The following is a 107,047-nucleotide window of genomic DNA, read 5'->3' on the forward strand; positions in this document are numbered from 1 at the left end:
CGCACACACACACACACACGCACACACACACACACACGCACACATGCTAATACTTACATATATATGCACACACTTTTAGACTTATAAGCTCACACTGTGTTGTACTTATAGCAGAAAAGCAACAAAAAAAAAAGAAAAAAAGGTGAGGTTCGAGCTCTTTTACTTAACGCATTTTGGGCAGCAAACACATGAAAGTGTGTGTGTGTGTGAGTGTTGGAAAAAGGCTGCTGCCATCAAAATAATTACGATACAAGTCGACATGCATGTACATGTATTTGTAATGCTGTTGCCACTCTGAGTGCGTTTGTGTGTAGCAATGCGTGTGCACAACAACAAAAAGTCATTTAGTTAAAAACCTGACTTTTTATTTGCGCTGCGGGTAGCCCCCAAAGTTCAGGCAACTCCTCCTCCCTCGCCTCTCGCTCCCCCTCTCCTGTGGACGGGTTGTGAGTTGGTAAAGAGGGGTTGAAGCAAGGGGGGTTGGTGGCGGCGGGTTGTCGGGGCCAACCAGGCGTTGAACACTTCATCAACTCATCAGAGCGCGCCCTTTTTTGCATGTCCTTAACCGTTTAACCGTCGCCCGCCACGCTCATGAGCTGCCATTTGTTGTTGCCACTCTGTGGCTATGGCTTTTTTTTTATATATTCCTTTTTTATAAGTATGTATGTATGTATGTATATATGTATGTGGTGTATTTGTGCTCCTAGCGACTCAGACAGCGGCGCAAGCCAAACATAAAATACACAAAATTACTCTTATGAAAATTAATAAGTTAACTTTTTTCTCTCGCTTGCTGCGCTCAGGTTTTTCTCTAGAGCGTCGCGGTTAATATATAAGTCTCTAAGTAAGTCTCTATATCTCTGTGTATGTGTGTGTGTGTGACCTTTTTTTTTTGCTTCATTTGAACGCTTTTGCTTGGTGTAATAAAAGTAATTGAAATTAAAAGTAAAGAAACGTGTTGCGTTTGTGTGTATGTAAATGGCCCCAGCGTATATGTGTGTGTGTGTGTGTGTGCGAGTGTGTGTGCACTTCGTTTGCTTCTTCAAATTAATCCCTAAAGTAATTAGAAAAAAAGAGAGCGAGAGCGAAAAAAACGCAGACAGAAGCAAAGAAATTCCAAATGAGTTCGACTAGCAACCGAAGGGGGACGAAGGGCATCAAGAGGTCAGGGCAACGCGAAAAATGGGCTGGAAGGGGGTAATAAACGGAGTTTGGGGAGGGGGGCGTGGCAAAAGGTTCGTGCTAAATGCATATTTTGTACGCGGTTTCAAAAACTTAAGCACCCTGGCAACGATGGCAAAAAAGCAATGGAAGAACCTTCTTCTTCTTCTTCTTCTGTGGCGCCTTGAGTTGCGCCATATTAAATGTGATTTTAAGCAAAATGTGTCAAGACACAAAAAGAGGACGGACTAAGATATCGCAATAAGAAACCTGACACGCTTTCAAAGCTGACAGAAATAATTAAAATAGAAATACAAGCATAGATTAAATACGCTTCGCCTTTTGACTTACTTTCGTCGCACTTTTCGCAATTAGTAAATGCAAAAAAAATACACTTTTGAGGATGGTTAACGTTACGTGTTGGGTCAATACTAAAGCATGTGTGCGTGTGTGTGTGGCAAACAGCGATTCTTGTTTCCGGCTTATTTACCTTGGCCACAAAAGTCCGCTGTGTGAAAGTTGCAGCCTCACAATTTTCCCTTTCTGCTCATAACTTTGCTGCAGCCACAAAAAAAAACACAACGAAAATTACAAAGCGAGAAAATAAAACAAGAACACAAAAAAAATTATACATACTCTGTGTGTGTGTGTGTGTGTGTGTATGCACGACGGCAGAAAGTTATGACTGCCAGCGGAAGCGGAAACGTTTTGGCAGCGTGTGAAATGCGAAATGTGAAATGCCGAGCAGCCGAAAACTGCAAAACTGAAAATGTCGCGTTTGAAAAGTTATGACTGCCGTTAATTTTGCGCCCCCCTCTCTCTCTCTCTCTCTTCCTCTCTCTCTCTATCTACTCTTTGAAAGTTGAGATTGCAAGTTCTTGTTTTATTTGGTTCGTTTGCAATTTGCATGTCGCGTTTCAACGTTTTAATTCAATTTCCTTTTGGCCAGCATTACGTATACGCAATACTCAAGTCCTTAAGCCTGTCTACACATACACACGCACACACTCTGTTTTCAGTCCAGTTCGGTTCAGTTCAGTCCAGCTGCTGTCTAGTGTGACAAATAACCAAAGGTTTTCATGGCATTTGGCCGTGTTTATCTGCTGCATTAGAGACAACCAACCGACACAAGGGTCGCGCCACATAATGAAGGCATAGTTGCGCCCCCTTCCTTCTGCCTCTGCCACCTCCCGCATAGTCTGGCAGACAATGCAACTGGTCGAGATACGGAATGCCTCTACGGCTACTCTAATGCCAATGCTTATGTCTATGGGAATTTCGATGGGGCGCATATTCGCAAATTGACGGCCTCTTGTGCACCTTTGTTTTCTGCTGCGGGGAGCTTCGAGGTGGACTTTGGGAAGGGGAGTGGACGGGCGGTCTGTGTCAGTAGCCAACTTCCGCACAACATTTATCATATTTTGGTTCGGGGACCGTCGAGTCGCGCGTTCAGTTCAAAGTCCAACATTAAGTTCCAGGTATTTGCAACTTTTCGACAAAGGATTTTTGGCTGCAATCGCGACCATAAATTATCCGCTCACCACTGTGTCCCGTTGCGTTCGCAGTTAAGTTGCTGCTGTTGTTGTTATTGTTGCTCTTTCTGTGTTTACCGTGTCTACTTAGCGCATAATTAGCTGCATGAAGTTTGATAACGAATCCAGCGCAGAGGCGTCGCCCAAAAACCAAGGTAAAGTGTCCAAAGTGGCGCTTAAGCGAAAAATCCTCAAATGATGAATGTGGATATAATGAACCAGCCCCCCCAAAAATGCAAAACGAATTATCTATTAGATGGCGAGGCCAGCGCACAGTGCAAATAAATCTATTTCAAATCAATATTGAGTTTATCTTGTCTTGACTTTTGTGAACTTATGTTAAGCAATTGAATTAGGATCGAACACATTTATCTATCAAGTTCTGTTTCCTGTATTCATTCTTAAATAACGACACACTCGTAATAAATAAACACATTCGCATTTCGGGTCATTAGTTTGAAGTACGCAAAATTCATATCAGTTCCCGAAATTCAAACGATTTCCGAGTATCAGCGATGTCGCCGCCATTAAATGAAGGCAAACTTTTTAACAGTCTCTCTCTCTAATATCCATAACAAGCAAAATAAATCGAAAAGCATTGAGCAAATAAATAAAAGATCATTTAAGCAAATATAAGTCTAGATACAACGAAATCGAAAGCGATGTGGGGAAGGGAGAAGGGAAGAGAAGAAAGAAAGACATCGAAATGTGAAAAGGCAACCGACATCGTCAGCAATGAATGGCAAGGAATTTTTCTCTACGAGACTGAATGTAACTGCCCTCAAATACGTGTCTGCGGAGTGTGTAAAAGTATGAGTGTGAGTATGTGCGTGTGTGCTTTGTTTGCACTTGAAGGCATTAAAAAAGTTTTTCTTCTTGCTTTGAATAAACGTGAATGAAGTCGTGTGAAATCATTTGTAAACAAAGTATCAATACAATTGCAAATACACACATAGATGGAAAAAGACACGTAAGTAGATGTCGCATTAAATGGAGATAATCATAATCTGCCAGCCGAATAAACGCGCAATGAAATAGCAGCAGCAGCAGCAGCACCTGCGATGAGGCATAAGGCACAACACAAAATGGAATGCAATTGCAAAATGGTGAGGCAAATAAATAAAATGCATGTGACATTAATTTAAAACCCAAAGACCACACAGAATGCCAGCATATATGAAAGAGGCAGAGAGAGATATGGGGGGGAAAGAGTGAAAGATGTGCAGTGCGACACAAATATTGTAATCATAAATTTTCATAAACAATTTTGCTTGCTTTTGCAAGCAGAAAACATTTTGCTCGCCTTTTGTCTCCACCAGCGGACTAGATCCATGTCCGTTGTCGTTGCCGTTACCGTATCCGTATCCGGGTCCGGGTCCATGTCCGGGTGGTGACCACGACATTTATAATAATTAATTGTGCGCAAATATATGCCGCAAGTGGCCAAAAGGGAAAAAGAGAGAGAGAGAGAGAGAGAAAGAGAGAGAGCTCGCATGTTCCTCCTAATAAAAGCCTGCAGACTCTGAGTTATTTGTGTCGCCTCGCTCGCAACATGCTCTGCAATAGAATTTACAACACACAACCTAACTCACACACACACACACACACACACATATCTAGTAACGAGAAGGTGCGCGCCGGCGCTATAAAGTGAAACGGTCAGAAATTGTAGCATACTTTTGTGCGCAACGGAAGCTGCACAGCACTATCTTGGACGCCATCTTTCGTTGAGGCCTCGCGGGCGCGAGAGGAACGCAGAAGCCAACAAATTGCAACATTTATTCTGCAAGACGAATGGCCGCTTGACAATTTATATGTGTGGCCATAATTTTGGTCAGCCTGCCAACGGCGTACAGAGTTTCGCTTCTCTTTTTTTTTTTGGGAAGAGTAGAGAGTGGGGAGAGGAAGTGATGGCGTTGGTCGCACAGCGCATCTCATAATAGCCTAAAATTAAAAACAGTCATCGCCGCAAAAGATACAGAGACGAGAAGTTGGTGCAAAAAAAACAAAACCCAAAAGCAAGCCAAGCACGTAGTAGGCATTGCCTTCACGGTGAAACGTGTGAAATAAATTGCTAAATAAAACAAACGACCAGACAGACGATACACAGACACAGACACACACACACGGCGACAAATGAGTCAGCCACCGACAAAACGACAACAAAACGCATGTAGCAGACAGACAGAGAGAGAAAGAGAGCGAAAAAAAACGCAATTAAAAACGATAAAAATAAACGGAAGTGACTTTAATGGCAGGCAGCATTTAATGGTCGTTAAGCAAAGAGTGCGCCTTGCCTCAAAAGAAAATACAACTATAAATAGACAAAATGCTAAAGCTCAATCTGATCTGACCCTTAGAGCGCATTTAGACAATGCTAATATAAATATAAGTATCTATGGAGAGTTCTTGTAACTGTTGTTGTCTGTTTCAGCTGCGTGACAATATCTCACTTCCCATGCTTGTTTTCCGTTTAACTTTCCGTTCCATCAACGCTCTCTTTCTCTCTCTCTCTGTCTCTAATCGAATATTTGCATGCCAGTTGATTGATGCAATTTACAGGGTATGCGCACAGTTGATCACCGCTGTAATTGGGCAGCACGCTTACTTTGCTGGCAATTGTTTATGTGCCGCAACTCTCTATTTTATTATGCGTTTCTCTCTCTCTCTCTCTCTTTTCTCTCTATGGCCAATTTGGCAGTTCATTTTGAATTGTCAGCGAGCACGTTAGGCATCGTGGCTAAAAGGCTAAGTCGAAGTCCAAGTCGAAGTCGAAGTCGCAGTCGAAGGCTAAGCAGTTAAGCGGCTAAGCAGCCCAGCTGGATCCATTGGCTGTCCAATATTATCGCCACGGCGAGCACATTCCTCGACAATTAACACGCGAGCCACTTAAACAAACTGCGACAACAACGACGACGACGATGGCGATGGCGACGCTGTGTAAATGGTGACCACTTCGATATAACTGTTCGATAAGTGTGTCACTGTGTGTATGAGTGTGTGAGTGTGTGTGGGTGCGCGTGTATTTTGTTATTCTTGTTGCGCCGTTTGTCTGCCAACAATTTGATTTATTTAGTTTTTTTTGTGTTGTTGGGTTTTTTTTTGTTACCTTTCTTTTGCCTGTTAAGTCAACCCTGTAAACCTGAACACCTGTTGTCGTCCTTGCAGAGTCCTGCTTCCTGCAAACGACTTGCGTGTGCCGTTGACTTTACTTTCATATTTTTATACCCGCTACCCATAGGGTAGAAGGGTATTATAACTTTGTGCCGGCAGGAAATGTATGTAACAGGTAGAAGGAGGCATCTCCGACCCTATAAAGTATATATATTCTTGATCAGCGTCAACAGCCGAGTCGATATAGCCATGTCCGTCTGTCCGTCTGTCCGTCTGTCCGTCTGTCCGTCTGTGTGTCTGTCCGTCTGTCCGTCTGTCCGTCCGTCCGTATGAAACACTGGATCTCAGAGACTATAAGAGATAGAGCTATAATTTTTTTTCGACAGCATTTGTTATGTTTGCACGCAGATCAAGTTTGTTTCAAATTTTGCCACGCCCACTTCCGCCCCGCAAATCAAAAAAATCGAATAACAAGCGTAATTTTAAAGCTAGAGTCACGAATTTTGGTATATGCAATAATTACTGTAATAATTATGATTCCTGAAAATTTGGTTGCGATCAGATAAAAATTGTGGAAGTTATTAAAGAAATACTTTCGTATGGGCAAAAACTCCTACTTACTAGGGGTCTGAGTTGCTTTGGCCGACAATCTGGTACATTGTGCCGTCTATGGTATATTTTGAATGCGGTACTATATCGATATACCACATATACCATTTGGTATATTTTTTAGTATTTTTTTTAGTATTTTCGGTATATTTTGAAAATGATACCGCAATATTTTGCCTTTATTTAAAATGGGTAGCGGGTATCTCACAGTCGAGCACACTCGACTGTAACTTTCTTACTTGTTTTTTTTGGTGTTGTATTGTTTTGTGTTTTTGGCCAGCCAATTTAATTGCCCTTTGTTTTCGTCAGCTCCTTCGCGTCGTTTGTACGCAACATTTATTTACATTTTGTTAACATAAACAATGCGTTAAAGTTCGATGGTTTTGACCGAAACTGAAGGCAAGGCGTGGCATTAATGTGCGGAGGCGTATGGCGGGGTGGATAATTTTGATTGCCAGCACTTGTTTCGGTTCTTAGTTTGCGTGCGCGACTGTTAATAAGCTGTGCTCAGGCGCCGACTATTTCAACATTTCGCCCATGGAACTGGACAGGAAATTGGCCATTGTTGTACCTAATGCGTGTGCTTAAATGTGTATGTGCATATCTCTGTGTGTATGTGTATGGATGTGTGTGTATAATTAATGTGTAGCATGTAAATATTGACAAGTGGCAGGGCAGCCACGTCGATTCGCCGTAAGCAACACGGCGGCTCGTTTACTTCAGCTTCGGCGAAAAGTCAATTAAAATGAAAATTAATTTCCATTGGCCCAGAGGATATAACTTTAAAGGTGCGAATTCCAAGCAAAAAGGACTTTTGGTCCACTCGACCGTGCATCCGGCGCTCCGAAACAAAAGCAAAACCAAAAATAAAGACTGAGAGATACAAAAAAAAAAACAACAAAAGGCACAAAGCACAAATCGAGAACACGAAATATACAAAAGAAAATTTGAAATTCGAGTCAACTTTTTGCGGTGTGAAAGCATCTAGAAAATTGAGCAATTTCCTGCGCCTGCCAGATAGTCGCAACAACTGAATAATGCACATTGCTCGCCGCATTATCATTAAATATAATCTCCGACTGCTGTCCGAAAATATGCATTTTCTTTTGTGCACACCTTTTACCTTTCACCAACTAGAAATTTAAGCCTTAAATGGAAGTTCAAGAGTCAACTCGATTTCAATTGCTTTCTGATCTCTCTCTAACATTTTGGAAATACTAATCTAAATATTTGTGCATGTCAAAGCATTTGCGGTTTTGTTTGAGTTTGATTAGATATATTTTTGGTTTCTGTTTTCTAGTTGCATTTTTAATGAAGCAAATATCCATTTGATTGAGAGCGAGAAAGTATCTTAAGAAATCGAACAGAAGCTACTGTAAATTGAAAATATAACATTTTTATCATAGCTTAGAATACTCTTAATAGAACTACACTTTTGTGAATGTCAAGCTCTAATCTAACATTGAGAATATCTGAATTTTGTGAGTTGAAAATATTCGTATATGAAAAGTGCAAGCATAAAATCAATTTGAAAATTTTTTCAATACAACCAAATTGTTGTGTATTTTCAGCTTAATATATAACTTTGAATTGAAAATATTCGTAAATTTAAAGCCCAAGCAAGAGCAAGTATCCTAAGAAATCCAACGATAGCCAAAGAAAAATTTAATATACACAATTTTTATCATACTTTTGAAATCAAATTTCAATAAAACTTCAATTTTGTGTATGTCCAGCTAAAATCTGTAATTGATTATTCCTTTTTTTTTTGTAAGTTGTAGGTATTCGTATATGAAAAAAGCAAGCAAGAGTCAAAAATATCCTAAGAAATCAAAACAAAGCAAAAGAAAATTTAATACATAGAATTTGTATCATAGTTCAAAATATTCTTAATACAACTTAAATTTTTGTGTATTTTCAGCTCTAATTGCAATTGGGAAATGTGCGTATATGAAAAGCGCAAACGTCACTCTGTCGCCAGGCAGAAAGAACCGCAATAGCAACAGCAGCAAAAGGACAACGTCAAGCGACTCGAACTGTACTTGACAGAGTCCTTCTCGTTGTCCTGGTTGTCGTCAATAAGTCAAAAGTTGGAATTTCATTATGCCTAAAAGTAGGCAACGCATTTGGCACACAAACAGCCACGAAGACTGAGGCGAAGCGCGTCACGCAGCAGGACGAGAACTGAAACTACAAACCAAACGCTCTGTCATTGGCTGTTGTTATTCGAGCATCCAACCTCCCGCGTCCAGCCCCGCCCATTGCCCACTTTTTGAGCGACAGCAGCTCGACGAAAATTTGTCATTTTGCCAAATGTAACGCGGTGTGAGACAGACTTTGCGCCTTCCTTAACGGGGCAACGGGGCGACAATAACAACAGAAGCAAATAAAAAATTTAAATACTCGCTGTGAAGTAAATGAACTTGAATATGCAATGGAAATATTCGCGAGGAATGTCACAGATATTAGAAATATTTCATTAATAAATTGGAAAGCAAAAAAAAAGGCATAAAAAGTGGCTTATATGAACAGCGTGTATTTTTTCAAAACAGCGTTTAAATTCTGTAAGATTTTCTTTTGCACTGTAGCGTCTGCTAACAGAAAGTTTATTTCATGCTGTGAACACGAGTAGAAAATTAAATTCTTGTTTCGCACGTCATTTAAATTCGACATTGTCAGTCTTGTGGGTATGTGAGTGTGTGCAATGATATCAGCAACTGAGGCAAAGACAAAACAATTAATTAGATTTGCAGTCAGCAAACCAGCTATTGACTTGACTCGATACAATTCGCGGTTATTGCATTGCGCTTTCCATTTCCTATTGAGACAGCGACAAGGCCACGCTGAGAGCTAGAGATAAACAACATTTAAACTCCATAGAGAATTGCTAATAGCCTACTTGAAACTATTCTCTTTCTCTCATTCCCTTTCTGGTGACACGAACGAGGGCAATCGCTTGCCAGCGGAACTGTCAAGTATGCAACGCGTTTTACGCTAAATCGAAGTATTATTGTCGCAGTTGGCGACAGTCAAAGCAACAACAACAACAACAAATGGAATGAAAATGAAAATTATATGCGCTGCTTGTTGTTGTTGGTTGTTGGTTGTGTCTCTCTTGGAATTGGGTTTGGTCACTGGCAATGGAGTCGTAAAGTCGTAAAAATTATTTTGTGACAAATCGTCCGCGTACGTGAGCCTCATTTAAATGCGTATATCCCCGAAATGATATTAACAATTCAACGAGCAAATGCGTGGGCCAAAACGGGAGGGGGAGGGTGGAGAAGGAGGGGAAGGTTAACCCCCGGTATGCAGTGCGGGTTCAAAGGCCAAGCCCCAAGTCGTTGTAGTCGCTGAAAAGTGCGCATCAAACTATTTCAACTATTTGCCCACGCACATGTCCTGCTTTCCCCTCTCTCCCCTATGTTCTACTCCTGCCACTGCTGCTGTTGCTCTTCTCTTCCCTTCTCCTCCACTGTAGTTAAAGAATGCTAACAACAACGTGACATGGCTGGAAAGAAAGCAAGCGAACTCCACCACGACTCGGTGATGTAATATGCGACCAAGTATGACGAGCAGCAGCAACAGCAGCACGGACACCCGTTCACGCTCCCTCCTTCCTCAGACTTTGGACTTGCTTAGCATTAGCTAAGCTGTCGCCTGCATGCCGTTCTGCATGTGATATGAGCTCCAGCTCGAGTTGGAGCTCCTCGATATGGGGTGGCTTTAAACTGGAAATGCTGATACACTAAGCGCTAGATTGCGTGCCAGGGAAAATTGTGCGTGAAATGTAAAATTCACGAGTGTGTTCTGTGTGTTACTGCAAATGGGTGTGAGTCGATTCACTTTGCATTTGCATTGCGTGTCTGTGCATGTCTGTGGGCTCAGTTCAATTGCCATTCTAGCGCCTACTCATAACAGTTTCGCTGGCGCTCCTCTCTCTCCGTACTGTGTGCAATGCAGTCCAGGACAATGCACCCTTTTAAGCAAATTAAGCATAAGGACACAAAGTGGACGCCATTATGTCGCAGTGCGTCGCTCGTCGTTCGTCGCTGTCGCCGAGCCTCAATGAGAGACTGAGAATTCAAACATTTGCGACAGCGTTTTTCGCGTTTGCGACTTTCTAATTTATTTATCGTCCACTCAAAAATGCGCACACACACGCGCTAATAAACACGCATACACACACTCGCACTCACATGCAGCTCTAGTGAGTGGTTTATTTGTATTTGAAGTGCGTGTAAAAGTACTTTTGGTTTTTTATTGTTATTGCCACTTTTGTTGTGGACCCTGCTGGGCGTTATTGTTGCTGTTGTTGTTGTTGTTGCTGCTTTGGTTCTAGCACTCTCTTAGCCGCGTTGTAGTTTTAAGCGCAATGGTATATGGCTTCCGTTTATTTATGCTAAGTACATGCCCTAAATGCGAGTCGAGTTTCGCTTTAATTCATAATACTGAGAGAGAGTGAAAGAAAAGACAAATATGATTGAGGCTTCAATATTAATAATACAACTGGAGACGCCCTTAAATCTATTGATTATTTGTGTATTATAATTGATTAAACATTATCGCTACTTAGCAATCAATCGTCGTTATCGCAAATTATTACCTTTTTCACCCACTAAAGCGTTGCGCTGTCTTCTATCATATAAAAATAAAAATATACAACATTCTTTCGCTTTTCCACTTTGCTGCGAGCAATTGTCTCAATGCTCATTTAATTTCAGCAACACGAATCGTGTTTCTATGTCGTGGCAAGTGACTATTAGGTTTATGTTACTGCCAAACGATGCGTAACGGAAGTTTGTCATTTACTACAGTGTCTACCAACTGTCGACACACACACACATACACAAGGGAAGAAATATGAGCAGAACGCATTGATTAGCACATGCCATTTGCCTATGAAATGTGGAAAAATGGGAAAAGAAAAGCTGTCATAAATTGAATGTCATCAAAACGAAAAGTTGGGCGAATCAACAAAAGCATTTTACAGTCACTAAAAATGTATGTGCATGGTATTGAAAACGATGTCGCGACGTCATAAGCGAATTGCTCAATAAAAAGGGTTAAATAAATCGATGAGAAGTAGGCGTGGCCAGCATGTCGTATACGCAATTTAATAGCCACAAATAATCGTTGGGGGATGGAAGAAGAAGTCGCAAGGAAGGAGATGGGCATAAAAATGTAATAAAAGTACAATAATAATCGACACCTTCGCATAGGTGACAACATTTCAAATTGTCACCGAAACTGTCACGCTAATTGTTTTCCATGTAGGCATTTTGTTGATTGATTTTGAGGGGGGAATGCAAAATGTGTTCGTGTTTACATCGTAACTGGCAAAAAGGTGTCATGCAAAAGTTTGCTGACGAGCTCTGACTTTCTACGTAATTGATTAACTTTGATTTTGTTGCACTTTTAACATCTGATACTCGTAATCGCCTTTAGTCCGAGACATGTGTAAGCATCTGGTAAGCGCTTCAGTTCAACATTTTTGCAATTAATTTCTCAGCCACTAAGATGGAGGCCAATTGCAATGGGTATTTTGTCGAGTGGGCAACCCGAAAAGCATTTAACAATAAATAATTTATGGTTTTTTATGCTACTACATGCATGTAAAAAAATTATAAGGCTGCCTTTTAAGTTTGAGATATGAAAAGTGGAATGGAAATGCGAATGGGCAAAAGGCAAAACTTCTTAGCCAAAAGCATTTTATTAATGAATGTATTACTGAGTGCTTGTGTGATTCTGCATATGTATGTGTGCGTGTGTGTGTGTTTCTGTATTCAAGTTTGCCACTTGACTGCTCACACAGCCAAGAGCTTGGTCTTGAATGTGCTTACATATTCATAAATGCATAAATTGAAGGTAAATTCGCAAAGAAAACATTTCACATCACTTTACATTAAAACTTTGCGCTCCGCTCTCTCCTCTTCAGTTCTCTCTCTGTCTAAGCATGCTCGTTCTCTTTCACCTTTTGCAGGCTTGCCTGAGTATTTTCTTATGGCCACCTGCCGCACTCGTCTCCTCAAACCCATATCGCTTTCTCTCTCTCTCTCTCTCAATGTGCTCTATGTTGTTTGCTTTTAATTTTCGAATTTTTGAAATAATGCCTGCAGTTATTTGCTTAAGTGTGCGTATAAAAATCAAGTATACGTACTGATAACGTACCATTTTAGTCCATTGTATACCTTCTGCTTACACTTCCAATGTGTGTGTGTGTGTTGGCAAAAAGCTATCTCTATATATGAATTTCTAGCTATGCCAGCTTGCCAGTGGCGTAGTCAAAGTTCAATGTGTGGGCTGTTAATCACAAGTTTTGTTTTGCGTTAACCAAGCTGACGTTTAGTCTAAGCCCTTTTTTGTGCACTGATTTAAATGCTTAACTGACTGTGCATAGTCAGTGCATAGCTCTTGGGTAATTGATCCCAGTATTTGCACACAACAGCTGCCGTTGTTCCCAATTAAATCAAGCAATAAATGCACTGAAATAACTCAAATTGCATCAGCCCAAAAAAACGCAGTTAAAACAATTGAGCTGAAATTGAGCTGTTGCTGTTGTTGTTGCATGCCTGATAAAGTTTATTAAGTAAATTGCGGGATTTGCAACAAACTCTTAAATAGAGGAGAAACTTGACAATAAATAGTATTTTAAATAAAAGAAAAGCTAAATTCAAATTTCGTAATAATTAAAAAGTCATTCAATTGATTTCAATTTATATAGAGCGCAGTGAAAGCAACTTCTTGCTCCCTTTTCAACATGACAAACAAAATATCCATACATGCTCAGTAAGAATGGGAGAGAGCATGGGAGCTTGGCTAACTAATCTAATTAGGCAAACAGTAAGATATACTATGATAAAGAGCGTGGAAGAAAGCGAGAAAGCAATGTGCGTGTGTGCTTGTGGCTGCCATCGTAAAATTAGTTTTATGACAATGCATAAAAATGTTGCATGAAATTAATGAGCAAAAATTAGATACGAGCGTCTCCGAGAGCGTCGTCCACAGCGACAACCCCAACAATAACAACAATCACATTGGGGATAATGACAACAGCAACTCAAGCTCAAATATTCAATGACCACAATTGACATTTATGGCAAGGCGGAGAGTCGATGGCGTGCTTCTCTCCTATGGATAATCGAAATAAAATGCAATTAATTGAATTTATTGTTGCATTTGTTGCTGTTGTCACATTAAACGCGGCCGCGTCATTAATGTCACAAGGCAAATGGCACAACGAGCGACGCAACAGAGCCACTCAAATGTGATGCAGAGCAGTCTTGCTTTCTCTCTTTTTTTTTTGGGAGATATGCTCAATATGGGAACGTCTTTTAAACAGAAGAGTTGCTGAGAATTGGCAGAGTGTCAGACAGCAACTCTTTGCAATAGTGCCTGCCGGACAACGTTGCAATGACAAATTTATGAGCTTTAAAATACACATGTCCTATCATCATAAATCATCTGACAGCCAGAGAGCAACGTCGAGGCAAAAGGCAGCCGAGAGCGATCGGGAATGAGAATGAGATGAATGGTATTTTTGCCACGCAATTGCAGTTTTCAAATGTATATCAAATATTGCAACTGGCAACTGTTTGGCATTGCTTACAGCTGCCTTTTGGCTAATACATACACACACACATATCCATGAAGACAGACTGTCTGTATGTCTTAACAGCAGTGGCCGATTGGGATGCTCGGCGTGGACACAGCTGGAATATTTTGCATCGGCTTTTGCATTTTTATATTCGAGCTTTGCACTCATCCGGCTTGTCCACTTCCAAGTCTTCATTTCTCTCTGCCAGCATGACACATTGTCACCGGAAGTATCACACAAACACACATACACACACACATGTAGAGACAAACACACGCTCACGCAACTCTTTGTATGTTGTCTTGGCAACCGAACTGCAGCAGCGGCTTTTGGTTTTGACCAACTGCTGCTGTTTTCTAACTGCGGTGTACTGTGGATAAAATTTCACCCTTTTTTTTTTGGGTATAAAGTCACTTTTTAAACTGCAGAAACTTTGTGCATTTTTTTTGCCTAGTAAAATGTGTATTAAATACTCTTTAAATTTAAGTATAGTTTTAGAAAATTTCTTTATTATATATATTGAGAATGTGTCATTAATAGACAACTGTGTAAAAAATACTCTTTAAATTTGAAGATGTACTTGCTATATTTTTTTTTCTATTTGGTACTAACAAATAAGTACATATCACAATTAAAAAATTGAATAAATATAAAAATTCAATTTCAATAATTTTTGTTCTTTTTTTGCATTATACAAAGACTAATTTAAGCAGAATATAATGAAAACAAATATAGAAAATATAGTAAGAACTATTAAGCTGTATCACATTGATTCTCGACAAGAGCTTTTACCAACTTAGGCAATGCCATCAACTTATTTCATGGTATGTACTAAGCATTTTATATTATTTGTTAATATAGGAAGACTCGCTTCTATTGAAATTCCAGCAGACTTAACTCAGATTGCCTTAGCTGCTGTTTGTTGCTTCTTCCTTGTTGATGTTGTTTGTCTGAATGCTGAGAGAGCGTGGTGGAACATCCCAAAAAGATATACAACAATTGAAGCACAGATGATAACTTGAAGTCTATGCTGATTTCTACAATTTGACATCGTCAGCTGACAGCTGTCTTGCTCTCTTTTATTCCCACTCTCTGTTTATATTTCTCTGTAGCTCTATGTAACTTTTTGTCTCTCTGTCTTGCTGCTGGCTGTCTCGCAAAGTGTTAAACTTGAATTTGCGCTTATTTAGTGCTTCTTTGCGCTCAAAGTCATAAATTGTGTGGTCTTTGCTCGTTGACTTGTCTCGTTATTTTATTTTCTATCTTGTGCTGCCATTTGACGCTCATCCCTCGCTCGCTAGAAGTCCAAGTGCAATGCCCAAGGCTCCAGCCATGTGTGCCATCGGTTAAATCCAACAAATGACACAAAACTGCCAAACGAAATCACAATGAATGTCACTTGGGTTTCATCATTCGACCAAAAGTTGCCGCCTGTCTTTCAACCCGCCTCCACCACCATACTTGCCCCCGGTTCCCGTTCTCCTTCAAGCTTCGCCCTCTCGACCCGCTTCCCGCACACCTGCGGGCTAACGAATTTTGACATGTGCCATTATTAGTTCAGCACTCTGACATTTTTTTTTGTCTATCTATATGTGTGTAAGTGTGTGTGTGTGTGCTGTATCCAGAAACCTATTGGGGTTTTTTGGCATTGTTTTTGCAGCTGGCAATGCGTTCTAGAGTTTTATGACCATAAGAGTTTTACTTCTCAGATGGATGACAGCAATAAAAGCAGACACACACACACTCTCGCACACAACCTTGACGTTGCGTGGCCATTTTATCACACGAACACACATTGCTCATACGCAACGTTGGCCACAGGCTTGCTTTGCTTCCTTGCTTTGGCCTCGTTGGCTGCACTAATTAAACTTGTGCTCTGCCTGTTATTATGGCTGCATTGCATGGCATCGGTTAATGTGTGTTACACGGCATTGCCAGAGACAGGTCGCCCTGTCCATTGCCTCGCCCGCTTCTCATGTCCACCTGTTTTTATGTGCGCCTGTCGCATTGTCTTCCTTCGAGTCTGGCCCATATATACTATACGCTATACTATATAAAAAGAGCAACAACACAAAAAAGGTCTGCGGCGAACGCGTTAAGCATTTATGTGTGCGCATCTAATTAAAATAAGTTCGCATGGCAATGGCACTTCAAAGTCTAAATTGTCCTTATGGCTTATTTCGTTTCAACTGCGCTCAAGCACACGGTAAATGCCCCAAGGCGCTGCGCAACGGCCACCAGGTGGACTCTCTGTCACACTCCCCTCCCCTTTTACTTTTCTCCTCATACTGCAAAGCAAACAACATCAAGGGACAACATTAAAAGCGCGTGTAACGCAACGCAACGCAAAAGCAAACGGAACGCAGCGCAGCGCAGCGCAGTCGACGTCAGCTTCAACTATCTGCGCACAATGGCCGTGTCCTGCGAGCATGTCCTGTGCCTGCAACGCCCTTGCGTCTCGACCGACAGATATGTAATTATAATATTTTTTATTAGCTTATCTGATACGCCAACAACAAGGAAATAACATAAATTCACTTGCCGCTGCCGTTGTCGCTGTTGTTGTCGTTGCTGTTGTTGGTGCCTTTTGCCAGGTCCAGGCTCGGGTCCCTTTGATTCGCCTGGGTTCGGTCTATAAAAAAAGTGAGAGAGGCACCGAGCAGTGGTTGAATTTTTCTCAAATAATCACAGCGATAGATATAATGCTCTAAAATGAAATGATAAACAACAAAAAGTACAAATATATACAAATAATTAATAATAAATGATTAAAGTGATTATTTCTTGTGAAAATAACATTCATTCATATTTTACTTAATTAATTAAAATAACTTTTATAATGAATACAATAGGAATTTAGATTCTTTAATTTAATATATGTGACTCTAAGATTATATCAAGTAATTATTATATTTCCTTTTTTTATAATGTAATTCTTTTGACTCTAAATAAAATACAAATAAAAATTATATCACTCAAATTTATTCAAAATGCACAACTCATTTTATTGTGCTTATGCTCTATTACAAATTTTCTTAATGCAGAATACATAAATTGATTTATTGCCAGTAAATAATATTCTTAATAATGTCTGCAAAATTATTGAGCATATTATTTTACCTTAATTCAATTGCTCATAAATTGTGCAGCCCATATTAATTTCAAAGGTCAAAGTCGAGTCAGTTGCCAAAGTCAATGTACTTTTCTATATCTAGAGCCCAAAACATTGTTCACTTTAATGCACACACACCCCACACACACCGAGTGATGTTGTTGATTGTGTTGTTGCTGTTGCTGCTGCGGCGCATTGTTTATTATAAATTTTAATATATGTAGGTGCGTTGCAGGCGGCCAGGTAAAAGATACCATAACAACCACTATGCTCCGAACAACAACAACAGAAACTGAAACTGAAACAGCAACAGCAACTTTTTTGCTCAAAAAGCTGGCCCAAGGTAAAGAGACTTCCCCTCTTCCACTCCCTTTTGGCCTGGCTAACAGCTCCAGCCACAGTTTGATAATATAAATGGAAAAACGAAAGGTCGACATTTATTATGAGGCTTTATCAGCAGAGGACATTTGTTCTGTTTCGTGTTATGAACTGGGGATATTTGGCAAACGAGGAGAGGACCAACGACAGCCTGGACAGCTCCTGAGCGCTGAGAGCAAGTCATCCTCTGTGTTCTGTATTCTGTGTTTTGTGAAAATGGCTTGTTTCATTATGTCCCGTTGCGGTTGTGCTTGGACTTGAAGCACGGGCCGAAAGAGCGCGTGTTGTCCTTGGGGTGGCATCTGTATCAGTTAGTGGACATAAGCGTCCGGTAATATGCCATTTGGTAATACGACTCCACGTGGCCGCGATTTGCCAACAACAAGAACAACAACAACGAGAACATCAATAAAGAATGCTTATAAAAAAAAGAAGGAAAACCAATATTATTGGCCTTAGGCCGACCACGCACTTCTTTTATGATTGATGGCAACTATTTTCGGTCAATTGACTTAAATGCGACTAACTAATTAGTTGCTTTAGGTATTTGCACAGCTGAAATATTCAAATGCTTGACAAAGTCCACAATGTTCAATGGCATTTCCATTGTTGCCGCTGTCATGAGCAATTTCCTTTTAGCCAATTCCCTATACCGAACCGAAACGCAACCTAATGCCAGCGTCTGGTCTTATCTGCAGCACAGCGTGTGGTCCTTAGACAGGACTCCACTCGACTCGACTCGACGAGGCATGCTGCTGTGTGCGAAGAAAAAAGAATCTTCAGTGCTTTGCTATTTGCGCATTTCCGGTTTCCGTTGCAGTTGCACGTACTGCATGCAACTCCCAAACGTTCTTTATATGCAGCAAATATCCTGTTATGCGCCCCATGCTCCTCGCTGCTCCTTTCCTCCATCGTTCGTTCGAACGCTGCTGTTGTTGTTGTTGGTTCTAGGCGATGGCTCTATGCATGGGAATTATTAACTAAACAGGCAGCGGCACCAAGCAGCAAGCAGCAAGGACACTGCACCGTTAAGGTAATGCACGTTATGGCGTCTGCATGTCACTATGCAGGATCCAAAACTGAGAACGACACCGACATCGAAATGGATATAGCAGACAGAGACAGAGAGAGAGAGAGAGGCAGACACGCTGTCTGTTGATGGCGTCCATAAACTCTGACAATATATTATGATGTGTGCATTGCTTAAAGCCGAGCTGAGTAGCTGAAGAGCTGAAGCTTGCGCCCTAAGGATTCCATACAATGACGAGGAAAAAGACGTTGGCGACCTTTGCCAGCGGCAGCAGCATAAGCCCATCATAATATTTTATGTGCTTGCATACATTTGTGTTCCGCCTGAGTAGAAAGAAGTTTTTTTTCTTTATTTAGAATCGATGCGCATAATTATAGAAAAAGAACAAACGTATAACTGCAAAATGTAAAGAAAATGTTTGCAAGGATTTTCCCTTAAAGTTTGCATCACGCAAATAAAACAAAGCCAATGGAAATGCTGTAGACGCTCACGATTACAAGACAACGAGAATAAGAGAGTTTGGTGAAATCAAAGTCAAATGTAAGTAAATAAAACATATTGTTTCTTATATAGGAAGACATTTTGCAAAATTGCCACGATTTGCAATGCAAATCAAACATATCGCCATTATTTCACCCACACACACACACACGCACATGAAAATGTGGAAATGAAAGTGAAACCTCGACGCATATGTTGTTTCAAAAAGCTCACGACCATCTGTCTGCTTGTTGTACGCGCTCTGTGCTCTGCTTGAAATCATTGCGATAATAACACACACACACACACATATACAAGAAACACAGGAGTGTATGTGTGTGTGTGTGTTCTTAACCTGCGGGAAAAATGAAAAACAACTACAGTAAAACGACAGCAGTCGCGGCGCAAAAACAAGACTAAAATAAAATCACAAAAAAAAAAACGAGAAACGCGAAAAAAAAAATTGGCAAAAAATATGTTTAAAACATTTTCCTCCACTTTGCATTTTTGCGTTCTCCCGTGTTTTGCCGGCAGTCATCCGTCGTCTCTCTCTCCCTCTCTCTCGCTCTCTTCTTGCCTCCGGCGAACCATTTTTGCCTTAACTGTGCGTGTTTTCATTTTGTCGTCGTCTTCCTTTTCGGTTTTTTTTTCTTTTTTTGTAAATTTTTGATTTGTTATTGTTGCACGTGTTGTCTTTTGCCTTTGTTATGACAATTTATGCTTGGCGGGCAACTGAGCCGCCGAACGGGCTCAACGGTCAGGAGGGTGGTGCGATATAGCATATGATACAGTTACATATCTGTGTGTGTGTGTATTGGTGTATATGATGTGGAAGTATGCGTGTGTTATGTTCAATTGTTGTTGCTTATTCAGCTGCTGCGGCGAAATGGTTGCAAGGAGTTCAGCTAAAGTACAGCCAAGTGTTTGTAGGGAAACATCAGTATAATAAAGAGCCAATATATCTGAAATGGCTAGCGAACTGCGATGAAATAAAGAGCAGCGGATAAAAGTACAAAAACCAGCTGGTTAGATTTGAAAAGTATTCAAATCTAAGCTATGCTTGCTGGTGTTGATTACAATATCAAAACTTACCTTTGTTGCAGTCTTATAATTTCACAACTCTCTGAAAAGATTCTTTTTTATATTCATTGTCAGTTTATAACTCTCTAAAAACATTTCAAAGCAATTCTATTCTAATACAATGAAAATACATTTAATAATTCTGAATTCTCTGAAAATATTTCAATCATTTAGAAATCCCTGAAAATATTTCCAAGCAATTCTATCTTATTCCAACTAAAATGCAATTAGTATAGTTATTCTGAATATGTTTCAAATATTTGCCATCCTCTCTCTCATGCAATGTCAGCCTATTCTAAATAATATGCATTTAGAAATTTATTTAATAATTCTCTGAAAATATTTCTAAGCAATCCCATCTTATTTAAGCCAAAATGCGTTCTTACAAAATTCTCTAAAAATATTTTAAAACCTATTCAATACAAAATGCATTTGAAATTAGTCAGTTTGTAACTCTCAGAAAACATATTCAAGCAATCCCCAAATCAAATGCATTCAGTATAGTCCTTTCATATTTCTTTATAAATAATTCACAGCTATCAAATTCCTTTCCCAAATAAAATACATTCCAAGTTATTTATTTTTACAAAATTTTTTTGCTTGTTTTATTTGTTTTCCTTCAATATATTTATGTATACATAATATAAGTTTTTGTTTTTTGTTTTTTTTTTTTGGTTTTCGTTTTTTTATCCGTTAATTTTTACCTTTATGTTTCCTTTTCTGTTTATTTGTATTTATATATTTATTATATTTACGTTTTACTTATGTTCATCATTTATATGTTGCAATTGTTGTTCATTTGTTCTCGTTTCATTTTGCTTTGTTCTATTTAGCTTTGTATAAGTATTTTCATAATTCATCGCGCTGGAAACTCTTCTCCTGCTCGCTTACTCATCTCATCTATTTTTTTTATTTTTGTATTTTTTTGTTCGATTATCTCTAGGTTCTGTGCTGGCCTTGTTCATAACTATATATTCGAACCTCTCATATTTAGTAGCCTGCACAAATATTTTATAATTTTTGTATTTTTTATACGTTTTTTTGTCATCTTTTTGTTTTTTTGTATATAATTTTGTATAATATTTTTGCTTGCTTTTTGCTTTGTTTTGGGTTTCTGTTTTTTGTTGTTGTTTTTTTTTTGGCGCGTTTGGTATACAAAACACGCGACCAAATTCTGTGTGTTTTTTTTTTGTCATTTTTTTGTATTTCGTTTTTTAACTATAAATATTTTCTTTTTGTTTCCTTTTGCTGGGTTTTTGCCATGCTTAATTTGATTAACCTTTTAATATTCGTTATGTTGTTTCACATGTGATTTCATTTGTGATCGTGTATATGTGTGTGTGTAGTTGTGTGAGTATGCCATATCGTATATATATAATGTATATATATATTTTTTTTCTTTTTTAAAACATCGCTTATGCCTGTGATTTCTGTTTTCATGTTTCTATATTTGCCTGATATTTCGACTCTGTTTTTTTCGTGTATCTTTGTGTGACTTTGTTGTCATTTATGTGTGTGTATGGGTGTGCATGTGTGTGTGTGCGTTCTCTAGTCCTTCTTTTTGCTAAACACACACTTAAACATTCTTAAATTTCTACAAAATATTTGCAATACTGCAGTCGATATCTATACTTTGTTTATTTTATTTGCTATTCACTTAACATATTTTATGTGTTTATACAGATACGCATATAGTATATATATATATATTTATATATTCTACACATATTCATACGCTTTTTAGTCGATATCTATATACTAACTCATGTATGTGTATCTGTCTGTGTATATGTGTTTGTGTGTGTGTGAGTTTGCACAGTTCATAGCTGCGTCTTCAGTTTGATGCCATTCAAACCTTTGTTTGTTTGTTTTCATTTGCTGTGTAACTGTCTTTTGTTTGTTTTGTTGTGTGTTTAGTTTTATTAGCAGCTTTTGGTTGTTTGCTCATCGTTTTGATTTCTTCTACAATCTTATTATGATTTTTAAATGCATAAAATGCTTATGCCCATCCGGATTATTGCACAAAAAAATATTCTGGATCGCACGAATACGAGTACTTCGAGTGCCATTTTGGATTTTTGATTTACTTCTTTACGTTTTTACTTTTTACCATATTTTATATATAGGGGGACCTCTAGCTTTACTTACTTACGTTGCTATTACATTTAGTTTGCTAGTTTTAACTTTAAATATTTTGCTTGCTTGTTTTATATAAATAATGTATCCCATATGTTTTTTTTTGTTTTGTTTTCCTTTGTTTTGTTTGTATATCTAAGCACACAAGACACGACAACTAATGATGAATTCTCTTCTGACTGTCAAGTGGCTCCATTTCTGTTGTTGTTGTTGTTTGGTTGTTAAACAATGAAATCAGAATTATAGAATTTTTTTTGTATGTCGATTGTTAATTACGTAACATTCATTCACTTGTATTGTTAGATAACAAATAAACGGCCTGACTTTTCATTTTTGTTATTTTCCTTTTGGTATTGTTTTGTTGGTTTATGTAAATATATGTTGTGTGTATATTTATGTACGTTGTTATTTATATATATTTATTATTTATACTCGTATTGTATTGTTGCTTAAATAATACTTTTATTTGATTGATTTGAAGTTTTGTTTCGCTTTTGTTGTTTGTATGTTAATTTCATTTGATTTTCAATTTCATTTAATTTATGCTACATGCCCTAATTACGTTTTACAATCTTTCTCCTTCATCTCGTGCTGTTTGTTTGTGTGTGTGTGAGTGTGTATGTATGTGTGATGAGTGTAGTTTTTTCTCATAAAATTTTGCTAACTGCTCCAGTTTCAGCGAATCTCAATAATTACACCCCAAATTGACTAATTTGTAATTGCAGCTTCTAATTATCAACTACAATTGTGTTTTTCTTCTTCTTTGTTTTATAATTCATTTCAAATTCCTCGTCAACACACGATCCAATTCAAATGAGTTCAAATTATATATCGAATATAGGATAGTTTAGTTAGTTTTAGTTTATTTTAGTTATAGATAGTATCAACAAATGATGAGCTTATAAAACATTTCAATTGAGCTATGATTCTATTTTCTTTTCTGCACTGTTCTGTACTTTTCTTAACTTGTTTTTTACTGTTTTGTTCTGCGAGAATGTAACATAATAATGATGAGCCTACGAAATCATAATGATGGATTACTGGAGTACTTCGTAATACAATAAACCCCATTTACCTGTTCTGACTTCAGTTATCTTCTGTATAGACGCCTATAAATATGTTCTATGCTCTTCAGTTACTCGTACTGTATATATATAAATATCTTGTATATATGTATGTAGACGTATATAAATGTCTTAGCACATTCATTAGTTGCACAACATTAATACTTTTTTTTTCGTTTTTTTCTCTTTTTTCTTCATATATATATATGTGTATATATATATTTATTACTTTTACTATATCTTAATATTTTAGAGTATTTTTTTATTTTGGTTTTTGTTTACTCGATTAAGTTTCCAACTTGTTTGGTTAGCTTCATCTATATGGAAACTATTTCGTTTAACTCTTTACTGATATGTTGCGCAAACATTAACAAACAAACCAATAATATTTTGTGTATAATTTATAATTTTTCTGAGTATTATTCATGTTGTTGTTTTTTCCACTTGTTCCTTATCTTTTGTTTTATTTAATATATAAAGTTTGCTTTTGTTTTATAAATGTGCTGTATTTTTCTTATAGCCAAATTTCATTAACTCTTTTTCTCATGGATTGGTCAACAAAGTTTTAAATTTTTATCTGCCTAAGTATTTTTTTTGTTTTTTGTTTATGTAACAAAAAATTGTTTAGTTTTTTTTTTTGGTTTTGCTTGTGCATTTTCATTTTTGACTAGTTTTCCTTAATTTTCGTTTTTTTATAAACAAAATAACAAACAGAAAAACTGCAATAATCGCATCAGCTTCAATCTCTCTAAATCGATCCAAGGTTTTGCTCTGTTTTTTTTTTCTTTTCTTTAAAATCACATCTACATCTAAGTCGTTTGCTGTCTCTTCTCTTATCTTTTTTTTTTTTTTTTTGGTTTTTGGTTTAAACATGCAATGCCTCTCATATAGTCCAACTACGTGTTAGTTTCTAGTGCTAAAAACATCTTAAGTTTACATTACAACTCGCTAGTTACTTACAGCTACACATCTATGTCATATGTATGCCTGTCTGTCTGTCTGTTCTGTCTTTGTGTCTTCCATGGGGACAACTTGGTGCACAACTTTAGTTAGTTATGCATTCCCCCAATGGAAATTGCATTGCACATCCCGCCCATTCATATATAAAAATTCAACTATTCTCTGTGTCCATAAAAATGTTGTTAACAATATAAAAATCACAAAATAAAATGGTCAAAAGTAAAATCATAAAAATACAGATAAAACGCGCCATATGCAAATCATGAAACTTTCCTCTCTTCTCCTCTTCCCTTGCTGTTGTCCCATCAAACACAAATGTCCAAAGTGAAATGATATCAAGTTTAATTGCTCGATACGTACATCATCTACATAAACCATACAACATGCGAGCTATTACATGTTATTTGCCTGTTTTTTTATCATTTTAATTGGTTTTCATTTTGAACATTTTTTGTTGCTGTTGTTGTTGTTGTTCTTGTTGTAATTTGTCAACCAAGACATACTCCTACATATTCATGAATATATATATGTATGTATGCCACATATATTGCATGTATAAACACATATCTATATAAATATTATATACTATGTGCCGCAGCTATATTTGATTGCTCGTTTTTGTGTGTGTATGTGTGTCTGTATATATATTTATATGTTTTGCTGATATATACACACACACACACATATGTATGCTATGTTTATGTATGTATATGTATGTCTGTCTAGTTCTAAAATATGTATAGCTATATGTATTGATGTATGTATGTTATATAAGCATGTTCTTTCTGTTTTGAATACCAACTACATAAACCATTAAACATATATATATGTTAGGTATATCTAATTCACTTTCTAGTTCTGTTTTGTATGCCTGTGTGTTTGTGTGTGTGTCTCTCTATTCCTTTCAGCTGGTGAAGCCTATTTAAGCCATGCTAGATCGCACTCTATAACCTTTTTATTCTCTATATTCACATTTATATATACTCTATATGCATATGATTGAGTGTGTTGGGTATTTGTCTGGCATGTTTATGGTATTTTGTGGTATTTTTCTGGTATATTTCTTTGTATTTTCCGAATCAGTGTTTATGGAGTGCTCTCTGTTCTTGTTAAAATTATATATCTTTGGATTTCCATTTCGATTACACGATTAAACTGGTATTTATGTGTGTGTGTGTTTATGATTATGGCTAATATCATATAATATCATTCGATGGCATATTTTGATTGTTATATTTATTAGTATATATATAATATCTATACACACGAGTATATATCTGTATGTACGTACGTTATGTGTGTGTGTAATTGGGCATTTATTCTCACTAGTGTTAGCTAAACTCTGTTCCACAAACCTTTTACAATTTAGCAATTTGTGTAGAGTCTACAATTGACAACGAGGTAGACTGAAACTGAAAGACTCTGCAAGGACAATAGGTGCTATTTTTTGTATTTTGAAGTTTTAGCAAATCGTCAGATCGAAAAGACTTGTGGAACACACATATTTCCTTGCATTAAATCGGCATTGTTTTTGTCTGTTTTATATTTGTTTTCTAACACAATAAATTTGCAGCTAACCATTCATCTTCTGGCAACTGAAATAAAAACATATACAAAATACGTTTTATACGTTTTAGACAGGTAGAAAAATATTCAAAAATGAGAATTTTTTTTTTTAATATTTATGTGGAAATTTTTTTGTAATGTTGCTTTGTACAGAGGATTTAATTGAATTTCATTGGAAATTGAATTTGTAAAAGAATGAAATCATAAGCATAATCGAAAATAATTGCAAAACTAAGAAGAATAACAAATATTATATTATATATCAAGTGTGTCAAGTTTGGATCTTGCTGCTATTATTATTACAAAGCCTGTGAGACAGATTAAAAACTAAAGCTTGATGCCATTCGAGTATCGAGTATCGGTTTCGATTAACGGTTATCGGTTATCGATTATATAGGAGTTTGAGTTAAGCTTTTTTTTGTGGCTGGATTGCATTGGACTTTGAATTTTTGCTTGTTTCTTATTTCAGTTGTAAACATTTTCTTATACTTTGTTTTTGTTTTTTTTTTCTTCTCAGATACTATTAGCTGCGAGTGCTATTGTTGCTATTTGTGTGTGTGTGTCTATGTGTGGTGTGTGTGAGTGTGTGTGTAGACGTTTGTAGGAACATGTCTTTCAATTACTGAGCAATCACAAAATAAAGTACTTTGAGTATTTGTAACATTTAGTTGCGTTTTAGTTATAGGAAAATGATAGCAGGAAATGTCGAGTACACCATATGGCTTGGCAGTTGTATGTGTGAGTGTGTCGTTGTGTGTGTGTATGTGTGAGGGTCTTCAGACGTGGCGGCGTCGTCGTCAACTAGATCTACGATAGTAATAGGCACTAGTGCTAGGTGTATATTATCATTGTGATGTACTTGCTCTAAGCGTTTATCAAAAGCTGCGCATAAAAGTAGGCAATGCTAAATTATATGCTACAAAAGTGTGTGTGTGTGTGTGTGGGTGTGTGTCTGACTTTATGTGTATTTGCGTTTTTGTCAAGGGGACTCCTGGGAACGTCTGCGTTTTGCGTCAATGTCTGCGTCAGTCATACACACACATACACACACAAACAAATTTATAGCATATGTGTGTCCGTGTGTGTATAAATAAGTGCGAATGTGTGCGTGTCTTTAACTGTGAGTGTGCACGCGCGTAATTAATTTTAACGCATTTTTAATTATGTTTATTTTAATTTAATTCCACGTTAAAACATACACATGTACACCGAGGTTACTGTCTGCATCTGTCTCTGTGTGTGTTGATATATAAATGAATGTGTGTGTGTGTGAGTGTTCTATAGCCTCTGTTCTGCACAATAAACGCACAGAATACAGCATACTTAATTTATGGCTTTCACTTTTTTTTCTTTTTTTTTTTTGTATACCAAATTACTTTTTATTTAAGTACGCAATTCTTGTTTGTCATTTTTTGTGTTTTTCTTTGTTTTCATTGAAATTTTTTTTTCTCATTCAATTCTTCAATTAATTATAATTCTATTTATACGCAGCATGCTTAACACATTTATATAAAGCATAAATTTACACGAATTTATGCATATGTTTGCGAGTCTGATTGTGAATGTGGGGACGTGTTTTTGTGTGTGTGTGTGTGTGTGTGTGTGTGACTTTTGTGTGTGATATAAGCAACTAGGATACCAAATGTATTTAATATTTTATTTATATTCTTTGTTCTTTAGTTTTTTTTTTTTTGTATTTAACTTTTTGTTTTGTCATATTTTTTTCACATTTGCGGCTTATTCAAAAGGGGCCGCTTACAACTGTTTATGCACTAATTAATCATAAACAATTGCAACAATATGTGTTTTGTGTGTGGTGTGTGCTGTGGTTATTCTATGTTTTTTTGGCATTTGTTTTTTTGTTGTTTTTTTGCTTTTTTTTTGCATTTGGGTGCAGCACTCAACATTCTCGTCGAAACTTCGCATCGAACTTCTCGTCAATTTGCAAATGTTTTTGTTTTTTTATCGGCGCTTCGCATTTATTTACAGCTGACTTTTGGGTTTTGTTTCTGTTTCAGAACTTCTGCTGTACTTAAAAATTTCGATTGATTTCTTTGTATATTTATAGGTATTTGTTTTTGCTTGTTTACTGTGCCTGCAAAAGTAAAGGATAAACCTTAAAAAATAATATGGGTGTTAGTAAAAATTGGAAAAAAAATAGTAGTCAGAATAAAATGATTTCAAATGCAGAGAAAATTCTTAAGCAGCAGCATTTAATTGTGAACGATACCAAGAACGGAAAATAAAATATTCAGCTAAATCTACACTTATATTGTAGTAAAAAAAAGAAAGGAATTGTAATCGAAAGCGAGTAATAAATAAAATAGCATAGTTATAGTGCGTATCAAGGACACATGCCTAAAGTAAAGTAATCAAAAATAGTTGAATACGAAATGAGAAGAAACTGTACTAAGTTGGTGTCCTGTAAGCTCAAGATGATGAGTATTTGCTATTAATATCCCTGTTCAGTCTCAGCCTGCACCTACTTGCAACGGTTTGTGTTACTTTTTAATAATATTTTTGCAGTAGCATTTCAAAATAAACTCCAACACATGCGCTTGAAAGCAACTCACAGGCAAAAGTAAATAAACAAAATTTGCATAAAACAAAGAGAGAGACACACAAACATACGACATAGCGCATGAAAAGTGCAATAAAAGACTCTTGAAAATATTCTGGAAAAATAAGACAAACAAATGGAAATATAAATTGAACGCAACTAATCGATAGATAAATAAATAAGCGAAACGTATCGAATTGAGAATGCATTCAAAACATTCAAGGCACATTCTAACAATGTGCGACATTTTTATTATTATTATATATACAACAACTGTGTGTGTGTGTAGGGAGTGTGTGAGTGTGTGTGGGTTTGTTTTGTTCTGTACATACCTGTGGGCTCACTTGGAACTGCTGTATCGGATAGGCAACAACGCCGGCAGCCTGTGGTATGGCTGTGCCTGCCACGCCCGTTGCCAATTGCTGGGCTGGCGAGATCTGAGCTTGGGTAACGCCTTGCCAGGTGGCTGGTATCTGAACGCCCATTCTGGAATAAGCCAGAACATGCGCAGAAGCATTAGGAAAGCGATTCTTTTTTATCTATGCTGCAACTGCAAATCTCCCCCAGAGACTACGACAAATTACCAACGAATGTGCACGTATAACGTATAACGTATACGCCGGGTATACGCCACAGCTCGGGAATGAAAACTTTAGCAATTAGCAAATGAATTCACTCATCCGTCATGCTGTCGCTGCCCATCCCCCTGGTGGCGGTTCAATCATTCCATACACATACACAAAACGGGGCGAGCTAAGTACACCTAAGCTGTGAACAGGTGTGAGTGTGAATGTGTGTGAATAGCGAGAGCAACGCACTCAACTCAACTTAACTTCCCCTCCCCTACGTTCTCTTCACATACATCAGACTAATGAAATAATTACGCATAAATCGATGAACAAGATTACTACGTACCCCATATATCCTTGCTGGTAGCCGCCATACTGTCCAAAGTGATAGCCCTGGATGCCCTGCAGGAATTGATTTTGCACGGCCGCAGCGCTGGCCGCCGCCGCTGCTGGTGTGACAGCGGCCGCGGTGGCCGACGAAGCCGGATAAGTTGGCGTCGGTGAGTACCAGCAACCGGTGGCAGCCAACTGCTGGCCATAGGCAGCGGCAGCAGCTGCCGCAGCACTCACGCCATATGGAAAACCGGCAGCGGCAGCGGCGGCGCTGTTCAATGCCTGGCTGGCCATGGTCTGCGAATTGTTTGGATCGCCGCTCTCCTTGCCCCACGAGCACTTTACGGGCTGTGCATTGATTTCGGTGTTGTGCACACCAACAATGGCATGAGTAGCCGCCTCTTTAGTAGAGAAGCTGTGGCAAGTAAAGAGAGGAAGTTGGAAGTTTAAGTAAGTGAATTGTCATGTATTTACTTAGAAATATATGTATTTTTAATTTGATAAACAAAATAGTACGAAAAACTTTAAATATCTTTTTAGTTTAGTCTTTTAAGATTGTAATAAACTAAGATGATTTAGAAAATATTGTATCAAATATAATATGGAATTAAATATAACCCTAATAGCTCAATTTTATTTTAATGTCAATGCTAAAATGCAGACAAAAGATCAAACTCAACGAAGGAAAAAATTAACATTCGATATATAATATAAAAAGAAAATCAATAAATAGTAAACAATGAAGAGTGACTTTTCTTCTATTGCCTTTTGGTTAAAGAAAATAAAGTAAAAAGTTCTTTTGAAATTAAAATTTGATTATAAAACATAAAAAATGCGTGTAGTTAAGAATATTAAATAAAAGTTTGTAAATCTTTAATGAAATATAAATAATCACAGCTTTTTTTGGGGTTTAAACTTACCGCACAAATGCATATCCTTTGTCCTTGAAGACGCGTATTTCCTGTATCGCGCCATAGGGAGCAAATGTCTTCTGCAGCACCTCCTCGCTGAGTGCGGTGAGGGCGCTGTTGACGCCGCCCACATAAACGGTGCAATTGGAGGGACTGCTCTGGTTGTAGACCTCATCGAAAGTCAACGGCTTGATGTTCTCTGTGAAGTGAAAGGAAAAAAAAGTTTGAAATGAAATGATATCGCCAACGATTGTCAACAATTTGCAGAAAGGGGTAAAAATTCATTTCACATTTTGATATCAAGCCACAATTAATGACTGCAGTTTTTCTACCTCTGCTGTGGCGAGCATATACACTCGCGATTTCGCGTCGTCTTGTTGTTTCTGTTATTTCAACCAACTGCATGATTAATATGCAAATTAATTAAGGGTTTTGCCCGCAGCAGGAATAAAACGGCAACAGCAACGACAACGACAACGGCATTGCCTACGTTTTGGTAATTAAAATAACCGCATACACTTAGTCAATGTGTTCGAGGTTGTGCCCATGTATACGTGTATGTGTTTGTGTGTGTGTGTGTGCGATTGCTGTGCGACACCATTTACCGCTTGGCTCAATTGTTGTTGCTGCATTTTTAAAATTGTTGCTCTTGTTATTGCATTTTTTATTATATTTTTCGTATATGTTTCAGTGTTTTTTTTTGTGTTTTTTGTGTTTTTTTTCTGATATAGTTTGCAGGCAACCCACATTGTTGGTCATATTGTGGTTGTTTCTGCTGGTTGTTATTATTGTTGTTATTGCCATTGTACATCGTTGTTGGTTGCTGTTGCTGTTGGGTGCACACGTATTTGTATGCAAAAGTTACACTAATTACTTCCTTTGAGGTTAAAGCAAAATTTGCACTTTTAAAAATAATGTCAGCCTTGCGTGTTTATGTCTTTGTTTAGTTTTCAACAATTTACGAAGCATTCAAGCTGCCCTTCAGCAACGACAAACGGCAACGACAACAATAACAATCGATAGCCAAAGCGTTAAACTGTAGCATGATTAGTTGCAGTTTGTTTGCCAAACATTTTCAATTGGAATTTTTCGGTCAGAATTGCCCTCAGAAATTATTGCACAAAGATGCCAGGCGCAATACTAACGAAGAAAGAAAGAATGTGTAGCGTATTGGATTCTATCGCATAAGCCTAACCAATCCAAATGCTATGTAATGCCACAATTCCAACCCTCCCATTAAAATGCCTTTGCATACTTTCAGGCGTTCTCTTTCTTACCTCTTGCTTTAGAAGTGTAACGAGCGAGCGAGGCAAAGAAAACACGAAAATATGGCTCAATAGCATGCAACAGGACAATACTTGCACAGAAGCAAAGGCCCAGTCGAGGGTGCACCGTAGAAACTAACAAGCTTGCAAATATTTTTGAAAGCTTTTTGCTACAAATGTATGCGACTAACACACACACACACACACGCACACACAAACTGTTGTGGGGCGTTGCATACTTTTGAGCGCAATGTTTCACTAATTTGCACTTTGCTTTCCTTTGCTTTCGTTTGTCGTTTCTCGTTTCTCGCTTCGCGTTTCATTTCGTTTCGTTTCTTTACGCTTTTAAATAGGTGTAATTAAATTCGGAAATATACATACATAACATATATACAAACGTATTTCTTTCTCTATGCAGAGCTTTATCCTTGAGCACACGTTTCATTTCATGTCTGCATCAAATTAATGCTGCTCAGCTATATGGTTTCCCCTGGCTCCGGTGTGTATAAGTGTGGATAGCATTATCACGAAGCAACTAAATAATTAATAACCAAGGTGATTGTCTGTCCATTTGCCACTCTTTTTGCTTCTTCCAAAAAAGCAAGCTGCAATTTTAATGACCTATTACCCGGACATCGTGAAAATAGTTAGCCAATCATCTGCATACATTATTCAAAGACCACAAACTTAATTGAAGCGACGACGAATTGAGCCAAGTAATTGTTAAACTAATCAATAAACATGAGCGGGGCGTTAACGGGGGCGTGGCAAATGTAAGTTTTAAAGCACACTTTGTGTCACCAGCCCCAAAAGGCATTCAACAATCTGCAGCTTGCTTTTGGCCTGACAAATTATTTACTGCCGGGCTAAAATATTGTAGTTGTGTCAGACTGTGTATGTACTTATGTCTGAGCATATATATACTATAATTTACCTTTAGCTGGGAACTTTCTTTGGCATTGAGCGCATTGAGGCATTTCAACTTTTACTTAATTGTGCGCAACTCGGCATAAAATGTTGATTTATTGCGACAACTACGACTGGCAGCCTGGCTGCCTTGGTTGCCTAGCCTAGACTCTCTAGCTTGCCCACGCATACTGTTAAATAATTTGCTCAAAGTTTTGCACCCAAGCATTACAGGTACGCCCCACTTGAAGGCAGTCTGTTTTGGAGTGCGGGGTTTCTCCAGTCAAAAGTCAAATAGTTTTGGGCACAGAAATTTGTCATACAACGTCGTCGTCGTCGTCGTCATTGTCGACGTCGGCGTCTGGCATATTGTTTCAGGTTAATTAAGTTATTACCATAATGAGCTTGTAAGTATTTTGGCCTTTATTTATGGCATGCATTGAAACCGACTCAAGCCTGCGAATCGGTTAACAAAAGGAAAAACTTTCTTTGCCCAAAAAACTTTTGTCACGAGCTTCACTTTCGGTCATAAAAAATGCCAAACGCGTTTGTTATAAACCCGAAAGCTCTAAATAGCTAAGGACGCAAAAAAAAATACGGAAAAACACATAAAACAAGTATGTGCAATTGGAAGAGAGTGAGTTGAACTAGCAGATACTCTGCAGTCAATCTTCAATTTATGTCAGAAATGTTTGCAAATTTCTAGATACATCTTAATGCATTTTTAATGAGTAATTTAAACTTGTGTCGCAAAACTTTGCTGTGTTTATTTTCGCTATTTTGAGCTGATTAATAATGTATTAGCGCTCCGGCTAAAAACTTAGAATACCCCTTTGAAAGAGAACATCAAAAAAAAAGGGGAGAAAATTGCAAAGCGACGCCAAAATTGTCACAACTGTAAAATGCGCAATTGCGTCGGCTCGTAAATCTTGGCTACAAAAGGAGGCAGCACACACACACATGCAGCGAGTGAGTGGCTCACTAAACGCTACTACTACTGTCGACTGATTGCCAGAGCCGTAAAATGTGCAGCCTGCTTAAAACATAAAAATGCCAGAACAAGCCTGTCCAAAGCAGCCACTGAAGTGGGAGGCTGAAGCGGTAGTTGACGCTGAAGCTGACGCTGAAGCTAGCAAAGTGGCAGCGTAAAACATCAAGTAATGCCCAAATTCCAAATGGCGAAATGTGAAATGCGAAATGAGTTGAGTGCTACAAATCGTAAAGGCTGCCAGCAGGCGCCCCCAAACAACTAGACAGGCCATAAAATCGGCAATATATACGTACTATATATACTATATGTTGTACTACACACGCATCACATGGAATATAACCCTTTCTCGTGAGAGTGAGTGAGAGAGAGTCAACTAAATGGCAGCCTCGTAATTGTGTAAAATCTTTTGCGAGTTGAGTTTTTTTGTCGCGTTTAAGTCGTCGTCGTCGTCGATTTTAGTGCCAAGTCAGCTACTAGTTTGGGGCGCTGTCAACCATCAAAATATCCAAATTATTTTGCTGCCAAATTGCTAATAATAACTTGTATTACAACCGAAAGGCAAAAGATCCCCACGCACACACACAACACACAGAAACACATACACAAAGCCAACCAACTACCACTCACAATAGACACAAACGAGAGACGAAGCCGTGACAAAGGCAAATAAACAATGAGACCAATAAAAATCCGCTTAAGCTTTCATAGGCGTTTTTTATGACAACAATATAAATGCAAAAAAAAAAACCAAAAACAAAAAGAATTCATGCTCATAGTTTATTCCTCTTTTTTTTTTTTGGTCGGTAGAACCCTTCAACATGTCAGACCTTCCTTCGTACGATAAATTCCACCTTGACTCTTTGTGTGTGTGTCTATTTGAGTGGCTGTCTATGTGTGTGTGTGTGTGTCTATCCCGAGGAATGTTTGTTCTATAACCATGAAATTTTCTATCCTTTGTGTGTGTGTGTCTTTTATGATAATAGTTTCGTGTTGGCAAAATTTATTTATCTGATTTGCACCCTCTCATTTTACTTTCCCCCATTTTTCTCAGGGCACAAATAAAAATTATGTTAAAACATGCAAATATGCGTTAACTTTTGATTTATGAATGACAAACGATACGCCCCCATCGCGCATGTTTGGCAACTGTTAATAATGATTACGCTAGTTACAGTTAGTTTTGTGGTTAACAATGCTTCGAAGCCTCGACATCCCTTAAACTTCTGTCTGTCTGTCTGTCGCTTTCGGCCTAAATGAAAATTGATTTGCTCGTCGAGCTCCCCACCAAAATAGAATATGTCGCATTTCGTCCTTATTTTTGGGGTCTTTGTCCTACGTCGACTAATTGAAAAAAGTTTAAACCGAATTTGGTCCAGGCCATTAAGGAAATTAAGCGCGTGCGGTTTTTCATTTCATGCGTACAACAACAACAACAGCAAATATTAAGAAAACATAATCTGGCAGAAAATTTGCTGCGACACGTTTATAAATAGCAGGTGGGTTTTCCTCTCTGTCTTTCTTTCATTCTGCCGCCCCACTTGCCCCCTCGTTTACCTTTGACCCGTGTCATGCTACTGCTACCTTTGGCATTCATTGTCATAATTTCCTGTAATAAGAACGACGCGTCGACTATAACAACGAACGTTGGCTGACCTGCTGCTTGGCCTCGCTTCGGTCGTGGTCGTACGCACCAGCGGCCGGAAGTGCCGGGCCAGGCCGAGGTGACAGTCATGATTTCCTTACCTTTACTCGCCGGCGGTTTCCGTGTAGCCCAATTCGTGCGAATTGAGCGCGAGCCAAGCCATTGCCCGTTCATGGCCGTAATGGCGCTCTCAGCTTCCTGCGTTGGTCGGTATCAGAAGCACAAGAGAGAAGGAGAAGAAGAATTGTAAAATAGCTTAAAAAAACGAATTTTTTATATAAAAATGCATTTCAATGCTTACCGATTTCTTGATGAAGGACACAAATCCATAACCCTTCGACTTCAAGGTTTGTGGATCGCGCACAACGCGACAATCGCTGCAAAGAATGAAATGAGAAAATCAAAAGTCGTTTCAAACCAAAGTCAACTTTAAGCTACGTGCAACTTTAAAATATTATGCAAATTTATGAGGCAAAACAGAAACAGCTGTCGAGAGTTTTGTTGAAAGGTTTCCGCCGTTTCGCTCTCGCTCTTGGTATTATTTATTTTTGGTTGTCGTCGCTGTACGGCGGAAATTAGAAATCTGACCTCATGTTCAGAACTTTTCTATTTATCTTTGCAGTTAAATTTTAGCAAGCGGCAGGCACAAACTTAAAGTCGAATTCGACTTGCTAGAATATTTGATATGGAAGACTTATGTGCGCACACACACACAATTTCTAATCGCAGTCCAAGGGCTTCGTTTATGCTTTTGGTTTTTTATTAATAAAAATTCTTTAATCTCGTCACTTTTAGAGCAATTTAGTTGATTGCCAAGCTTCCGGCTTTCAAATTGATTTCCCACAGCAATTGCAAGAGTCGAACAACATTTTTTTTTCTCTTGTTCTTTTTTGGTTTTCTTGGCTGATACCAAGGCAACAACTAAGCTAAGCTGCCAGCAAAACTTTGGCAATTACCCCCGCCGTTCCTGGCAGTTTACTTAACGCTGGCCGCGGCAACTTTTTTATGATTATGATAAGTAAAACGCCGTCAGAGTTGAGAGAGAGACGCAGTGAGCCCGTCAGGCTGGCAGACGACTTATTAAATATTCACACGCGCCGCGCATTTAACAAAACGGAACTGAAATGCGCCAAGTTCGTCCCAACGACAGCAACAACAACAGGCAGTTAAACCTCAGACAGGACAAGAAACATACACACACACACATACACATACATACACGCACCCAACGCAAGAAAAAAAAGGGCAAACAACGACGCACGCATAAAACTTTTGACAAAGAAATCGTTTGTCCCCCCGCCCGCATACCGCAGTCATACCCCAGTCCAGCAGACGCGTCGCTGATCCCAGCAAGAGCCGCACGACCGAATCCGTATCGGATGCCAAGAATCTGTAACCAAGTTCGCCTCGGCTCGGTGTTTGCATTAAGCGTTTTGACATCTTGGCTAACAGAACTCACGGACTAATACCAGCAGCCAAAAAGAAAGTTATTTCAAGTCCGGAACGCGTTGCCAGCAGCTGCCGTCAAACAATTCAAGCCGTAGACAGAGAAAGAGACAGAAAGACAGACGAAGACAGACTCGAGAGTGAGATAATCAGGACGGAACGTGGGCTTTGCCATTTCCGGTTGCCTGCACCGCTGCGGCATGTTGTCGTTGTCGTCGTCGGCGTCGTGCGAGCATTCCGTATCAATGATAATGATGTCAGCGATATGTATCACAAAGGTGCCAATCGATTGCTCAATAAGGCGTCAAGGCAGGCGATGGCATCGATACACCAGCTACCAACTGATTGAGGGCACTTTAACTGGCTGACTGCGTGGCCAACGTTTCCCTTTTAGTAATTCTTTAAGGGCTAGCAACGAGTGGATGGAGGAGTCGTAGGGAGGCCAATCAAAGGACATGCGCCACTCATTAGCACATCGCTGAATGCGAAATCGCTAAAAGGCTCTCGGCCAAATCAAAGCCATAATCATTTTAATGAGTTTTGAATTATTAACATTCGAAATTGCCCCCGATAATGAGAGGCAATCCGAAACAGAAAAATGGGAGGGAGCAGCAAGGAGCATCAAGCAGCGCGTAATCCAAAAATCAAATAATTTTTGGGCAACATTTTTGACAAGCCGCCGTCGGGCAGAACATGCCACAGAAAGCGGCAGAGGGGAGTGGAGAGTGAAGAAGCCTTCTGTCAGACATTTTCAGTTTAAAAGTTTTCGCTTCAACAGCAGTTAATTAAGTCAAGTTTGGTTGTTGCTTTCGTTACTGTTGCTGATTCTGCTGCTGCTGCTGTTGACCATCAGCTCAAGCTGAAAAAGAGCAACTTAAATATTTAAATGCCTCGCTTTTTGGCTGCGCTCTGTTTACAGTTGTTGTGCACAGAAATAACTGATGCGACACTTTTGTGTTTACTTTAAGAAGCAGCGACGACGACAATCATGCCGAAGTACACACTGCCAAAAGAGTTTCGCTTAAGTGAAATTTACATAAATGTACTTTTCGCGCCGTTATGAATTTTTTATGTGAGCCACCAAGCGGCTTACTGCGTAACCTCCTTCACTCCTCTCCTCTCTTTCTACTTCTTTTCAACCACAGGTGGAGCACAAGCACTACACATGCACCTGCCAATAATCAACGTCGAACGTCGACTGCGTCGTGCCTCCTCCCTTTATCTGAAGAACGAAAGAAAAGCGGCGGAAACGTAGACCAAAAAATGGGGAAAAAGGTGCGTGGAGCTCGAGGAACTTTGGTGTATGAAAAGTTAACTGGCAAATGAGAAATTTGCATTTAAAATACTTACGAGATTTCGCCGAATGGTGTGAATGCCTCGCGCAATTGCTGAGTTTCAATTTCTGAACTTAAGTCGCCGACAAAGATGTGGAATTGTTCTGCAATCAGAAAGAATGGAAAGACGCAATGAGTATATTGGGATTAAGTTCGTGCATTATGCTTAATAGTAAAAGTAATGGTAAAGTGCTTAACTCTATTATAAAGATTAAATAACTTTTATCTTATTCTTACTTTTGCACTAATTGCATTTGTCTGCAAGTTATTTTCATTTATAGTTGACGTTAGCTTAATCTTTTAAATAACAATTGTAGTTTTAAATTATTAGCCACCAAACTTTATTATGTCTTCATCTTTGATTGATTACAGGAAAATATAAAAATGTATTTCATCATAATAAGGAATATCTGTCATATTGCATAGTGATGGACTTTAGAGTAATATATAATACATATATGTATTAATATAAACCGATAATCGATAAATGGAGTACCTTTAGAAAGGTCCATACTAGTACTAACATATCAATTAATGTTCCAGAAGTATCGAAAGCTATTTCATACTTCTCTCAATCAATTCTTTAACATGAAAGATTTTGAATTTTTCGCAAATTTATAGAATTCCTTAAGTTATAAGGTGATAGATGATGATGTGGAAGTTTTGTTTTGTCAATGTATTAAAGTTGAAATTATATAACAAAATATAATATTTTGCAAATTGTTATTATATGTTTAGCTCCCTAATTAATAGATGTGTCTCAATTTAAAAATTACTCTATATAAAAAAAGTACTTAAGCTGTGTCATTTGAGTGCTGTCATATGATTGCGCTGCTGCTTTGATACTTAATTAATTCGCTTAATTAATTAACTGTGCTGTGCTGCGTCTAATTGCAGCGAAATGTGTATAATTACTAATTAACTTAATCTAATTGCAAGTAAGCTTGCAGCAGTCGCCCGAGTTTCAAATCGTGTTGTATTAGGCCAAATGTCAGCCTCGCATTATGTACACAGTTGTCAGGGGTGAGTAGAGCAGAAGGGGGCGGGCGTAGGGGGCATAAGAGAGGGGAATATGTGTACAGTATGTACTCTCGGTATGCTTGTATACCAAATTCAGCGAGTGCACAAATTCAAAGGCTTTCGCTGTCATGCAGGCTGCACAAACACAAACGCATAGTGCAAGATGCACACACACACACACATGCACAAACACACACTCACACACAAACATGGTGAGCATACAAGACACACACAAACACACACATAGTCAAACACATACACTCAAAACGCAATCATTTATTATTATTTTTGTGTGCTTTGTCTCTTTGGCACAGAAAAAGTCGCAACGTTTCTGCCGCCGTCGTGAGTGCTGCTGCCTGACAAGAAAGCGGGGTGAAAGAGGGGTGCAAGCGAGGGGAGGGGGTTGCCGTTGTCCTTCGTATGCTTTTGTGTCAGCTCAGCTCGAAGCTCTAAAGCTGAGTAAAACCAAAGCAGCAGCGAGCAGCGAGGAGCAACAACAACGCAACGCTTGGGGTGGCAATGGGTTAAGGGCCAACGCAGTGGGTTTTTGGGGGTCGTCAGACACACAAATACAAACACACCACACACACAAACACACACATATGCACACACAGTGAGAGGCAGAAGTCTTACCCTAAATAATTAGCACTATTCAACTGGGGCATGACGACGACGATGACGACGACGATGGCAACGACAACGACAACGACGACGAGGACGATGTTGGCGACGTTGATGGGCGCGGCTTTGACTGCCAGCCTGACTGCTGCATGTCCTGCGTCCTGTGTCCTTGTCATCGTCGTCGTCGCTGTCGCTGTCGTCGTCTGCTGCACGTGCAGAAATTAACATTTCCGGTAATTTTGCGAAAATGAAAAGCAAAGCGAAAAATTAACGGCAGCAGAAACGTAATGCGGAAAGCTTTTGTGTTAAATAAATATTAAAAGCAATTCGCCCAGTCGAGCCACAACCACATGACGATGATGAGCGCAAGAGAGAGAGAGAGAAAGAGAGAGAGAGAGAGAAAGAGAGGACGGCAGATTGAGTGAGTTATAAAGGCTATGTGATGTTGGCTTTTTAAAACAAACCAAAAAAAAAACAGAGGGGAAAATCACTGCGTATACTTTTTATTTAATTGAAAATTGCGTATACGCCACCATTAACGAGCCCATTGTAAAGGTATTCTGCGGCCGGGTTTAGTACTCAGCTGAAGTTGGCCAGAACTCTCGTCGAGTAGTTGTCATTATTGTGAGTCAATTGTTGGCAGTCAAAGGCGGCAGACAGAAGACACAAAGACAATTGAGGCATGCACGCAACTTGCGAATGAATTCACATTCAATGGCTGCCAGACCGACAGCAACTTGGCTTATTGGAGCCACCGAATGTAATATTCATGAAGCGAAACGAAACGCAAAAGTTCTTATTGCTCCCACAGAGAGAGAGAGAGAGGCCAGATAGCGAGCAACTGAGACAGACAAAACGTGTACGCTAATTGCAGTCAAAAGGGAGCTTTAAATTGACGACTACGACTCGAGTCGAGTCGAGTCCTGTATCGGTAGCTCGTTTGTGGCATCAACCACATTGTTGCCTCGGGTGTCAGCGTGTCAAGGGAGCTTGGCAGTCATTTCTTTCTTCTCTCGCCTCGCTGCCTCGTCAACTCGTTTGCCTGATTAAAACTGTGCGTATGTAATGAGTTAATTAAGTTTTTGGCAGAACTCTCTCTCACACTCTCAACGCTGCGATAGCGATAGCAAATGTAAGGACATACAGCACAGCACAGCACACAGCACACGTGCACATAAATTAATCATAAATCCTTGCCAGTCGCTTGGCAAAGACACGGAACGTGGTTGGTCGTGGGCTTTGGGCTTTGGGCTGTAACAAGTGTTTTGTATATTTGCAGAGGACGCGTCTGGGTTGCGACTCGACTTGACTTGACTTGAAAGAGAGCCCGGCTAAACAACAAAGCTGAGGCACAGGATATGTGGACTAAGTGTGTTAGTAGTGCGCTACACACACACACACACACACACACACATATGTGCCACGCCCACTTGTACCTTTTGATTAAGGGCGCTGTGTGTTTTACAGCTTTTAGTTGGCGTTACTAGAGTTGTTGTAAATTTTATGTGTTATCCGTTTCCATTGTTTGTATGCCTTTATTTATGTGTCGAGTCGTTACCTCGCCTCATATGTAAGTGTGTGTGTGTGTGTGTGTTATTGTTATTTATGCATTTGTGCTAAACCTTATTTCCTGTTTGTCTTACATAAAGCTGCAACGCTTAATTACACGCAATCACAGGAGGGGCAACTGAGACGAAGGGGCAACAGCCTTTGCAATGATGGCAATTGTTACAGTTAGATAACATTTATCGATTGCCACTTAAGCACTTTAGCAAAAATAAAAGAAATGCCATCAACGAGCAGTAATTTAAGTTTGTTTCATATATATTACAAAATCCTAAATAAATTACATTGGCATATCAATTTGTTCAGATATTTAAAAAGTACTATCAACGTGCAGCATTTTCAAGTTTATTTTTATATTAGATATATTATAGATTCCAAAAAAAATATATGTGATAGATATAGGATTACTAACTTATATACTCTTAAATAGAATATTTAACATTATATCAATTATTATTAATGGTCGACTTAAAACTTAAACTTTCCAAGTTAGCTATATTCAGAAATAAATAATTTATTTAGCAAATCTATTTTTTCAGACATTCAAAACTTAATTTATTTTCTTGTCTAGCAGCACGCTTAAGTATTTTTAATTGTATCTTTTTATTTATTGAGATAAATATTCCGAAATTCAAGTTCTCTTATATAATTATTGTTACTAAATTTCCTATGCTCTCCATTTATATTTTTGCGCATTGTTCAACAACTTTTCATTTGGCTTATCGATTACTTGGCATCGATTAGCACAAAAATTGTGCATACTTTCATATTCATTATTGATTGCTTTGCTCCAGTTTTGCGCATATATTTTTCGGTATAGTATATAGTATATAGTAAAAATTAATTTTTCGCGAATGCCATCCGGCCATTGACCACAGAGCGTATGCGTAATCGTAATGGCAATTATGTACTCTTTTAGGGGTTTAAATGAGAGTGCATTAAAGCTAAAAGCGTTTAGCGGCTAGTCGAAAAAAACCACCAGCTGACCGAACTGCTGGGACTGCCTGCTGTCATATAAAAGCCCAAAATAAGCAAACAATTTGACGCCAGCAACCACAAAACGTGCAGGCAAAAGCCAGAGAAGGACCAACTGAAATTGGTTGGGGGAGGGATGAGGAACTCCCACAGTTTAACCCAAAAAATTGATGAATATGTAAGCAAATACACAGGACTAACACGCTGTGGGGTGCCATACATACTAATGTGTGCGTATGTGTGTGTGTGTGTAGGAAAAAGGATCAAAGTCCTGAGGAGCGTTAATTTTGCCAAGCGTCAGCAGAAAAAGCAAATCGCAAGCCCAGTTTTTGGGGACTAAACAAAATATGAATGCGGCAAAACAGAGTCGTGAGCAAAGAGAGGAGAAGAGAGAAAGTCAGAGATGTAGCTGAATTGAGCTGGGCCACAAATTATATTGAAATGTTAATAATCCAGTTGCTTAGACGTGCTGTGCACGAGCAACAAAAAAAAGGACAACTTGACTTGCAAAAGGGATATTTATATGGAGATTTGTTGTATGCCACGGCCAACAGCTCGCTGACTTATGACTTTGATCAATGCCGGGGCATCCAATCAATTTGGTCCATTCCCACATTCTGTGTCATTTATGTGTGTGCATGTGTGTGTGTGCCTTCGAGAGTCACTTATGCCCGCAATTTGGCATTGCGGTTATCTCTGGCAATAGCAGAGATAGAAATGGAGTCCCTTCATCTCCCATTCTCTCTTTTCAGGCAGTTTACTTTGATATATGACACACAATTTGACTTCATTTTTGTGTGGAGGGCAGTGGGACACAGAGCACTGGCTGATAAGCGTCTTGGCTCAGCGAAATCTTTAAATTAAATTTGCCTGGCTCAAATCAGCGAGCATTATAAAGTATAATGTGCTTTTAATTTCATTCATTTGCATGCAGCATGCGATGGCCAGCGCAAAGAGGCAGCAAAAATAGAAGCTCCCTCGCTTCATTCTAAAATGAAACTAAAAGATCTAATTAGCGTTTAGCGAACGGAGCGAAACGATGGCGCCGTCGCGCGTTAACTTAAAGCAAACTTTGCACTTTAATTTCAACTTAATTACGAGCGCCTCGCAACTAAGTAAATGCCTTCTGCTGCTGCTGTTGCTGTTGCTGCTGTCTCCAGCACCAGCTGCATGCAAAACTGAAAGCCAATCAACTTATTTAGCTGCAACTTCAACTGCAACTGCAACAACTACAACTACAACTCCTCCTGACTGCCTAACTGACTGACTAACTGGCTTGGCTTGGTGTCTGCTTGCTCTTGTCTATTTAATTGAACTGCAGTCACTTTAAGCACTCTCAACTCAACTCAACTCGACTCGACTCAACTCTTTGGCCCCCATCCACTCAGCTGTCGTTATTGTCTTCATTGTCACCATTAGACGTTGCCTTCGTGCTGTTAATGTTTGTTGTCTAATGCTGATTACCGCCACCTGACAACTGCCAACTGCCAATTGTGTCTGCTGCAATATGGCTTAGCTTAAGTGCATTTGATAGAGCTCTCTCTGTTTGAGCTTTTAATAGTTAGATTTCTGTATTTATATATACTTAATTTATGTTCAATTTACATAAATTAACTAATGCAATTAGAGTAGTACGATTTAGGTAGGTTGAATTTAGTTATAACTATATTAGTTAAAGAAAATCAGCAACGTTAAAATGTCATTCAATAAATTAAAGTAATCCACAGTAATATAATGAGAATTATTACTCAAGTATTCTATGTATTTTTATTTTATAAATATATATTACCCATTTTCCAACATTTTACAATGTAATTAGACTATTATTTCACCTATTCAAATACGATAATGCAAATCTGCTTTGATTTTAATGCAAAATCACTTTGATGAATATTAGTGAATATATAGATTGTATATATTGTATCTTCATTTGAAGAATATTTTCAGTACATGTTTGAATAGATAATATTTCCGCATCTATTTATAATTTTGCATTAAATAAATATTATTTGTATTATATATTATCTGAATATTTCAAAATAGAGAAAATTATCTTGGATATTTTTACGTATTTCCAATTGTATCTCCATCTTTCAATCTATCTTAATACCAAGTAGGAAATCTGCCAGCTTTAAGGGCAATTAAATAAATTAAAGTAATCAACGGTAGTCTAGCAACAATTTCCTGTACGTTTTATTCGCCGTCTCTGTTATTAAAGTTCTTTTGTGGGCACATGGGAGACTTTTCTGAGGAAGAAGCATCCTCATCAAGTTGTCGCGTTGTTCTCAGATCAAATGAAAGTTTCATTGTGTTCTGTGCGTCGTTTCGCTATGCTTTGAATGACTTTCATATACATATATATATATACAGAGAGTCGTGGCTTGTTTATATCTCTAACTATAAGAGTACGTGTGTAGTTGAGTGTGTGTGTGTTTGTGTTGCTGCTGCTGCGAGGGTTGCTGACATCGAGGCATGCTACCTTTTCGTGCCGTTGCCGCAGAAACTTTTTGGGTTGCACTATTCTTAGCGTCTTCATCGTAGTCATAGTTGTTGTTGAAGTTGTTGTTGTTGCTGTTGTTTCTGTTATTATTATTGTTGTTGTTGCTGTTGCTGTTGCTGCCAACGGCGTCGTCGTCCTCATCGCGACCGTCTAACGTGTAAAACAATGACTCATTAAGACTCATCTAAATTCTAATGAGATTCAGTAACTATTAAAAACAAAACATGGCAGAGGCAAAAGTAAAAGCAACAGCAACAACAACAACGGCAATAAGGGCAACTGTGGCAAAGGGTTGCTGCCCCCAAAATGCTGAACGTCTCCGCTGCTGCCTCCTTATCAGTTAACTGTGTGTGTGTGCCCTTTTTGCCTTTTGCCTACGGCTCTTGTGTCCATTTTTGTGCTGATTTTGCAGCTACACACCCACACACACACACACACAGTTTAAAAGCGAAACGTGGCGCAAAAATTTAAGTCATTTGTATGCAAGTCGTCTGCGTTGACTTTAAACAAATGTCAATAATTTGATTTAAATTTGCCACACACAGAGAAAGAGAAAGAAAACGAAGCGAAGAGAGAAACAGAGCGTAGTAATGATGGAAGCAAGAAAAAAAACATCAATGTATTGTTGGTTCTGCTTATAAAGCAATCAGGACAGGCAGCAGCAGAAAGAGAAGGAGAGAAAACGTAGGGGAAAGAATGAGAGAGAGAGTGGAGGAGTGTGAGCTAGTCTTGGGGCAAGTTCTATTCCGGTTGCCACTCGCGTGCAAATTTCGCATTTAAATGCTAGTCATAGGCGTCATTGTTTGTCTATTCAAGGCAGCGGAGGAGGTGGCGAGAGGCTAGAGAGGATCAAAGGGTCGCCAGAGTGCTGCCATTTGCATTTGCTTCTGCGAGTGTGTGCGAGTGTGTGTGTGTGTGTGTTGACAATTGTGTAAAAAGCGTCGCAGGACAAGACAATGCAGCCTATGGCAACAGCAGTCGGCAGTCAGAGTCAGAGACGGTGACAAAGACACACAGAGAGAAATGGCAAATTTGCGTATCAGAAATCGAAAAGAGGCAGGCCAGGAGGCCAACAACGTTGCTTGGTGGCCTCAACCGAATGCATTAAAGTGCTCCCAAGGCGAGCAAACGAACATGTTGCCTTATAAATTAGAAAGTACACACTCACACACACACACACACACTTGCTGACGCACTTGAGTGTCGAGTACATAGAGAACGAAATAGAAATTGCGTGTGTTTGCTTTTTAAGGGCAGAGCAACAACACCTAAACAGCAGCCGCAACAACAACAACGAACAAGCGAAAGCGCTCAACTAAACAACAAACAGATACACAGAGAGAGAGTGAAAGAGAGGGACAGAGAGTGGGTGACAGAGAGAGAGCCAAAAAAAAGGGGGGCACAAAGATTGTATATGGCCTGGCCGTGTTTTCTGACTGTCTATGTGCTCATGTGTTTGCATTGGATTTTGGGTAGTTATACCCAACAGACAACCCCCTCTCCTGTACCCCACCCCTTCCCCATCTCACTCACCACCACTACGTACATTAAACGGCGTTTGTTCTGGCATTTACCGAAGCGGGGGAAAAGCGTTGGCAGACAAACACCCCTGCGGAGTATGTTGCCGCCGACGCTGCTGCTGGTAGCACATGTTAAAAGTAAACGCGACGCAGGTGACCCAACTCCCACTGCTCTCTCCCTCTCCCACTCACACACACTCCTGCTCCACTCCCCGCACTCGATTCATGCAATCTGCATATTTGTCGGGCGCAAAAGCAAGTAAAAACCTGGGTCAAATTGCGGTTACCGCTTTCAGACTTTTTCTTACTTATTTTCAAATTTTTTTTTGCTTTTTCGTTCTCTTCTAACTATTTTTCCCTTTCCCTTTTTGTTTGCTGTCGTGTCACTAGTTTTTAGTGTGTGTAAGCGTAGGTGTTGATATAACCAAATACACACACTCGCACACACACACAAACACATTGAGTAACTAGTCCGAGTGGCATTTCTGGCTCGGTCACACGTTAGATGTGTTAGCCTAAAAGGCGGCTACTAACTATGCTTCTCCTATTTTTTCTCTGTTTTTTTTTTGTGTTTGTTTCAGTCTGTTCCAGGTCGTGACATGACTGTTACATATGCGTCTCTCTATATACGTTTGTACATATGTATGCATATCTGGTTTGAGTATATCCGGCATTGGGCAACAACAACAAATTGGGTCGCTTCGCGTTGGATTGTTAATTGTAGAGAGTTTTGCTCCTCGCATGTGTGTGTCTGTGTTGGTGTGTGTGTGTGTCTGCGTGCGGTTTTGGCCCCCGAGAAAGTGGCTTTATTTAGTTTCGCACATTTACAGTTAATTAATTTTGTTGCCTAGGCCAAAAGCATACACTGTAAAAAGGTTAACATACGCGCCAACACCTCGCATGCTAAAAATCAACACAAAAAATGTGCTCACTCAATTTGGCCAATGAAAATAGTTAAAGTTGCTGACGTGAATGGAATAAATTATGGTTTCGAAAGCTTTATATATTATTTAATAACATACTCTAGTATTTAGAATATAATACAAATATGAAATGATAAATATTATCCAATTATTACTAAAAATTTATCAAATTTTGTCAAATAAAGAAATTTGTAAAACATTCATTCAGTATGTAAAACATTCATTCATATAATTTTTGTGCGAAATGTATATAAAAATTCTATTTCCTATCTATGATTATATTCTATTATGATTCCATTATGTAATTTCACCAAACACTTAAGCAAAAATTAAATCTTTTATGGCCATTTTCATCATCAGGAAACATGTTTTATAAAATTCCATTAAACATTATAATAATTATATTATTATAATTAAGTGTTTTAAATTATAGTGTTAGTAATAACTCTTTTTTCATAGTCTAACTTTATTTAAAGTAATTTTAAAGTGTTTACGATTAAATGAAATAAAAGTCAGCTAAATGTCGCGCTCCAAAAAATATGTTGCATACCCAAAAGGCGCACCTGACTAAATGGCCACTTCATGTAAGCGTTTGAATGTGTACAAGTGTGTGTGTGTGTGTGTGTATTTGAGGACACTACGCAGAACAAATGCCAACAATAACCCAAAGAGAAGTCTAACTAGAAACAAAAACCAAGCGAACCAAACCAAAAAAAAAAGGGGAAAATATCAAATTGGAAACTCGCATCGCAGCCGCTGAATGAAATGTTGAAATCGCTGGACAAGCATCGCGACGCGAAGCCATCCGCATTTGTCAGACTCTGCAGGCCTTCCCCCCCCCGCTCCCCTTCTCCCTACTCCCCTCTCATGCACAGCAGAAGCCAACAACAGCTGCCCTTTATCCGGATCCCGTCCGTTGCTCCCTTTGGGGGCTGCGCAGCTGCTGCATTTTATTTCAGTCAGACGCTTCGTTCTCTGCACTGTTTTTCCCTCTACGTTTTTTTTTTGTGAGTGGCTTGTTTTTGCCATGTTCCACTGTATGCTTGTGTGTGTGTGTGTTTGAATCGCGCTTTTGTGTGCAAGTGCGGTCATTTAATTTCGATTTGTGTTTTAGATTGTTTTGCGTTGCATTTGTTGATTTTTGCCATTTAAATAGAAATTTTTATTTTCTACACGTTTTCTGGACACGGTCAGGCTGCTGTCGAGGTCTGCTTCAGTTTGGTTTTCTCTTTTTTTTTGGGAGGGGGTTTTATGTGTAGTCGCACAGCCGTCGCCAGTTTTTAGTTTTAGCATTTGTGTATGCCGTGCAGTTGTACTTTTTGTTCATTTTCTCGCCACTTTTTTATGCACGCATGTCCTCGAGGGAAAAAACGCGCGCGTTCGCTCGCGTCTGGCAAATTGGATTTCTTTTTTTCGGACATTTGCAACTGACGAACGCTGGCCAGGGAACTGGCTGCTCGATGCTCGATGTTGGTCTCAGCATTTGGGGACCTCGAACATTCTATGTAGAGTAGACAGCAGAGCAATTCACAACGCATTCGCTGCCATCGCTTTGTGATAGACAGAGCAGCGTTTCTATTAGCTACACGCATTCATGAGAGCGCACATTTAATCTATGCCACAATTTCGTTCCCTTTCCAATTTTTGTTTTTGGTTTTTTTGTGTAAGTCAATTTAAAGCTGCCCCTGTCAAATGTTATCAACTCCAACAGCGAAAAAGAAATGAAAAAAAGTAGAGAAATACTCGTTAAATATTTAAATTGATGCAAAGCTTATGAAATGAAAACCAATGTGGGGAATGGCACGCAAAACTCTCGGCAACCCTCGCGAGATTTGATTCGCGTTCATTTGTGCCGTTCGCTTGGCTGGTTCGTTGGCTTGGAAATTCAAGTAAGCTAAAGCACGGAAGGCATCTCGAGCTGCTCTTGTTGTTGTTGTTGTTGCCACATCACTCAAGCGTCGAGACAGTGGAAAATGCGGCGAATTCTTTAATTCGTTTATTACATTCAAGTTGAGGCAAAGTACGCGCACACAGTTGATGTAATGGCATGCTGATCAAATTGTATTTAAATATATAATTTCCTTTTTCTCTTCTGTTTTTGCGGTGGCCCAAAAGATTGATATGCGTCACACGTAGCGTCTTGCTTTAAATGTTTAAATAGCAGCGAATACGCCAAAAATCAACAACAGCACAACACACACACACACAAATCTAAGGCAAAGTCAAGCCAACACACACATACAGCAAAATTGGCATAAATAAGTAAGAGCAACGGCGGCCTCAGTGTTCAGCATATTGTCAGCATAGCTTTTAGTATCTCTATCTCACTTCGACTCTAACGCTCTTTGTGTGCGTGTGTGTGTGTGAGTGTGTGTGAGTGTGCGTGTGTATATTTACTCAACTACTTGCTATACCCAAAGCGCACTTGAGTGTGTATCATCATCAACATCAGCTGCTCTTCAGCCAGAGGACAAGTCACAGTCCCAGTCCACAGCCAGACGTTGCTACCGTTCCAGCTTGCCCCCTAGGTTGCCCTCAGTTCCGTCAGTGTCCCATGTCCCCTATTCCTGTCTTGTCCCTTTTGCCTCACTGTGTGTGTTGTCGATGATGCCGAGTGCTTGGGCTTGGCCAAAGATACAAAGCTACAAAAACACACACAGATATATAATTGTATATATATTTGTATATTGCATAGTATACTCTTGTTGTGTCATTCTCTTGGCTCGTAAGCAGCAGCAGCAGCAGCAGCAGTGTTGCCCCTCGATGAGTGTGGGGACCACTACAGTGACAGTATCTTTGCCCGTTTAACAGCATTACAAGCAGAGAGCTTCAAGCTGCACCTCTCCCTCTCTCTCTCTCTGTCCACTCTTCATGTTCTGGGTTCTCTGTTCTCTGTTGTCGGTTCCGTCTGCAATTTGACTTGACTTTTACGTATCGTCAAGTACTTTTCTGGTTTTACCCACTCGGGGGACATTTGTCAGTCAAGAGACAAATTTAATTTTTTTTCTCTCTTTCCGTGCAGAGGCGGAGCGGGGAAATGGACTGCGATTAGATATGAATGGCAATGAAAGTCATAGCACACAGGCAAAGTCAGGCAGCTAACAGCTAGCTAGCTGGCTAGTCGAGGCAACAACTATTCCAACTGTCTGTTATTGTGTTACGGACCACTCGTTAGTGTGTGATCCTCTCCCTTTGTTCCCGCCCCGCACTTTGCATTCACGGACAAACTCGTTTTTCATATGCAGCCCGGCAGTCCGTGCACGCTGCGTATACGTAATTTTATTACAACTACCCCAGACTGACTGTCCGCTTTTTGGTCAATGGACCGACGACGACCACGACGAACGTTGCAACCCAAAATGAATTGCCTCTGCCCCAAATTCTTTTTTTTTTTGTGTGTGTGTGTGTGGGAATGGACGCAGAATGCACAGAATTCATTTCGCATTGAAATGACTGTTCAGAGAGCAATTAGCTGAAATTATTGTTGCTACGTGTGCGTCGTCACTTGACTGGCGGCACCCCATACGAGTGTATGGGGCGTATGCTTAATGTGTGCGAGCTTGGTCATTATTCAGAGCCGCCTAGACTAGGCAAGACACCACTGAAACGAAAAAAACTGCTGATTTGCGGTTTGCCAATGCCAACCACACACTTACACACACACACACACAAACAGTGCGAGACTTGTGCAAACATTCATGAAAAACCCGGAATTTCAGTGCACAATAATTTAGCGAGCAGCATCCCCGAAAGTCGATACGAAATTATGCCAAAACAAATCAAGCAAATGAAAATATCACAGCCTCAAAATCAAGGCAAAACACACGCAGCCCCCTCAAGCAGAAAAGAGGCCAGACCAGAAGAGGGGGAGGCTGAGGTTTGAGATTGGTTGGTGGGTGCCACAAATGCTGTGCTTAATAGGCATCAGCTGGGTATTAAGTTGTTGTTTTTTTTTTTTGCTCTGCTGTTGTCGTTGGCTCGTCTTGGCAGCATGACAACCTTTTTTTTTGCCTTGGACCCGGCCAGAAGTCGGGCATTTTAACAAGCATTTTACGAAAAGAAAAAAAGAATGAAAGGAAAGGAAAGAACTCTAGGCCTCCATTCACTTGGCTTTCTTGCCTCACTTTTATTCAACAAACAATTTGCGGAATGCCATTAGGTGACGCCTACTGCTCAAATTATCTCTCCCACTTTTTTTCTGCTGTTGTTGGCTTTCGCCACAGATCGAGCTGCGGGTGAAGTAAATTCAATCACATCATCTTTTGTTAAACTCATCGTCTGGTGCTGCTGCTGCTGCTCCGCAAATAAAAGATAATAACAACTTCTTCTTGGGGAGAATTGCTAAATAAAAACGCTGAAAATTCTATCGAATTAAGTTTTGGAAATAACTGTGCCGCATTTTCCTATTGAAGCAAAAGTGTTCGAGGTAAATGGGAGTTGGCTTTTGTGCTGTCGCGCAAATAGATTAAGTTATTATTAAAGGCAAAAGGTGTTCAACTGAAATGCTTTATCTACCATAAACTGTCTCTATATATTTAGAATTCAATTAAATTGTAATACCCAAACAGCTTCCCACTCTTTATATTACCACTTTGTACACGCTGAACAATATTAAATCCCAGACACTTTAATCGATTTATTCAACTGGCCAGCAGCTGCTGAATGGCAAACACTTTACGCCTTAACCACATCAACAGCAAACACTTAAGCGATCTGCCAAATTACATTAAAAACTTTAAATTTCGAACCTTTGAAAACAGCAGCCACAAAATGCTTCACACGACAGCAGCCAAAAACAACAACAAGAACAACAACAAAAAGGGAAAGAAAAAAATTAAAAATTAATAGTTGCAACTAGCGAGTGTCAATGGAAACCACAACAACAACTGCTGCTGCTGCTGTTGCTGTTGCTGCTGGAGTAGCAAACAAAAACTAACCAACTAACAAAGTATATAACAAAAAACAACAACAAAGAAGCAGAAGGAGCACAAAAAAAAAAACTATTGAGTGCCAGGCAGTAGCTGCTCATTGCCCTCCTCTTCGTTTTCCCCCTTTCCACTCACACATACACACACACACACTCTTCAGTTGCCACTAACAAAAATTTCTAATTTAAAAGTTTTGCGCCCAAACGACGATGACGACGACGACGATGAGTGGGGCAGCCGAAACAGCAGCAGCAGCAAATAGAAAGCTGCAAATAAAAACGCAACAACGTCACACACACACACACATACGCACACAATTGTAGATAATGCAACCCCCACCCACTTGTGGCAACAACAAAAAACAACGGCTAAAAAAAAGGCGAGCAAAAGCTGACTGAAGGTGGAGAAAGCAACTTTGGACAACTGCAGCTGGCATTATAGTTGTTGTTGCTGTGGATGTTGCTGTTGTTGTTGCTGCTGCAACATCGTAGGCGTTGCGTTGTTTTTGCCCACATCGTTAGCAAAGCGCATCGGCAACATTTCGTCAGCTTCCGCCTGCGCCTCTCAGTTTGCCTGCCTGCCTTTCTGTCTTTCTGCCTGTCTGCCCGCCAGCCAGTGAGCCAGTGAGGCAGTGAGGCAGTCCAGCCAGTCCAACGACTGGAGCAGTCGCGTCATGCGCGTTGCCAGCTGCCCTGCTTTTGCCTTTGCTTTTGCTTTGCTTTTTGCAATTGCAGTCGCAACGATTGCGACTACGACTACGACTATTCCCTGTGGCTGTGGAGTCGTTCGTCTTTAGTCGCTGCGCTCGTCGTCATCGTCGTTGTCGGCAATCGTTGGCATCAACTATTTTTATACGCTGCTGCTGTGTGTGTGTATATTTCTGTCTATCTTTCGTATATGAGAGAAAGGGGTTGCTTTCGCTGGTTGGAGGCAACGTTTTGTCATTGTGTATTATACGTTTAGCATGCATCGTGTGGCATCGTTGCAACATTGTTTGTAATTTACTTGTTTGTTGTTCTTGCTGCGCTTTGCTTTTGGTTCGTTGGCTTTGCCGGTTTTGACTTTTTTTTCGACTGGCAATAATACAAGAAAAAAAATAGAAGCTTTTTGTGCTCCAAACGATTTTCATATTCGAAGCGTGTGTATACCGACCGTATGCATGTTTGCCTTTTTGCTGGCAGCAAATCGAATTATATTTGTTGCCCATGCCATGCACCACAAAGTAGACAACAGACAAGGCCGCACAACAACAAGCACCATATGCACTTTGACCCATACGACAGCCATACGAAATATTGAAGCTCGAGTCAACGAAGTGATATGAGCGTATTTTTAGCTTTGCACACTTTCGCTTTAAATTGGCCGCCAGAAAGTATGCAACACTTTTTTTATTGCTCGTTTGCCAGCTATTGTTGTGTACTGTCTGTATATCGCTCACTCTCTGCATGTGTGTGTGTGGGTGCCAAGTTTACTTAATGTCACGCTTCATATTTCATATTTTCTTTAATATGTATTTTGTCATGCATAATGTTGACATTTTGACGCGCTAATAAACATAATTTGCTCATAAAATATTTTTTATTGCCTCTGCCTTTATCAGGCTCGTATCTTTGCTCATTTATGAGCCCAGGTACACTCGTGTGTGTGTGTGTGTGTGTGTGTGTACATATATTTCATGTACTTATTTTTGTTTGTGCAACGATACCTCGTATCAGGTTAATGCTTAGGTGCGGCATTAAATAAATGTCTCGAAACTTGAGAACGAGAGAGCGAGAGAGAGATGCAGAGATGCAGAGAGAAGGAGCACAAGTGAGATGAGCCGGCTTCATTTTACAGATAGCCAAGTGAAACATAAATTTCAAATTAAACTGATAAGTTGTGCAGCACTTTCTAATTGCCACCCCACAAAATGGCAAACACGCTCGAGACTTCAATTAGATTAATCAGTTTGCAAGAAATCTACAGTAATTTAGAATGATTTACACTGACAATTGCGAATGATATTTGTTGTCTCAACAAACATAACGAGTATTATAACAAATCAGAAAGGGGATACAACATAAAATTTAAGCATTAAATTGTATTTCTGTATTAAAGCATTATATTAAAAAATAAAATTTGATAATGTGCATTATGAATAAGTCTTTGTTTTCTATCATTTTGAACAGTCAATCCAATTACGTTAGATATTATATATATATTCTTCAATCTTCTATTGACGCATAAAATTTAAAAATATATTTTATAATGTATATTATTTAAATATGAACAGTCACTGAAATTACTTATTTTTAGGATTCATTTATTATTATTATTACAAACTGTCTCTCAAAACATTAAATTTAAAAATAAAAATAATAATTTAATAAAAAAAGATATGTTTTTTGTCCTTAACATATTAACAATCAATTAAATTTCTAAGTTTAAGTGCGGGTTATAATCAATATCCTTGCTCTCTATTACCTTTAGCCGAAGAGTGTCCCCTTCTTCGATTACATAATTAACTATCTGTTCACACTTGAGACAGCCACTTCAGGTTGTTGTACTTTGATTTTTGGCAAGCGCCAAGCGCTGCCAACAAATCACATTTTCTCATTTTCCACCCACACACATACATACATATATCTGCGAATTGTTGTTGCTTCATGTGAAGCAAGCGAAGAGCAAAACATTTTTAAATATTTATTAGCAACAGCTTACAAGCATCATCTTATGATGTAGCTGCTGTTGCTGTTGTTGTGATTGTTGTTGCTGCTTTTTGGTCTCGCCTTGTGCGATAAGTAATTTCGTTATTTGCCAAACATGCGACCAACGCCCTCGAAAGCAACAGCAGCAACAACAACATCAACAACAACAACAACATTCTTTTCCCAGAGAAAGCGAAAGGAAAGTCTACGCCTTTTTGGTGCTCGCGCCATTTGTCTGCTCATCCTGCCAGCTGGCTGCTTGTTGATGCCATTATCTTATTCAGCATCCTTGTCATCTCATAAAGGATGCCTATTATAAATTAATTTTTACCATCCACGGCTGCTGGTTGCTTCCCGCTCCTTGCCACGAAAGTTGCCTGCTCCCTTTTGCTATCACTTTTATCACTTGTAGAACCCCAAATACCCCAAACTTGGGGGGTGTACAGCAAACATGTTGCTCCTGTTATGGCTCCTAGTCAGCCAATCTGACAGTCTTCTTCTTGCCCCGCATGTGTAGAGGGGTGGTTGAGGGAAGGGGCTGGGAGGTAGGGAGAACTGCCTATACTCGTATGACAATATAATTTTTTGATTTAAGGCTGCTGCTGCTGTCGCAATTTTTCAAAAGGAAAGGCAACCCCTCATATTTACAGGTTGCCACAAGGAAAAAAGAAAGTTGCTGGTTGCCAACAGCACACACACATACACACACACACTTTCTCTTCGAGGCTCTTGTGACATTGATGCCCTGTGCTTGGCGCTCTGTTTTATTGTTATCATTAAACTGGCAACACCTCCCAAACGTCGCGCCCTTCGCTCAGCCTCGACATGTTGTCCTCTTGTTTGCGTTGTCTTGTTCGTGCTTTTGATGCGGGTTTCTCCTTCAGCCTCGAGCAGGACGACGGCCTCAACAAGTTTGACATGGCATAAAGGAAGGGAAAAACCGAACTGATCCATGATATGATTAAAAATTGTTCGCTTGGCTTAGCTTTTTGCGGCCGACAAGACATAATGGCATCCAATCTTGTATTTCAGTCGACGCTGGCCCAATAATTTGAGCCACGTTACGCTGCTGGCCATGATTAATTGGTACGCAACACAAGCTGCTGCTGCTGCTGTGGCTTCTACTGCTGTTGCAAGTGGGCGACAAATCAAAAGCAAAGCCAAAGCCAAAGCGCGGCAACACTTTTTGTGGGGAGTGTTAACTGCACTTCATTCATCAACGCTTCCTAACCGCAACGAGCTGGCCAACAATAACAATACAAGCAGGAGGCGACGAGAGGAGCTGCAGATGGAATTGCTGCATTGGAAATTCAAATAAAATTTACCACAGTTTCGTAACTTTGTCAACGATGCGCAACGTGCGACAGTGAGGCATCTTGCAGCAGGCGCTGTGGTTGTGTGCCAGCTGAAAGAGTGAAGAGCAGGTGAAGGAACGGAGGCAGTGTCAGACCAACGAGTCATGGCGACGAATTGCAATTTGCAATTTTATGGCAGCGCAGCTAAAAAACAGAAGGAGCACCAACTAAACGAGCAGCAGAGCAGCCAGAGGAGTTGAAGCTCAAAACAGAAGCAGAAGCAGAAGCTGCTTTCGAGGTGCCACAGAAGCAGCCGCAATACAAAACAAACCAATTTAAATTTTTAGCGCTGCTGGGGACAGCTCAGCATCACAGACTAGCGGGGAGCAGGAGGAGGAGGAGGAGGAGATGGATGGAAAACATAGTTAACAGCAGAGGCAAAAGAGCTGGTGAAAAGCGCAACAAAGCGAAGCTGACAAAATCAAACCAAATGCAGAGCTGGCTGCCATTGGGAAATGGCAAGCAAACATAAAAAAACAAAACGAGAGAAGAGAAGAGTGGAGAGGAGGGGGAAGAAGCATAAGGACGACAGCAGCAAAACCGCGCGCTGAAAAATATTCGCAGTGACAATAGAAAGGGGGGAGAGGAACAGAAAAATATTGGTTCGAGCGGAAGAGCGGGAAAACGGGAAAAGCGGTAGACTGACCAAACACTCAATCAATAAATTATGCTGCCACGAAATATACAAATCAACGAACTGAGGAGACAAAGGAGCAATGGACCAAAAGGAGAATTCGAGGAGAGTGGTTGGTTGGCTTGGTTGGCTGCTGGTCTGCTGTTTGGTCTGTGGGGTCCGCTTGTTTGGCTGGTCACGCGGCAAACAAACGAGCTGCGACGACGGCCAAACGGCACCGCATCGCACACAGCACACAGCACACAACAGAGCAGAGCAGCTGCGAAACAAAGGCCAAGCTGTGTGGAGCACAGACGGATGTGGCTTTGTGGGTTTGTGCTCCCTCTCATTCTCTCTCTCTCTGTCTCTGTATGTGTGTGTGTGTGTGACCGCTGGCAGCTACCGCAGCTGCCGTTAGTCATTTTAAAAAAGTGCTACGCTCTCAGTAAGCAGGCAGACTGGCCAACAAAACCCCGCCAGGCAGTCGGGCCAGCCAGCGAGGAATGACAATGTCATATGCGCGGCAGCATTGTGCAAATGTGGCCAGAGCAGCAGCAGCAGCAACAGCAGCAACAACAGCAGCAGCGGCAGCAGATAGCAAACCACTGTTGCAATGGATGGTGAATGGTGTCGGTTTGTTGCTATGTCAACGCCAAAGACAAAGGCGCACTGCGACCAAATGTCAAAATGGCTTCAAGGCATCGCTCTCTCTCTCTCTCTCGCTTGCTCTGTCAGTTACTGCTGCTCTTCCTGTTGTTGTTGTCTGCATGACCCCAAGATGACCTCGAGCGTATCGTGGCGGCTTTAAAGCGGTGCTGCTGCTAGACCGTGGCCAGCATCGATTTTATTTTTGCGCCACGGCAAACAGACGAAACAACATGAATATTTGCTGACATTTAAAATTTGCATATAAAATATTGATCAGCCGTGACGAGGTGGTCGCCAAAGAGCTGGAGCAAAATATTGCCACGTACATCAATGTGTATGTGTGTGTATTTTCGTCGGAGTATGTGTCTGTGTGTGTGTGTGTGCAGCGCTTTTTGTTTTCAATTTTCAGCCAGCACTTTTACCGCAGCACTTAAAAGTATGCAATGCTTTTTGCGTTGATCCTGAAATGTAGCATGCTGAAAAGTATGCAACGTTTTTGCGTTGATCCTGAACAGCAGCATGCTGAAAAGTATGCAATGCTTTTTGCTGAGCAGATCGAAGTTCATTAATAAACTGGCAGCTTGATCGATTTTTGCAAGCTCTCCTTACATTTGCACCTGTCACACACACACACACACTCACTTATACACACGCACCTGGCATACGCATGCAGACAACGTACTCTGCTTGTGCTCCATTGTCTCTACAATGTTGTCCAACTAAGCGGAAGCTGTTGGAATTTACCAACGTTTAAACTTTAATGCTGTGTACAAGCGTACAGTTTTTTTTTTATTGTTGTTTTGTTTTGTTCCAAAGTCTTTCACATGCTTCGCCCACTCTTGCTCTCTCTCTCTCTCTCTTATGTTTTTCTCTATGTCTCTTTTTCGCTTGCTGCTTTAGTGGGATTTAGATTTTTGTTGTTGTCGTTACTGCTGTATGTCCTGCCTTGCTGCCCGCTCCAATTGAACCTAATCCGGCTGCTAAAGTATTAGCTACGTCGTTGTATGCTCATCCCGGCTGTCCAAACTGCCTTATGCTGCTTTTGCTGTTGCTTTTCCCTCTTGTTGTTTGCAGGCATTTAAAAAATAAAAAGAAATCGAGAGAACACTGTCGGAAGGTCTGTAAAAACTTTTACCTCACTGTCTGGTCGCAAAAAACTGCCCGTCTCGCTTAATAACAAGGCGTCAGCCGTTTGTGTATGGAACATCCTGTCCGTTGCAGAAAATGAACGGCCATCAGTTGTCTCTGGCCACGAGAAGCATACTAATCTGTTTCTACTCCAGCTCCTGCACTCTTGTTTCTACTCCCACCACTCTTCTCGATGTCGTTGTCTTTGCCCTTAAATGAAGTGGACTTTAGAGCGCTGATCATGGCTGCCTGTTTGACAATCAGCCGCTCATGGCTGGGACTTCGTTAGTGACTCCCTGCAGGCAAACTGAAACCCTATCTTTGACCCGTCACGTGGATATCAATGAATGTCAGGGCATGTTATTAACAGAAATTAACATTGCAGCGACAGATTCGACATTGCGATGATGTGATGAGGTGAGCAAAGGTTTGCTCTGTCGCGTCAACATGGCGTATGATTGATTTTCTAGTCATAAACCATAAAAAATGAAAAGCAGCGCAGCAGAGAAAAGAGAGCGGTTCAGCTTCAGCTGCTGCCGGGCTGCTGTGCTGCTGAAACGTGCCCAGATAAATGCAGCAAATATTAAACGGAGAGTAAGCTTCAATAATAATAAAAGTTATAAATCTTAGCATTGCCTGTCGACGGCGTTGAGGATGCGGATGAGCTGTAGGATGTGGACATTCAGAAAGGGCAACAACGACAACGGCGACGACGCCAACGACGACGACGACATGCTGCATCGTGGCGATAATAACAATTTATTGCACGCACACAAAGAGCCGCACACACACACACAGCGAAAGGGAGAAAGAGAAAGAGAGAGACACATGTGCATAGTGTGCCAAGTGCCGGAAAATGCCGCGAGACACAACTGCAACAGCAGCAGGAGCTGGGCACTCGGCAGGCAGACGAGCATAAAAACCACACAATAATAAAAATGAACAATGACAGGTTAATAGCAAATAAATGAAAGCCCATAAGAAAAGCGCAACAACGGCAGAGTGCAGGAAAAAAAGAGCGGCAAGAAGTTGCAGCCCAGACAACAACGACAACTGAAAGCGACAATGGCTGACACAGAAAGGAAGAGAGAGAGAGAGAGAGAGAGAGAGAGAGACAGAGGGGAGAAGAGACTGCCAGCAAAGTATGCTCTTAGTCTAGGCAATTGATATATGGTTTTCAATTTTCAAAACCATTGACCACTTGCAACACCAACAACAACAACAACTATCAGCTATGGGCAGACTGAAAAAATGCTGGGCATATTTAAAGCATAACTACGAGCGAGAGCAATAGGAAGAAGACCTGGAACAGGGACTACAACAATGATAATGGCTTGAAACGTACTTAACGGCTGCAATAATGACGATAATGGCCAACAACTTGCGTCGTGGCAGCGCCCACGCGACTCGACAAAACGCAGTCAGCTTCGCTTTGCCTTCTGCCTGCTGCCTGCCAATAATTGTCATCAACATTATCGCAGTGGCTGCGTGTGACACACTCAATGTGTGGGTTAGTTTCCTGGGAATAACACGAAGGGAAACTAACTCGAAAGGGTGTGCAATTGAGCAGACAGATCTGATGGCATTTTCTATTATTCAACTAAAGCGAGTGAGGTGCATTTAATTAATTGTAGCTGCAAAAGGGGAATTGCAATTATTGTCTAAGCTATGTTATCAAATTCTGTTTTATTTGCAATTAAACTTTGACAACAAATAATTTAAAATATATAAAAGTTGAAAGAAACCTTTTAAATATATAATATAAAATGTGAAACTTATACAGTTTAAGTTAATTAAAAAATAAGATTTTTTCTTTCTTTTTTTCTGACTTTTAAGAGCATAAACTTGAGACTTATTTGTGAAAGATTTTTAAAGATTATTGACTTATTTATTATAACTATAAACATAAATATTAATATACCAATATAGCATCAGAATTATAGAATATGTATAATGTATATAGTATTCATTTTTAAATGATTTTTCATACTTGAAACTCGTTATTATAGCACCACAATTAAAATACTATTATGCAAACTATTTATTTAATCGATAGTCCATTTTAATTTAAATAGCTGCCAAAATTAATGAGATGCTTTAATAGCAAAAAAAAATTATGAAAATCGAAATCATTTGCATACCAAAAATACATCCAAAAAATGAAAATATATTTGGCAATGATTCGATTTGAAAATCCAAATAAATTGAATTATTTAGGTGTCGCTTTGGACCCGCAGGCGTTGGATTAAATTTGATTCAATGTCCTTAGAGTTTAACAAAGAAGGACAATGCAAGCATACATATACTACGCAAGTTGGGCAGAGGAAGAGGCAAAGGCAGAGGCAGACACCGGGCCACTTTATAAAGCCAAATTCAACGCTTGCCTTGCCTTGCCTCGTTGCTGCCATCTCCGCTTGTTGCCCCCCTTTTTTTGCTTGCTGTTGTCGCTTGCAATGCGCGTTAGTCTGTTTGCTTTTCTTTTTCTTTTTTTGGGAAGGACATGAAGCGACGACAACTGATGTTGCTGTTGCTTTCCTTTCGCTTCACTCTTTTCCATTTCTCTACTTTTTTTGCAATTTGTTTCTGCATCTTACAACGAATTCAATTGAAAATTTCTACAGACACTCGACGTCGCAAATTTAAAAACAAATTTGCCGCAACGCAACAACACGAAGAACCCCAAAAGAAAGTAGAAAAGTTTTTCTTCGTCGAACTTCAAACTTCGCATTGAATTCGTTTGCTTTTAGTCCCAGCTTACAGCTGGTCAAACGTGTGGACGTGCGTTTAAATGTTACGTATACGACACTTTGCACGCTGCCCATCAACTTTGGCACAATTGGCAGCGTCGTCTGATTGTCTGCTAGTCCGGCTGGCTGACTGTCTGGCTGGCTTGCTGTCCCTTGTCTGTCTACCAGCTGTTTGCTTAGTGCAGTTTTCACTTTGTGGACGTTGCACATAGCAAAAAATAGCAAAGCACACGCACGACACCTTTCTTGGCTTTGGCTTTGCCTTTGGCTTGTGGCATGTATTTGCTTTTGGCCGTGCCTCGACATTAGTTTGTTTACCTTTCGTTTGTTTGCCGTTCGTTTAGTAGTCGCAGCAATGACAATATCAAAATCGAAATCGAAATCAGTATCACACAAATCGTTGAACCAATGCCAAAAGTGGAAATTGTCAATAATTTCAAATTGATTTCTATTTGATTTAACACAACAACCAGAACAACAAAAACAACAACAGAAACTACGATGACTACGAGTAGCTGTAAGTAAACACCTAAACACTATAATTGTGCCATCACGGATAGCTGTATACAGCGATACCTACCTTTACCTGGCTAGTTTCGACTTCAAGATGTTGCCTGGGGGGCGTAAGTGAAAAAGTAAACTTGCCTTTCCCACCGACAACGTCTTGAGTCGAGGCCAAATAACATTAGACAGCCATTATGGGCTTGGCTGGCTTTTACGAGGCATCATAAAAAGCATTACTTGAACTCTTACTGCCTGCGCCTCTCTCGTAAAACAACTCGTGAAATTCCGACTATAGCTCAATAAAAACAAATCGATAACTGTGCGCTTAAAGTGTGTTCAAATTGTTCCCCCAAAAGCAAAAAAAAAATAATACAACAACTAATAGCCGCACAAAAGCAAAAAGTATCTCAATATGCTGCTCTAAAAATCTATTTTGTATTTACGGGCGGCGATCGTAAAACTTATGCGTTATGCTCTCTAATTATATTTATGATGATGAAACATGAATCGTAAAATCGTTGCCATTTTTTTGTTGTTGAGGAGTTAATACGTTTCTTAAGAAGTTGCTGGCCATAATATGCAAATAATATGTAATTTTCAAGATGTATTTGAACCACTAAACATATTAAAATTGTAGTGAAGCTTTTCTGTGAATTATATTCTAGCTTAATTGTATTTCTAAGATATTTTCTTCTTACTTTTTTTTGTATCTTTTTAAACTATTTAATAATTTTTTCTTTGGTTATTTTTCCTATTTATTTTCTTTTATTAAGATTTGCCTTTTTTAAATAGCTTTTAAGCTGTTTAATGCTCCTGGAATTCTTTTATATTTATTATCTTTGAAGAACTTTGTTACATTTTTTTTTATTTATGTTTGTATCCTTTTAAACTTTTTAAAACAAATTTCTTCAGTAAGTATTCCTAGTAAGTATTTCTTTAGATAGAATATTCTTATATATATTTGTAAACCACTAAGAAAGACTTTATTATTCTTTAGTTTATTATTATTTCGTCTTTTTTGTTTGCTCAAATATATTTTCTTCAGTTTGTATTCCTATATTATTATTATTATTTAATTTGTTTTGTACTACCAAAAATATAAGTTCTTTAGTTTTTATTCTCAGTTATTATCATTAAAAAAATACTTTAGTATTTTTTCATATTATTTGTTTCCCTTTGGACTACTTAAAAATAGTATTTTATTCGCTTATCCATTTTAAATATTTTGAATAACTTTTGCTTACCCTGCTTAGGCGAAACGCTGAGCACTTGCTGCGGCGACTGTTGCTGCGAATGGATTTGATATTGTTGCTGCTGCTGTTGCTGTTGCACAGCAACCGCCTGCTGTTGGGCGGCACAAACGGCGGCTGCCACAGCGGCCTGTTGCTGCTGCTGATGATGGGCAGCGGCTGCGGCAGCTGCTGCAGCGGCAGCGACAGCCTGCTGCTGCGATTGCTGCTGCTGATGCGGCGACTGAGACTGCGGATGCTGCTGTTGCTGCGTGGTTATAATCGACATTTGCTGCGACGATTGCTGCGATTGCTGCTTAACGCTCGCCTGGTGTTGTTGCTGCTGCTGTTGCTGCTGCGGTGCTGGCGCCTGTTGCTGCTGCTGCTGCTGTTGTTGCTGCTGCGGTTGCTGCAAATGCGTCTGATGGATGGCCAACAATTTGGTCTCATACGGCTTGCCACTGAGCGTCATCTGTGCTGTTGCTGGCATCATTAGCGTGGGCATTGCCAACATTTTTTCACTTTGCACTTTGCAATGTGCTCTGCGTTGCTCTTTGCTGATATTTGCTTTTGTTGTTGCTGCTGCTGCTCGATTGCTGCTGCTCGGTTGGTGTTTCACGTTTTGCGGTTAAACGCAATTCGCTTTGATGTTTAATGAAGTGCTGCCTCACAGTTGATGTCTATCATCAAATCGTGCTATAATTTTACTAAATAATTTTTGTTTTCCCTTTTTTTTTGTGTTTTTTTTTTTTGTGTGAAACCGCACTTTTAATTGCTGTTGTTGTAGTTTTGTTTGTTTTCCCTTTTTTCTTGTTTTATTTGCTTTTGCTGTTTGTTTGCGCTTTGTTCAATGTTACGTGGAAATCATTTGATGCGTTAAATGATTTCTACAAATTTTTATTAATTTCAAAAGTTTCTCTTTGCGGTTGCTGCACGCATTTATTTTTACGGTTTTTTGTTCTAACTTTTTTTTATTTATTTGCTTTTGTTTGTTGTTGTTTTTTTTTATTGAATTTTGCTTTACCTTCACTTATCACAGACCAATAAGATTTATTTATTTTTGGTTTTGGAAAAAAAGTTCATGTGGTTTTCGTGTTGTTTGCTAAAACACACAAAAGATTCTTTAAATTAGCCTTAATATATATGTTTGTGTTTAACAAATAAAAAGTGAAATTTTCAGAATAATAAAACTTTTACATAATGCAACAAAATAATTTCTTTAGAAATAAATAATACGCTAACATCATCTATAATAAAAGTTCAACTAATTAAGGATGTTGTTTTGATTTAAAAAGTTATGAAAAATACTTTTAAATAATAAATATATAATTCCTCAATTTATTTACTAGAATTTAAGCATAATCTTGCATTTTTATTTGATAACATTTTCAGCTTATTTGTGTGTTTTGAATTATAAACACAAATAAGAAATAATCATATCTCTCATCTTCCCTTCCTCAATTCATAATTATATTTGATCATGCAAACACTAAGAATAACCCTTTCTTAATGTGAAGAAAAAAAGAGTAAAGCAACTCGACATCCAGCAAGCATCTTTTGGGTAATTGCACATTTTATGCACGAGGTTTTTATGATGTTGCTCGAGCACAAACATTACATTCTGGGCACAACCATTATCGTATATCAAGCCTAAGCCATTCACACATCATTTGAAAAATTAAATTTAATATTTTACGATTTGTGTGTGCTTGCTGTGCATTGAGCGAGTGTGTGCTTGCGTGTGTATTGTGTATTCCCCACGCAGACAAAGGCAAAAGCAAAAGCGTGAGCTAACAAAAATTAAAAAATTATGCGAGAGACGCGAAAAGTGCGCGTAACGCAATATGAAAGTGCCGAAAACAGAAACGCGAGAGAAGAAAATATTATAACAATAATAATAAAAGCAGCTGAATACAGGCGCTGCTTTTTTTTACGAGTGACGCGCCCCAGAGACAACAACAGAAGCCAAAGAACGGAGAGAGCACAAAAAAAAAACAACAGACAACTGACAAAACTCGGGGAAAAACTCCAAAAATTGCACGCCCCAAGTGTTGGCAAGTGTCAGGATCAGGCGCTGCCACAGCCACAGCCGCAGTCGGCGTCAACGTCGACGTCAGTCTAACGCTTCCGGTTTTTATAGCGCCAACGGATGAGCAGACAGACAGACACACAGACAGACGGACGGACGGACAGACGGACGAACAAATGTTATGTATAAATATAAACTTATATTTTTATTTTTGAAAGCCAAGACACACACACAGACCCAGTAAAAAGCAACGAAAAATGTACAACACACAGCATTCGCTGTCATCTAACTGTTGTGTGTGTGTGTTGGTGTGTGTGTGTGCGTGTGTATGATTCATACACACAAATGCAGTGGCCTTTTTTTTATATGGCCGCACTGTGTCGGGCGGCAGTCGACGATGGCTGGCTGAAAGCATTTATTGGCTGCTCGTTGTCGGTTTATGTGCCACATAAGCCGAAGTGCCACTGCCGTTGTATTTGTGTGTGTGTGTGTGTGCCGCTGTTGTTGCTGCTCCTGCTGTACATAATGTGGCCAAAAAAAAAAAAGGAAACAGCACCAAAAAATACATGCGAACAAAATGTCACTTTTTGTCGCCTTTATGTAAATTCAACCAGCAACTAAAATCGATGCTCAGCTTAAATGTTTAAGTTTCTGGAGAAATGTATAAATATTGTTGAATATTGAATGCTTATTGTTATTTTTGCCAGCACTTGAAAACACTCAGAAAACAACTCTCACAACTGAACTGCACTTGCTCCAAAAAGTATGCTATAAATAATTTCAAACACAATTTTCACGATTCTCGACACAAGTTTCTGTTTTTTTCATTTTTGACCGACTATTTGCAAGATAGTTCACAAAAATTAACGCAAGTTGCAAACAAAATCAACAAACAAACATTTGAACTAAAAGAAAACTGTGTAACATTCAACGAAAATAATAATGTACTACTCTTGAAAAACTTGTTTCTTTTCAAGTAGATTTTACTTTATTTTCGCAGACGCCTTTGCTGCGGATTTTTGTACGCGTCGTCAGTTTGGAATACTTTTGTTTTATTTATTTATTTTCGCTTTTTTAATATTTGAATTTTCCGCCTTCAAGTTGTTTTTATTTCGTGGTGTTTTATTTTGTTTTTGTTTTTGCTTTTTTGCTTTGCGAGTGTTTTTTTTTTTTTTGGTTGTGTTGATTTTGCTTTGGTTTGTTAGTTTGTTGGTTTTTTGTTTGGAAATTATAATAACAACTTAACAACAATGTAACGAATATCCTTTCTTTACGAGGACACAATTCAAACTGAATGCGAAGCCCGCTCGTCGGTCTCACAAATAGTCGAAACGCGTCGTCCGCATAGGCCAAACCGTTATTCTGCCGGCGCCGCTGTCGTGCTGCCAACACTCCGAGTCCTGTGGCATCCACCGAGCAATCAGCTCGTCATCCCAGCCAGCTTCGGGTCACATTTCGCTCAGGCATGCGCATTTCATTCAGTTCGAAATGGTTGCTGTCCCAACTACACACGAATTATGGCCGAGTTGAGTTTGAATTTCCCGCTATTCATGCGCTTTTATGGCTAGTGTAGCTGATGGCAAGTGTTATACATCTTGGGTCTGTTAATCAGCTGCAGCTTCAATGTTAGCCAAGTGACGCCCCGTGTGGCATAAATGAGTTGTGTTGCATTGTTCGACATGCTTCAACAATTGCGGCAAATGCTTTGAGCCGCTTTTCAAGCCAACAACAACAATAGCAACAAGAATAACAACAGTCTCTTATGATAATAGACTGTCAAACAAGCACAACTACAAATGTAAACATTCCACTCACACACACACACACATATGCACATTGCTATTGTTTATGCGCTCAAGAGCCAATAATCCACTTTTGTTTTGTTATCATTCGCGCGCGCCATGTAAAGCAACCCAACACCCTCTTCTCCTTCCTCTAGCAGCACCCACGCACCCTTCTCGCAAAGGCAGCGAGTGTTGAGCACGTCGTTGCTGCCTTGCGCCCGTCTCCACTTAATTTCTACTTGATTTGTCGCTTAAGAAAACTAATTGTCTGCCTTTTGTTGAGCGTGAAAACAATAGAAAACATTTTAGCAACTGTTACTTTAGCCCAAAAGCGTATTAAAAACATGCGGGAACTGGAAGCAGGGAGCAGGGCACCCAGCACAAAGCCATGAAGGAAAGCTCGAAGAAATGTTGTGGCTAAGGCCAAAAGTGGCCAAAAAAGAAGTGGCAGACTGGCGGCTTAATGGTTTTTCGGCTCACTTTGGTCATGCGAAAGCAATAATGATGATGATGAGACGATGATGATGGCCACAGGCAGCACTTCAAGGTCATTTTGCAGAAGACGGGAAATGCAAATGTAATTTTAGTGGCAAAATAGTTGAAAGAGACTCAAGAGTAGCTGCCACTTAAAAGTTGCGCGCTGTCGCGGTCTGCTAGGATCTTCGACAGGCTGCTTAAAAACAAAAACTTTCCATATTTTCTAAATTTCATAACACTTAAACAATATTTAGATTACTTACAATTTCGTAGAACACACAAAACGCGCATTATTTTTGGCGATCTAACTTATTTCATCACTTATCGATAGTATCAATAACGATACATTAGTTTTTAGTGCTGTATAGTACTTACAAATAACTTATTTTAAGTGCTGGGTAGTGTAAAGTGATAATTTAAGTGTTGAATAGTGCGTAGCAAAAACTTTATTTAAGTAGAAACTAACGTCTGAAATATAAAGCTACTCTTCATTTACAAATATAAACAAATATAATATTTACTTAAATCAGAGCAAAGTTATTTATTTATTCTCATATTTACTTTATGAAAAATCAGCATGCTCTCTGCAGTGTTGTAAAACACCGCAATATAGATCACGATGTATGAGCAGCTAGTACAGTAGTTAAATCGCCCGCATATTATTGATCGTGTCAGCTGGTCACACAATGCGCCAAAATTAACGAAATTAAGCAAAGCTCGCTCGTGTTGCGCATCGACAAAAAAGTGCAATAAATTAAAGTGAATTTGAGCAATTTGATCAAACAATTGAACAGCGCGCAGTCTGCAAACTGAGCCTCGAGATAAGCGAGTTATCAAGTTGCAATGTTCGTCGACAAACGCGACTCGCAGTGTTTTCGTGTGACGCCTGTTCGCTTGTCCAGCGTGTTCACTCCTGCCCCGCCCACTTCGCAAATGTATAGCGCCATCTACAGGTCGCATTTAAATGCAAAAAAATGTAGTGGAAGTTTTGTGCAGCCGCGTTGACGGCCACAACAATAACGATAGCAACATGGCGACACATTATCCGCTTTTCTACTAAATACGTACGCACACATATGCAAAAGACGTGCACACGCACACACACACACACACAGAGAGAGAGAGAGGGCGAGAGCCGCCCCTTGTCACATGCAAAGAACTCACGTGAGCGATTAAAATCTGAAGGAAAGTATTTCTGTTTTACGATACACTTTTTTTTTTTTTGCTGTTGCTGTTGCGTTGTCGCTGCAACATTGAGGGTTGTTGCCGTGACGCCAAGTGACGCCAGCTGAGGTGTAAATGAGTAGAGTTGAGCGAAAGGGTTGCGAGCAACTGAGGCAGCAAGAGCGACTGCGACTGCGGCAGCGACTGCGGCAGCAGCGTGTAATTGGAGGCGAGTGTCGTGTAAAATGTAAAACTTGCGCCGTAAATAAATCAAAACTTTCTGACTGAACAAACATTCAGGTGAGCGAAAAAATGCAGCGTGTGACGGCAACAGCCGCGAGCTCTGAGCCAGCAACAGCAGCAACTAAATGCGGGCCTCAAGGGTGGGGAGGCGGCAGCGGAGGGGGGTGTGTGTGGCAAAGAGGCAGCACAGTTTCATATTGACAAGTGCGAAGGATGAAGAAAGAAAGGGGTTGGGAAAAAGCAGCACAAGCACGAGGCCGGTGGATTATTTATGCTAAAAATTGGAACAGCTGCTGTTGCTGCTGCTAAGGATGACGATGATGATGATGTTGTTCTCTCTTTCACTCGATGCTGGCGTCGCAGTTGACTGCACTGCATTTTTATGTGGCAGAGAGAATGTCTCGGCTAAGTTGACACACTGCTATAACTCAACAAAGTAGCGCTCAATGAGCAATACAGTAGCAAATTCAATATCATTTTAGCTATCAGGGGGATCTCATATAATTTTATTGATTTATTGCATAATACGCTCAGAGTATGCTAAACAGTTTGACCCTCACTTGGGGGCTCGCCGCAAAACTTTTCCTGATTTATATATCCAGAATTTCTTCTCTTGGCTTTGCTTTTCGTTTTTTCGGAGCGCAAAATGAAATGTAAATGGCGCATTAATACGGTTACAGCACAACTACAAACCTCGACTTCTGCCATCTCACACACACGCACTCAGTATATTTTATATACTATAAATAATGTTGGGCAAGGCGCATTAAAGTCGAGGGCAAAAGTTTTGCGCGGAAATCTTGGCAAAATGTGTACGAGAGAGAGAGAGAGGGCGAAGGCAAGACAAAAGCGACATTTGTAAAAAGTAGTTTGTTGTAGGAGTAATAATAAAATCATAAAATTATTATTATAAATAAACAGGGGAATAAAGGAGATCTTAAAACCATTTGCAGGCTTCCGTGTGCTGCTGGCTTCCAACTAAACTTTTTGATATCTTAAGCAAACATTTCCAAGTCAGCAGCAGCAGCAGCAACACAGTTGAGTCCTGAATAAGTTGACAAGTTTTTTTGTTGTCTTGCTTTTTTTCTCCCTCCTAAATACCCATTGTATGCTGGGTATATCGCTTGTAATTGAGTTAGGCTGCAGTCAAATGCGGGATATATTCGAGTATTTGTGAAGTTCGTCTAGGATATCTGCATGCTGAGCTGCAGCACTTGTTTTTTTGTTTTTCTTCTGCTGCCATAAATATATTAAGCCGTGACAAACTTTGCGCCTCAGCTGGCTGGGGAGCTGAGAATATGCGTGGCATGCCGCGCTATGCTTAGTGGCAACCGCAGCTAGCCACACAATTGATGACCAGGAGTTTAACTTAATTGTATGTGGAATCTGTAGCTGAATCTGAGTTTGAGTTTGGGTTGGAGTTTGAGTCAGATGCAGATACAGATTCGGAGGTCTGCTGCCATTTGTGGCATGCTGATTGTGTCAAGATTTCGTTTCAATTTGCGCCGCGATAAGGCGAAACGAGACATAAAAGTAAATTGAAATGCCTGTCGCTGGCATCAACATCAACTGGCCAGGCCAGCAGCTGACAATCACAGGACAGGACAGCACCTGTAACTGTAGCTATAGCTGTAACTGAGCCACTGCCCCACTACTTGCCCCCACTCCAGCAGCTGGGCGTCGTCGTTGCACGTGCAGATGGCAGGAGTTTCAAAAATTTTTAATTGAATTTGCCACTGGCCAGTTGGGTGGGTCGACCTGGCTATATAGCTCTCTATGGTACTCACTGTGCAACGGTATCATGTACTCCATTTCCGAGTCGCTGTCGTCAGCCTCATCCATGGCCAGTTGTTGCCCATCTCCCGATGTTGTTGTTGCTGTCGTTGCTGTGGCAAAGGTGTTCGTACGCAGCGCCATTTCCATGGCACGCAATGCGGGCAGATTGCGGGGCAAGCGGCCAGTCTGCAATGGGAAAATGTTGGCGAGGGAGAGAGTCAAGCGATAGCATATTAAAATTAGACATAAATGGATAAAAACACGTTCGAGTCAGTTTCATTTGGAGACGGCAATTATTAATTGGGACACTGCGAGCTCTCCAAAGGCGGGGAGAAAAAAAAAATAGGAAAAAGCAAGACAAATGTCCTTGTGCAGTGCTAAACAAATCATGAAAAAGGATAACACGTACTAAACTGAGCAATGGATATAAATGCGTTTCGCCTGTCTCACCTTTTTGGCAGAGCGACTTTGCTACTTCTACTTTTACTTCACTCTCTTTTTCTCATTTTTGTTGTAGTTGTTGTTGTTGTGTGTTGTTGCTTTGTTTTGTTTGCCGCACGAAACTAAACAACACTAACAGCGATAACAACAACTGCAGGGGCAACTAGAAGCTGCCAGAAATCCAATTTCAGCAAGTAGCACGACATAAATTTGTTTGTGCCCCACACACACACACAGACACGGAAAACGAGGGGGGAGATACATAGTCGCATTAAAGCCTTGCTACCGGGTGACCGTCCCAGGGAATTGGTGAATTGGGAACAGGGGGCAATGCTCTGTCCATGTCCAGCAAATGAATTCTGTTAATGCAGACATTACTCGAGCATATTAAAAGTCCAAATGGTCATTTCGTACAGAATTTTATAGCGACTAGCCACACACACACTCACACACAGCTATAGAGACAATGGCATTGGGGCTACAAATAGGCACATTTGTTCCGCCTCCCGCTGACAACAAAACAACAGCAGCACACAACAAAAAAAAAACAAAAACCCCTTGGACAACCCTCTGGGCTGCAGCCAATGGCCAATGTAGTTAGCAGCCCGGTCATATACGCAGTTTTGTTTACCTTTGCCACGACAATTGCGGTTGATAACAACAACTAGAACAACATTACAAGCACACACACACACACACACATGACTCGCTGGTAGTCTCTTTTTTTTGCTTCCACATATTTCCCTTGACCGCCCCCATCAGAGGACATTTAGTTTATTTGATGTTGCGAAATGAAAATTGTGACATAAAAGGGACTAACAACATAATTAAGTAGTGTCCAAATGTGCAAATCCAAAAGCATAAAAAACATTTGAAAAATAAAACAGCAGCAACAACAACAACAACAACAAGTAAGAAAGCTACAGTCGAGTGTACTCGACTGTGATATACCCGCTACCCATTTTGAATAAAAGAAATGTATTTTTCGGTATTATTCTCAAAATATACCAAATATACTGCAAAAATACTAAAAATACCAAATGGTATATGTGGTATATCGATATAGTACCGCATTTAAAATATACCATAGACAGCTCAATATACCAGATTGTCAGCCAAAGCAACTAAGACCCCTAGTAAGTAGGCGTTTTGCCCATATAAAAGTATTTCTTTAATAACTTCGACAATTTTATTTGATCGCAACCAAATTTTCAGGAATCATAACTACTATAGTAATTATAGTATATACCAAAATTCTCTACTCTAGCTTTAAATTTACGCTTGTTATTCGATTTTTTGATTTGCGGGGCGGAAGTGGGCGTGGCAAAAATTTGAAACAAACTTGATCTGCGTGCAAACATAACAAATGCTGTCGAAAAAAAATTATAGTTCTATCTCTTATAGTCTCTGAGATCTAGGTGTTCATACGGACAGACGGACGGACACACAGACGGACAGACACACAGACGGACAGACGGACGTGGCTAGATCGTCTCGGCTGTTGACGCTGATCAAGAATATATATACTTTATAGGGTCGGAGATGCCTCCTTCTACCTGTTACATACATTTCCTCTCGGCACAAAGTTATAATACCCTTCTACCCTATGGGTAGCGGGTATAAAACAACACCAAACAAAATCTAACCAACGAATGCGTTTATGTTCGGCTGCTGCTCGCCGAATGGCACTTAAAGGATTTGAGCCCAGAGCTCAGCTTGAAGTAGGCATTAAGTTATGTTCAAAATAGGGTAGCGAGATCAACTCGGACACAGTCCACCAGACAGACATTCTACTCGCTCTCGTAGGCCATTTTCAGTTTGTGGTTGTAATTTTTAGTTTTTCCTCGCCACGTGTCGACCGCAAAGGGTCATGATTAGTAGTTGGCTTAGCAAAGGGATATGAGACACACAGTTGAAATAGAATTGTTAACGACATTAAGCACATTCACATAACTCCAACACAGTCTTAATCGTTGAAAGGGGCGTTGTTGTTCCTATGCTTTGGATTATCTGAGATCTAACGACGCGGCACTCATTTCATATTTATTAATATTTCGATATTTGCTACCAACCTGTCAACCTTTAACATTTTATATAAGTACTATTTATTATGTATTTTTAAAGCTGTCTGTAAACAGGAAGTATATAAAAGATGCGGTTGGTATTTCTGACCATAAGATTGTTACATCGCCAAAATTTGAAGTTTTTTTATTATATAAATGTAGTCCAAATTCGAAAACTTATTAATATTCTTATTTGGTATATTTCCACGACTTTTAAATGTAATGGTTTATTTTAATACCAATTAAAGGACTGTAATTCTAACTCGCTTTCTCATTGTTATTTACATAAGAATTTCTCAAACTCGCCTGAAAGTTGCTCACGTGCTTATGAATATTTTTGTAATCGGCGATTTTTCTACTCTCTGTAGATTCTCTTCCTCAAAAAGTTTACTCATTGAAGACGTCACTTTCTTTCAAAAGCTGATAACGCTTGAATGTTTAAATGACCTCAATTTAAAATTTCGTGACGCAGTACTAAATTACCATAATGTCAGACTACTTGATGCCTAGAAGTTTTTTGTGACGCCACATTTCTCCATATTAAAATTAAATAATAATATTCTTAAGTCTTATTTCAATGGATTAGAATGCTATTCAGATTTTTAAAAATTTCTACATCTGTATATCACCCTAAATTGCGACGATTCCAATTCCGGTTTTATTTTGTGTCACAAAAAAAAAATGGCAAATAGATTGCGTTGATCTTTGCTGGCATTATTATTTATTTATAGACATCATATTCTGACGACCAATTTCGCTACTCTCAGATTCAGATTAGTTTCATTTTGATTGTCGTCGGAAACGGTTCTTGATTAAAGAACAATTCAAATACTCGCGTGCCATGCAACTGTTCCGGTTGGAGCTGTCGCTCCAGTTGCTGCTAATGTTGCCGATCTTCATTCAATGCAGTCAGACTATCCCATCTGAAGGAAAGCCGCTGACTCTTGGATTTATTACCGATGCACAGGAGATGTTCGATTTTGTGCAATCAGATGTTGGCAAATTAATTGAGGAAACGAATAACACAACTAATGTAAACGAAAATCAAAGCAAAGTACTAGAACATCTTAAAAGCATTAGCTTACGAGTTGATCAACTCGAACAGCGCTATGCAAACGTTTCGAGGAAAATCAACAGCTCTGTTGTTGATTATAGTAAAGAGGGAACTTATAAACATCCAATTGAAAGTATTGTCTACGAAATGGCTCGAATGTCCAAGTTCCTTCCACCAGTGGAAAACTTGCAAAGCTACGATATCTCCACACTCAAATCATTTACTGAGGCCCGGCCTGGTTACACTACTCCTGGAAAAAAATTAAATAACAAATTTTATTCCGGAGTGGTTATATCTCAACCAAATTACAAACAATTCGGAAAATCGGTTAAGTATATGTTTACTACCGAACAGATGTACCAACTGCAATTCTTTCCACAACATTATGTCTACGGATTGTATATAGACCGAGCGCTATACGAATTGAAGGCATATATTCTGATAGAGTACTCGTTGGTAGCTCATCGAATTGCTGGCGAAAATGTTAATTACGAAAGGATGTCATTTCGATTCAACTACAGGAGGAGAACGGAAAATAATTACTATTTATTTAAAAATGCGCTTGAATACATGGATGCCCGACTTTGGCGCAATGATCCCCCGAAGCACATTGCCAAAGTTACTTACGACGAGATAACAAATCTCATTATAGGCTACGTTGAGAACGTTGTGAATCTAAATAAAGATGGAAGCTGCGAAGAAAGTTGCTCTCACCACAAGCACGCAATCTATGAGGATTGCTACGACAAAGATGAATTTTGTTCAAAACAACCTCAATGCTTGGGTGACATATACGACTGTCAGTTTGTCGACGAAGACATGAATGTGTGTCAATCGCAGGGAAACAGCACCCGTCGCTATGAGTACATTGAATACGACAATGGACGCGTATTCGGAGAACGAAAGGATTGTCAGAATAGAATTCAGAAAGTGGAAAGCTGGAAGAGATGGCTCATCTACAATTGCGACTATTGTTTCTGCCTATGTGATCAAAAGTTCAACTCTGATCGTGTAGTGTACCAAAACCTTATCAGGCTTTAGAAGGCACTGATTGTCCGTGATCGAGCTTGGTAGGTTGCGTATTCTTGCTATGCTCGGTTCTAGCTCGTCGGATTGGTCGGGGTTCTTCCTCACTCGAAACGCTAACACATGCAAATAGTTAATACGCAGACGGATAGATTCAAAAGAACGAGTTTTCGCGCCGATTTAGTGGAGTTTTCTTCTGAAATTACCTGTAGAGGAATCTAGATGTTGAGTTCCTCATCTCCACCCTCCCGACCATGGTAACTTTCGATTTTTTATAAGTTACACTTTAAATTATATTTAAGTTTTCTATATATTCGACATCTTCCCTTCGTTTACTCGACAGACCATATTAAGCAAAATTAGCAAAACATTATTTCATTAATCACTTCATGTGAAATTTTAATTAATAAAGAATTCATGATACTCCGTTTGTTACATACATATGTGATATGATTACTAATATTTACAAAATTAATTCAAGTCTGAGACGTACTCGTGATAATTTCATTTGATTAACAATCACATTTATATAATCATTTGATTGTCGTCGGAAACGGTTGTCTATTTCTTGATTAAATAATTAATATAAATGTACCAAAATTAGAATTCTTTCATTTTTTTTTTTCGTATCCACGAGTATGCCTCAACAATTTTTCATTAGAATTATTAATTTTACGTTTACAAATTTAATACAAAATAACTAGAAGATACAGACGATGTAATTCGTGAAACTTCTCAGCAAATCATAGCAGCATGCAGAAAGATTGATACAATATAAATGAACTTATTGTTGTTGCATTGTGGATTGTGGTACTGTTGTTGTACTATGCACTACTCATCCAGTGTATTCTTGGTTTTCAGGCGTAATGCTAATATTCAAATCAAACTTGGCCGTGATCTCGGGTCGGGGACGGTTCACAGTCTTTTGCTCCGTTGGGCAGTCTGGTTGTGATCTCCGACTTTGTGCACCCAATATATAGTTGTTCCTAGGGCATCTGTTGTAATAGAGGTTGAATGGACCATTAGCCGCCAGTGCCGAGCTCTTTTCTGGGGATTCTATGCCTGTATTAATTATGAAATTTATCACTGCACTGTTTATATATTTATTTATATATAGACATCCTCACATATATTCTCACTTGGGGTCGATCTGGTATTTTTCCACTGCCAGATTATATAATTCGCAGATTCACGTGGGATTATAAAATTCGGTGGCCGACAGACAATAAATACGTCTGCTTTGACTAATTGCTTTTGGCTAATTAAGCTCGCTTCACTTTCGACTGTACTCCACTGCACCGATGGTATTTTGCAAGAGCACAGTGATAAGCAAGTGCAGATGTGAGATGACGAGGGTGCGTCAATATTTAGAACAGAAAAAAAAGCAAAGTCACTGATAATGGCAACATCTTCGCCTTAATTGAGCATTAGCTTAACTAGTACGTGATCAACCAACTTTGAACTAAATCTTTTTCCAGCATTACTTTGAGTGAAATTCCTGGCAAAAACTACGTCACCAGTATTTAGTTGAACATTTCTGCTTCTTAAGTTGTACCTATTGGCATTCTCTTCATGAACTTGAATTTTATTTTTCGTTTCGAGGAAAATCAATAGCTCTGTTGAAGCAAAGTATAATCTTTTCCATTTAAGATCATATAGTAAAGAGTAACCAGTGCTTCGATGCATGGTTGCTTATAAACATCATCCCAATTGAAAGTATTGTCTACGAAATGGCTCGAATAGTCCAAGTTCCTTCCACCAGTGGTTAAAGACTTGCAAAGATAACTACAAATTCTGGGAGCCGTAAACTTCTTAAGTGGAGAAAGAAAATGAAATTTGGTATGGTGGTCTACTAGGACTAACAATCCTATGTTTCCGGACTCAAATCATATGGACCTAACAAATCAAGACTGAGGCCCGATGTCATAGCCTGGTTACACTACTCCACATTACACTTTGATGGAAAAAACAATTAATGATAAACAATTTTATTCACTGCCTTTGTTAAAATCTGTTCGTTTATACCCGGAGTGGTTAAGTATTCATCTCAGCCAAATTACAAACAATTCGACGTGAAAAGCGTCGGCAACCACGTTCTCAGAACCTCGTCTGTGTATAATGTTTACTACCGAAGTCAGATGTACCAACTGCAATTCTTTCCACAACATTATGTCTACGGATTGTATATAGACCGAGCGCTATACGAATTGAAGGCAGACAATTCTTGAGTGCAATAAAAGCTTTGTTGGCATCTTCATTCCAACTAATCGTTTTCTTCCCTTTCAACAACTCAGTCAGTGGAAAACTAATGGTGGCATAATTTTCGACAAATCGTCGATACCATCCAGTACTCGTTGGTAGCTCATCGAATTGCTGGCGATAAATGTTAATTACGAAAGGAGTAGTCGATTCATCCGATAAGATCAACTACGGAGGAGGAGAACGGAAAATGGCAATTACGATTTGGAATTTGTAAAAGTGCGCTGCTTCATATCCAATCCCGTAATAAAACTAGCTGGCGGCAATCTACTTAGTATGCCGTCTATATGTGGTAGTGGATAAGCATCTCGCCTTGTTACTTTGGCGCAATGATCCCCGAAGCACATTGCCAAAGTGACTTACGACGAGATAACAAATCTCATTATAGGCTACGTTGAGAACGTTGTGAATCTAAATAAAGATGGAAGCTGCGAAGAAAGTTGCTCTCACCACAAGCACGCAATCTATGAGGATTGCTACGACAAAGATGAATTTTGTTCAAAACAACCTCAATGCTTGGGTGACATATACGACAGTAAATTTGAATCAATGTCTCTTTTCGCTTGTATTGATTGCGACAAGTTTATTCTCAATATCGGACGACTTGGGATTCTTGACATGCAGTGTGTCAATCGCAGGCCACATCCATAACAGAAACAGCACTCGTCGCTATGAGTACATTGAATATGACAATGGACGGGTTTGCTTCGGAGAACGAAAGGATTGTCAGCATAGAATTCATAAAGTGGAAAGCGTCAAAGGAAGAGATCTTATCCATCAAATCTAAATCTGGCTCATCTACAATTGCGACTATTGTTTCTGTCTATGTGATCAAAAGTTCAACTCTGATCGCTACTTTAATCTTCGTAAAACTAAGTCGGACATCGCAGACAACAAGGTATAAAAGATGTTAATTCTTCCATCAGGTCACGGGTGTGAGGTTCGTGAAGAAGAATCGCATATTCCATTTGCAGATTCAACAGGGACTGTTGTTGCCCCGCGGCGGCATCGATGAATCAACACTGGAGTGGAAACCCGTTGATGATTACGAACTCACGAAGGATCCCAATGTTAAAATTAATCATGGGAACAGATTATCATGTGCTTAGCTACGCGAATCGCGCCTTAAATCTGGATCAAATTTCCCACCAAAGAGACCCAACCGTTATAGTAACCTCAAAAATCCAGTCCTATTATAATTAAGCTATTTGAATTTTGGATGGAATAGACGAGTGAATGTGGGATATTTATGTTTTTCTTGCTCGGGTACGCTTGGGCGCCAATTTTACTGGCGTAGCTTTCGGAACGTTGGCGTAATCATCTGAATCTTCAAGTGCATTTCACTCAATTCGATTATGAAAAGGGAGAATTAATTGCCAACGAGGAGTATTGGCAATGGAAAATAAATACTAACCGAACAAAAGTGAATCTACACAATTTGGATGTGCCGACACGATCTAAAGTCAGCTCGGAACCAATGACGGAATTTGGCGAGTATATAGAGTTTACCAACACTGGAATAGACAAGGATGCAGCACAGACGACAATTCCCTTTATTGATATACAGGATGTAGTGTCGCTTGTTCCGATGCCTTTGTCTGGCATTGGCCTCTTCTATAAAGGCACTCCCGGATATGGCGGCTTTGTGGCACAGACAATAAATACGTCTGCTTTGAGAATTCTAAATTTCGATTATTCGAAATATATTCCATTACCATACCATCGCAGACAACAAGGTGGTCACGGGTGTGAGGTTCATAAAGAAGAATCGCATATTCCATTTGCAGATTCAACAGGGACTGTTGTTGCCCCGCGGCGGCATCGATGAATCAACACTGGAGTGGAAACCCGTTGATGATTACGAGCTTACGGATCCCAATGTTGAAGCGGGAACAGATTATCATGTGCTTAGCTACGCGAATCGCGCCTTAAATCTGGATCAAATTTCCCACCAAAGAGACCCAACCGTTATAGTAACTGGCGTAGCTTTCGGAACGTTGGTTGATCATCTGAATCTTCAAGTGCATTTCACTCAATTCGATTATGAAAGCCAACGAGGAGTATTGGCAATGGAAAATAAATACTAACCGAACAAAAGTGAATCTACACAATTTGGATGTGCCGACACGATCTAAAGTCAGCTCGGAACCAATGACGGAATTTGGCGAGTTCCAACACTTAGACAAGGATGCAGCACAGACGACAATTCCCTTTATTGATATACAGGATGTAGTGTCGCTTGTTCCGATGCCTTTGTCTGGCATTGGCCTCTTCTATAAAGGCACTCCCGGATATGGCGGCTATGTGGCACCCAGAATCCTAAATTTCGATTATTCGAAATATATTCCCTTACCATACCATCCTACAGATTGGACGTTTGACCAACATGGTTAAATATGTGTCTTCTTAGCTGTTTTTTTTTAAATTAAATCTGCATGTTGACAACACTATGATTAGTTGTATTTTAAATTTAGTTCATGTAGTTCATTTGGTTTTCAAGATTACCTCGACATGTTGATAAGAATACTCTATTCGTGAGTTGCTGTTAATATTGGGTTGTTGTTTGCGATATTATTTATGTACATCATTTGTTTCAATTAAAATAATTTGGTGTCAAATAAAATCATTAACAAAAAACATGAAGAATTTAAATAATTGGATTTTATTTATATAGGTGATATAGGAAAAAGGAAGTCGTTGATAATAAAGACTGTACAATTAATATGTTTACTTATGAGCTCTCATCATCTACAACTTGATTGAGGTATTAGTCATGCGAAAAAAAAAGCTTGAGTTGATCTTTGCCGCAGGATATCGTGTCGATTCATCCCATGCCTTTATCTAGCGTTGACCTCTTCTTTAAAAGCAGTTTGTCAATCATGAACTTACGAATCATGTTCCCACAAATTGCAAACCTCTTTTTTTTGTGTATCTCAATTTTTGTTAGTTTAGCTAATTTCAGGCTGTTGTTTTGCGACAAATGTAGTTTTATTAAGATTGTACAATCGAGGCAATACTTTTTATAAAAATCATCATTAATTCAAATAATTATAATATTGTATTTTCATCACCGATTGACAAGTTAATAACATCTTCATAGACGACCTAGTCTTCATCTTTCGTGAACACAGCCGTGCTGGGTGAATACGCCTGATGTATGGATGCCCGTCTTGAGGAATTGTACTGCAATGGAGTCATCGGCGAGTACATTGGTGAAGTCAACGAGTAGCTCGGAGTACTTGGACTGTAAGTCGGTGATACAGGTGTGTAGTTTGGTTTAGTTGGCGAATAGCGAGTCGATTTTTTCGACTTTTTGGTTTTGGATTTTTGTGTATTGGGCGTGTAGGATGGCGATGTTAGCGAATAACTTGGCGACGTTGACGAGTAACTTGGCGAGTAACTTGGCGATGTTGCCGAGTAACTTGGTGACGTTGGTGAGTAACTTGGCGATGTTGGTGAGTAACTTGGCGATGTTGATGAGTAGCTTGGCGATGTTGACGAGTAATTCGGCGATATTGGCGAGTAAATTGGCGATGTTGGCGAGTAACTTGGTGATGTTGGCGAGTAGCTTGGCGATGTTGGCGTATATTTGAGCTTTTTCGGTTTGTAATTGGGCGCATTCGGCGTGTAATTTGGTGATGAGGGCGAGTAGCTAGGCGAGGTAAGCGAATATTCTGGTGATCCTGACGAACTTGGCGATTTATAAATCGGTGAATAAATGGGCGATGTCAAGTAACTGGGTGACGATGGCGAGTATGATTTTGCACCGCGTCTATAATTTGGCGACGACGGCGAGTACGATGGCGATGTTGGCGAATATTGCGGCGACACTGGCGTAAAGTTCGGAGACGACACTGAATACGTTGGCGATATGGGCGAATAAACTTGTGGCGAGTAAGACGGCGACACTGGCGAGTACGATGGACTTGTCGGCGAGTACGATGGTGATATTGGTGAATACACACCGCTGCCCGCACTTGTTGGCGAGTACAGCGGCGACTTGGGCGAGTACAAGGGCGAGGTGGGCGAATAACCATATGGCGAAGGTGAATAGCCCGTCGACAGTGGATTATAACTGGGCGTCACAATGCTCGGACTCGTTGCTGCAAACTGTGGCGATGTGGGTGAATAGTGTGGCGATGCAAAACTCGGTGAGGCGCTTGCATAGCTGGGCGATGTTATCGCAGACAAGGGCGACATAGCGAGCGAGTTGGCGTGATATGAAGACATCGCTGGCGAATCAACATGATACGGTGACATTGATGGCGAACTCGGCGATAGGCTACCGTAAGCTGGAGACCAGCTTGGCGAAAAAGCCGCTGCCTCCGAGGCAGCTGAGGGAGAAAAACACAGACCTCCCGGTGTTAAGGTACCCATCTGGCGAGGCGTGGCCAAGTAAATTGCCGACATGCACTGCATCCAAGGTGTCGTGGCCGGCGACATGCCGGGCGAGAAAGCGCCGCAAGGAAAGTGAGAATTAACGGCACCACCAAGGCCGTCGATGAGATTCGGTACGACAATGCCATACACACACTTCTCGGCATCCAGCAGCAGATCAAAGCAACCGGTGCCCATTTTGGGCATCTGTCCCATAATGATGTTTTCGGAAACGCCTCGCATCGGATCGCTTTCGGCATGGGCCGCAGCATCCAAGAGCACATCGACGGTTTCCTCAAAGGAGCAGCGCATCAGAGCGCCGGTGTCCTGTCGATTGATGCCGTGCCGTGTGATGGCCATCAAGTGTCCCTTGGCAGTCATCACATCGCAAAGCAACGCCAGATGGCGATAGTTAACATAGAGGCCATAGAACTGCAGCACAGCGTTCATCTCCTTTTCGACAGACTTGCGCACAGCCTCAATGCCCAACACTTGGAATATTTCGCAAATATCATTCGAGTATGTACGTTCTGAGTCCACATCGCGCTCGGACAGCACTTTCATCAATGCTGTGCCATCAGTTTCCAGCAGCCACTCACCAATGGCTCTGAACTCACCCGATTCTGTGATAATTATGCGCTTTTTGCTATCGGTTTGCGGCAGATGCATGTACACCTTGCTAATGGCCTCGATGCCCTGCAGCGTCATGTCCGCCAGCATGTTGCCCTCGATGCAACGCAAGAACATGTCATCTTCCATTTTATCGATAGCATCCTCGTCATCCACAAACTTGCCATCCTCATTGTTCATGATACGTATACGCAGCACCAGAGTGTCGGCATTGTCATCGTTGAAAATGCAATTGAGATCATCGCCAAAGCCCATTGTGATCTTCTCTGCAATCAATTCCATCGTCAGCTTCTTGTCCGTCATGCGCTTGCGATCGAGTTCGAGACGCAGCAGCCAAGGCGAAATACGATTTGGATTAAAGTCGGGCATTTCGTAGTAGATATCGACAAACTCCTGATCCTCGGGAATCACCGTATTTTTCGGATCGGGATCATAGTAAATGGCTGTGTTGGCCGTCATCTTGCGCAGCGATGTATGTTCCAGACGGCACAACACATTCTTTGCCTTCTCGGCATCACGAGCTGCCCCGCCTCTGAGGAAAACTGTGAGCGAAGGCGCCTTCGGTTTCTTTGAGATGTTGATAATCTCCTTCAGTCTTGGCACCCCCAGCGTTACGTTCTTCGAGGAGACACCGGCAAAATGAAAGGTGTTCAGAGTCATTTGTGTGGCCGGTTCGCCTAAACTTTGCGCAGCCAAGGCGCCCACCATTTCGCCAGGATTGGCCTGAGCCTGCTGAAAGCGTGTCTCAATCTCACCTATGAGCCACTCAAAGGCTTCTTGCGACAGGCGAAACTCCTCGGTGACAAACTTGGAACAGAGCGTCGAACGAACGAGGCACTGAAACAATAGTGTGGCATTTTCATTCGCCTGCCTTGAGATGCGATCCTTGCCGGACACAATCACACAACGTTCGAGCAGCTCCCGAACTCCCTTGATCACACGCAGTGGCGACAAATCTGTTGGCAATCGCTTGTTTACATGAAAGATCTTCTGTACATTCCAGATCATGCGCTGCAGATTGCAGGGTAACACCACCTTCGAGTCGCCACTAGGAAAAATGCTGCGCAGATCTTCGCGATCCGACATTAGTTTATCCCACTCCGCTTCCAGTTCCTGTATGGCATCAGTGCTGTCGCTCATCTCCTTGATGACTTCGTCCGTAAACACCTTGCGCATGTAATGCTCGTTGGACGAGTCGAATTTGTAGCGCTTCTCAAACACCTTGTTCGACAGCTTCACCGTTGGCAAGTTCTGGAATTCCACCAGCTCGCCACAGAGTCCATCTTCGCCATAGCGCAACTGAATGAGCTGTCCAACAGAGTTGCGCACTGTGCCATCATAGCTGACCATCACCGATTCCATCGCTTTAATCAAACGTCGCTGAATATAACCAGTTTCTGCCGTCTTCACAGCCGTATCGATGAGACCTTCACGACCGCCCATGGCATGAAAATAGAATTCCGATGGCGTCAATCCACCAAGATATGAGTTCTCCACGAAACCGCGCGCCTCCGGACCGCTATCGTTTTTTATGAAATGCGGCAGCGTGCGCTTCTTGAATCCATAAGGTATTCTCTGGCCCTCCACATTCTGCTGACCCACACACGCAATGACCTGTGAGATATTAATGTTGGATCCCTTGGAGCCCGATAGCACCATGGCCTTCAGATTATTGTGTTCGGTCAAGGATTTCTTCGCAGATCCGCCGGTTTTGTCACGCGCATCGTTAAGGATGCGATTTACCATGTTCTCAAACGTTTGAAGCAATGTGTTGCCAGGCGTCGGCTCCAGGTACATGTTGTGTGCCTTCTCGATGACACGAACCACATCATCCTTGGCCTTTCGAATGGTGTTCAGAATCTCTGCGTAGGTCTGCGGATCGGCAATGGTGTCGCCAATACCAATACTATGCCCTTCGTACAGCAGCCAATTGTTGATGACCGTCTGAATGTTGCCATAGAAACGACCCGCAATTTCATGGCCCAGCTCCAGGAAACAAACATGCAGTAGGGAACCCGCCGAAGCACCCAGTGTTCGCTTGCAAAGTATGCCCATGATGAGCTCACCATGCTCCACCATGACCTTGGTGTCGCCAGGCGATATCCACTTGTAGGGACCGTCGTCTTCGTCATCGGGATGCGTGGAATGTGTACGTATCATGTTTACATTACCGGGAATAATCAGCGTGAAGAGCTGTTTGCCCGTCCACAAGGGACACGGCTTTAGAATGCTGGGGATCGGTACTTTACCATTCCAGGTTGGCAGAAACATGAGCAAATTCATCATCTGCTCATGGGTGAGGAACACATCCCGCTTGGTCATCTTACGCACCGCTGTCAATGTGTCTTGCACAATGCCCATGACGGGTTTGTTCGCCTGCGGTGTAATAATCTGTCGCGGCGTAATGTGTATGTTCTCCACTTCGGCACGCGTCTCCATCGATTGTGGGACATGTAGATTCATCTCGTCGCCATCAAAGTCAGCGTTGTAGGGCGAGGTGCAGGAGAGATTCATGCGAAATGTGGACCAGGGCAGTACCTTGACACGATGTCCCATCATGCTCATCTTGTGCAGCGTTGGCTGGCGATTAAAGATGACCAGATCGTCGTCGCGCAAATGTCGCTCCACCTTGTAGCCGATCTGCAGATGCAGATCCGATTTCTTGGGATGGAAACGTAAATCGATTCGATCGCCGTTGTCGCGTATAATATACTTGGCACCCGGATATTGGGAATGACCACGTTGCACCATCTCCTGCAGTCGATCCACGTTGAAAGGCGTCACCAGCTCGGGGAAGGTGAGATTCTGGGCAATAGAACGCGGTACGCCCACTTGATCGATGCGCAAGTTGGGATCCGGGGTGATGACGGTGCGTGCCGAGAAGTCCACACGTTTGCCCATTAAATTTCCGCGTATGCGACCCTCCTTGCCCTTAAGGCGAGCCTTTAGCGCTTTGAGCGGTTTGCCGGACTTTTGCATAGCACGAGGCATCCCGGGCATTTCGTTGTCCACCAGCGTGGCCACGTGGAACTGCAACATCTTGATGCTATCGAGTATGACATGCGGAGCAGCTCCCGTTGACTCGTTCTTCTTCAGCTGATTGTTCGCCTTAATGATGTCCGCCAGGTTATGCGTTAAATCGTCTTTATTCCTGGCCGAACCGAACATAACGACTGTGGGACGCACGGCCAACGGTGGCACAGGCAACACACTGACAATCATCCAGTCGGGACGCGCGTACTTAGGATCCATGCCTAGCACGAAACACTCCTCGTCGGTGATATGCCTAAGTATCTCCCAAACGCGCTCGGCCGACAATTGCATCTTTTTCTCCTGCGTGTCTTCGTTGACATGCTTCCACTCGGCAGTGAGATCCAGTCCTGAGCGGCGTATTATGGGTTGATAGTGTCCACAGCCATCGTGTCCAGTCTGGTTGTTCGGCATCGCCGTATTATCGCGATTCACTTCCATTTCGCCGCCACCCTCGCAAATACTTTTACCCTTGCACAACTCGTAGATGTGGGCAAAACGCTTGCGCGGTTGTCCCTTCGACTTGATGACAATTTCCTTGATCTTGGGATTGTGTGGCGACACAAGCATCTTGGAGCAGTAAAAGCACACGCAGCGCAGTATCTTGATCGTCTTCGTAATAAAGCCAATGTGAAACACAGGCTTGGTCAGCTCAATGTGCCCGAAATGTCCGGGACACTCGGTCATGTTGCCCGAACAAGTCTGACAACGTGTATTGCGATCAAGGACGCCCTGACGCGGATCCATGAGGCCACCAAGCTTGGGACGGCCACCGGACATTGTCTCGGCAAACATCAGACCACCTTCGGTCACCGACATGCGGCGTATTTCATCGGGTGACAAAATACCAAACTGCACACGACGCACTTGACGCACTGGCGCCTTGGAGTCCGAGGTGTTGCTCATTATTAATACGAATCACACACTTAGAATTGAGATAGAAGTTGCCAAGTTTTTTTTAATAATTTGTCACGTCAAAAATTAATTTTCTCTCGCGTTCTTCAAAAAATTAAAATAAAATAAATCGTAAGCTCAAATATTTCAGATTAATACAGCACGAAACACGGTTTAATTGAGAATCATTCCGTTGTTTTTTGGAATGCAGGCAACGAAACGATGAAACTGGCTTACTTTGATTAGAAATAAAAAATTGTTGTTCTTTTTCGCGTAAAAGCTTGAGTCAAAAGATTTCAACTAATGACTCTGCAATTATATGACATTTCTAATTGTCAAAACAGAATTGATTTTCTATTAATCGATTACTCCAAATTAGGGTTACAACAAACATGAAAAAAAGGTGCAACCACTTGATTCTTAGTATTGTCATTTTTGATTTTTTTTTACTTAACTTACAAAGAGTTGCCAGGGCTTTTTTCAATAGTTGTAATGGATAAAGATACATAAAGTGACTTTTTCTGTTAAACCATACAAAAAAAACTTAAACATTATTTTAAATTGTATTTAAAGAGAAAGTTTGCTGGATTAGATACTAATCAAAGGCACCGAAAATTGCCTTTGGATTGCTTTGAATGCTTCAGAATATTTATATATTTTTTAAATATTTGTTTTTGTATAGAGAATATTTATAAATCTGTATGTCCGTATGTACATACATAAATCTTTTAGAGCCGTTGGCATATCGTTCTGTGGCTTTCTTTGGCTCAATTTAGTTGCTCGTTTTTTTGAGTATTTGATTTCATTTTCTGCGTCCGCTTCTGTTTGCTGTGAGCTGTGTATGTGTATGTGTATGGTACGAGTATAAGCCTGTACTGAGAGTGTGTGCACTGTATACTGTGTACAGTTTTTTAATAAAAACAAATTCAGCGGACAGCCTGCGGCGAACATGGCAAGCAAAATTAAATTATTTCGTTGTTTTGTGCCACGCTCCTTACACTGAGATCTGGACGGCGAACGCTTTATCATTTCTTGTTGCTGTTGACAGGAATATGTGGAGCGGTGGCAACGAAGACGATAACAGAGCGGGGCATGGTGGGGTTTAGAGGGGAGACGACGACGACGACGACTATACAGGCATTTGACAGGCCTGTCAGCCAAAACTGCGCAAAGAGTGAGAGAGAGAGAGGAAGGGATGGAGGGGAAACACGCGTCGTGCGAATCCGCTGACTTGTTTGTAATTTTGTAATTTAATGACCAACAGACATATCAAATATGCATGTCGTTGTCGGGGCTGAGACTCTGACTGTGTGGAAGCGAGGAGGAAGTGGGATTGTGGATTTATCTTTGTGTCATAACTCGGATTGTTGAATATTTTTTGATGAAAATTCTTTGACGAGTCGAGGTTTCACTTTACAGTCGCACGACCCAATTTCAACATTCAACTTAACACATTTTTTTTTACAGCAGAATTCATTTCCGAAATACGAATTGCGAATGGAAATCTGTTGCTGCTGCTGCTGTATACATTTTAGGCATACAGAGAGTCATCATTAAGTCATCTCATTGTATGCAAATTGCTCATTACAATGGACGCACTTTAATGATGGCGCTTTTACGACGCCCCGAATCGACTCCCCATCGACCTTCACAAATGCGATGCGCAAATATTGCAAATTGCCTGTCAATAATATGGAAATTGCAGAAATTGCAACCATCAAAGGATTAAAGTTTTAATACAAAAAATGTGCGTACGTTGCAGTTTACATATACACATGATTGTTTGCGTGTGTGTGTGTGTGTGTGTGTGTGTGTGAGAGACAGAGAGTGTATTTATATTTATATATGCAAGTTTGTCCAACTGTCAAGGCGTCTGTGGCCTGTTGTTCCCCTTCATGGGGCTATGACATGTGACGTGATTTCCACGCTGCGTGTCGATGTTGCAGTTGTTGTTATTGCATATTGCGCCGCACTTCCGTTTCCTGGCGGCGGCACTGAGTTTCTTTTGCATAATAGACGTTGATTAATGACGCACCAAAGGACAGGTAAAAGTGAATGCAATACATTATTTATGAGCAAGGTTGCATAATTAGCGACGCGCCAAAATAGCCAGCGAAAATTATTAACGTTCATGCAAAATGAACAATGGATGGGGCCCCTTAGGCGCAATCGACAATGCGATGCAATGATATTTGTTGTTGCTGTTGTTGTTGTTGCTGTTGTTGTTGTTGCTGTTGTTACTCGGCTCGGTTTGCTTTGACAGTTGCCATTTGCCAATTGGTATGCAGAGCGAACGCGCAATGGCCCAGCCCCATAAATTAGCCAGCGCCTCTCTCTCTCTCTCCTCTTTCAGCTGCAGCTCACACATCACTCAGAGCTGCTGAAGCCAGCCAGCTTGCTATGCAGGCCCAAAAGCAGAAAGACACGCCAACGGCATCAATCGGCAAAAGTGCAGAGCAATGAAGGACACAGGACACAGCACGCAGCACGAGGAGCACAGAGAACGGAGCTCGGAAGTGGCATAGCAGCCGGGCCGGAAAGACACGCAACATTGCATATTGGGAGCACACGGAGCGTATGAGCAATGCCAAATGTTGCCAGGCAAGTGCGGTCTAAGCCTCAGCCTAAAGCAATGACCCCGCACTCCCCACTTTCCCCCACCTTCCTCCTCTGTCACCCCACTCACTCTTTGGTTTATCGCAGTCTTCTAGTTGCCTACTTTCGACTGGCGACTGGCAACGATATCGCTCATAATTTCCAATTCGCATATTGCGGCTTGCAGGCGGCCGGACAAACAAACACACACACGCACACTTATGTACACGCACGCACACACACAGAGAGAGTGAACCGTTCTCATCTGCATTGTCTCTGCTAAATTCTGCATATCCTGTCATTGCATGCTATGTCCCAGCCTGCTTGCTCTCTGTTCCAGTTAAGTATGCGTTGCATGCCAATACACCAAGTTTCACCCCGTTTTAGGGTTCTCTGTGTTCTTTCAACTCCGACAACAAGCGACTGCTGTTTTATAGGCTCATAAAAACTTCACATACAATTTTCCTATATCAATCCAATGGAATTTATTAGTCACAGGTACGCAAAGACCGCAAATTTACTTCGTTTTCGTTTTTTGCTTTTCGTATTCAACAAGAATGTTTTCTTTTACGTTGCTAGACAATTGAAGATGTCAGGCAAAGCATAAGCTGGCTCATATTTAATGATTTTATATTATCGCTACATTTAATACATTTATGTTATAGCAAATGAATGAATATTATATTTGTTAAAATGCTTAAACAGTTTATACAATGATTTAAAATATTAAACTTTTATAGGTTACTCAAATCAAGGGCTTCATAAAACCAAACTTTAACCATTGAAATTCCAAGAATTTTGCAGACGGCAAGCAAATGCAATGCCAGACTGTTTGAAACTATTAATCGCATCCAACTAATTGGCTAATAATTGACAGTTTGACGGGTTTGCTAATTTGTTTATGCATGTTATGCTGTCAAAAACTTTTACCATACTTTTTTTCTTTTACTTCACCAGCTACGCGACGGTCACTAAAAAGCAGCAGCTCAACAATCAACACAACAAAAAAAAAAGAGCTCATATTACTGACAGTAGCAGATAAAGTGAGAACTAGATAAAATTTGCTCTACAAAGTGCCAGCATCCATTGAAAACTAACACTAAAATAGGTAAGTCTATTAAAGTTGTGATAATATGCTTGATAATATAAATCGAAAATACGTAATTTGATTATATTTATGCTTTATTTTCGGAATTAATTGTCTCACTATTATGAGATGTAGAAGTTGACTTTCTCTCTATACAATGTACGAATTCTCTACCAAAAATACCACTTGTTATATTAATTAGTTAAAATACTCACAACAAGAACTACCAAGCAGATCTCTCAACCTCCAAAAGAACACGCCATGTAACCGAATATCAGAAGGCAGCGTCTAATTTATGTAAAAGGCAAATAAATCAATTAATGTCAAACAACCTGTAGACAACAACACGGCGGACACACAACAAAGATACGCATACTCTATGGCTAAGAGGTTCCTTTGTCAGGAAAGGGGGCGAGGGGTTTAGTTTTTGTGGAGAGCAATGTAAGGGAGTGATGTGGGGGCGTGGCAGGCGTTTCTGCTTCGTTAGACTAATAATAATTAGAAGCCCACTGACATTTTGAGTCGAAGGCAAATACAATTAATTACCACAAAATACAAGTAAACACAATACAAATTTATAAAGGCACACACACTCTGAATGCGAAGAGGGAGGAATACGGGAAATTCGAGGAAAATATCAAAAGCTTGGTGGGCCCAGGCGCCAAATCAATAGACGAGCAAAAGCAAAAGCAAAACTTGGACGGTTGGACAACGTTTTCAAATGTTGTTACAAACACATACAAAATAATGAGTTAGTGGCCAGGATGAGAGAGAGAGAGAGAGCCAAATGAAATGCTGAAGAAATAGCAACACACACAAACCAGCAACAAAAACAACAACAAGAACAACAACTGGAACAACAACAAATACGCCAATCAATTATACGGCCAATTAAATACTGAAAAAGCAGCGAAAATGCCGAAAAATATAATAGAGAGGCGAATCGAGTCGATTTCGACTGCCCTCATTGAGAGTAGCTTTTGAGCCTCTAAAACAACAACAACAACCAAGGCAACCAAGTTACTTCAGTTGAGTAGTGAAAACATTTGTGTTTGTTATTGAAAATGAAGACGTGCACGTTGTCCAAGATAAACAAAAACTCTGCCTCGCCAATTCCAGTGAACAGCACGTGCAGAAAGCGTATCTCAAAAAATTTGATAAATCAACAAATCAACTGATCAACAGATCCTTTAAAATTGACCAAGAACAAAGAAGCTGCTCACCTTTAGTTTAGGAATTCAGTTTTATTTATGGTTTGTTTAAAGTGACAAGCACTGAGCGTTAAACAGTTTGAGGTGAAGTGAACTCGCCCGGTGGAAATAAGTTGAGTTATTTAAGCTATTTGCTATTGAATACATTTTCAAATAAGCCTCAAAAGAATGTTGCAGAAATATTTCAATGCAGACAGACAGTTGGAAGGAACTTTTGGTGCAAAGAGCAAAAGTTATTCCGTGTATCGAATGCCATTCAAAATGTTGCTCAACTGAACTTTGAATGAATGGATAGCTTACGGCTGAGCATTTGACCTGTTTAGCAGCACAAAATGCAATAAATGTTGTGTCGAAAACATTTACAACACTGAGACAGTTGCACAGACAACACACACATTAGTTGCATATTGTTTTTTGAACACTTTGCAAGTAAATTACAATGCAGAGAACTAAATGTAGTAGTAGTTTAAGTTCGCTTTGCTTACTTACAATTTATCTAATTCTAAGGGAATTTCAATTACGCATACGACGTGTGTGTGCACACACGAACAGGTATTGTCATGCATTTATCATTGTGATTATGCAGCAGCAATATGAACAACACCTAACTATAGAGAGATAGATATATCTGTTTCTCAATACGAATGGTTTATTTAATTAGCTATGTCGAAGTTTGGGGCGAGGTGGCAAGTAGTCATTGAACTATTTAATTGGATTCGAGACTGTTGTAATGTTTGGAATTTATGCTCAGTTTGTGATTTGAGGCGTAGTGCGCAGCCCAATATGCTACAATGTACAATTATTCAATTGAGATGCTTAGTACTGAAATTAATAAATGTGTAATATGTTGCATAATTGGATAAGCGATCGTCCTCCCCCCCTTCAATTCCACAACAATGTTGCACGCTGTTGGGTTGCCTGTTTGCTCGACTGCCTGCCTCTAATTTGACAGCCGTGGCTTGGCATTGTCGTTTCGTTTACGTGTTGTCTATCTTTTTTTGTTTTGTTGTTTTGTTACCAGCGACACGCCCCAACGCTACACTGCCGCCCCCTCGACACCCTTCGCCTCGGCGCACGAACGATTTCTTGTTCCACATTAGGAAACATTTTCTTTGTCAGTTGAGGTTGCATTTTATTGTGTTGCAAACAGAGTTTGGCTAAGCTTCTTCACTTCTTGTTTGCTGCCTTTATTCTTGCTGCTGTAGTTGTTGCTGTTGTTGCAATTGCTGTTTCTGGTTTGTTGTGTGTTTCCTTAGTTTTTTTACCCTTCAACTGTTTCCCATGGCCCTTGGCACGTTGAACGGCAGTTTGGGATTTAGCCTGACAGCTCGCTTGAAATTGCGACTGTCAATTGCATTTAATTCGCGTTTGCTGCCGTTGCCGTTGCTTCTGTTGCTGCCACTTTGACCTTTTGCCGCAAAACAGAAAAAAAAGAAGAACAAGAGGAAAGAAGAAAACCTAAATCTAATATCGACAGCTGCATATAAAAGTTTTGCTCTATAAAAGTTTTGCTCTAAATTGTATTAAGAGACAGCCAAAGAAGTTACACATTGACAGTGGATGCTTAATAAATAGATTGTTTTGGGCACGCGTCGTATACTCAATATGCTTTAGCAGCACATTAAGCATACGCCATGTTGTAAGTGAAGCTGCTGCCAACGTTTACGGTTACAAAGGCTGACTGAATGCTGCTCGTCGAGTGTCATGCAAAATAAACCGTTAAAACAAAAAGCTTTTGCGCGACGCTTTTGAAATTTGGCGCCATGGCACACACACACACTCACATACAGAAACACATAGCGAGCATCCGTGGGCGCAATGAAAGCAATCGAGCAGCTTCAACAAAGAAGCACTTGACGGGCTCACACACACACACACACACACACAGAGAGACACACGCACACACAGGCATTGTGGTAAAAGCTTTCAAGTGGCAGCAACAAAAATAACGAAAGCGAAGCTGCCTCGGCAGCAGTTGCTGCTGCTATCGTCCTTTTCATCTCGGCATCGCGACGCGTCGTGGCGTTAAAGGGACTTTTGGTAACCCAATGCGTGTGCTGATGCTGCTGCTCTTGCACACACACACACACACACACACACAATCGCACAGTTGTATTTGTGAGATGCGGTGAAATTCAGGCTATTCAACACCATCGACTTTCACTAACGCCACCTCGCGGCCGCTGCACAGATTAAATTAACAGCGCACTGTGAACAGAAGATGTCCATGGTGGGATCAGGACGTAGAGCAGAGCTGAACACAAGCCAACTTGCTGCTGAGCTCTTGAACGCACTGAAGCGTTCGTTATTGCAAGACTCTTTGCTGTGTGTGTTTGTGCAAGTGTAAGGCGAGAAAGTCACCACAGCCACAGTTCGCAGTGCTGTTAATGTGGCTGGCAGTCAGCTAGATAGCCAGCTACTTGCTGCCGTTTTCTGTTTGCTGACTGACTAAGTATGCCACACACACACACACACACACACACACACAGAACCATACATTGAGTTTTGTGTTCTGCTTTTGCTGTGAGCCCAAGGCGAGATTTTGATTTGCGCTGTTTCGGTTGTTTGGCTGTTGGCATCGCCTTTTTTGTCGCCTGTCCAATTTGTCCATTTTAGCTGTCAACATTTCGAATGGCTTTCACTGCTACTGTCGCCGGCCACAAAGCGTCCTTTGATATTGCATCCTTTGGCGCAAATATCGGATTTCTTTTCAGCTAAAATATCAACATCAGTTGCTTGCATTACTGACTGCGTGAGTCCTCGACAAGGACATGCCTTTCACTTCATTTGGCTGCCTCTGTTCTTCATTTTTTCACTGCGCCAAAGTAATGACAACATCAGTTAACGATTCGTGTTTTTTTCCTTACTCTCTCTCTCTCTCACCAAACAATGTTCTTTTCGCCGTTCGTTCCATATGTTGCGAGTTTGTCTTTTTGTTTGTTGCTTGGCAAGTTAACGGTACATAAAATATGAATTCACTTACGTACATGCATCACGCATCAGCCCAAAGCCATTAAGCCAACTTCAGCTCCAGCACCAATTCGAAGCAAAACCCAAAAAAAAATAAATAAAAAATATGACAGTACTCCTGCTGGCAACGTTGTTGCAGTGTCCTTTGCACTTTGCTGGCGCGACCTCTGCATTGTTTTTACCCCATTTCTCTTGCCATCATTGTCTCTTTGCGCTGTTGATGTTGTTATTGTCAGAATTTCTGCTTTTTGGCATTGCTCTGATGACGACGATCGGCACAAGTAAAAAGCATTGCGAAGTAGCAAAGTGTGAAGTGCTGTTTGCTCTCTGCCCTCTGTTCTTTTGTGAGTTTTTAAATGGATTTCTGCTTGGCATCTGGCAAAATGAACTTGCCTTTTAAGTGCAACTGAGCGGCTTCTTAGAACACTCCAGAGTTCGATGCTTAAATTTATCATAAATACGATACACTATAAGGTTGAATGACCCGAAAGGTAGTTTACAGTAAATACATATCTAAGTTAATTTAAAATTCAAGCTTAGGCTATTTAAAATGAGAATCTTTTAATGATCTAGTAGTAATTATGAGCAGTCTTGTCAGTAGTACATCGTATGTTATGCCACAAGCAACACACAGATAAAGAGATGCTCAAATATGCAAATGCTGAGACTAAAATATTTTTCTCACACGCCGAGAACCGAGAAAACCTGAAAGCAAAAATACTAACACCGAAATCCGCTTTAAAAAAGCTTCGCAATTATTATTTTGCAACCAAGTGCTATTTCTAGAATAACATTTGTGGGTGGTTGAGTCAATTGAGAAGGCGGCACAACAGGTTAACAACTGGCATATGGGAGGAGGGCGGTGCCCGCAAATGATAGAAAAACACTGAGAAGCTTCATGTGATTTCAAATGCAGAATTCAGAAGCAGCAACTAAACCAGCCAGAGCAGAGTTGTGAGGAGTCGACTTGAATACTTGAGCTTACCCAAAACACGCACACATCAACACCAACACACACATACGAATACAGACATGAAAATACAGATATGAGATTGAGAGAGACTACATTATAACAATGACCAAGTGCAAACATTAAAGCGAGTACATAAAATGGTTTCTTTGTGCATGATAGTTGTAGTCCGCCTCGGTTTTTTTGAGTAAAATACAAAAAAACAACTATGCTATAAATGGAGTGAGTATGTCGGGTAGGAAAAACAAACGAATTAAGGGAGAGTGCATGCAAGATGAAGGAAAGGCATTGTTAAGTTGTGCCAGACCGCAAAGCACACACACAGACAGTAACACACCTAAAGATGTCTTCTAACGGACAGTTATGGATAAGTTACAAAGGAAAACACATACGGACAGACAGTCAGACAGAAAGAAGTAACATTTCATGAAAGATTTAACATTCAAATGTGCAGAAGCAACAACAACAAAAAAAAATAGGAAAAAGGGAAAACTGCTGAGGGAAAAGCGTTTTGAAATGTTTCTGCTTAGGATCATATGTGTGTTTGTGTTTTATGTAGCATACATTTAAGGGCTAAATAAAACTACTTAGACGAGTGAATGAACCGGAGAAGCAGAGAAAACGAGTTGCGCAACAAGCACCAAGATGTTTCTAATATGCATTTTGCTTATGATTATTTAAAATTGTGAAATAAATGCGTTGCGAGAGCAAGCACAAAGGAAACTGCGATAGAATGAAAATCTGACAACGCAGCAGCAACAGAAAGTTGTCAACATGGAAGAAGCTGAAAACTCAAAATTGCTTATGAATTTTTATACTTAAATAACTCCGACTTTATGCATACCCTCGACAGGTGTAAAAAGAGGTGTATAAATATAAATATACATATATAAGTTTTTTGTGTTCTGTTATATTTGTGTGTTGTGCGTGAAACTTTTGTAGGTGTTGTCTGATTCTTAATCAGAACAAGCTGATCTGTTATGCACAGGCAAAAGGAAACACCGCTGGACACGACAACAAAAAAAAGCAACGAGGAAAAAATAAAGAATACAGATAGTAGTCCAACTACTGCTATCTCTGCAGCCGTATCGCCTTCTCCACCTCCTCTTTCTCCTTCTCCTCCTGATACAGCGCCTTCTGACAGCAACAACGTAATTTACAAGGCGCGTTTGCATGTCGCTGGACAGGACTCAACCTAAGCTCTTCAAACGTGGCCCAACCCTAGCCCCGAAAAAGCAGAATTTACTTTTTGTGTTGCTGCTGCCGTTTTTTAGTTGCTTTTTCCTGTTGTTTTACTCGCTGCTCGACTCGTTCCCTTACTCATATTAAATGCAAAAGTCATTGAGCGGAGGACAGCAGCAGCAGCAGCAGTAAACACTGAAAAGGGAGGCAGAGAGGAAATAGCTGAGGACTTTGCTGCAAAACAACAAGTTTATTTCCATATCCTTGGACATGAGTTTGCTGTAAAATTTCGTGTTGATGATCTTACTAGGTTATGCATTAGTTTTTCCCTCGCTCTCGCTGTCTCTTTGTCTCTTTCTCTCTCTTTCCCTATTTCTCTTGTTGCTCTCACTGGCTGTGGCGTACTCTTTCTATATCGCTGCTGTTACCTGCAGCGTTTTGTATTTCCTGTCCATGTAACTTTGATTTTTTGTGTGCTGTCTCTGCGTGAAATCTCACCATGCATCCAAAAAATTCTGTGAGTCTCTCTATCTTTCTCTCTCTCTCTCCCCCTCTCTCTCTCTCTCTCGACTGAGCTGCTGCAGTTTGTTTGCCGTTCGTCTTTTATGTTTATGCAAATTGAAGTTTTCTGCTTGTTTGCCGTTAACTAATAAATATTAAGTATACGCGCCTGGGTCCTTGTTTTGTTGTCTGTACACAAATTGGTACATTTTACTAGCCTTACAGGATTTGCAGCCATTGAACCAGTGTTTCAACGCTAAGTTGCTGTTCAGATTTACTGCAGCTGGACAGACACTTACCTGCTGATGCGCTTTAATGGCTGCTGCAGCGACTGCTTTCAATGACAGCACATTGCGGGGCGTAGTTCCGGAAATTGGTTGGGCGGACACTGCTGCTGAGGGAGCTGCAGTTGCTGCTTCTGCTGTTGTTGTTGCTGGTGTGCAGGGAGTTGCTGGGGCCGTTGCTGGCAACTGCTGATAGTGGCACTGCAAGGCGAAAGGCAGCAGCAGAGGCGGTGGCGGTGGCAGCGGTGGCGGAGGAGCTGATGGCTTCGATTTAGTTGCAGCTGCTTGTGGTAGTTGCTGTAAGGGTTGCTGTGGCTGCGGCACAGCCATGTTGAAGGGCACAAAGAACATGTTGTTGCTGTTTGATAAAGCAGGCGGCGGATTAAGATTGGGAAGTGTGTTGTTGTTGCAGCTGAAGCCATTGCTATGATTGTTGTTGCATCTTAAGGCATTGTTGCTGTTGCAGCTAAAGGCATTGTTGCTGCTGTTGATGTGATTATTGTTGCAACTAGCATGGCAAGCATGTTTGGCAGCAGGCTGCGCATGACTCTGAAAGCTAGTTGTTGATGTTGGTGTCATAGGTAAAGCGAAGCGTTGCGCAGGCGTAGTGGCAGCCATTTGACAAGGCAGCTGTTGCAACTGCTGCGTTGTTGTCGTTTGTTGCAGCGTTGTAATGCAGCTGACGTGCTGTTGCTGTTGTTGCTGTTGCTGGCACAGTTGTTGCTGCTGCTCGTGATACTGTTGTTGCTGCTGATATTGTTGTTGATATTGTTGCTGTTGCTGCTGCTGACACAGTTGTTGCTGCTGTTGTTGCTGATACTGCAGCTGCAATTGTTGTCGTTGTTGTCGCATTGCTGCTGCCACCTGTGGCGGTTGCTGCAGTCGTGGCTTGGGCAAATGCTCGTAGCTCTGCTGGCAGCATTGGCAATCCTCACAGCAACCAATCTCAGCATTGCCACAGCAACTGCTGCTGCTCGCTGGCAATGCATATGGATTGCTCTTCCCTCTGGCTGCGTAGTTCATCTTGGGCGCCTTGCCGCCAGCTGTGGCAGGCTGCAGCTGCGGCTGCGACTGTGGCCACTGCACCGCACACGGCACGATGCCCAGAAAGCGCAGTCCCAGGGCGGGACTGGCCGATTGTCCAGGTGCCGGATTCGTTATGTTGACGGCGTTACGTTGTCAGTTCAACTGTAAGACAAAAACATATAGAGAAAAGAATGAATTGAAGCTTCAGTTTTCATAACAAGTTCATTAATTTTCAATGAGGCCAATGAATGAATGTGAACGAGTCTAACCTTCGCTTCGTCTTCCACCTTCTTCCACCCCTCTTTGAACTTCCTGTAATTTATGAATTATTTTGTGTGCGCGGAAGCAAACCTTCGGCACGCTTGATTACAATTTTTGGCTTCTTAAAACAATTTTGCCGAAAAACAATGCGTCCTCGTCGTCGTCGCTTATTTTTTCCCTCAATTCAGTTTCTCTCAAAAATTTTTGGCCTGGCATAAAGAAAACATTTGTTGTTTTTTGTTCAGCCCCTGCCTGCCTGGCTGCTTGTTGCTTACTTTCTCAGCATCCTTTTCAGTTGGCACCCCTCCCGTTTCCCCTCAAGCAGTTGGCACGGCACTCGTTAGAGGCTTTCAGAAATCACTCAAAGTTTGTCAAGAACGAGAAAACCAATTTTTCAGCTGAGTGCATTTTAATTTCGTATACGCCCCGTGTGCGCCTGTTGAGTTTTTCAGTCTTTCAGCCAGAGGAGTGTTCCAGCAAATACGAGTGCGAGCAAGAGAGCAGTGTGAAAAGCAAAGCACACAGGTACAAGAATAGTGTGTGTGAGTGTGTGTGCGTGTGTATGTTAAAAAGGTTTGCTTTTCATTGCAACACGCCTGAAATGGCAACTTTGACAAACAGCCACAACAAGAACAACAATAGAAACAGAAAAATGCTACTTTTGCCTCTTGCATTTCCACTTCTTGCCAATGCACGCAAAATTGGCAGCAGCCCCTTCTCTTCCCCTCTGTCCACCCTTCACTACTCTTCATTCCCTCATTTTTGCATGTCTCTTTCTGCCCGTTCTCTTGTTGACTTCTCTATGCTTCCTTTTCACGCACCCAGCATCACCACAAACAATAGAATTTTAAATGTGACAAACAGGTACATGTGTCCAGCATGAGTAGCTGCTCATCCAATAGCAGCAGCATCTTCTTTTTCGTTCGTGCCTCTGCTTGTGGCACGCATCAAGCAGGCAGCTTCATTGTCTTTGCTTCTTGCTGTCCGCAGTCAACTGATAGTCGGAGCCTTATTGAGAATTCTTTTTTGATTAAGCTCTATGAATTTCTGGCATTTTGACAATCGACTTTAGTTGCTAAAGTAGTTGCAATTTGGTTGATATCACAATCAGAGTTGGAGCACATTTTGTGTTAATCACAAATATGCAATCTTTTGTCTTCGATTGTGCATTTGCATGGCCTTAAAATACTTAACATTCCGTAAACTGAAACTGTCCAAAAGTATGTGGAAGATTATGAAGAATTTTGTTTGAACTATAGCTTGATTTATGGAGAATGCCTTTTAAGCAATATGCATAAATTTCCTCAAAAAAAGAGTCACTAGAAAAACTGTACCAAAAAGACGCTTTTCTTCTCACTCAGGCGCAACAAAATTGTTTAGAGGCGTGGATACAAAATATTTTCCTAATAAATTATCATAATTCCACAAATACTTGAATGAGAAATATTTAAAAAAGAAGCTAAAAAGTAGAGGCTAAAACTTGCAGCCTGAGATCAAAAGTTTTCCAAGTGCTGCAAAGCTGCGCACATATCAAATACATAGTTTAAGATATAGCACAACAACAACAACAACAATCAAGAGAACAGTAAAATATATGCAAAAAGTACAATAACTTTTAGCGATTAAGTTGTGGCAAAGTTTTGTTTGCCCAACAATTTGCGTGTTCAATTTTCGTTTTATCTGCAAATAAAACAAAAAAAAATGAAACTGAAACTGAAAGAAAATTGCAAAACGATGTGAGAGCGAAAACGAGACTGTTGGGAATTACAATTCGAATAGTGTAGCATAATCAGTGTATGCTCGTAATGCAGTAAACAATTGAAGCCTTTGTGAAAATACAATTGCAAGTTGTTGTTTCAGATGTACAATAAAAGATATACTTGTATAAGGCTGGAAAGTCGCCAGCCAAAAAGCCAAATATACAGAGGAGAAACTTCGAAAAAGAATTTGGTAACATCAAAGCAAAAATTTTTAATGAATTTCTTGGCCAATGCTGAAAGCCTCCAAAAACGCACCACACGCAAATGCTGAGGCCAAAAAACAAAAACACAAAAAAAGGGACCAAAAGAAGCGCCAAAGAAGGGAAGGAACAAGGGCGGGTTCATAGGTCCAGTTCAGCCGGCAGATGCCGATCCGCCCCCCGCCCCCGTCCGCCACACTCTTTGACCATGGCACGGAAATCGTGTTGCTCGTTGGTGGCCTTAATTAAATTTAAATATTTTATCACCGAAAAATTGCCAGGCGGCAGCAACTGCACAGCGACAACAGCAACAACAACAACAACAAGATGCTCTCTCTCTTTCTCCCTGGGCATGAAAAGGGTGCGGAAATGTTGGCACTCTGTGAGCTTGTTGATGTGTGTGCGTATGTGTGTGTGTGGATGTGTGTGCGAGTGCAGACAGCCAAAAAATACTGATGTGGGTGTATTTTTCATTATTTGCGAAGCGTTGCAACTTTTTTGTTGTTTTTTGAGGGTTGCCTCATGCCCCTATCCCTGCATCGTTGTCGTTGCCTTGTGCCTTGTGCCTTTGCCACACACTTCATATTCAATTGTGTTGAATAATTGCCATACGGTTTTTTGACCAACGGTTTTTGACACTTGCCTAAAAGGACACACACGCGCTCAAGTGCCGCAGTCGAGGCAACGCCCCCATCTCTATAGTTTCATCTCCTGTCTCGTGTCTCGTCTCTCGCTCAAATGCTTCCCTCATGCCGCATTTGAAGTTGAACTTGCCTTTTTTGCTGTTGCGGGGCCAAAAAATGAGCAAAACATTTGGCAAAAAACTGGATGACTGCAAAACAGTGAAGCGCCCCGAACACGGGACGGCAGCAGCAGCAACAGCAGCAACAACAACAACGACTACAAAACATGCCAGGAGCGTTTTTTGAAATATCTTTGTAAATATTTAAAATGTTCCGCACATGCGGGTACTTCAATCATGCGCCAAACTGAATCGCCAACATGGCAATAAGGTCTGGGAATGGGAAGAAAACTGGACAAGGGTGAGATGAGGGGAGTCGGAATAAACTGGACTCTGTTCATTTCTGTTTTCTGGCTTATGTACAAAGCTCTATGGTTCTGTGTGTTTGGGGGTTTAACCCTCGTAAGAGGCGTAAGTTTTAAATAGTTTTTGTTGACCAATGTCAGCATACAATTTGGTATTCATAAATTAATGAAGCATCGGGCAAAAAATCCCCCTTTTTTTGGGTTAGAAAGTTTTTCCATAAATTACTTCTACACTGACTAGTGAAAGTACCAGATTTTAAATAAGGTATTAAAACATGTAATCTGGATGTGATTATAAAATACAATAGATTGAAATGTGTTTAGCTGGGTCAGCGGATTATGCTATGCAATGTTTTTTAGCTTTGGCATTAAATATGCATTAGAATTTCGTTCAAGTAAACTGCAAAATCATTTCGTAATTGATATTTTAGTAGCTCAGGAAAACAATATGGCTCTCAACTTGTTTTCAGCTCATGAATTTTGCAAATAAAATTAATTAAAAAGCAAAAGCAATTTGCAAACATTTCGTTTTTCGTAAGTTTCAAGTTAATAAATGTATGAGTTTTTTAATGAATGTTATGAATAAATATAACTTTTTTTATTAAACGTTTACTTATGGCCATCAAATTTTTACTAATGAGGTTTTTTATCCGCTTTACACATCGAAAAAATAATAATAATATACTGAGAGCAATCGATAGTTTTTCCAATTAAAATTTATAAATAGAATAATAAAAAGTGCGAGAAAGTAAATCAAATCATATTGGGATGATTTCTCTGTTAAACATTTGAAACATTAGATAAATAAAATAATATTTTGAATTAACTATTTTTTATAAAATTTATTCAATTATTTTTCCTGATTATGCATTCAAATTCCAGCTGTATTGAACAAGTAAGAAAACTACGGACGAGTGTGCTCGACTATGAGATACCCGCTACCCTAATTCAATAAAATCATATTTTTCAAGCAAATATTCTGCAAAAATACTAAAATATACAAAAGCTTATATTTGGTATATCAATTTTGTACTACATTCAAAATATATACAAAATATAACGGATTGTCAGCCAATGCAATATGAAATATTTCATAAATAACTTCCACAATTTTTATCTGATTTGATAGTCTAGTGAAAACGAAAGTTTGTTATCCCCTGAACAAATACCATCATTCGGTTTCCTCAATGATTTAACTTTACAACTAGGAAAGCTCTTTAGTTATACACAGTTTTTTCAATTGCAAAATGTAATTAAATATAATAATATTGAAAACGAAAGTTTGTTATCCCTGAACAAATACCATCATTCGGTTTCCTCAATGATTTAACTTTACAACTAGGAAAGCTCTTTAGTTATACACAGTTTTATTTTCAATTGCAAAATGTATTTAAATAGAATAATATTGAACTATTTCGCTTTTCATTCAATAACTTAAATATATAACCATCATCCGGAATATCTGGCAATTTGTGAGAACAAAAATTAATTTAAGCTAAGCTTAGTATATTGTGTCACTGTCTTAAACTTCTTTTCTTCTTCTTCATAAAAATATTATTAATTGTTATTTACTTTATCTTCTTATTGAGCTCAGAAATGTTGGATCCACTAAAGTGGAAGAAATACTAGTAGAGCAATAGTATGATAAATTAGATAAGATTTAACTAATCTTCAGAAAATAAATTTATTTTTCCCAGCAGCTTGGTTAACAATAAACATTTCCTTCAACTTAATTGTACAATTTAGAAAAACGACACGACATTAATTACTTAAAATATAAACATATATAATATATATGTATGTAAGTTTCTATTTATTGCTCAATTAAAAAATTTGATTTTGTGAATACGAGTTTATTCCAATTTGAATAGAGCTCTTCAAATGACTGTAAAATTTATTAATTGTAAATTTTTGTTGAGAAAAATATCCAAAAATTGTAACATTAAATGATCACTCTTAAGCTAAACTGGGCAACTGGCAACCAGGCTGAGCGACGGCAAATGAGCGAATGCAGAGCACACTACAGAGAGCACAACAGGAAGAGGCAAGTGTGTGTAGTTGTAGCTTACTCACACTTGGTTGCTGCGATGGCAGCGTAGCCGCAAAAAGAGCCGAAGTGCCTCTCAGTAGGCTACACCAACACAATGACACTAAAACACGCACACACACACACACACACGAACACGTAAAGCAAACCGGCTGCGAAGTGGCACACTTTGAGTTGTATCGAACTTTTTGTTGTTGTTGTTGCGATGCACAACAAAACTCGCGACGTTGAAAGGGGGCAACAAACAACAACAACAACAGCGGCAGCAAGAAGCGACAGCTGTGTGGCAGATATACGCAATGAAAATTGCACGATCTGGCGACTTTTTGCTCGGCTCAATACAATTACTGTTGTAGACGTTGACGTTGACTTGTTAGCGAAACGCAGCGTCTCGTGTCGACGAATTAACACTGAAGAGCCAAGTCGGCGGCGGTCGGCGCTAGGTAGCGTTTCAGTCCGTGTCCGTGTCCGTGGCAGAGCCGCAGCTGCAGCTACCACCACCAGAGGACTCGAAAAAAGAGACACACACACATACACAGTCTAAAGCCCGGCAAGTTGGCCAACCCAAGTAGCACACAAAAAATGTTCAACCAGGCAGCCAGCTATAAAAGGCGTACTGTGGTTGACATTATCGTGTGCAACTAAATCACATGGACACACACACATACACACACACATAGTCACACACTGCATGCCCTTGCAGCTTTCTATGTGTGTTGTAGAAAAAGGAAAGCCAAGTTGATGCCTTCGTCCTCACACTGGGCGCACTTTCGTGTACCGCCCCTTCGTGCGCTCATTCGCTCGTACAATGCGGCGTATGAGCAACAATAACACGCATACACTTGCACACTCGTTAAGCGCCCACAATGTCACGCCACCCTCTTGGCTTGAGTGCTGCATTTATGGCATTTGATATGCTAATTTGCACGATTTCACTGAAGAAGAATCCTTGCCAGAGAGACGCGCCAAAAAATAACAGAGGACCAAAGTCACCACCAGCTACTTCTAGTTCAAGTGTCGAACGAGAGCAGCTCGTTGACTGAGTTATGTGCGCTGTAAAGAGATAGTTTCATAGTTTGATATTAGATATTAGTTATAGAAAATACTTAAATTTCCATATGTGTGATCTTTTTGTGAACGATCTTAAAATTTATTTGAATATTTGCTTACTTTGCCTTGGACTACGTGAGTGACAACCAACTGTAGCGCATTTCATGTGTCCAGCAAGTCATTTCGCGCAATCAACCACCTTTTGCGCACAAAAGTATGCTCTGCTTTTTCTCGTCTGCTGCGCTCTCAGCTCTCGGAGAGCGAGAGCAAGCGACACCAATACAAATGCAGCGCCAGTAAAACGTCAGCAGCAGTCGCATTGAGAACTGCATATATAGAAGCACAGAGGCGGAGTCTGCTTCGGCTGGCCATGTAAATGCTTATATACCAAAAAGGCGGTGGCTTGCGATAGTCGATGAATATATAAACGGCATGCAGACAGCTTTTTACGTTTGTCCAGCAAAGATGGCGGCAATCAGAAATTCGGGCAAAATTTGATGGCTAATCAGTTGAAATGATTGATCCCTGGTGTGACGACGCCACTGCGCTTTGTTTACCACTTGTTTAGGGATACAACGACAACGACGACGACGACGATACAACAACAGGCCGTAAACATAAACACGAAACACGAGGTGCGAAGAGCGTAAAAGAGCGCAATTTGTTGTTGGCTTGTATCGCAATATTTTGCCGAGAGAACGCTCGCTCTCCCGCTCTCAGTGCAACGACAATAAAAACAACAACAAATGATGATAACACTGCCGGCATATTCTTTTCATCCTGTTGAACGCTCGCCCACACACCAAAAAAAAAAAAAACAGCTGACACCTGCTCCACACACTCACAACCGGCGTCCAGTTTGACAGCTCGTTGGACACTATCGCTTAGACGTCGTCGGCAAAGCAGTCACATGTGACATTATCTATCGTCCAACAATGGCTAGCGAAAGTTTTTTTGGGTAGCCAAAAAAGCCATGAATAATATTTGAGGACTTATCTGCGACAGCGGCAATGGCTTGGCCAAATTATGCAAATTTCTGATTCACAATGTAAACATTTACTTTACTTTTCAGCGCAGACGTTGCCCACTTTCCATTTGACATTCGCTTGAATTTCTTATCGCGCGGCGCTTTCATTAACGAGCGTCTGCTGCTGCTGGCCAAGAGACCTTCTAATTGTCTTGCAAATTAGTCGCCAGTCGACAGCCACAACGACAACGACTAAAAAATGCGACCCAAAGCTTTTGCCTGGGGTTGAGTTACTTTTTTTTGTTTATTTATCCTGTGATGCCGCCGGCTGCTTTCGCTGATCTCCAGCTGGTAGCATTGATATACAGAGAGGACAACGACCGATGATGCTGCTGGCAGCTGTTGAAGGAAATGAAAAAACAAACAGCATCGCTTGCCGTGTGAGCTCGCAATCTTTAATTTTTTAAGCGTCGCTTTCCGCCCTCCCACACATACTCTGAAGCGAACGTGCCTGTCGAGGATTAGCTCCAGACACAAGGCAGACGTCGCCAGAGACTCAGAGAGAGAGAGAAAGTAGGAATCGAATGTTAGGCCGCTTTGCCGGGCAGCTGTTGAACATCAACTGTGTGTCGCCGGAAACGCACACACACACCCACACACAAACAAACTGGCCCTATGCGTGTTTTTATAGACTTTTCCACTTAATCCCAGGGGTGCAGAGCTGAGCTGAGTGAGTAGCAAGCGCAACGAACGCCAATCGATTAGCCACGACACGGACTAAAGTGAAAGTCTTTAATGTGGCCCTCAAACTATATATAATATACTTCTTGGCAATGATGATGGAAGGCAACAGGCCACGAGTTGACTGGCCATAAACTCAGTTAGCCCATCGTTTCCTCTTCATAAACAATTCAAGCTGCCTCATCGTCTATGGTCATAATAAAGTCAATGTGCTGTCATTAACATAATTTACAAATACTTGCAGTCATTTTCTTCTCCTTCTCTCTTCTTTTTCTCCTGCTTGTGTCGTCTGTTAATTTAGAGCCAAGGCAAGACTGCTCTTCGGGCAATTGCAACATTTCATTTATTACCGCGCTGAAAGACAAAATGGTTGTTGCTCTAATTGAAAAATTATTGTGCCATAAAAATGTAAGGCGCATAAAAATATGTTTGCTTTTCGCCACGCAGCAGCGGCAGCAAACTTTGGCAACTCGAGCGAGTTAAACGTGAGTTTAATTAACTGCCAAGTTTTAAGTACTTTGAACGCGCCGCGTTCAAAATGTAATTCAAATTTTAAATAGTTGTGTGTGAATAAGTCAGTGAAGAGATGCTCATAAAATATGTGGCATTAAAGGACACACATTTTTGCCCAGCCTTTTGGGCAAAGCAACACACACACACAGCAAATCCAAGGCAACTTTATAGGGAGAGAGTCGCCTGCAATTTTCTGTGCAAATCTTTTGTGTCTTTTGCGTTAAAAATAGGAGAAAACTTTTTTTGTATACTTATTTTATAATGAAATTCCCCAAAGTCTGCTAAAAACGAAACAAAACGCAGAAGCGAACGAGGGCAATGAAAGGGGAGTGAGGAGAGGGGTGGGGAGTGCAGCAGCGGAAAAAGCATTTTGCAAAATTACCCTTAAAACAAAAATGCATTATTGTCATCTAAAATGCAAGCATGCATTATCCTGTCACAGGTCCTTTGAGAGTTTGCTTTTTGTGCAGCCATCGTCGCTCCTTCTACTTCTCTCTCTTTCTCTTTATCTACTCACTTTCTTTTCTTTTCTTCTCTATTCTTTTATTTTTTTTTTGCTGAACTACTGCAACGTTTATTATCTGGCGCATCGCACCAAAAACCCAAACACTGGCAAAACTGCAACTGAGCAACGTCTCACAGTGCATGTCC

The 107,047-nt window shown here is 40.3% G+C and overlaps 2 protein-coding genes across 7 annotated transcripts; both read right to left on the reverse strand.

The window, feature by feature from the left end:
- Positions 1–20,738: 20,738 nt before the first annotated feature.
- Positions 20,739–97,822, reverse strand: LOC133836011 (cytotoxic granule associated RNA binding protein TIA1). Of its 5 annotated transcripts, none has more exons than XM_062266262.1 (9): positions 96,800–97,822; positions 70,222–70,396; positions 37,790–37,877; positions 35,295–35,370; positions 35,095–35,191; positions 30,199–30,388; positions 29,292–29,693; positions 28,709–28,862; positions 20,739–25,845 (listed from the first exon to the last, which is right to left on the reverse strand). In XM_062266262.1, exons 1-9 carry the CDS (start codon positions 97,805–97,807, stop codon positions 25,804–25,806), a joined length of 2,232 nt encoding a protein of 743 aa, XP_062122246.1. In that variant the 5' UTR covers positions 97,808–97,822; the 3' UTR covers positions 20,739–25,803. The 5 variants fall into 5 exon arrangements, with proteins under 5 accessions (XP_062122246.1, XP_062122249.1, XP_062122247.1 ...); XM_062266265.1 differs by having other exon boundaries at positions 20,739–27,911; XM_062266263.1 differs by having other exon boundaries at positions 20,739–27,932.
- LOC133836008 (DNA-directed RNA polymerase II subunit RPB1-like) lies at positions 80,018–86,166 on the reverse strand. Of its 2 annotated transcripts, XM_062266256.1 has the most exons (2): positions 80,589–86,166; positions 80,018–80,429 (listed from the first exon to the last, which is right to left on the reverse strand). In XM_062266256.1, exons 1-2 carry the CDS (start codon positions 85,994–85,996, stop codon positions 80,159–80,161), a joined length of 5,679 nt encoding a protein of 1,892 aa, XP_062122240.1. In that variant the 5' UTR covers positions 85,997–86,166; the 3' UTR covers positions 80,018–80,158. The 2 variants fall into 2 exon arrangements, with proteins under 2 accessions (XP_062122240.1, XP_062122239.1); XM_062266255.1 differs by having other exon boundaries at positions 80,018–86,166.
- Positions 97,823–107,047: the final 9,225 nt, after the last annotated feature.

Source organism: Drosophila sulfurigaster, chromosome 2R (genome assembly GCF_023558435.1).
Source record: "Drosophila sulfurigaster albostrigata strain 15112-1811.04 chromosome 2R, ASM2355843v2, whole genome shotgun sequence".
In the NCBI taxonomy this organism is placed as follows: Eukaryota; Metazoa; Arthropoda; class Insecta; order Diptera; family Drosophilidae; genus Drosophila; species Drosophila sulfurigaster.

Excerpts from the sequence above, each read along its gene's own strand:
- LOC133836011 (XM_062266262.1), bottom strand. The coding sequence starts at position 97,807 with ATGAACTACGCAGCCAGAGGGAAGAGCAATCCATATGCATTGCCAGCG. Across the intron at positions 35,371-37,789 it reads ACACCATTCGGCGAAATCTC|CGATTGTCGCGTTGTGCGCG; the intron begins GTAAGTATTTTA and ends CATTCTTTGCAG. Across the intron at positions 28,863-29,291 it reads TACCAGCAAGGATATATGGG|AATGGGCGTTCAGATACCAG; the intron begins GTACGTAGTAAT and ends GGCTTATTCCAG.
- LOC133836008 (XM_062266255.1), bottom strand. The coding sequence starts at position 85,996 with ATGAGCAACACCTCGGACTCCAAGGCGCCAGTGCGTCAAGTGCGTCGT.